The sequence below is a fragment of the Oncorhynchus masou genome, chromosome 32 (genome assembly GCF_036934945.1).
Source record: "Oncorhynchus masou masou isolate Uvic2021 chromosome 32, UVic_Omas_1.1, whole genome shotgun sequence".
Classification (NCBI taxonomy): domain Eukaryota; kingdom Metazoa; phylum Chordata; class Actinopteri; order Salmoniformes; family Salmonidae; genus Oncorhynchus; species Oncorhynchus masou.
This window is the reverse complement of record NC_088243.1, coordinates 74,212,433-74,356,611: the sequence shown is the minus strand read 5'-3', so window position 1 is coordinate 74,356,611 and position 144,179 is coordinate 74,212,433. Positions and strand designations below refer to the sequence as shown.

Sequence of the window (144,179 nt, the reverse complement as noted above, 5' to 3'; positions counted from 1 at the left end):
TATGACAAACAAGCTAATTTTAGCAAACCTGTTAACTTGAGAGTTGTAGGACCAGCTTCACAGACATAGAATAAAGGTGAGCCTTGGAGTGAGCCTTGTTCTCACTTAGTACATATCAAACTATTACCCTCAACAAGTCTTGATCTAATGTAAGTCTAATGTTTTTACTTGAAGGCATACTTTTACAGTGTTCAATGCAAACACATGAAAAACTGGTCATGAGGTTCCTATACATACCTGTTCGTTGATGTATATGACATTGTCATGACATGTCTTACACTCAAGATGTGCTTTTCAACTGATATCTGCAGTGTGCTTGGCCTAAGTATGGAACATTTACACAGGGAGGCTGTTACAGAAACACTGAACACTGAAAAGCCCCACTCAGCTTCAGCTGCTTGGCCAGGATGACATGTCTGCTGAGGGAGTGTGATTGGGTTAATCAGTAACTCTCTGAGACTCACCACGTTGATGTGACCTATTTTCAGACAGAGCTGTTTCTATGACTTACCGGATGTAGAGACAGGCTCCCTGTACAACAAAACTCTTTTCAAAGTGCCAGTCCTTTTTGCGTCCAAAATTGCACCCTATTCAATTATTGTTGGATAGTGTTATAAAATATGGGATTTTTGATGTCTTCAATTATTTCTGGCTTGTAGATCATCTTCATGTAGAAAAGATTGAAGCACAGAGAGCAGAGGCTTTTTAGATAATCATGATGATATTGATGAGGATGAGGAACATGATGATACTGATGATACTGATGATGATGATTAAAATGATCATGAACTAACATAGAATATGCTGTGAAAGAACGTAATTTTCTGAATTCAAGTTATTATTGCCAACATTGTTAAAGACACTCATAGTTTATGATAATATGAGGGGGGGGTTCATATTTTTTTCAACCAACTTTTAACCTAAATCCAATGACATGGTTACATTTGTTGTTGATTTCATGTTGAATTCACAGTTCGTTGTCAGCTCAACCAAATGTAAATCAAAACTACTCGTTGAACTGACCCAGTGGGTGAACCTGAATGTCTTTGTTGAGCCCAATAAATCCCCCAATAAGTTCCAAAAGTCTTGCTGCTACTCTGCAGAATATGTGAATGATATGCAGTTGTGTTTTGCCTCATAGAAACACACAAGTACAGTCAACATCATGTGGAGCTCTCAACAAAATATAAATCCAGCGAATTATATACAATGGCACATAATTGTTGTTTGTTAGCTGGTCTCAAACTCATGTGAGAATGTCTCTATGATATGTTCCACCCACACTACACCTGGTGTGAAAGTGAGTCTGTTATAGGAAGAGTAGCCCCTGTAGAATTCACACCTCTAACACCAAAACCACACTGATGTTCAAGTTTCCAGGCATCATTGTTTGTCTCTGGACATGTTTTGTGTTTGTTGGTTTCATTGCAGATGGCTAAAAGACCACAGTGGAAAATGTCACAGCCCAATCGTTCTGGAAGCCCTCCCTCCTTATTCTAGCTAAACACAAATGGAACCTCTTGGTCTTATTCCCCTGAATGTGACCCCCTCACCCTTTTTGCTATATCCACTGATGTAGCTACTTCTACCCGTTATGAATAAGAACTTCACTATAACTCCATTCGCTTGCTGTTATTCTCAAACAATAGGATATATTTGACTACAAGGTATTGGCTGAAGAGTGAGTTTGATTCTCCCCAGTAGTCCACTATACTGTTAGTTTTGACAATACTGAGTACAGTTTAGGCAAACATAGTATTTTGAGTTGCATGCACAAAGTGCAATATGCATGAAGAATATGGTGAACTGGAGTCACTTGTACCTTTCTTTTCAAGTTTCAATTTATTCAAATATTGAGGGGTCAAGCCTCTCTACTTTTCCAGCTGATTGCTAAAACAGAATGCATTTTTGATGATTTAATTGTTTAATGAGATAAAACAGTGAAGGCCAACAAGATAAATAAAATTGGTTGCATAAACCATGACCAATAGACTACAGTATATTAGCAGTTTTGAATAGATTACAACTGAGAGAGAACATCGATGTGGTTCATAATTATAAGATTCACCACATTGACCTACGTTTTGACTGTGAGACTGGTAAGATAATTATGTTCTAAACTGGTGAAACAGCGGCATCTGGTGAAAGACTACAGCTGTCACGCCCTGACCTTAGATATCTCAGTTTTCTTTATATTTTGGTTAGGTCAGGCGTGACTAGGTGGGTACGCTAGTTTTTGTGTTGTCTAGGGGTTTTTGTATGTCAATGTGTTTGTAGGTCTAGGTGATTTGTATGTCTATGGTGGCCTGATGTGGTTCCCAATCAGAGGCAGCTGTTTATCGTTGTCTCTGATTGAGGATCATATTTAGGTATCAATTTCCCTTTGGTGTTGGTGGGATCTTGTCTATGTGTAGTTGCCTGTCAGCACTCGTTTGTATAGCGTCACATTTTGTTCAGTGTTCATTCTTTAAATAAATAAGAATGTACGTTTACAGCGCTGCGCCTTGGTCTGATCCTTATTACGAACGTGACAACATCATCATGTAAAATGTTCCTTCCTGATGGTGTATCAATTGTAATGTCATTGACAGAAATGTGACCATGTTCATGTTACACCACTCTGTTATGTCTTACAATCTAACATGTGCTTTGAATTATTCCTTACTCCTTGAATAACTAAAAAAAACACATCTACTGTCAAGATGAAGTTTCACTACTTTAGACAAATAACAGCTGTAATCACAACAGTGATCATGAAAGTGAGCAGTTACATACTGTACATGTTCTCCTTTTAGCCATTTCTCATGGTCTTGCACAGTTTTCCCTTTAGGATTATCAAGTGATCAACACCGTTGATACAGTACAATATCACTGATTTGCTGCTGTGAACAAACCCACCAGACTTTTCATCCAAGGGTGTGAAGTTCCTCATATCCTTAGAATGGAACAAGGTAAATATTAACAAAAGCAATCAAACAATAAACATGTGAAATGCTTGAGTTCTTTGAGCTAAATTACCCTTGAACCACACCCTGTCTGTCAACACTGTATACTGCAGCCAGTGCCGAGTCACATCCCATTTCTGTAGTGTTGCCCTCCCATTCGGCTTCACAACACGAGGACACCACAGAAGAAGCTATTGGGTTAGCTAGAACAGAGAGTTGTACCAACAACACCAACATGTCAATTCAATGGTGGGGCCTCCTACTGGACCTGTGGTTTCTTTTGTCCTGCCTACCATTTCACATCTCAGCTTTCAATCTGGACACGGACACAAAGCATGTTCTGAGGAAAAATGGTGATCCAGGAAGCCTGTTTGGATTCTCCTGGCACTGCACCATCAACTGAATCCTGTCAATAAGAAACTGTGAGTTGGCCTCTTGTAAGAAATGATTAACAGTGTCCCATACATACTGTTATCTGATCTTGCTTGTCATATATACATTTATTTGTGTGTCCTCTATCCTGTCTGTTTACCCATCTGTCTTATATAAGTACACGATATGAACTGAGAAACGATCTAGCCTTAATGGCTACTCTTAATCTCTAGCCGGTCCAACCAGAAGAGAATGGGCCACCTCTCTGAGCCTGGTTGCTCTCTAGGTTTCACCCTCAGTTCCTTCCTTTTAGGGAGTTTTTCCTGGCCTCTCTGTTTTCACGTCTGCTTTGCTTGCTCTTTGGGGTCTAGGCCGGATAACTGTAAAGCACTGTGACAACTGCTGATGTAAAAGGGTTTTATAAAATAACATTGATTGATTGATTGATACAACTCAGACCAGCAGTGACAAAGTTATTTTTAGTTTGAATATTTTATTGTAGAGCTGCATGTGAGTTTTACATCAATGTACAACACTTTGATATATTTTTCCTAGATTGCTGGTTGGAGCACCACGCGCCAAGTCATTTACCAAAATTGAAGTTACAGGAGGAATCTACCAGTGTGAGCTCACCACTGATTCTAAGAGCTGTGAGCGTGTCAAGCTTGACAATGATGGTTTGTTTGCTTCCACTCACGTGTAATAGGTTTTTGTGTGTTTGATTGCTGTTAAGAAAATATGTGTGATTTTGTTAATGTGTATTTAACATTAATGTGCGTGAACGCTAACTTTTGTGTTTGAAAATGAATGTTCCCCCGAGTTTGTTAAAAGCAAGGATGTCAAAGACCAATGGATGGGTGTACGAGTGACAAGCCAAGGCCCTGGTCAAAGCGTTATTGTATTGTAAAGATTGTGTACTTTAATCTTTGAATTGCCATTTGTTGACAATAATAAACTTATATATTTTTTTGGTTTGTTTGGTTTGTTTTGTAATAAACTTATTGTTTTGTTTTTAATTCAAGGAATTTAATTGACTCGGAAAGGACAACATTTCAGGGTTTCAGTGAAGTTAGCAAAAAAGCACATTTTCATTATAAATCAAACCCCTTTGTTTATGACTTAGAATTCCTTACATCTGAGAGAATTTCTATCATTCTCCCCACCACAGACCTGCGCACATCGATACCAGGAGTGGAGCACCAATCCTGACACCCCTAACCTCGTATTCGGTCAGTGCTATATCCTGGGGGAAGATCTCCACAAGAGTGATGCCCATAGAATCTGGAGGAGGGTGATCTGTGATGACAGAAAACACATCAAGGATAAGCCTAAGAATCCTGATTGGTTCGGATACTGTCAACAAGGTCATTCTGCCGCCTTCGCCAAGGACAACACATCTCTGCTGTTTGGGGGCCCCGGAGCTTACCAGTGGAAAGGTACATGTTTTGAATTGGGAGATACTTTTAGAATGGGTTTCATCTTGTTAATGTAAACATATGATGCACTGAATTATGATATGTATCTGATATGTATGAGACATGGTATTCATATACTGTATGATTGGGACATTCAAACACACTTGCAGTCAGAACACAATGCACTGATATTGGAATGAGCTGTCGGTGTCAATGCAACTGAGATCAGACCTAGTTTTGTCTTGAAAAGCCCCGACAGGTTGAAACATTTTGACAGTCTCTATTATAGATTCTTTCTTTTAATTTTTACCTCGGATTTATGCCTGTTTAAGGACCCTGGTGTCCACAGCATTATATTAAAATTAATTCAAAACAACTTAATTTATTCCCAAGGGTCAATTATTCACATTATTCTCCATCTGCCTGTCACAGGAATTGTCAGAATGGAGTCCCTAGACAACCTTGAAGTGTCAAATGAAGAGCCCTGTGAAACTGGGGATGTGGACAGACTTGACCGTGACCTCATCCCTCTCCTTAACAACAGTTATCTAGGTCAGTTTAGATGGGATAGAGCTTTCTTCATCCTCTATTCAATCACAGTGAAAGGAAAACACAGAAGTGCTTGGTTTTGTGGTCAATTTCATCAATACTTTTGTTCGGTTTTTTATACTGTTGGTGTACGTGATGCAGTAAGGATGCTTTACTCTCTTAAAAATGTAAAGAATGGCATGTTTCGTATTGATTCATACTATTTATTTACACATTTTGTGAATTACATCTCCCTTTCCCATAGACTTGGACCATTGTGCACAATTTATATTTTAGTCATTTAGCAGACTATTTTCTTATCCAGAGCGACTTACAGTAGTGAGTGCATCCATTTTCATACTGGTTCCCCGTGGGAATCTAACCCACAACCCAGGTGTTGCAAGCACCATGCTCTAACAACTGAGCAGAACGGGACCCCCTGTTCATCGTGGTAGCACTGCAGTTGCTAACATTGAGTAATTTTTTCCAGGGTTCTCAATCGACTCTGGAATGGCCCTCACCAAGAAGGGCCAGCTGACTATAGTGTCTGGGGCACCACGAGGCGGTTTCAGTGGGGAGGTGGCATTTCTGAAGAGAGACCCATTGGCTGAAAGGAGTCTATCTGTGGAAAACATCCTTAAAGGCCCAGGCCTGGCCTCCTCCTTTGGCTACGACATAGCCGTGGTGGACCTCAACGCTGATGGGTACAGATTTCAGCCAGTAGCTTTGTCACAATTATCTCCCCTTCCTCCCGAAATGTGCATTGTTCACTTCCTTTCAATGATTTGAAAGGAAATTACTGGTATACCAAATATGGTGGAAACTCTCACTAGCCGTGCCTCCACCAATTCAATGCTTTAAAGAGATTCTCCGGTACATAGTTCTGAAAGTAGTGGTCCCTAAGTGGTCCCCTGAAAATTGCCTACTAAGTCACATATCAGCAACGATGTGCACCACATCATTGCTCTCTCTCTCTCTCGCTCTGCTGTTTGTGCATCTTGCTAGCTGTCACTCAAATGGTGAGGGGCTGAAGCTCAATGGCTAGAATTGCTAGGGGGCTGTCCCATGTGGGGGAAAATGGTGGGGAAATGGTGCAGCACAGCTTCCAGAAAAACAGTTTATTTCAAACTAGGGAGTTCGTGGTTAATCGAGGTGATAGTAATTCTGCACATACACTATGCATGTATGAACTACACATGGACACATCCAGCCCAAAGCAGGAGGTTTAAAAAATACTAAACATTCGCCGGTTCCCCAGCATGTCTTTAAGATTTGTGGGAGCAAGTGACCAAATGCACATTTCAGAAGAGAAGCAATATTATTGTGATGCACGATTTGTATACAGTAGGTCTTGTTAAAGGCCCAGTTCAGTCAAACATTAGATTTTTCTGTGTTTTATATACAATATTTTCCTCACTATGAAATTGGAATAATATTGCGAAAATTATGATAATGCCCTTTTAGTGTAAGAACTGTTTGAAAAGACAACCTGAAATTTAAGGCTGTTTTCTTGGGATGGAGTTTTGGCCTCACCTGACATCACCAGGGGGTAAATTGGTTGATAGTTTTCAGAATTCCTTCCCCACTCAGACCACACCCAGACAGACAGAGCAAAATTCTTGCTAAGAAGCTATTTTTGTTTCTTTTAACCCATTTTAATTGAAAACAATCACAGTAAGATACTTACAGTGCCTTCAGAAAGTATTCACAACCTTTCACTTTTCCACATTGTGTTGTGTACAAAGGCATGAATTTAAAATTCTTCTGGACAAACTAAATACAATCTTTGCCCACTTTGAAGATTTTAAAGTGCCACTGACATGACCCGCTACCAAGGACTGTGGGCTCTCCTTCTCCGTGGCCGACCTGAGTAAGACATTTAAATGTGTTAACCCTCGCAGGGCTGTCGGCCCAGGCGGCATCCCTAGCCGCGTCCTCAAAGCATGCGTAGACCAGCTGGCTGGTGTGTTTACGGACATATTCAATCAATCCCTATCCCAGTTTGCTGTGAAAGAGACTGAAAAATAGCTACTATCTCAAGGCCAACAGACTGTTAAACAGCCATCACTAACACAGTGAGGCTACTGCCTACATACAGACTTGAAATCATTGGCCAATTTAATAAATGGATCACTAGTCACTTTAATAATTCTACTTTAACTATTTTACGATAGGGGGCAGCATTTTCACTTTTGGATGAATAGCGTGCCCAGAGTGAACTGCCTCCTACTCTTTCCCAGATGCTAATATATGCACATTATTATTAGTTTTGGATAGAAAACACTCTGAAGTTTTTAAAACTGTTTGAATGATGTCTGTGAGTATAGTCGCACTGCATGAGGCAAATGGTGGTCACGCCAGATACAGGTATCTTTTTAGCCCTCTATTGATGGGGTCATGATAGGGGCTGCACCAAATGTTTGATCTACAATAATACTTGTGTTACGTTCGTCAATGGAAGGATCGGACCAAGGTGCAGAGCTGTAGGGGTACATTTTAATTTATTAAATTAACCCCGAAAAAAAAAAACATCCAAAACGAAACGTCTAGTTGGGCTAAACACCACAGTACCATAAACAAGATCCCACACTCTACAGGTGGAAAAAAGGCTGCCTAAGTATGATCCTCAATCAGACACAACGATAGCCTCAGATTGGGAAACATACCCGGCCAACAAAGAAATAGAAAACATAGATTGCCCACCCTAGTCACACCCTGACCTAACCAAATAGAGAATTAAACGGATCTCTCTCAGGTCATGGCGTGACAAATTGATTATGCTTATGTTGTATTAATAGAAGGGGAAGTGATATAAGACCCCTCCCCACTACATTTATAGTGTCCTAGACTACAGATTAACAATATATAATATATATATACATTATAAGGTTTTTAAATTGTTCCACCGTCTTTTCTAAGTCTCTGCCTCTTATAAAGAAATGGTCTGAGAAATGTGTGAAATATTGTATGGGGTCTGTGAGGAAGCACTTCAAAGATAAACATAGAGCCCTGCAGGGGAGTAAAAGAGATAAGAGGCTCGTCAGACATACCTCTATAAATCAACTTGGGGGAGTGGACATTTATTGCTGAGGCTTTAGAAAACACTGGGACTATTGTCAGGAGAAACATCAGTTGTATCTGTGATGTTTGATCTTTGACTTCTGTCTACAAGTGTATTTTGATTAAAATTGTTATGAATTATAAGTGCACATTTTGAGTGTGCCTTATTTGTTAAGTAAATAAAACGGAGCACAGAAAAACGGAACCAACGTTATCACCATACCTGTTTATTGTGGCCGTTGAAATGTTAGTGATAAAAATCTGATCCAGTGATAACATTAAGGGGCAAAAAAAATGCATTGGTTAGAGACAAAATAATTAATGTACGCTGATTCAAGTTTTCTCTTGAATCCTCAATCTTCAACCTTGAAGGGCCTTATTGAGGTTTCTGTTGACTAAAACTCCACTGTGATAAGTGTATTATTTTACGTTATGGGTGTCTAAAAGATACAAACATGAAATTGCCATGTGGTCTCCTAATTAAATAGGTAGATGGTGAAGTTGTTGTGCTTGGTGCACATCCTGGAAAAGTCTAACGATTTTGCAACTATTAACTTTGATAGGAATTTAGTCTAATAGATACAGTAGGATCTTGAAACCTTGGAGAGGGAAAGACCTGTCCATCTACGGCATAATTACCCTGATTAATTTCCTAGTAGTTTACATATCTATTCACTGCTCTACCGATTCCAGGATATTCTTTTTTCCAAGAAATGTGAGCATTTGTTTTTTTGTTTTTTTAAATCTGGAGTTAAAAATATCAAATATTAAGGCATTAACCTCTCACTTAAAGCCTCCATTATACCTAAATTATATCTACAGTAAATCCAAACTGGCTTTCCAGCAGACTACAAAAGCGGCACATCCAATGTTCAAAAGGGGTCTCTTTGCCATTATGCAGATTAAAACAAACCATTTCTGGTGGGTTGACAATGGAACCGTGTTTAAAGTATCCTCCTTTTTAAATTAAGCCATACAGAGTTTGTTACAATTCCAATTTCGTCCTCCAGACAGAACAAATATTACAGAAAATAATATGGCTAAATTCCTGTACTGATAGAGGAAAGACCAATTTTGGGGGGGAAGTATAAGCAAGGTGTCATGTTTATGAATGACATTGTAAATAAGGCCGGTAAAATGTTGTCACACAAGCAATTAACAAAGGTGTATGCAGATGTATGCTCAAGACAAAAGTTAACTCATTGTCTGGGGCATCATCGGACTGAGCTTATTTTCATTGACAATGCCACCAGCCATACTGCTCTTTCTGTGAGTGATTTCCTGCAAGCCAGGAATGGCAGTGTTCTGCCATGGCCAGCGAAGAGCCCGGATCTCAATCCCATTGAGCACGTCTGGAACCTGTTGGATCGGCGGGATAGGGATAGGGATAGGGCAATTCCCCCCAAAAATGTCTGGGAACTTGCAGGTGCCTTGGCGGATGAGTGGGGTAACATCTTACAGCAAGAACTGGCACATTATTCCATTTCTGTAAGACACATGTCTGTGGAACTTGTTCAGTTTATGTCTCAGTTGTTGAATCTTGTTATGTTCATACAAATATTTACACATTAATTTTGCTGAAAATAAATGCAGTTGACAGTGAGAGGACATTTCTTTTTTTTGCTGAGTTTATAACAAACTCATCGCAGCACTGCAACAAAAATGGAGGAGGCATTTATTCAAAAGCAAAAAGAATTAATTCGTTTGTCTGCCGCCAGTCAAAAACTATGCACGGCGTAGCCCTTCACACGCGTACTCGTATGGGTTTAAAATGTCAGATTTGAGTATTGATAAATGCCTAAATTGAAACGCAGTGGCTGTACAGTAACATGCTGTATATGACGTCATAGCACTGGCTCTGCGCTTTACAGCGCTGTATCGGTTTGGACAGACAACCGTTTTAAACTTGAGCACCTAGCGTGACGACAAGTTGCCCCCATCCCTCCTGCTAATTGGGCAACTTTTGCATGTTTGATGGATGGAAATGCTGTAAATTTAAGATAACTATGTATTTGGAAAGATGAGAAGTTGAGAATTATAATAAATACCACTTTGATATCATACAAGCTAGTCAAATAACCATGAGTCCTGGAGACACCAGTTAGTCCTCTCACTAAAATCCTTGAAACTTTTTTGTCTTATTTTGCACTAAATCAACCCATTTGTCAAATATGTTGCTTTCATCAAAAAAGTGAAGGATTTAATCACCCCACTAATACTTGTGATGGATTTGTTGCCTTTTTTTATGTTGTCTGCTTCTTAGAAACTGCTTGACCGATCTACACCAAATTTGGCGTGAAGCATTAAGGGCAGTAGTTATCTTCCCAGCATATTTTTCATGAATGTAGCTCAAACAAAATGGTCGCTATAAGGAAACTGCTGGTGGCACTTTTGTAAGGTAACTGCAACGCCCCCTGGGTACCAAATCTGTGATGGCCCAATATCTAAATCTTTTCAGGATAGACCTACCTAATGTGCCAAATTTGATGCTTTTAACACAAACTGAACAATGCATTTGCTTTGCCATCCCACTAAAAGGAAATATTCACAAACAAAACCAAGCTCAAGAACCCTTAAGAGAATCAAAACATTTTCCAGCAGTATTGTTAGCTAGTCATTACTAAGGCCCTGCACAAGATGTCACAGGAACTCATAAAAGTAAAACTTTCCAAAAGTAAAGTGCCTTCGGAAGGTATTCAGACCACTTGACATTTTCCATATTTTGTTAGATTACAGCCTTATTCTAAAATTGATGACATTTTCTTTCTTCCTCAATCTACACACAATAACCCATAATGACAAACCAAAAACAGAAATGTTTGCAAATTAATCAAAATGATAAAGTGTCATATCACATCTACATAAGTGTTCAAACCCTTTTCTCAGTACTTACTTGAAGCACATTTTGGTGGTGATTACAGCCTCGAGTCTAATTGGGTATGACACTACGAGCTTGGCACACATGTATTTGGGGGGTTTCTCCAAATATTATATGCAGATCATCTCAAACTCTGTCAGGTTGATAGTTACTTGAACTCTGTGATGCCAAACTTTAGGCAGCAATTTCTGAGGCTGGTAACTCCAAAGAACTTTTCCTCTGCAGCAGAGGTAACTCTGGGTCTTCCATTGCTGTGGCAGTCCTCATGAGAGCCAGTTTCATCACAGCACTTGATGGTTTTTGCGACTGCACTTGAAGAAACTTTCAAAGTTCTTGAAATGTTCCATATTGACTTTCATATCTTAAAGTAATGATGGACTGTTGATTCTCTTTGCTTAATTGAGCTGTTATTGCTGCAATTTGGACTTGGTCTTTTACCAAATAGAGCTATCTTCTGTATACCACCCCTTGTCACAACACAACTGACTGGCTCAAACACATTATGAAGGAAAGAATTTCCACAAATTAACTTTTAACAAGGCACACTAGTTAATTGAAATGCATTCCCGGTGACTACCTCATGAAACTGGTTGAGAGAATGCCAAGAGTGTGCAAAGCTGTCATCAAGGAAAATGGTGGCTATTTGAAGAATTTCAAATATAAAATATATTTTGATATGTTTAACACTTTTTTGTTACTACGCGATTCTATATGTGTATTGACCAAGGCCCTTCTCCCCCGATTGGGAACATTTGCTATCTAACTGGGAGTCTTGTGAGTGAAAACATCCGAAGCTCATCAAAGGTAAACGATTGAATTTGATTGTTTTTCTGATTTTGGTGATCAGGTTGCCTGCTGCTAGATAGGCATAATGATATGTTAGGCTATTGATAAACTTACACAAAAGCTTGCCTTGCTTTGGCTGTAAAGCATATTTTCAAAATCTGAGATGACAGGGTGATTAACAAAAGGCTAAGCTGTGTTTCAATTTATTTCACTTGTGATTTCATGAATATTAATATTTTCTAGTAATATTTTTGTACGTTGCGTTATGCTAATTATTGTCAGTTGATGGTTACGCTCCCGGATCCGGGATGGTAGTTACAAGAGGTTTTAAACATGCAATCTTTGTCCATCAAATCCAATCAAATGTTATTTGTCACATACACATGTTCAGCAGATGTTCATGTGGGTGTAGCTAAATTCTTGTGTTTCGAGCTCCCACAGTTCAGCAATATCTAACAATTCACAACAATACACACAACATAAAAGTAAACAAATGGAATTAATAAATATATAAATATTAGAATGAGCAATGTCGGAGTGATATAGACTAAATACAGTAGAATAGAACACAGTAAATACATATGAGATGAGTAAAGCAAAAATATGCAAACATTATTAAAGTGACTAGTGTTCCATTATTAAAGTGGCCAGTGACTTCAAGTCTATGTACAGTTGAAGTCGGAAGTTTACATACACTTAGGTTGTAGTCATTAAAACTTGTTTTTCAACCACTTCACAAATGTCTTTTTTTGGCATGTCGGTTAGGACATCTACTGTGTGCATGACACAAGTCATTTTTCCAACAATTGTTTACAGATTATTTCACTTATAATTCACTGTATCACAATTCCAGTGGGTCAGAAGTTTACATACACTAAATTGACTGTACCTTTAACCAGCTTTGAAAAATCCAGAAAATTATGTCATGGTTTTAGAAGCTTCTGATAGGCTAATTGAAATAATTTGAGTCAATTGGAGGTGTGCCTGTGGATGTACAGTTGAAGTCGGAAGTTTACATACACCTCAGCCAAAGACATTTAAACTCCGTTTTTCACAATTCCTGATATTTATTCCAAATAAGAATTCCCTGTCTTAGGTCAGTTAGGATCACCACTTTATTTTAAGAATGTGAAATGTCAGAATAATGTAGTAACCAAAAAAGTGTTAAAAACATCAAAATAGATTTGATATTCTTCAAAGTAGCTCTTGGCATTCTCTCAACAGGCTTCATGAGGAATGCTTTTCCAACTGTCTTGATGGAGTTCCCACATATGCCAAGCACTTGTTGGCTGCTTTTCCTTAACTCTGCGGTCCAACTCATCCCAAACCATCACAATAAGGTTGAGGTTGGTTGATTGTGGAGGCCAGGTCAACTGATGCAGCACTCCATCACTCTCCTTCTTGGTCAAATAACCCTTACTCAGCGTGTTGGGTCAATGTCATTTTGAAAAACAAATGACTGTCCTGCTAATGGAATGGCGTATTGCTGCAGAAACCTGTGGTTGCCATGCTTGTTAAGTGTGCCTTGAATTCTAAATAAATCACTGACAGTGTCACCAGCAAAGCACACCCACACCATCAAACCTCCTCCTCCATGCTTCACGGTGGGAACCACACATGCGGTGATCTTCTGTTCAACTACTCTGCGTCTCACAAAGACACGGCGGTTGGAACCAAAAATCTAACATTTTGACACATCCGTCCAAAGAACAGATTTCCACCGGTCTAATGTCTATTGCTTGTCTTTCTTGGCCCAAGCAAGTCTCTTCTATGCAGGAATTCGACCATAAAGGCCTATTTCACGCAGTCTCCTCTGAACAGTTGATGTTGAGATGTGTCTGTTACTTGAACTCTATGAAGCATTTATTTGGGCTGCAATGTCTGAGGCTGGTAACGCTAACAAACGTATCCCCTGCAGAATAAGTACCTTTGGGTCTTCCTTTGCTGTGGCGCTCCTCATGAGAGCCAGTTTCATTACAACGATTGATGGTTTTTGCGACTGCACTTGAAGAAACTTTCAAAGTCCTTCATGTCTTAACTTCTTGGATATAGGGGGGCGCTATAATAATTTTTGGATGAAAAACGTTCCCGTTTTAAACTAGACATTTTGTCACGAAAAGATGCTCGACTATGCATATAATTGACAGCTTTGAAAAGAAAACACTCTGACGTTTCCAAAACTGCAAAGATATTGTCTGTGAGTGCCACAGAACTGATGTTACAGAAAAAACCCAGATAAAAATCCAATCAGGAAGTGCCGCATTTTTTGAAACCGCCTCATGGCAATGACTCCTTAAATGGCTGTGAAGGAGCTAGGAGTCAGCTTACCTTTTCCACGTTTTCCCCAAGGTGTCTGCAGCATTGTGACATATTTGTAGGCATATCATTGGAAGATTGACCATAAGAGGCTACATCTACCAGGTGGTCGCTTGGTGTCCTCCGTCGCAATTATTGCGTAATCTCCAGCTGCAGTATTTTTCGTTTGCTTCTGATGAGAAGGCAACTGCCACCACTGATAGATTATCGAATAGATATGTGAAGAAGACCTTGAGGATTGATTCTAAACAACGTTCGGCCGTGAAGCGATAGGCCACACAAGCTGTCAGAACGGGATTGGCGAGTGCTGAAGGGCGCAGCGCGTTAAAATCGTCTGTCATCTCTTGCAACACTCACTACCAAGTTCAAAACTGCCTCTGGAAGCATCGTCAGTGCAATAACTGTTTGTCGGGAGTTTCATGAAATGGGTTTCAATGGCCAAACAGCTGCGCACAAGCCTAAGATCACCATGAATTTGGAGCACTGGAAATGTGTTCTCTGGAGAGATGAATCACGCTTCACCATCTGGTAGTCCGATGGACGAATCTGGGTTTGGCAGATGCCAAGAGAATGCTACCTGCCAACTGTAAAGTTTGGTGGAAGACTAATGGTCTTCGGCTGTTTTTCATGTTCGGGCTAGACCCCTTAGTTCCAGTGAAGGGAAATCTTAACGCCACAGCATACAATCACATTCTAGATGATTCTGTGCTTCTAACTTTGTGGCAACAGTTTGGGGAAGCAGTTTGAGGAAGCACACATAAATGGTTTGTCGAGATCGGTGTGGAAGAACTTGACTGGCCTGCACAGATCCCTAACCTCAACCCCATCGAACACCTTGGGGATTAATTGGAATGCCGACTGTGAGCCAGGCCTAATCGCCCAACATCAGTGCCCGACCTCATTCATTTTCTTGTGGCTGAATGGAGCAAGTCTCCGCAGAAATGTTCCAACATCTAGTGGAAAGCCTTCCCAGAAGAGTGGGCTGTTATAGCAGGAGAGTTTGGACCAACTACATATTAATGCCCATTATATTGGAATGAGATGTTCGACGAGCAGGGGTCCACATACTTTTGGTCATGTAGTGTATGTTTTTACATCACTGCCTATAGTTTCATTAAATTATCAGCTGCTATCATATGACTCAAAAGTCTGGCTCCCTGATTGGATATGTTGACCCTACAGGAAGTACTAGTGAAGTGCAACCCCAATGACAATGGTACACTGACAGACTGTGAACTGGGAAACCCATTCAAAAGAGATGCTGAAGTGAGTAGTCATGTTGTGTATGTCTAAAACATTAATTTTTTCTATGATACCACAATTGAATAGTTGTCCATTGTAAGTAAGAAACATTTGTGTCCCTTAGGTTACTTTCTATGTAATATTGTCCACTTCCCGCATCTCTCTGATCACAACTGATGTAAATGTTACCTTGCAGCTTGAAACGTAAGTATAACAGTGCACATAAATGTTTGTTAGAGGACCCATTAGCTATGGGTAATAAATGGAACATTTGAGTCTGTCTCTTTTGTATGCTCTACACAAGTCACACACAGATTATTCTAACAGAGTAGTATTTTGGTTGCAGGACAAGTGTGCAGAAGATACAAGCAAGTGAAGCAAAGGCCAAAGTAGTTTTTGAGCTGCAACTACAAGTATTTGGGTGGGTGTACGGACATGGTATTTGTTCTGCTGTTGCCCTAACCCACCCTTTTAGCTAACATAATTGAAGAGCTCCTGTCATGAAAATATAGTTTGTGTTACAAATGACAACCTATTCAATATTTAGTGCACTATTTTTGACCAGAGCACTATGGGACCTTATCAAAATTAGTGCATTACATAGGGAATAGAGTGCCATTTGGGACGCAAACCTGAATGTGGTGAAGGAATTAAGGTTTAAGAGATGTGTTTGTTCTCAGACTGGCCAGGTCCTCCCAGGTCAGCTTTGGAGGAGCTGTAAAGGGAGAGAGCGCCATGAAATCAGAGGACGATATTGGAACCCTTGTGGAGTGTGAATTCAGGGTGACCTCATTGAATTGTGGCTCAAAATGCTATTGTTCCCTGGTGCTTATCGAAATTACATATGCCTTAGTCCTGAGAGAACACACAGGATTTATAGTATATCCTTTAGTTTCAATACACCCAATTCAAGTATATTCTACTACTCAAAATCAAGCCCATGATTACAGCAGTTTCAGTTGTATCACCTATATTAGTACTGGGATGTAACAATAACCTTCACACCCTGTGGGTTTCCAAGGATCAGGATATATATACATTGCCTTAGACCTTTCATGTCATCATGTCCACTGGTCATTTTGAATGACTTGGATTTGTTTACAGGGCAAGGCCAGTAGTCAATATCAGAGAGGACTTACGAATCACCCCAAGTACAATCAATATGGCGGCAGAGCACTGTGACAAACACAAATGGTAAGACTTTCAAGAAACAAAATATAAACAAATATCAATATACTGCAGTAATGAAACCCAACATAATTGTGTTGGGCATGGCACGGGCATGCTTTACCTACACAGCACAGCCGCCATCCTACAACCCCAGACTGAGTAAGTTCCTTACCTTCAGTCTCCACAATGACCATTCCCTGGTACTGCTGAGATTGAGGCTGTCCTAATATGGACACCGTACTCTTGATACTTTATGTACACTGTGCTTCTGGAACTTATGCAATGTGTTCTCTTCCAAAAGCTGTCAACTATGCCTTCGAGGCTTACGCTGGGACGGGGAAACAGAGGCGTTCCTCCAGGATGCAGTTTATTTGTCAAAGGTAGCTCTCCTTTTGAAAGAAGTGCCTAAAGTATTACACATACTATCCATCTAATTTGAAAGGAATTAAGATATTCAAAAAAAATAGAAATTCAAAAGTGTTTTAGTACAACCTAGGCAAAAGGGTCAGAAATACTTGCTGCTGCTAACCTGGTGTTGGGCTGCAAGTAGCAATTTGTTCTCTTTTCAAGGAACGGGTCCCGACTTCTTGGGACCCATGTGTATGGGTGTGGTCTTCCAGTCACAGGGATGACTGAAAGATCCACTACTATGATGTTTTAATTACTTGTGTGTATATATACTGAACAAAAATATAAATGCAACATGTATTTCCCATGCTTCATGAGCTGAAATAAAAGAAATCGTAGAAATTATACATTGTCTCAAATGTTGTTTGTATCCCTCTTAGTGAGCCTTTCTCCTTTGACAAGATAATCCATCCACCTGACAGGTGTGGCATATCACAAAGCTAATTAAATGGCATGATCATTATACAGGTGCACCTTGTATTGGGGACAATAAAAGGCCACTCTAAAATGGGCAGTGTTGTCACACAACACAATATTACAGATGTCAAGTTTTGAGGGAGCGTGCAATTGGCATGCTGAGTGCAGGAATGTGCAGCTGAACTGTTGCCAGAGAATTGTATGTTGATTTCTCTACCATAAGGCACCTCCAAAGTCGTTTTAGAAACCTGCGTACTCACTAGACATGTCCCCCATTGAGATTGGGATGCTCTGGGTCGTCGTGTACAACAGCGTTTTCCAGCATCCATCAATATAAATAAACTTCGCACCACCAATTGAATAGAAGTGGGACAATATTCCACAGGCCACAATCAACGGCCTGATCAACTCTATGTAAAGGAGATGTGTCGCACTGCATGAGGCAAATGGTGGTCACGCCAGATACAGGTATCTTTTTATCCCTCTATTGATGGGGTCATTATAGGGGCTGCACCAAATGTTTGATCGACAATAATACTTGTGTTACGTTCGTCAATGGAAGGATCGGACCAAGGTGCAGCGTGGTAGGGGTACATTTTTAATTTATTAAATTAACACCGAAAAAAAAAACATCCAAAACGAAACGTCTAGTAGCGCTAAAAAGGCTGCCTAAGTATGATCCACAATCAGACACAATGATAGCCTCAGATTGGGAAACATACCCGGCCAACAAAGAAATAGAAAACATAGATTGCCCACCCGAGTCACACCCTGACCTAACCAAATAGAGAATTAAATGGATCTCTCTAAGGTCAAGGCGTGACAAATTGATTATGCTTATGTTGTATTAATAGAAGTGGAAGTGTTATAAGACCCCTCCCCACTACATTTATAGTGTCCTAGACTACAGATTAACAATATAAAATATATATATATATATATACATTATAAGGTTTTTAAATTGTTCCACCGTCTTTTCTAAGTCTCTGCCTCTTATAAAGAAATGGTCTTAGAAATGTGTGAAATATTGTATGGGGTCTCTGAGGAATCATTTCAAAGATAAGATAAGAGATAAGAGGCTCGTCAGACATACCTCTATAAATCAACTTGGGGGAGTGGACATTTATTTCTGAGGCTTTAGAAAACACTGGGAATATTGTCAGGAGAAACATCAGTTGTATCTGTGATGTTTGATCTTAGACTTCTGTCTACAATTGTATTTTGATTAAAATTGCTATGAATTATAAGTGCACATTTTGAGTGTTCCTTATTTGTTAAGTAAATAAAACGGAGCACAGAAAAACGGAACCAACATTATTGCCATACCTGTTTATTGTGGCCGTTGAAATGTTAGCGATAAAAATCTGATGTAATCCAATTTCGTCCTCCAGACAGAACAAATTTTACAGAAAATAACATGGCTAAATTTCTGTACTGATAGAGGAAAGACCAATTTTGGGGGGGAAGTATAAGCAAGGTGTCATGTTTATGAATGACATTGTAAATAAGGCCGGTAAAATGTTGTCAGACAAGCAATTAACAAAGGTGTATGCAGATGTATTCTCAAGACAAAAGTTAACTCATTGTCTGGGGCATCATGGGTAGCATGATGCAGGGTAGCCTAGTGGTTAGAGCGGTGGACTCGTAACCGGAAGGTTGCGAGTTCAAACCCCCGAGCTGACAAGGTACAAATCTGTTGTTCTGCCCCTGAACAGGCAGTTCCCAGGCCGTCATTGAAAATAAGAATTTGTTCTTAACTGACTTGCCTGGTTAAATAAAGGTAAAAATAAAAGAAAATCATCGGACTGAGCTTATTTTCATTGACAATGCCACCACCATATTGCTCTTTCTGTGAGTGATTTCCTGCAAGCCAGGAATGGCAGTGTTCTGCCATGGCCAGCGAAGAGCCCGGATCTCAATCCCATTGAGCACGTCTGGAACCTGTTGGATCGGAGGCTGAGGGATAGGGCAATTCCCCCCAAAAATGTCTGGGAACTTGCAGGTGCCTTGGCGGATGAGTGGGGTAACATCTTACAGCAAGAACTGGCATATTATTCCATTTCTGTAAGACACATGTCTGTGGAACTTGTTCAGTTTATGTCTCAGTTGTTGAATCTTGTTATGTTCATACAAATATTTACACATTAATTTTGCTGAAAATAAACGCAGTTGACAGTGAGAGGACATTTCTTTTTTTTGCTGAGTTTATAACAAACTCATCGCAGCACTGCAACAAAAATGGAGGAGGCATTTATTCAAAAGCAAAAGGAATTAATTAGTTTGTCTGCCGCCAGTCAAAAACTATGCACGGCGTAGCCCTTCACACGCGTACTCGTATGGGTTTAAAATGTCAGATTTGAGTATTGATAAATGCCTAAATTGAAACGCAGTGGCTGTACAGTAACATGCTGTATATGACGTCATAGCACTGGCTCTGCGCTGTACAGCGCTGTATCGGTTTGGACAGACAACCGTTTTAAACTTGAGCACCTAGCGTGACGACAAGTTGCCCCCATCCCTCCTGCTAATTGGGCAACTTTTGCACGTTTGATGGATGGAAATGCTGTAAATTTAAGATAACTATGTATTTGGAAAGATGAGATGTTGAGAATTATAATAAATACCACTTTGATATCATACAAGCTAGTCAAATAACCATGAGTCCTGGAGACACCAGTTAGTCCTCTCACTAAACTCCTTGAAACTTTTTTGTCTTATTTTGCACTAAATCAACCCATTTGTCAAATAAGTTGCTTTCATCAAAAAAGTGAAGGATTTAATCACCCCACTAATACTTGTGATGGATTTGTTGCCTTTTTTTATGTTGTCTGCTTCTTAGAAACTGCTTGACCGATCTACACCAAATTTGGCGTGAAGCATTAAGGGCAGTAGTTATCTTCCCAGCATATTTTTCATGAATGTAGCTCAAACAAAATGGTCGCTATAAGGAAACTGCTGGTGGCACTTTTGTAAGGTGACTGCAACGCCCCCTGGGTACCAAATCTGTGATGGCCCAATATCTAAATCTTTTCAGGATAGACCTACCTAATGTGCCAAATTTGATGCTTTTAACACAAACTGAACAATGCATTTGCTTTGCCATCGCACTAAAAGGAAATATTCACAAACAAAACCAAGCTCAAGAACCCTTAAGAGAATCAAAACATTTCCCAGCAGTATTGTTAGCTAGTCATTACTAAGGCCCTGCACAAGATGTCACAGGAACTCATAAAAGTAAAACTTTCCAAAAGTAAAGTGCCTTTGGAAGGTATTCAGACCACTTGACATTTTCCATATTTTGTTAGATTACAGCTTTATTCTAAAATTGATGACATTTTCTTTCTTCCTCAATCTACACACAATAACCCATAATGACAAACCAAAAACAGAAATGTTTGCAAATTAATCAAAATGATAAAGTGTCATATCACATCTACATAAGTGTTCAAACCCTTTTCTCAGTACTTTCTTGAAGCACATTTTGGTGGTGATTACAGCCTCGAGTCTAATTGGGTATGACACTACGAGCTTGGCACACATGTATTTGGGGGGTTTCTCCAAATATTATATGCAGATCATCTCAAACTCTGTCAGGTTGGATAGTTACTTGAACTCTGTGAAGCCAAACTTTAGGCAGCAATTTCTGAGGCTGGTAACTCCAAAGAACTTTTCCTCTGCAGCAGAGGTAACTCTGGGACTTTCATTCCTGTGGTAGTCCTCATGAGAGCCAGTTTCATCACAGCACTTGATGGTTTTTGCGACTGCACTTGAAGAAACTTTCAAAGTTCTTGAAATGTTCCATATTGACTTTCATGTCTTAAAGTAATGATGGACTGTTGATTCTCTTTGCTTAATTGAGCTGTTATTGCTGCAATTTGGACTTGGTCTTTTACCAAATAGAGCTATCTTCTGTATACCACCCCTTGTCACAACACAACTGACTGGCTCAAACACATTATGAAGGAAAGAATTTCCACAAATTAACTTTTAACAAGGCACACTAGTTAATTGAAATGCATTCCCGGTGACTACCTCATGAAACTGGTTGAGAGAATGCCAAGAGTGTGCAAAGCTGTCATCAAGGAAAAGGGTGGCTATTTGAAGAATTTCAAATATAAAATATATTTTGATATGTTTAACACTTTTTTGTTACTACGCGATTCTATATGTGTATTGACCAAGGCCCTTCTCCCCCGATTGGGAACATTTGCTATCTAACTGGGAGTCTTGTGAGTGAAAACATCCGAAGCTCATCAAAGGTAAACGATTGAATTTGATTGTTTTTCTGATTTTGGTGATCAGGTTGCCTGCTGCTAGCTAGGCATAATGATATGTTAGGCTATCGATAAACTTACACAAAATCTTGCCTTGCTTTGGCTGTAAAGCATATTTTCAAAATCTGAGATGACAGGGTGATTAACAAAAGGCTAAGCTGTGTTTCAATTTATTTCACTTGTGATTTCATGAATATTAATATTTTCTAGTAATATTTTTGTACGTTGCGTTATGCTAATTATTGTCAGTTGATGGTTACGCTCCCGGATCCGGGATGGTAGTTACAAGAGGTTTTAAACATGCAAACTTTGTCCATCAAATCCAATCAAATGTTATTTGTCACATACACATGTTCAGCAGATGTTCATGTGGGTGTAGCTAAATTCTTGTCTTTCGAGCTCCCACAGTTCAGCAATATCTAACAATTCACAACAATACACACAACGTAAAAGTAAACGAATGGAATTAATAAATATATAAATATTAGAATGAGCAATGTCGGAGTGATATAGACTAAATACAGTAGAATAGAACACAGTAAATACATATGAGATGAGTAAAGCAAAAATATGAAAACATTATTAAAGTGACTAGTGTTCCATTATTAAAGTGGCCAGTGACTTCAAGTCTATATACAGTTGAAGTCGGAAGTTTACATACACTTAGGTTGTAGTCATTAAAACTTGTTTTTCAACCACTTCACAAATGTCTTTTTTTGGCATGTCGGTTAGGACATCTACTGTGTGCATGACACAAGTAATTTTTCCAACAATTGTTTACAGATTATTTCACTTATAATTCACTGTATCACAATTCCAGTGGGTCAGAAGTTTACATACACTAAATTGACTGTACCTTTAACCAGCTTTGAAAAATCCAGAAAATTATGTCATGGTTTTAGAAGCTTCTGATAGGCTAATTGAAATAATTTGAGTCACTTGGAGGTGTGCCTGTGGATGTACAGTTGAAGTCGGAAGTTTACATACACCTCAGCCAAATACATTTAAACTCCGTTTTTCACAATTCCTGATATTTATTCCAAATAAGAATTCCCTGTCTTAGGTCAGTTAGGATCACCACTTTATTTTAAGAATGTGAAATGTCAGAATAATGTAGTAACCAAAAAGTGTTAAAAACATCAAAATAGATTTGATATTCTTCAAAGTAGCTCTTGGCATTCTCTCAACAGGCTTCATGAGGAATGCTTTTCCAACTGTCTTGATGGAGTTCCCACATATGCCAAGCACTTGTTGGCTGCTTTTCCTTAACTCTGCGGTCCAACTCATCCCAAACCATCACAATAAGGTTGAGGTTGGTTGATTGTGGAGGCCAGGTCAACTGATGCAGCACTCCATCACTCTCCTTCTTGGTCAAATAACCCTTACTCAGCGTGTTGGGTCAAAGTCATTTTGAAAAACAAATGACTGTCCTGCTAAGCGCAAACCAGATGGAATGGCGTATTGCTGCAGAAACCTGTGGTTGCCATGCTTGTTAAGTGTGCCTTGAATTCTAAATAAATCACTGACAGTGTCACCAGCAAAGCACACCCACACCATCAAACCTCCTCCTCCATACTTCACGGTGGGAACCACACATGCGGTGATCTTCTGTTCACCTACTCTGCGTCTCACAAAGACACGGCGGTTGGAACCAAAAATCTAACATTTTGACACATCCGTCCAAAGAACAGATTTCCACCGGTCTAATGTCTATTGCTTGTCTTTCTTGGCCCAAGCAAGTCTCTTCTATGCAGGAATTCGACCATAAAGGCCTATTTCACGCAGTCTCCTCTGAACAGTTGATGTTGAGATGTGTCTGTTACTTGAACTCTATGAAGCATTTATTTGGGCTGCAATGTCTGAGGCTGGTAACGCTAACAAACGTATCCCCTGCAGAATAAGTACCTTTGGGTCTTCCTTTGCTGTGGCGCTCCTCATGAGAGCCAGTTTCATTACAATGCTTGATGGTTTTTGCGACTGCACTTGAAGAAACTTTCAAAGTCCTTCATGTCTTAACTTCTTGGATATAGGGGGGCGCTATATTAATTTTTGGATGAAAAACGTTCCCGTTTTAAACTAGACATTTTGTCACGAAAAGATGCTCGACTATGCATATAATTGACAGCTTTGAAAAGAAAACACTCTGACGTTTCCAAAACTGCAAAGATATTGTCTGTGAGTGCCACAGAACTGATGTTACAGAAAAAACCCAGATAAAAATCCAATCAGGAAGTGCCGCATTTTTTGAAACCGCCTCATGGCAATGACTCCTTATATGGCTGTGAAGGAGCTAGGAGTCAGCTTACCTTTTCCACGTTTTCCCCAAGGTGTCTGCAGCATTGTGACATATTTGTAGGTATATCATTGGAAGATTGACCATAAGAGGCTACATCTACCAGGTGGTCGCTTGGTGTCCTCCATCGCAATTATTGCGTAATCTCCAGCTGCAGTATTTTTCGTTTGCTTCTGATGAGAAGGCAACTGCCACCACTGATAGATTATCGAATAGATATGTGAAGAAGACCTTGAGGATTGATTCTAAACAACGTTTGCCATGTTTCTGTCGATATTATGGAGCTAATTTGCAAAAACGTTTGGCATTGTAAGTGACTGCATTTTCCGGTGTTTTTCTTAGCCAAACGTGATGAACAAAACGGAGCTATGTGGACACCACTTCAAATTACTGGATTTGGCTATTTCAGCCACACCCGTTGCTTACAGGTCCAATTTATGCCCTGCAAGAACTGCCCCTGTCAACCGTAAGTGTTGTTATTGTGAAGTGGAAACGTCTAGGAGCAACAACAGCTCGGCCGTGAAGCGATAGGCCACACAAGCTGTCAGAACGGGATTGGCGAGTGCTGAAGGGCGCAGAGCGTTAAAATCGTCTGTCATCTCTTGCAACACTCACTACCAAGTTCAAAACTGCCTCTGGAAGCATCGTCAGCGCAATAACTGTTTGTCGGGAGTTTCATGAAATGGGTTTCAATGGCCAAACAGCTGCGCACAAGCCTAAGATCACCATGAATTTGGAGCACTGGAAATGTGTTCTCTGGAGAGATGAATCACGCTTCACCATCTGGTAGTCCGATGGACGAATCTGGGTTTGGCAGATGCTACCTGCCAACTGTAAGTTTGGTGGAAGACTAATGGTCTTCGGCTGTTTTTCATGTTCGGGCTAGACCCCTTAGTTCCAGTGAAGGGAAATCTTAACGCCACAGCATACAATCACATTCTAGATGATTCTGTGCGTCTAACTTTGTGGCAACAGTTTGGGAAGCAGTTTGAGGAAGCACACATAAATGGTTTGTCGAGATCGGTGTGGAAGAACTTGACTGGCCTGCACAGATCCCTAACCTCAACCCCATCGAACACCTTGGGGATTAATTGGAATGCCGACTGTGAGCCAGGCCTAATCGCCCAACATCAGTGCCCGACCTCATTCATTTTCTTGTGGCTGAATGGAGCAAGTCTCCGCAGAAATGTTCCAACATCTAGTGGAAAGCCTTCCCAGAAGAGTGGGCTGTTATAGCAGGAAAGTTTGGACCAACTCCATATTAATGCCCATTATATTGGAATGAGATGTTCGACGAGCAGGGGTCCACATACTTTTGGTCATGTAGTGTATGTTTTTACATCACTGCCTATAGTTTCATTAAATTATCAGCTGCTATCATATGACTCAAAAGTCTGGCTACCTGATTGGATATGTTGACCCTACAGGAAGTACTAGTGAAGTGCAACCCCAATGACAATGGTACACTGACAGACTGTGAACTGGGAAACCCATTCAAAAGAGATGCTGAAGTGAGTAGTCATGTTGTGTATGTCTAAAACATTAATTTTTTCTATGATACCACAATTGAATAGTTGTCCATTGTAAGTAAGAAACATTTGTGTCCCTTAGGTTACTTTCTATGTAATATTGTCCACTTCCCGCATCTCTCTGAGCACAACTGATGTAAATGTTACCTTGCAGCTTGAAACGTAAGTATAACAGTGCACATAAATGTTTGTTAGAGGACCCATTAGCTCTGGGTAATAAATGGAACATTTGAGTCTGTCTCTTTTGTATGCTCTACACAAGTCACACACAGATTATTCTAACAGAGTAGTATTTTGGTTGCAGGACAAGTGTGCAGAAGATACAAGCAAGTGAAGCAAAGGCCAAAGTAGTTTTTGAGCTGCACCTACAAGTATTTGGGTGGGTGTACGGACATGGTATTTGTTCTGCTGTTGCCCTAACCCACCCTTTTAGCTAACATAATTGAAGAGCTCCTGTCATGAAAATATAGTTTGTGTTACAAATGACAACCTATTCAATATTTAGTGCACTATTTTTGACCAGAGCACTATGGGACCTTATCAAAATTAGTGCATTACATAGGGAATAGAGTGCCATTTGGGACGCAAACCTGAATGTGGTGAAGGAATTAAGGTTTAAGAGATGTGTTTGTTCTCAGACTGGCCAGGTCCTCCCAGGTCAGCTTTGGAGGAGCTGTAAAGGGAGAGAGCGCCATGAAATCAGAGGACGATATTGGAACCCTTGTGGAGTGTGAATTCAGGGTGACCTCATTGAATTGTGGCTCAAAATGCTATTGTTCCCTGGTGCTTATCGAAATTACATATGCCTTAGTCCTGAGAGAACACACAGGATTTATAGTATATCCTTTAGTTTCAATACACCCAATTCAAGTATATTCTACTACTCAAAATCAAGCCCATGATTACAGCAGTTTCAGTTGTATCACCTATATTAGTACTGGGATGTAACAATAACCTTCACACCCTGTGGGTTTCCAAGGATCAGGATATATATACATTGCCTTAGACCTTTCATGTCATCATGTCCACTGGTCATTTTGAATGACTTGGATTTGTTTACAGGGCAAGGCCAGTAGTCAATATCAGAGAGGACTTACGAATCACCCCAAGTACAATCAATATGGCGGCAGAGCACTGTGACAAACACAAATGGTAAGACTTTCAAGAAACAAAATATAAACAAATATCAATATACTGCCGTAATGAAACCCAACATAATTGTGTTGGGCATGGCACGGGCATGCTTTACCTACACAGCACAGCCGCCATCCTACAACCCCAGACTGAGTAAGTTCCTTACCTTCAGTCTCCACAATGACCATTCCCTGGTACTGCTGAGATTGAGGCTGTCCTAATATGGACACCGTACTCTTGATACTTTATGTACACTGTGCTTCTGGAACTTATGCAATGTGTTCTCTTCCAAAAGCTGTCAACTATGCCTTCGAGGCTTACGCTGAGACGGGGAAACAGAGGCGTTCCTCCAGGATGCAGTTTATTTGTCAAAGGTAGCTCTCCTTTTGAAAGAAGTGCCTAAAGTATTACACATACTATCCATCTAATTTGAAAGGAATTAAGATATTCAAAAAAAAATAGAAATTCAAAAGTGTTTTAGTACAACCTAGGCAAAAGGGTCAGAAATACTTGCTGCTGCTAACCTGGTGTTGGGCTGCAAGTAGCAATTTGTTCTCTTTTCAAGGAACGGGTCCCGACTTCTTGGGACCCATGTGTATGGGTGTGGTCTTCCAGTCACAGGGATGACTGAAAGATCCACTACTATGATGTTTTAATTACTTGTGTGTATATATACTGAACAAAAATATAAATGCAACATGTATTTCCCATGCTTCATGAGCTGAAATAAAAGAAATCGTAGAAATTATACATTGTCTCAAATGTTGTTTGTATCCCTCTTAGTGAGCCTTTCTCCTTTGACAAGATAATCCATCCACCTGACAGGTGTGGCATATCACAAAGCTGATTAAATGGCATGATCATTATACAGGTGCACCTTGTATTGGGGACAATAAAAGGCCACTCTAAAATGGGCAGTGTTGTCACACAACACAATATTACAGATGTCAAGTTTTGAGGGAGCGTGCAATTGGCATGCTGAGTACAGGAATGTGCAGCTGAACTGTTGCCAGAGAATTGTATGTTGATTTCTCTACCATAAGGCACCTCCAAAGTCGTTTTAGAAACCTGCGTACTCACTAGACATGTCCCCCATTGAGATTGGGATGCTCTGGGTCGTCGTGTACAACAGCGTTTTCCAGCATCCATCAATATAAATAAACTTCGCACCACCAATTGAATAGAAGTGGGACAATATTCCACAGGCCACAATCAACGGCCTGATCAACTCTATGTAAAGGAGATGTGTCGCACTGCATGAGGCAAATGGTGGTCACGCCAGATACAGGTATCTTTTTATCCCTCTATTGATGGGGTCATTATAGGGGCTGCACCAAATGTTTGATCGACAATAATACTTGTGTTACGTTCGTCAATGGAAGGATCGGACCAAGGTGCAGCGTGGTAGGGGTACATTTTAATTTATTAAATTAACACCGAAAAAAAAACATCCAAAACGAAACGTCTAGTAGGGCTAAAAAAGCTGCCTAAGTATGATCCACAATCAGACACAATGATAGCCTCAGATTGGGAAACATACCCGGCCAACAAAGAAATAGAAAACATAGATTGCCCACCCGAGTCACACCCTGACCTAACCAAATAGAGAATTAAATGGATCTCTCTAAGGTCAAGGCGTGACAAATTGATTATGCTTATGTTGTATTAATAGAAGGGGAAGTGTTATAAGACCCCTCCCCACTACATTTATAGTGTCCTAGACTACAGATTAACAATATATAATATATATATATATATACATTATAAGGTTTTTAAATTGTTCCACCGTCTTTTCTAAGTCTCTGCCTCTTATAAAGAAATGGTCTTAGAAATGTGTGAAATATTGTATGGGGTCTCTGAGGAATCATTTCAAAGATAAGATAAGAGATAAGAGGCTCGTCAGACATACCTCTATAAATCAACTTGGGGGAGTGGACATTTATTTCTGAGGCTTTAGAAAACACTGGGAATATTGTCAGGAGAAACATCAGTTGTATCTGTGATGTTTGATCTTTGACTTCTGTCTACAATTGTATTTTGATTAAAATTGTTATGAATTATAAGTGCACATTTTGAGTGTTCCTTATTTGTTAAGTAAATAAAACGGAGCACAGAAAAACGGAACCAACATTATTGCCATACCTGTTTATTGTGGCCGTTGAAATGTTAGCGATAAAAATCTGATGTAATCCAATTTCGTCCTCCAGACAGAACAAATTTTACAGAAAATAATATGGCTAAATTTCTGTACTGATAGAGGAAAGACCAATTTTGGGGGGGAAGTATAAGCAAGGTGTCATGTTTATGAATGACATTGTAAATAAGGCCGGTAAAATGTTGTCAGACAAGCAATTAACAAAGGTGTATGCAGATGTATTCTCAAGACAAAAGTTAACTCATTGTCTGGGGCATCATGGGTAGCATGATGCAGGGTAGCCTAGTGGTTAGAGCGGTGGACTCGTAACCGGAAGGTTGCGAGTTCAAACCCCCGAGCTGACAAGGTACAAATCTGTTGTTCTGCCCCTGAACAGGCAGTTCCCAGGCCGTCATTGAAAATAAGAATTTGTTCTTAACTGACTTGCCTGGTTAAATAAAGGTAAAAATAAAAGAAAATCATCGGACTGAGCTTATTTTCATTGACAATGCCACCACCATACTGCTCTTTCTGTGAGTGTTTCCTGCAAGCCAGGAATGGCAGTGTTCTGCCATGGCCAGCGAAGAGCCCGGATCTCAATCCAATTGAGCACGTCTGGAACCTGTTGGATCGGAGGGTGAGGGATAGGGCAATTCCCCCCAAAAATGTCTGGGAACTTGCAGGTGCCTTGGCGGATGAGTGGGGTAACATCTTACAGCAAGAACTGGCATATTATTCCATTTCTGTAAGACACATGTCTGTGGAACTTGTTCAGTTTATGTCTCAGTTGTTGAATCTTGTTATGTTCATACAAATATTTACACATTAATTTTGCTGAAAATAAACGCAGTTGACAGTGAGAGGACATTTCTTTTTTTTGCTGAGTTTATAACAAACTCATCGCAGCACTGCAACAAAAATGGAGGAGGCATTTATTCAAAAGCAAAAGGAATTAATTAGTTTGTCTGCCGCCAGTCAAAAACTATGCACGGCGTAGCCCTTCACACGCGTACTCGTATGGGTTTAAAATGTCAGATTTGAGTATTGATAAATGCCTAAATTGAAACGCAGTGGCTGTACAGTAACATGCTGTATATGACGTCATAGCACTGGCTCTGCGCTGTACAGCGCTGTATCGGTTTGGACAGACAACCGTTTTAAACTTGAGCACCTAGCGTGACGACAAGTTGCCCCCATCCCTCCTGCTAATTGGGCAACTTTTGCACGTTTGATGGATGGAAATGCTGTAAATTTAAGATAACTATGTATTTGGAAAGATGAGATGTTGAGAATTATAATAAATACCACTTTGATATCATACAAGCTAGTCAAATAACCATGAGTCCTGGAGACACCAGTTAGTCCTCTCACTAAAATCCTTGAAACTTTTTTGTCTTATTTTGCACTAAATCAACCAATTTGTCAAATAAGTTGCTTTCATCAAAAAAGTGAAGGATTTAATCACCCCACTAATACTTGTGATGGATTTGTTGCCTTTTTTTATGTTGTCTGCTTCTTAGAAACTGCTTGACCGATCTACACCAAATTTGGCGTGAAGCATTAAGGGCAGTAGTTATCTTCCCAGCATATTTTTCATGAATGTAGCTCAAACAAAATGGTCGCTATAAGGAAACTGCTGGTGGCACTTTTGTAAGGTGACTGCAACGCCCCTGGGTACCAAATCTGTGATGGCCCAATATCTAAATCTTTTCAGGATAGACCTACCTAATGTGCCAAATTTGATGCTTTTAACACAAACTGAACAATGCATTTGCTTTGCCATCGCACTAAAAGGAAATATTCACAAACAAAACCAAGCTCAAGAACCCTTAAGAGAATCAAAACATTTCCCAGCAGTATTGTTAGCTAGTCATTGCTAAGGCCCTGCACAAGATGTCACAGGAACTCATAAAAGTAAAACTTTCCAAAAGTAAAGTGCCTTTGGAAGGTATTCAGACCACTTGACATTTTCCATATTTTGTTAGATTACAGCTTTATTCTAAAATTGATGACATTTTCTTTCTTCCTCAATCTACACACAATAACCCATAATGACAAACCAAAAACAGAAATGTTTGCAAATTAATCAAAATGATAAAGTGTCATATCACATCTACATAAGTGTTCAAACCCTTTTCTCAGTACTTTCTTGAAGCACATTTTGGTGGTGATTACAGCCTCGAGTCTAATTGGGTATGACACTACGAGCTTGGCACACATGTATTTGGGGGGTTTCTCCAAATATTATATGCAGATCATCTCAAACTCTGTCAGGTTGGATAGTTACTTGAACTCTGTGAAGCCAAACTTTAGGCAGCAATTTCTGAGGCTGGTAACTCCAAAGAACTTTTCCTCTGCAGCAGAGGTAACTCTGGGACTTCCATTCCTGTGGTAGTCCTCATGAGAGCCAGTTTCATCACAGCACTTGATGGTTTTTGCGACTGCACTTGAAGAAACTTTCAAAGTTCTTGAAATGTTCCATATTGACTTTCATGTCTTAAAGTAATGATGGACTGTTGATTCTCTTTGCTTAATTGAGCTGTTATTGCTGCAATTTGGACTTGGTCTTTTACCAAATAGAGCTATCTTCTGTATACCACCCCTTGTCACAACACAACTGACTGGCTCAAACACATTATGAAGGAAAGAATTTCCACAAATTAACTTTTAACAAGGCACACTAGTTAATTGAAATGCATTCCCGGTGACTACCTCATGAAACTGGTTGAGAGAATGCCAAGAGTGTGCAAAGCTGTCATCAAGGAAAAGGGTGGCTATTTGAAGAATTTCAAATATAAAATATATTTTGATATGTTTAACACTTTTTTGTTACTACGCGATTCTATATGTGTATTGACCAAGGCCCTTCTCCCCGATTGGGAACATTTGCTATCTAACTGGGAGTCTTGTGAGTGAAAACATCCGAAGCTCATCAAAGGTAAACGATTGAATTTGATTGTTTTTCTGATTTTGGTGATCAGGTTGCCTGCTGCTAGCTAGGCATAATGATATGTTAGGCTATCGATAAACTTACACAAAAGCTTGCCTTGCTTTGGCTGTAAAGCATATTTTCAAAATCTGAGATGACAGGGTGATTAACAAAAGGCTAAGCTGTGTTTCAATTTATTTCACTTGTGATTTCATGAATATTAATATTTTCTAGTAATATTTTTGTACGTTGCGTTATGCTAATTATTGTCAGTTGATGGTTACGCTCCCGGATCCGGGATGGTAGTTACAAGAGGTTTTAAACATGCAAACTTTGTCCATCAAATCCAATCAAATGTTATTTGTCACATACACATGTTCAGCAGATGTTCATGTGGGTGTAGCTAAATTCTTGTCTTTCGAGCTCCCACAGTTCAGCAATATCTAACAATTCACAACAATACACACAACGTAAAAGTAAACGAATGGAATTAATAAATATATAAATATTAGAATGAGCAATGTCGGAGTGATATAGACTAAATACAGTAGAATAGAACACAGTAAATACATATGAGATGAGTAAAGCAAAAATATGAAAACATTATTAAAGTGACTAGTGTTCCATTATTAAAGTGGCCAGTGACTTCAAGTCTATGTACAGTTGAAGTCGGAAGTTTACATACACTTAGGTTGTAGTCATTAAAACTTGTTTTTCAACCACTTCACAAATGTCTTTTTTTGGCATGTCGGTTAGGACATCTACTGTGTGCATGACACAAGTAATTTTTCCAACAATTGTTTACAGATTATTTCACTTATTAATTCACTGTATCACAATTCCAGTGGGTCAGAAGTTTACATACACTAAATTGACTGTAACTTTAACCAGCTTTGAAAAATCCAGAAAATTATGTCATGGTTTTAGAAGCTTCTGATAGGATAATTGAAATAATTTGAGTCACTTGGAGGTGTGCCTGTGGATGTACAGTTGAAGTCGGAAGTTTACATACACCTCAGCCAAATACATTTAAACTCCGTTTTTCACAATTCCTGATATTTATTCCAAATAAGAATTCCCTGTCTTAGGTCAGTTAGGATCACCACTTTATTTTAAGAATGTGAAATGTCAGAATAATGTAGTAACCAAAAAAGTGTTAAAAACATCAAAATAGATTTGATATTCTTCAAAGTAGCTCTTGGCATTCTCTCAACAGGCTTCATGAGGAATGCTTTTCCAACTGTCTTGATGGAGTTCCCACATATGCCAAGCACTTGTTGGCTGCTTTTCCTTAACTCTGCGGTCCAACTCATCCCAAACCATCACAATAAGGTTGAGGTTGGTTGATTGTGGAGGCCAGGTCAACTGATGCAGCACTCCATCACTCTCCTTCTTGGTCAAATAACCCTTACTCAGCGTGTTGGGTCAATGTCATTTTGAAAAACAAATGACTGTCCTGCTAAGCGCAAACCAGATGGAATGGCGTATTGCTGCAGAAACCTGTGGTTGCCATGCTTGTTAAGTGTGCCTTGAATTCTAAATAAATCACTGACAGTGTCACCAGCAAAGCACACCCACACCATCAAACCTCCTCCTCCATGCTTCACGGTGGGAACCACACATGCGGTGATCTTCTGTTCACCTACTCTGCGTCTCACAAAGACACGGCGGTTGGAACCAAAAATCTAACATTTTGACACATCCGTCCAAAGAACAGATTTCCACCGGTCTAATGTCTATTGCTTGTCTTTCTTGGCCCAAGCAAGTCTCTTCTATGCAGGAATTCGACCATAAAGGCCTATTTCATGCAGTCTCCTCTGAACAGTTGATGTTGAGATGTGTCTGTTACTTGAACTCTATGAAGCATTTATTTGGGCTGCAATGTCTGAGGCTGGTAACGCTAACAAACGTATCCCCTGCAGAATAAGTACCTTTGGGTCTTCCTTTGCTGTGGCGCTCCTCATGAGAGCCAGTTTCATTACAATGCTTGATGGTTTTTGCGACTGCACTTGAAGAAACTTTCAAAGTCCTTCATGTCTTAACTTCTTGGATATAGGGGGGCGCTATATTAATTTTTGGATGAAAAACGTTCCCGTTTTAAACTAGACATTTTGTCACGAAAAGATGCTCGACTATGCATATAATTGACAGCTTTGAAAAGAAAACACTCTGACGTTTCCAAAACTGCAAAGATATTGTCTGTGAGTGCCACAGAACTGATGTTACAGAAAAAACCCAGATAAAAATCCAATCAGGAAGTGCCGCATTTTTTGAAACCGCCTCATGGCAATGACTCCTTATATGGCTGTGAAGGAGCTAGGAGTCAGCTTACCTTTTCCACGTTTTCCCCAAGGTGTCTGCAGCATTGTGACATATTTGTAGGCATATCATTGGAAGATTGACCATAAGAGGCTACATCTACCAGGTGGTCGCTTGGTGTCCTCCATCGCAATTATTGCGTAATCTCCAGCTGCAGTATTTTTCGTTTGCTTCTGATGAGAAGGCAACTGCCACCACTGATAGATTATCGAATAGATATGTGAAGAAGACCTTGAGGATTGATTCTAAACAACGTTTGCCATGTTTCTGTCGATATTATGGAGCTAATTTGCAAAAACGTTTGGCATTGTAAGTGACTGCATTTTCCGGTGTTTTTCTTAGCCAAACGTGATGAACAAAACGGAGCTATGTGGACACCACTTCAAATTACTGGATTTGGCTATTTCAGCCACACCCGTTGCTTACAGGTCCAATTTATGCCCTGCAAGAACTGCCCCTGTCAACCGTAAGTGTTGTTATTGTGAAGTGGAAACGTCTAGGAGCAACAACAGCTCGGCCGTGAAGCGATAGGCCACACAAGCTGTCAGAACGGGATTGGCGAGTGCTGAAGGGCGCAGCGCGTTAAAATCGTCTGTCATCTCTTGCAACACTCACTACCAAGTTCAAAACTGCCTCTGGAAGCATCGTCAGCGCAATAACTGTTTGTCGGGAGTTTCATGAAATGGGTTTCAATGGCCAAACAGCTGCGCACAAGCCTAAGATCACCATGAATTTGGAGCACTGGAAATGTGTTCTCTGGAGAGATGAATCACGCTTCACCATCTGGTAGTCCGATGGACGAATCTGGGTTTGGCAGATGCTACCTGCCAACTGTAAAGTTTGGTGGAAGACTAATGGTCTTCGGCTGTTTTTCATGTTCGGGCTAGACCCCTTAGTTCCAGTGAAGGGAAATCTTAACGCCACAGCATACAATCACATTCTAGATGATTCTGTGCTTCTAACTTTGTGGCAACAGTTTGGGGAAGCAGTTTGAGGAAGCACACATAAATGGTTTGTCGAGATCGGTGTGGAAGAACTTGACTGGCCTGCACAGATCCCTAACCTCAACCCCATCGAACACCTTGGGGATTAATTGGAATGCCGACTGTGAGCCAGGCCTAATCGCCCAACATCAGTGCCCGACCTCATTCATTTTCTTGTGGCTGAATGGAGCAAGTCTCCGCAGAAATGTTCCAACATCTAGTGGAAAGCCTTCCCAGAAGAGTGGGCTGTTATAGCAGGAAAGTTTGGACCAACTCCATATTAATGCCCATTATATTGGAATGAGATGTTCGACGAGCAGGGGTCCACATACTTTTGGTCATGTAGTGTATGTTTTTACATCACTGCCTATAGTTTCATTAAATTATCAGCTGCTATCATATGACTCAAAAGTCTGGCTCCCTGATTGGATATGTTGACCCTACAGGAAGTACTAGTGAAGTGCAACCCCAATGACAATGGTACACTGACAGACTGTGAACTGGGAAACCCATTCAAAAGAGATGCTGAAGTGAGTAGTCATGTTGTGTATGTCTAAAACATTAATTTTTTCTATGATACCACAATTGAATAGTTGTCCATTGTAAGTAAGAAACATTTGTGTCCCTTAGGTTACTTTCTATGTAATATTGTCCACTTCCCGCATCTCTCTGAGCACAACTGATGTAAATGTTACCTTGCAGCTTGAAACGTAAGTATAACAGTGCACATAAATGTTTGTTAAGAGGACCCATTAGCTCTGGGTAATAAATGGAACATTTGAGTCTGTCTCTTTTGTATGCTCTACACAAGTCACACACAGATCATTCTAACAGAGTAGTATTTTGGTTGCAGGACAAGTGTGCAGAAGATACAAGCAAGTGAAGCAAAGGCCAAAGTAGTTTTTGAGCTGCACCTACAAGTATTTGGGTGGGTGTACGGACATGGTATTTGTTCTGCTGTTGCCCTAACCCACCCTTTTAGCTAACATAATTGAAGAGCTCCTGTCATGAAAATATAGTTTGTGTTACAAATGACAACCTATTCAATATTTAGTGCACTATTTTTGACCAGAGCACTATGGGACCTTATCAAAATTAGTGCATTACATAGGGAATAGAGTGCCATTTGGGACGCAAACCTGAATGTGGTGAAGGAATTAAGGTTTAAGAGATGTGTTTGTTCTCAGACTGGCCAGGTCCTCCCAGGTCAGCTTTGGAGGAGCTGTAAAGGGAGAGAGCGCCATGAAATCAGAGGACGATATTGGAACCCTTGTGGAGTGTGAATTCAGGGTGACCTCATTGATTTGTGGCTCAAAATGCTATTGTTCCCTGGTGCTTATCGAAATTACATATGCCTTAGTCCTGAGAGAACACACAGGATTTATAGTATATCCTTTAGTTTCAATACACCCAATTCAAGTATATTCTACTACTCAAAATCAAGCCCATGATTACAGCAGTTTCAGTTGTATCACCTATATTAGTACTGGATGTAACAATAACCTTCACACCCTGTGGGTTTCCAAGGATCAGGATATATATACATTGCCTTAGACCTTTCATGTCATCATGTCCACTGGTCATTTTGAATGACTTGGATTTGTTTACAGGGCAAGGCCAGTAGTCAATATCAGAGAGGACTTACGAATCACCCCAAGTACAATCAATATGGCGGCAGAGCACTGTGACAAACACAAATGGTAAGACTTTCAAGAAACAAAATATAAACAAATATCAATATACTGCCGTAATGAAACCCAACATAATTGTGTTGGGCATGGCACGGGCATGCTTTACCTACACAGCACAGCCGCCATCCTACAACCCCAGACTGAGTAAGTTCCTTACCTTCAGTCTCCACAATGACCATTCCCTGGTACTGCTGAGATTGAGGCTGTCCTAATATGGACACCGTACTCTTGATACTTTATGTACACTGTGCTTCTGGAACGTATGCAATGTGTTCTCTTCCAAAAGCTGTCAACTATGCCTTCGAGGCTTACGCTGAGACGGGGAAACAGAGGCGTTCCTCCAGGATGCAGTTTATTTGTCAAAGGTAGCTCTCCTTTTGAAAGAAGTGCCTAAAGTATTACACATACTATCCATCTAATTTGAAAGGAATTAAGATATTCAAAAAAAAATAGAAATTCAAAAGTGTTTTAGTACAACCTAGGCAAAAGGGTCAGAAATACTTGCTGCTGCTAACCTGGTGTTGGGCTGCAAGTAGCAATTTGTTCTCTTTTCAAGGAACGGGTCCCGACTTCTTGGGACCCATGTGTATGGGTGTGGTCTTCCAGTCACAGGGATGACTGAAAGATCCACTACTATGATGTTTTAATTACTTGTGTGTATATATACTGAACAAAAATATAAATGCAACATGTATTTCCCATGCTTCATGAGATGAAATAAAAGAAATCGTAGAAATTATACATTGTCTCAAATGTTGTTTGTATCCCTCTTAGTGAGCCTTTCTCCTTTGACAAGATAATCCATCCACCTGACAGGTGTGGCATATCACAAAGCTGATTAAATGGCATGATCATTATACAGGTGCACCTTGTATTGGGGACAATAAAAGGCCACTCTAAAATGGGCAGTGTTGTCACACAACACAATATTACAGATGTCAAGTTTTGAGGGAGCGTGCAATTGGCATGCTGAGTGCAGGAATGTGCAGCTGAACTGTTGCCAGAGAATTGTATGTTGATTTCTCTACCATAAGGCACCTCCAAAGTCGTTTTAGAAACCTGCGTACTCACTAGACATGTCCCCCATTGAGATTGGGATGCTCTGGGTCGTCGTGTACAACAGCGTTTTCCAGCATCCATCAATATAAATAAACTTCGCACCACCAATTGAATAGAAGTGGGACAATATTCCACAGGCCACAATCAACGGCCTGATCAACTCTATGTAAAGGAGATGTGTCGCACTGCATGAGGCAAATGGTGGTCACGCCAGATACAGGTATCTTTTTATCCCTCTATTGATGGGGTCATTATAGGGGCTGCACCAAATGTTTGATCGACAATAATACTTGTGTTACGTTCGTCAATGGAAGGATCGGACCAAGGTGCAGCGTGGTAGGGGTACATTTTAATTTATTAAATTAACACCGAAAAAAAAAACATCCAAAACGAAACGTCTAGTAGGGCTAAAAAGGCTGCCTAAGTATGATCCACAATCAGACACAATGATAGCCTCAGATTGGGAAACATACCCGGCCAACAAAGAAATAGAAAACATAGATTTCCCACCCGAGTCACACCCTGACCTAACCAAATAGAGAATTAAATGGATCTCTCTAAGGTCAAGGCGTGACAAATTGATTATGCTTATGTTGTATTAATAGAAGGGGAAGTGTTATAAGACCCCTCCCCACTACATTTATAGTGTCCTAGACTACAGATTAACAATATATAATATATATATATATTATAAGGTTTTTAAATTGTTCCACCGTCTTTTCTAAGTCTCTGCCTCTTATAAAGAAATGGTCTGAGAAATGTGTGAAATATTGTATGGGGTCTGTGAGGAAGCACTTCAAAGATAAACATAGAGCCCTGCAGGGGAGTAAAAGAGATAAGAGGCTCGTCAGACATACCTCTATAAATCAACTTGGGGGAGTGGACATTTATTGCTGAGGCTTTAGAAAACACTGGGAATATTGTCAGGAGAAACATCAGTTGTATCTGTGATGTTTGATCTTTGACTTCTGTCTACAAGTGTATTTTGATTAAAATTGTTATGAATTATAAGTGCACATTTTGAGTGTTCCTTATTTGTTAAGTAAATAAAACGGAGCACAGAAAAACGGAACCAAGATTATCACCATACCTGTTTATTGTGGCCGTTGAAATGTTAGCAATAAAAATCTGATGTAATCCAATTTCGTCCTCCAGACAGAACAAATTTTACAGAAAATAATATGGCTAAATTTCTGTACTGATAGAGGAAAGACCAATTTTGGGGGGGAAGTATAAGCAAGGTGTCATGTTTATGAATGACATTGTAAATAAGGCCTGTAAAATGTTGTCACACAAGCAATTAACAAAGGTGTATGCAGATGTATGCTCAAGACAAAAGTTAACTCATTGTCTGGGGCATCATGGGTAGCATGATGCAGGGTAGCCTAGTGGTTAGAGCGGTGGACTCGTAACCGGAAGGTTGCGAGTTCAAACCCCTGAGCTGACAAGGTACAAATCTGTCATTCTGCCACCGAACAGGCAGTTAACTCACTGTTCCCAGGCTGTCATTGAAAATAAGAATTTGTTCTTAACTGTTCTTAACTTGCCTGGTTAAATAAAGGTTAAAATAAAATCATCGGACTGAGCTTATTTTCATTGACAATGCCACCACCATACTGCTCTTTCTGTGAGTGATTTCCTGCAAGCCAGGAATGGCAGTGTTCTGCCATGGCCAGCGAAGAGCCCGGATCTCAATCCAATTGAGCACGTCTGGAACCTGTTGGATCGGAGGGTGAGGGATAGGGCAATTCCCCCCAAAAATGTCTGGGAACTTGCAGGTGCCTTGGCGGATGAGTGGGGTAACATCTTACAGCAAGAACTGGCATATTATTCAATTTCTGTAAGACACATGTCTGTGGAACTTGTTCAGTTTATGTCTCAGTTGTTGAATCTTGTTATGTTCATACAAATATTTACACATTAATTTTGCTGAAAATAAACGCAGTTGACAGTGAGAGGACATTTCTTTTTTTTGCTGAGTTTATAACAAACTCATCGCAGCACTGCAACAAAAATGGAGGAGGCATTTATTCAAAAGCAAAAGGAATTTGTTATGAACGTGAGTGAAGACCCAAAAGCGGTTGTAACAGAAAACAGAGTTCTTTAATGAAAAAACAGGAATGGCATAAATCCTCTTCCAACGTTGTCAGCGGAACAAACAGAACGTTAGTATAGTGCAGAATGCACCTGCTAGGCAGACTCCGACAGGACAGGACAAGGTGGAAGCAAACGAGACGACAGCTTGCTTCTGGCATCAAAAAACACAAACAAGAATCAGACACTGAAAGTAGCAGGAACAGAGAAAGAAATAGAGACCTAATCAGAGGGGGAAGAGAGAACAGGTGTGAAGAGTGAAAGAGCTAGTTAGGGAAGATGTAGAACAGCTGAGGAATGAGAGACAGAGAAGGTAACCTAAAAAGACCAGCAGAGAGAGAGAATGAAGAGAAAGGACAGGAACAGACATAACAAGACATGACAGTACCCCCCCCCCACTCACCGAGCGCCTCCTGGCGCACTCGAGGAGGAAACCTGGCGGCAACGGAGGAAATCATCGATCAGCGAACGGTCCAGCACGTCCCGAGAGGGAACCCAACTCCTCTCCTCAGGACCGTACCCCTCCCAATCCACTAGGTACTGATGACCACGGCCCCGAGGGCGCATGTCCAAAATCTTACGAACCCTGTAGATGGGTGCGCCCTCGACAAGGATGGGGGGGAGGGACGAGCGGGGGCGCGAAGAACGGGCTTAACACAGGAGACATGGAAGACCGGGTGAACGCGACGAAGATAGCGCGGGAGAAGAAGTCGCACTGCGACAGGATTAATGACCTGGGAAATACGGAACGGACCAATGAACCGCGGGGCCAACTTGCGAGAAGCTGTCTTAAGGGGAAGGTTCTGAGTGGAGAGCCATACTCTCTGACCGCAACAATATCTAGGACTCTTGGTCCTACGCTTATTAGCGGCCCTCACAGTCTGCGCCCTATTACGGCAAAGTGCCGACCTGACCCCCTTCCAGGTGCGCTCGCAACGCTGGACAAAAGCCTGAGCGGAGGGGACGCAGGACTCGGCGAGCTGAGATGAGAACAGCGGAGGCTGGTACCCGAGGCTACACTGAAAAGGGGATAGACCGGTAGCAGACGAGGGAAGCGAGTTGTGGGCGTACTCTGCCCAGGGGAGCTGTTCTGACCAAGACGCAGGGTTACGAAAAGAAAGACTGCGTAAATGCGACCAACAGTCTGATTGGCCCGTTCGCTTGACCGTTAGACTGGGGATGAAAGCCGGACGAGAGACTGACGGAAGCCCCAATCAAACGGCAAAACTCCCTCCAAAATTGAGACGTGAACTGCGGGCCTCTGTCGGAAACGACGTCAGACGGAAGGCCATGAATTCGGAAAACATTCTCGATAATGATCTGAGCCGTCTCCTTAGCAGAAGGGAGCTTAGCGAGAGGAATGAAATGAGCCGCCTTAGAGAATCTATCGACAACCGTAAGAATAACTGTCTTCCCCGCTGATGAAGGCAGTCCGGTGATAAAATCTAAAGCGATGTGAGACCACGGTCGAGAGGGAATGGGAAGCGGTCTGAGACGGCCGGCAGGAGGAGAGTTCCCAGATTTAGTCTGCGCGCAGACCGAACAAGCGGCGACAAATCGACGCGCGTCACGTTCCCGAGTGGGCCACCAGAAACGCTGGCGAATGGAAGCGAGCGTACCCCGAACGCCGGGGTGGCCGGCTAACTTGGCAGAGTGGGCCCACTGAAGAACGGCCGGACGAGTAGGAACGGGAACGAACAGAAGGTTCCTAGGACAAGCTCGCGGCGACGGAGTGTGAGCGAGTGCTTGCTTTACCTGCCTCTCAATTCCCCAGACAGTCAACCCGACAACACGCCCCTCAGGGAGAATCCCATCGGGGTCGGTGGAGACCTCAGAAGAACTGAAGAGACGAGATAAAGCATCAGGTTTGGTGTTTTTTGAGCCCGGACGATAAGAAATAACAAACTCGAAACGAGCGAAAAACAGAGCCCAACGAGCCTGACGCGCATTAAGTCGTTTGGCTGAACGGATGTACTCAAGGTTCCTATGGTCAGTCCAAACGACAAAAGGAACGGTCGCCCCCTCCAACCACTGTCGCCATTCGCCTAGGGCTAAGCGGATGGCGAGCAGTTCGCGATTACCAACATCATAGTTACGTTCTGACGGCGATAAGCGATGAGAGAAAAACGCGCAAGGATGGACCTTGCCGTCAGAGAGAGAGCGCTGAGAAAGAATGGCTCCCACGCCCACCTCTGACGCGTCAACCTCAACAACAAACTGTCTAGAGATGTCAGGTGTAACAAGAATAGGTGCGGATGTAAAACGATTCTTAAGAAGATCAAAAGCTCCCTGGGCGGAAACGGACCACTTAAAGCACGTCTTAACAGAAGTAAGGGCTGTGAGAGGAGCTGCCACCTGACCGAAATTACGGATGAAACGACGGTAGAAATTAGCGAAGCCCAGAAAGCGCTGCAGCTCGACGCGTGACTTAGGAACGGGCCAATCAATGACAGCCTGGACCTTAGCGGGATCCATCTTAATGCCCTCAGCGGAAATAACGGAACCGAGAAAAGGGACAGAGGCGGCATGAAAAGTGCACTTCTCAGCCTTCACATAAAGACAGTTCTCCAAAAGGCGCTGGAGGACGCGTCGCACGTGCTGAACATGAATCGAGAGAGACGGTGAAAAAATCAAGATATCGTCCATGTAAACGAAAACAAAAATGTTCAGCATGTCTCTCAGGACGTCGTTAACTAGTGCCTGAAAGACAGCTGGAGCGTTAACGAGGCCGAAAGGAAGAACCCGGTATTCAAAGTGCCCTAACGGAGTGTTAAACGCCGTCTTCCACTCGTCCCCCTCCCTGATGCGCACGAGATGGTAGGCGTTACGAAGGTCCAATTTGGTGAAAAACCTGGCTCCCTGCAGGATCTCGAAGGCTGAAGACATAAGAGGAAGCGGATAACGATTCTTAACTGTTATGTCATTCAGCCCTCGATAATCCACGCATGGGCGCAGGGACCCGTCCTTCTTCTGAACAAAAAAACCCCCGCTCCGGCGGGGGAGGAGGAGGAGACTATGGTACCGGCGTCGAGCGAAACCGACAAATAATCCTCGAGAGCCTTACGTTCGGGAGCCGACAGAGAGTATAATCTACCCCGGGGGAGTAGTTCCCGGAAGGAGATCAATACTACAGTCATACGACCGGTGTGGAGGGAGAGAAGTGGCCTTGGAACGACTGAACACCGTGCGCAGATCGTGATACTCCTCCGGCACCCCTGTCAAATCGCCAGGCTCCTCCTGTGAAGAAGAGACAGAGGAAACAGGAGGGATAGCAGACATTAAACAGGTTACATGACAAGAAACATTCCAGGATAGGATAGTATTACTAGACCAATTAATAGAAGGGTTATGGCGCACTAGCCAGGGATGACCCAAAACAACAGGTGTAAAAGGTGAACGAAAAATTAAAAAAGAAATGGTTTCGCTATGATTACCAGAGACAGTGAGGGTTAAAGGCAGCGTCTCACGCTGAATCTTGGGGAGAGAACTACCATCTAAAGCGAACAAGGCCCTGGGCTCCCCTAACTGTCTGAGAGGAATGTCATGTTCCCGAGCCCAGGTCTCGTCCATAAAACAGCCCTCCGCCCCAGAGTCTATCAAGGCACTGCAGGAAGCAGATGAACCGGGCCAGCGGAGATGGACCGGAAAGGTAGTGCGTGATCCAGAAGGAGAGGCCTGAGTAGTTGCGCTCACCAGTAGCCCTCCTCTTACTGATGAGCTCTGGCTTTTACTGGACATGAGGTGACAAAATGACCAGCGGAGCCGCAGTAGAGACAGAGGCGATTGGTGATTCTCCGTTCCCTCTCCTTGGCCGAGATGCGAATACCCCCAGCTGCATAGGCTCAGCATCCGAGCCGGCGGAGGAGGGTGGCAGTGATGCGGCAGGTGGCAGTGATGTGGAGAGGGGAGCAGCGGAGAACGTGAGCTCCTTTCCACGAGCTCGGCGACGAAGATCAAACCGTCGCTCTATGCGAATAGCGAGAGCTATTAAGGAGTCCAGACTGGAAGGAACCTCCCGGGAGAGGATCTCATCCTTAACCTCGACGTGGAGACCCTCCAGAAAACGAGCGAGCAAAGCCGGCTCGTTCCAGTCACTAGAGGCAGCGAGAGTGCGAAACTCAATAGAATAATCCGTTATGGATCTATTCCCCTGACATAGGGAAGACAGGGCCCTGGAAGCCTCCTCGCCAAAAACAGAACGGTCAAAAACCCGTATCATCTCCTCCTTAAAGTCCTGATACTGGTTAATACACTCAACCCTCGCCTCCCAGACTGCCGTGCCCCACTCACGCGCCCGTCCGGTAAGGAGAGAAATGACGTAGGCGATGCGGGCTGCGCTCCTGGAGTAAGTGTTGGGCTGGAGAGAGAACACCACATCACACTGAGTGAGGAATGAGCGGCACTCAGTGGGCTCCCCAGAGTAACACGGCGGGTTGTTGATCCTGGGCTCCGGAGACTCGGAAACCCTGGAAGTGGGCGGTGGATCGAGGTGGAGTTGGTGAACCTGTCTTGTGAGGTCGGAGACTTGGACGGCCAGGGTCTCAACGGCATGTTGAGCAGCAGACAATTCCTCCTCGTGTCTGCCTAGCATCGCTCCCTGGATCTCGACGGCGGAGTGAAAAGGGTCCGGAGCCGCTGGGTCCATTCTTGGTCTGATTCTTCTGTTATGAACGTGAGTGAAGACCCAAAAGCGGTTGTAACAGAAAACAGAGTTCTTTAATGAAAAAACAGGAATGGCATAAATCCTCTTCCAACGTTGTCAGCGGAACAAACAGAACGTTAGTATAGTGCAGAATGCACCTGCTAGGCAGACTCCGACAGGACAGGACAAGGTGGAAGCAAACGAGACGACAGCTTGCTTCTGGCATCAAAAAACACAAACAAGAATCAGACACTGAAAGTAGCAGGAACAGAGAAAGAAATAGAGACCTAATCAGAGGGGAAGAGAGAACAGGTGTGAAGAGTGAAAGAGCTAGTTAGGGCAGATGTAGAACAGCTGAGGAATGAGAGACAGAGAAGGTAACCTAAAAAGACCAGCAGAGAGAGAGAATGAAGAGAAAGGACAGGAACAGACATAACAAGACATGACAGAATTAATTAGTTTGTCTGCCGCCAGTCAAAAACTATGCACGGCGTAGCCCTTCACACGCGTACTCGTATGGGTTTAAAATGTCAGATTTGAGTATTGATAAATGCCTAAATTGAAACGCAGTGGCTGTACAGTAACATGGTGTATATGACATCATAGCACTGGCTCTGCGCTTTACAGCGCTGTATTGGATTTGACAGACAACCGTTTTAAACTTGAGCACCTAGCGTGACGACAATCCCTCCTGCTAATTGGGCAACTTTTGCAGGTCTGATGGATGGAAATGCTGTAAATTTAAGATAACTATGTATTTGGAAAGATGAGATGATGAGAATTATAATAAATACCACTTTGATATCATACAAGCTGGTCAAATACCCATGAGTCCTGGAGACACCAGTTAGTCCTCTCACTAAAATCCTTGAAACTTTTTGGTCTTATTTTGCACTAAATCAACCCATTTGTCAAATATGTTGCTTTCATCAAAAAGTGAAGGATTTAATCACCCCACTAATACTTGTGATGGATTTGTTGCCTTTTTTTATGTTGTCTGTTTCTTAGAAACTGCTTGACCGATCTACACCAAATTTGGCGTGAAGTATTAAGGGCAGTAGTTATCTTCCCAGCATATTTTTCATGAATGTAGCTCAAACAAAATGGTCGCTATAAGGAAACTGCTTGCTTCCAATTAGCCTCAAGAGCATTAGTGAGGTTGGGCACTGATGATGGGCAATTAGGCCTGGTTTGCAGTCGGCTTTCCAATTCATCCCAAAGGTGTGCGATGGTGTTGAGGTCAGGGGTCTCTGTTCTTCTGGCATCCACCAAATCCAGATTTGTCCATCGGGCTGCCAGATGGTGAAACGGAATTCATCACTCCAGAGAATATGTTTCCACTGCACTTTACCCCACTCCAGCTGATGCTTGGCATTGCGCATGGTGATATGTGCGACTGCTCGGTCCTGGGAACCCATTTCCTGAAGCTCCCAACAAACAGTTAATGTGCTGATGTTGCTTTCAGAAGCAGTTTGGAACTCGGTAGTGAGTGTAGCAACCGAGGACAGACGATTTTACGAGCTAAGCACTTCAGCAATTGGCAGTCCAATTCTGTGAGCTTGTGTCGCCTACCACTTTGCAGCTGAGCCGTTGTTGCTCCTAGATGTTTCCACTTCACTCTTAATAACTATTTAATAAAACTGTGTATTTAACAAGTTTACCAAGGTCTTAGTTTTCTCCTCACAACAACTTTTTGAATTCAATTTTTTCACTCCGGGTGCTTTATCTGGACATAGATCCCCCCTCCAAAGAAAAAACACCTAAGTAACATTATGCCCTCTCATTGCAGTCGCTGTACTCTTAATATACAGGAGAATGATCTCCTTATGTTGAGGATAGACGAGTTTCAAGCTCGGCTGCAGACACAATCGTTACGCAAGGGCAATTTAAGTGTAGGAAAGGATGATACATCATCTGTGCCACCAGTAAATATAGGTAGTAGTGTTAATCCCCATGCACAGTCCTTGCTGCCGGACAATTTTCTCATGGCTTCTGGAAAGAAATTGATATGGAAAATTTGATGTTTGTGCTTTTCTAATAACCAATTTCTAGGTTCATGCAAGTGACTGATTGATGATGCCTGGGAGGAATCTTTACTATCAGTATTAGCAATTTGGCAGTACGTCCAGAACATTGTTTTGAGAACTGAAAGGGGTGTCTCAGTTTCAAGGTCTCATAATGGAGAGAAGAAGCCTTGTGAGGTATTGGTCTGTCACACGCATGAACCAAACATTGAGGATGAATTAATTATGAATAATGACTAAGCTAAAACATGCAAATATAACTTGTCTCTTACAGCAGTACCTCAGAGAACTAACGGGACTGCTCCGACAAAGCTTCTGATCAACCTGTACTGAGTGTGCAAAGGTTGTTGTAACCTCTCCAGCTTGCTGATAAAAAAAATATGATTCATTTAAATTTGACATCAGGTGTTCCCGGTGGTAATTTCCATGACAAAATGCTTGCGGCATGCTCAACCAGTGTCGCTAATTCGGCCAATATAAACTTTTAACCAGTTTTCCCCACAAAGCATCCAGTATGAGTCAGAGCTCAAGCCTTCTCAGGTCTCTCCTCTACCCGCTACGGGGTCTGATCCTCCGAATCCTCCCACCATTAGCTCTGACAAATTGAAAACCCTAGTCATTGTCGACTTCATTACCCACAATATTAGACATCTAAAGAATCACCCAGCAATCATACATTGTTTTCCACTGGACAGGGCTAACGACGTAAAAGCTTATCTGAAGATGGTACTGGCTGAGACTAAAACTGGCGAGTGTAGTTTTTGATATTGTTATACACGTCGGCACCAACAATGTTAGGATGAAACAGTCAGACGTTACCAAAGAATCATTCAGCAATATACATTGTTTTCCAGTGGCCAGGGCTAACAGCATAAAGGTGAATCTGAAGATGATGCTGCCTGAGACTAAAACTTGCAAGTTTAGATAGGGATATTGATATCACGTCAGCATCAACAATTTTAAGATGAAACAGTCAGACGTCACCAGGCACAACATAACTCCAACGTCTAACTTCGCAAGAAAGGTGTGTTGGCATCAAGTAATTGTCTCTGGCCCCCTCCTGTATGACTCACAATGACAACGTGAACGATATTGGTCGACAGTCTACTGGATGGGACCAGTGTCCGCCCGGTGTCCTGAGCCAAAATTGGTGCGCAAACCTCAGCTGCAAGTATTTTTCCATGGAATTCAGAGAAGAAAGCAGGCTTCCACGAACGATATATCAATGAAGAGATATGTGAAAAAACACCTTGAGGATTGATTCCAAACAACGTTTGCCATGTTTCGGTCAATATTATGGAGTTAATTCGGAAAAAGTTTGACATTGTTGGTGACTGAATTTTCGGTTCGTTTCGGTAGCCAAATGTGATGTACAAAACGGAGCAATATCTCCTACACAAAGATTCTTTCAGGAAAAACTGAACATTTGCTATGTGACTGAGAGTCTCCTCATTGAAAACATCCGAAGCTCTTCAAAGGTAAATGATTTTATTTATTTGGTTATCTGGTTTTTGTGTAAATGTTGCGTGCTAAATGCTACTCAAAATGCTAAGCTAGCTTAGCATACTCTTACACAAATTAGTGATTTGCTATGGTTCAAAAGCATATTTTGAAAATCTGAGATGACAGTGTTGTTAAGAAAAGGCTAAGCTTGAGAGCAGGCGCATTATTTTCATTTTATTTGCGATTTCGTTATCGTTGCGTTATGCTAATGAGCCTGAGGCTGTATTCACGATCCCGGATCCGGGATGGGGAGTATCAAGAGGTTTTAACTGCCTGTTCAGGGGCAAAACGACAGATTTGTACCTTGTCAGATCGGGGATTTGATCTTCCGGTTACAAGTCAAAAGCTCTAACCACTAGGCTACCCTGCCGCCCCAATATGATATTATTACCATACTTAGGTAATGTCTGGATATATTTTTGAGATTCAATACAGTGATTTTATTGAGATTCAATGTTCAAAACATATTGCTCACCATATAGTATGTATTCTGCAGAGGGACAAGTGAGAGCCATGAGAAAACTGGTTTTGATCAGTAATGGAAATAAAAGTGCTGAAAACAAAATGGCTCCTTATTTAAAAAGAAGATGGAGAACAAACTATGAAGGCAAAATACTGGAGTTTTGGTGCAGGTATAGACAACAGCGCAAAAATAATATTGCGATAGTCAAAACAATACGATATATCGTCAAAAATAATATTCTGATAAATAACTGTATAGGTTATTTCCCCTATCTCTATAATCTAATATGTTAAGACAAGCTAAGACCATGGTATTTATTTAAAGGCCCAGTGATTTTTCTGTGTTTTAAATATATTTCCACACTGGAGTTTGAATAATACTGTGAAACTGTGAAAATTATGATAATACCCTTTTAGTGTAAGAGCTGTTTGAAAGTCCTAGCAAAAATTTTATCACTGTAAGGTACCTAACTGTAAGGTACCTAACTAAGCATGTACTTAGTGAGTCCACCAGATCAGAGGCAGTAGGGATGACCAGGGATGTTCTCTTGATAAGTGTATGAATGAGACCATTTTCCGGTCCTGCTAAGCATTCAAAATGTAACGAGTACTTTTGAGTGTCAGGGAAAATGTATGGAGTAAAAAGTAAGTAATTTTCTTTAGGAATGTAGTGAAGTAAAAGTAGTCAAAAATATGAATAGTAAAGTACAAATATCCCAAAAAAATGACTTAAGTAGTACTTTAAAGCATTACTCCTTAAGTACTTTACACCACTGCTTTTTGGAGTATTTGTACCATATATATTGGGTCTTTAAACAAACAATTTCTCTTTAGCATACAGAGGAAGGGGTCTGTTGAGACTTAGAACCATCAAAAATGGTTGTAGCCAAACTTCTAAGTAACTGCCTTTATTTTAAGACACCCAGGTCCATGTTGTGTTGTCCATGTGTGGTTCCTTAGAAGAAAAAATGATTGAGAAAGACAAGCTAAGATATTAGAGAGAATAAAGTAGACGGCACGGGTCAAAGTAATTGATTTATGACCCTGTGTCATGATGATATGGGCCTCCGGCCAGGCCATCCTGTTCCTGTGGTCACGTGTTAAAGGGTGTGTATTATTTTATATCTATATTGCATCCTTTGAAGTAGTCATGGTGATTGATGTCTAGGGGACTGGTTGAACTGGGGGGGTTGAGTGTTTGAACTTTTGAAAGTGTATGGCCCCCCCACCCCCCAGTTTTATTGCCCTTATGGTTGCTATCTATGAAGCAGGAATATACAGTGCCTTGCAAAGTATTCGGCCCCCTTGAACTTTGCGACCTTTTGCCACATTTCAGGCTTCAAACATAAAGATATAAAACTGTATTTTTTTGTGAAGAATCAACAACTAGTGGGACACAATCATGAAGTGGAACGACATTTATTGGATATTTCAAACTTTTTTAACAAATCAAAAACTGAAAAATTGGGCGTGCAAAATTATTCAGCCCCTTTACTTTCAGTGCAGCAAACTCTCTCCAGAAGTTCAGTGAGGATCTCTGAATGATCCAATGTTGACCTAAATGACTAATGATGATAAATACAACCCACCTGTGTGTAATCAAGTCTCCGTATAAATGCACCTGCACTGTGATAGTCTCAGAGGTCCGTTAAAAGCGCAGAGAGCATCATGAAGAACAAGGAACACACCAGGCAGGTCCGAGATTCTTTTGTGAAGAAGTTTAAAGCCGGATTTGGATACAAAAAGATTTCCCAAGCTTTAAACATCCCAAGGAGCACTGTGCAAGCGATAATATTGAAATGGAAGGAGTATCAGACCACTGCAAATCTACCAAGACCTGGCCGTCCCGCTAAACTTTCAGCTCATACAAGGAGAAGACTGATCAGAGATGCAGCCAAGAGGCCCATGATCACTCTGGATGAACTGCAGAGATCTACAGCTGAGGTGGGAGACTCTGTCCATAGGACAACAATCAGTCGTATATTGCACAAATCTGGCCTTTATGGAAGAGTGGCAAGAAGAAAGCCATTTCTTAAAGATATCCATAAAAAGTGTCGTTTAAAGTTTGCCACAAGCCACCTGGGAGACACACCAAACATGTGGAAGAAGGTGCTCTGGTCAGATGAAACAAAAATTGAACTTTTTGGCAACAATGCAAAACGTTATGTTTGGCGTAAAAACAACACAGCTCATCACCATCCCCACTGTCAAACATGGTGGTGGCAGCATCGTGGTTTGGGCCTGCTTTTCTTCAGCAGGGACAGGGAAGATGGTTAAAATTGATGGGAAGATGGATGGAGCCAAATACAGGACCATTCTGGAAGAAAACCTGCAAAAGACCTGAAACTGGGACGGAGATTTGTCTTCCAACAAGACAATGATCCAAAACATAAAGCAAAATCTACAATGGAATGGTTCGAAAATAAACATATCCAGGTGTTAGAATGGCCAAGTCAAAGTCCAGACCTGAATCCAATCGAGAATCTGTGGAAAGAACTGAAAACTGCTGTTCACAAATGCTCTCCATCCAACCTCACTGAGCTCGAGCTGTTTTGCAAGGAGGAATGGGGAAAAATTTCAGTCTCTCGATGTGCAAAACTGATAGAGACATACCCCAAGCGACTTACAGCTGTAATCGCAGCAAAAGGTGGCGCTACAAAGTATTAACTTAAGGGGGCTGAATAATTTTGCGCGCCCAATTTTTCAGTTTTTGATTTGTTAAAAAAGTTTGAAATATCCAATAAATGTCGTTCCACTTCATGATTGTGTCCCACTTGTTGTTGATTCTTCACAAAAAAATACAGTTTTATATCTTTATGTTTGAAGCCTGAAATGTGGCAAAAGGTCGCAAAGTTCAAGGGGGCCGAGTACTTTCGCAAGGCACTGTATGTGTGTGTGAGTGTGTGTGTGTGTGTGTGTGTGTGTGTGTGTGTGTGTGTGTGTGTGTGTGTGTGTGTGTGTGTGTGTGTGTGTGTGTGTGTGTGTGTGTGTGTGTGTGTGTGTGTGTGTGTGTGTGTGTGTGTCTGGTGCAACAAACACAGAGACAGGAACAATCACCCACAAAACCCAACACAAAACAGGCTACCTAAATATGGTTCCCAATCAGAGACAATGACTAACATAGAAATAGACAAACCAGACACACAACATGGAATGCCCACCCAGCTCACGTCCTGACCAATACTAAAACAAGGAAAACACACACGAATGATGGTCAGAACGTGACAGTAGATCCCCCCCCCCCAAGGTGCGGACTCTGAACGCACAACCTAAACCTATAGGGGAGGGTCTGGGTGGGCATCTGTCCGCGGTCGCGGCTCTGGCGCTGGACGTGGACCCCACTCCATCATTGTCTTAGTCCCCCTCCTTAGCATCCCTTGAGTGGCGACCCTCGCCGCTAACCTTGGCCAAGGAACCCTAACAATGGGCCCCACTGGACTGAGGGGCAGCTCGGGAGTGAGGGGCAGCTCGGGACTGAGGGGCAGCTCGGGACTGAGGGGCAGCTCGGGACTGAGAGGAAGCTCGGGACTGAGAGGAAGCTCAGGCAGGTTGATGAATCTAGCAGATCCTGGCTGACTGGCAGTTCCGGCAAATCCTGGTTGACTGGCAGTTCCGGCAGATCCTGGCTGACTGGCGGGTCCTGGCTGAATGGCGGATCTGGAAGATCCTGGCTGACTGGCGGATCCTGGCGGATCCTGGCTGACTGGCCATTCTGGCAGATCCTGGCTGACTGGCGGATCCTGGCTGAATGGCGGATCCTGGCTGACTGGCAGTTCTGGCAGATCCTGGCTGACTGGCAGTTCTGGCAGATCCTGGCTGACTGGCAGTTCTGGCAGATCCTGGCTGACTGGCAGTTCTGGCAGATCCTGGCTGACTGGCAGTTCCGGCAGATCCTGGCTGACTGGCAGTTCCGGCAGATCCTGGCTGACTGGCGGATCCTGGCTGAATGGCGGGTCCTGGCTGAATGGTGGATCCTGGCTGAATGGCAGATCCTGGCTGACTGGTGGTTCCGGCAGATCCTGGCTGACTGGCGGTTCCGGCAGATCCTGGCTGACTGGCGGTTCCGGCAGATCCTGGCTGACTGGCGGTTCTGGCAGATCCTGGCCTACTGACAGATCCTGGCTGACTAACAGTTCTGGCATATCCTGGCTGACTGGCAGTTCTGGCAGATCCTGGCTGACTGGCAGTTCCGGCAGATCCTGACTGACTGGCAGTTCCGGCAGATCCTGGCTGACTGGCGGTTCCGGCAGATCCTGGCTGACTGGCGGTTCCGGCAGATCCTGGCTGACTGGCGGTTCCGGCAGATCCTGGCCTACTGACAGATCCTGGCTGACTGGCAGATCTGGCATATCCTGGCTGACTGGCAGTTCTGGCAGATCCTGGCTGACTGGCAGTTCCGGCAGATCCTGGCTGACTGGCGGATCCTGGCTGAATGGGGGGTCCTGGCTGAATGGCGGATCCTGGCTGACTGGCGGATCCTGGCGGATCCTGGCTGAATGGCAGATCCTGGCTGACTGGTGGTTCTGGCAGATTCTGGCTGACTGGCGGTTCCAGCAGATCCTGGCTGACTGGCGGTTCCGGCAGATCCTGGCTGACTGGCGGTTCCGGCAGATCCTGGCCTACTGACAGATCCTGGCTGACTGGCAGTTCTGGCATATCCTGGCTGACTGGCAGTTCTGGCAGATCCTGGCTGACTGGCAGTTCCGGCAGATCCTGGCTGACTGGCAGTTCCGGCAGATCCTGGCTGACTGGCGGATCCTGGCTGAATGGCAGATCCTGGCTGACTGGTGGTTCCGGCAGATCCTGGCTGACTGGCGGTTCCGGCAGATCCTGGCTGACTGGCGGTTCCGGCAGATCCTGGCTGACTGGCGGTTCCGGCAGATCCTGGCCTACTGACAGATCCTGGCTGACTGGCAGATCTGGCATATCCTGGCTGACTGGCAGTTCTGGCAGATCCTGGCTGACTGGCAGTTCTGGCAGATCCTGGCTGACTGGCAGTTCTGGCAGATCCTGGCTGACTGGCAGTTCTGCCAGATCCTGGCTGACTGGCAGTTCCGACAGATCCTGGCTGACTGGCAGTTCCGGCAGATCTTGGCTGACTGGCAGATCCTGGCTGAATGGCGGGTCCTGGCTGACTGGCAGATCCTGGATGACTGGTGGATCCTGGCGGATCCTGGCTGACTGGCAGATCCTGGCTGAATGGTGGATCCTGGCTGACTGGCAGTTCTGGCAGATCCTGGCTGACTGGCAGTTCTTGCAGATCCTGGCGGACTGGCAGTTCTGGCGGATCCTGGCTGACTGGGGGATCCTGGCTGAATGGCGGATCCTGGCTGAATTGCAGATCCTGGCTGACTGGTGGTTCCAGCAGATCCTGGCTGACTGGCGCTTCCGGCAGATCCTGGCTGACTGGCAGTTCCGGCAGATCCTGGCTGACTGGCAGTTCCGGCAGATCCTGGCTGACTGGCGGATCCTGGCTGAATGGCAGATCCTGGCTGACTGGTGGTTCCGGCAGATCCTGGCTGACTGGCGGTTCCGGCAGATCCTGGCTGACTGGCGGTTCCGGCAGATCCTGGCTGACTGGCGGTTCCGGCAGATCCTGGCCTACTGACTGATCCTGGCTGACTGGCAGTTCTGGCATATCCTGGCTGACTGGCAGTTCTGGCAGATCCTGGCTGACTGGCAGTTCTGGCAGATCCTGGCTGACTGGCAGTTCTGACAGATCCTGGCTGACTGGCAGTTCTGGCAGATCCTGGCTGACTGGCAGTTCCGACAGATCCTGGCTGACTGGCAGTTCCTGCAGATCTTGGCTGACTGGCGGGTCCTGGCTGACTGGCGGATCCTGGCTGACTGGTGGATCCTGGCGGATCCTAGCTGACTGGCAGATCCTGGCTGAATGGTGGATCCTGGCTGACTGGCAGTTCTGGCAGATCCTGGCTGACTGGCAGTTCTGGCAGATCCTGGCTGACTGGCAGTTCTGGCGGATCCTGGCTGACTGGCGGATCCTGGCTGAATGTCGGATCCTGGCTGAATTGCAGATCCTGGCTGACTGGTGGTTCCAGCAGATCCTGGCTGACTGGCGGTTCCCGGCAGATCCTGGCTGACTGGCGGTTCCGGCAGATCCTGGCTGACTGGCGGTTCCGGCAGATCCTGGCCTACTGGCAGATCCTGGCTGACTGGCAGTTCTGGCAGATCCTGGCTGACTGACAGTTCTGGCAGATCCTGGCTGACTGGCAGTTCTGCCAGATCCTGGCTGACTGGCAGATCCGGGAAGACTGGCGGATCCTGGGCAGACTGGCGGCACTGGCGGCGCTGGGTAGACTGGCGGCACTGGCGGCGCTGGGCAGACTGACGGCACTGGCGGCGCTGGGCAGACTGACGACTCTGATGGCGCTGGGCAGACGGGTAGCTCAGACGTCGCTGGGCAGACGGGTAGCTCAGACGGCGCTGGAAAGGAAGGCTCTGGCAGTGCTGGACTGAGGAGCTCTGGCGTCTCTGGAATGAGGGGCTCTGGCGCCTCTGGACTGAGGGGCTCTGGCGCTTCTGGACTGAGGGGCTCTGGCGCCTCTGGACTGAGGGGCGGAAACTCTGGTAGCGTCGGACAGGCGGGAGCACCTGTGTGGATGGGACGGAGAGACAGCCTGGTGCGGGGTGCCGGCACTGGTGGTACCGGGCTGGGGAAACACACCTCAGGGCGAATCAAATCAAATCAATCAAATCAAATTTTTCTTTGTCACATACACATGGTTAGCAGATGTTAATGCGAGTGTAGCGAAATGCTTGTGCTTCTAGTTCCGACAATGCAGTAATAACCAACAAGTAATCTAACTAACAATTCCTAAACTACTGTCTCATACACAGTGTAAGGGGATAAAGAATATGTACATGAGGATATATGAATGAGTGATGGTACAGAGCAGCATAGGCAAGATACAGTAGATGGTATCGAGTAAAGTATATACATATGAGATGAGTATGTAAACAAAGTAGCATAGTTAAAGTGGCTAGTGATACATGTATTACATAAGGATGCAGTCGATGATATAGTGTACAGTATATACGTATGCATATGAGATGAATAATGTAGGGTAAGTAACATTATATAAGGTAGCATTGTTTAAAGTGGCTAGTGATATATTTACATCATTTCCCATCAATTCCCATTATTTAAAGTGGCTGGAGTTGAGTCAGTGTCAGTGTGTTGGCAGCAGCCACTCAATGTTAGTGGTGGCTGTTTAACAGTCTGATGGCCTTGAGATAGAAGCTGTTTTTCAGTCTCTCGGTCCCAGCTTTGATGCACCTGTACTGACCTCGCCTTCTGGATGATAGCGGGGTGAACAGGCAGTGGCTCGGGTGGTTGATGTCCTTGATGATCTTTATGGCCTTCCTGTAACATCGGGTGGTGTAGGTGTCCTGGAGGGCAGGTAGTTTGCCCCAGGTGATGCGTTGTGCAGACCTCACTACCCTCTGGAGAGCCTTACGGTTGAGGGCGGAGCAGTTGCCGTACCAGGCGGTGATACAGCCCGCCAGGATGCTCTCGATTGTGCATCTGTAGAAGTTTGTGAGTGCTTTTGGTGACAAGCCGAATTTCTTCAGCCTCCTGAGGTTGAAGAGGCGCTGCTGCGCCTTCTTCACGATGCTGTCTGTGTGAGTGGACCAATTCAGTTTGTCTGTGATGTGTATGCCGAGGAACTTAAAACTTGCTACTCTCTCCACTACTGTTCCATCGATGTGGATAGGGGGGTGTTCCCTCTGCTGTTTCCTGAAGTCCACAATCATCTCCTTAAAAAATAGAGAAATTATTTTTTCACTTCACGTCAAATTCAAGGAGCCTCCGGTGTCAATAAAAAAAAAATCAGCCATTTATCTATCGTCATTTAAGAGAAATCGTACAATGACAGATTGGTGATGTTCAAATATAGGTGGGTTTTTTTCAACAGTTACAGATCCAGTTGCAGGGTATTCATACGAATATTTTTAAAGTGTGCTGCGGAGCTCTGCGAGATTTCTGTGATTTTCTATGATTTTCTGAAATAACACACACTCACTAAACCCTCCGTAAATAACTCAGTTCTTAACGTAAAGACTTAAAACTCAGGATTCTGTAAAGGCATACCCCAATCAGGATATGGGTTTATTTATAGCTTCCTGTGCCAACAGTAAGTGCCTTAAATGGTGTCATAGTGGCTGTATCCAAGGGTTAAAAAGGTCAGATCTTTTCAAAACTTCATATGTGTGATTAGGCAACCCTCCTGAACTGTAAATCCGTCATTTCACCCAGCAGATGTCAAAGAAAAGCTCTCTCACACACACACAGCAAGGATGGAGTAAAAAAGTGCGGTGCCTAAAGACACAGAGAGCGGGCAATGGCATAAACATAATCCCTAGGCCATGCCGAGTTCAACGAGATATCCCGCTTGACCGTAGCTCGCTCGGTCTGAGAGCAGCGAGCATTAGAAAAGTAGGCCCAAAATTAAGCCTGCACCACAACGTCATTTGATTTTGGGTGACAGCGGCGGAACCGTTAGGTTTAGAAAGACAATTCAAGCACAGGAATGTTCCTAAGGTCCTCCCGATCCGTGCAAGCCTAACTTTGACCGTGTGGCATTAACCCTTAACAGTAAAACAGGGTTTTTTGATCTCATAGAATACAATGATATCTCTCCCCATAGGAATACATTGCCTGCTCCCATAAATTCAACCTAGAGCCTATACGGGTTATGAATGCTGTATGAACCTGTCTTCGGTACCAGTCCATCAGGCCACTATAAGGTCTACCTGTGTCGAATCTAAGCTTCCTGGACCAACCGGAAGTGGTTAAAATCGCCCTAAAAGTGTATATCCATAACCTGCCTGCAGTTTGATAGACATAGTGCATTCAACCCTGTGTAAATCAGTCAGTTTTTATGGTAAAGACTTAAAACTCAGGATTCTGTAATAGAATACCCCAATGAGGATGTGTGTTGAGTTATAGCTTCCTGTGCCAACCGGAAGTGCCATAATTGGTGTCTCATGGGCTGTTTCGAGGGGTTAAAAAAAATCTGATCTTTCCAAAACCTCATATATGTGTTTAGGCAACCCCCATGAACTGTAAATCAGTCATTTTCCCATAAAATTTCAAAGGAAAACTAAATCACACACACACACAGCTTGGAAGGAGGGACCCATTGGGGTACGTAGAGACATACACTCCCTGCATTAGTTAACCTTGTTGGAACTTTTAAAGAACCGTCAGACCTAGAGTTCTGAAACATTAGAATCCTGTTCTAGACCTCAGGTCGATAGTGCGTGGTGAGTTACGTTGCTCTAGAAGGTTCTCGGACCGAGAAACAGCCTTGTACATTTGCAATGACTTCAATTCATTTTTGCATCACGAAAATGTCGACATTTAGAAATGTCTCAGAGTCACAGGACTAGGTGCATTGTGACCGTCTCGGCCCATAGAGACAGAACCCAACGTTTCTGTCCGATAGCTCATTCAAGGACCCCGTAGCAAGTCATGGAAAAAAGTGGATTTTCAGCACCAATTAGGGTTTTGCTCGGACACCAAATGACCTATCGAGCCGAAACTTGGGATTCGGGGTCGCCTCAGCTATGCCTACACATAACACAAGAAATGGACCCGCAGCTAGAACGTAACTACGTGTTTTATGTTTTTTTTATGGTTTGAACCGAAGGCGTTGTGAATTTTGGGCCAGCTCTGAAGTATGTGATACTTGGCTACTAAACGAGTTGGGAAAAGTGGGTTTGGTGTCAGTTTGTATCAGTTTGGTGTCAGAATGATATCAAATTGACTGATGGACGGTGACTTGCTGGTGACTCTTGTCCATTTGCAATATGTTTAAACAGTGAGGTACCATCACCAAAAGTGACATTCTGAAATCAACCCTAACGAGCGATGGAGAGGTACCAGAATCACTGCCCAGCCATCCCGAGTTCATCGGGCCAGTCAATTTTGCATTCCTGCACGATTTTTATAGCATGACAAATTCGTGATGGTGAATGCCAATTGAACCATATTGCAAATGCACAGTGACTTTGCAAAAGTGAGAAAACATTTGCAATATGTTTAAACAGTGAGGTACCATCACCAAAAGTAACATTCTGAAATCAACCCTAACGAGCGATGGAGAGGTACCAGAATCACTGCCCAGCCATCCCGAGTTCATCGCGCCAGTCAATTTTGCATTCCTGCACGATTTTTATAGCATGACAAATTCGTGATGATGAATGCCCATTGAACCATATTGCAAATGCACAGTGACTTTGCAAAAGTGAGAAAACATAAACAAATGGACATGATGAAATCAACACCACGAGTGATGGAAAGGAACAACAATCACTGCCCGGCCATCCCGAGTTCATCAGGCCAGTCAATTTTGCATTTCTGCAGGATTTTTGAGCATGTCAAATTTTTTATGACATTTGGCCCCACAAAACATATGCCTTATGCACAAGTAAAAAAATAAAAATAAATTATGATAATAAAATATGACTAAAGTATGTTGATACAGTTCTTATATGTGTGTAATTGACATAAAATTCGAAAGAATTTCGAAAAACGGTCCAGAAAGCACTTTTTTAGGGGTGTGTGAAGTTTTTTATGAAATTTTGCAATTTTTGACCTTTGACTTCCTATGAAATCAAATTGCAAATGGACAAAATGCGCAAGTAATAAAAAAAAAAAATTATGATAATAAAATTGGACAAAAGTATATTCATACAGTTCTTACACATGTGTAATTGACAAAAAAAGCGAAAGAATTTCGAAAAACGGTCCAGAAAGCACTTTTTAAAGGGGTGATAAGTTTTTGACAAAAAATTCATTTTTTCAAAATTTGGCTTTTGGATGTTGACTTGGGGTCCATTTCCTATATGAAAAACCACGGTGGAGCGCACACACCACCTGTTGGATTTTTGAAGTATTACAACTGGCAATTGCCATATGGCATTTGAAAAATATTTTGCATGAATCAACGCCGAATTGGGTGTTATTGGCTGTGCGCCAATTTTTGTTTCTTTCTTGGCCATCGTGTACATGGATTGCCCTATGCCAATGTTTTCCCATTCATTTTTGTCCATTTCAGGGGGGTATTCCCTTACAACACCCGTGCCCTAGCCCATACTACTCCGGCAAAGGCACAGTCCCAAAAGACATGGCGCACAGTCTCCTCCCTGCCACTAGAGGATCTTGGACAGGTGGGGGATTGCACCAAACTATACCGGTACATGATGGAACGTACCGGCAAGCACTTATGGAGGCTCAACCAATTCAGGTCCTTGAGCCTGTTGTCCAGACCCCGCGCCTGCACTCCCTCCCAGACCACTTCCGAGATGCCGACTACAGGCGCCGGACTCCCTGCCTTTCTGACCTCCTCGTACAGGTGCCTGTGATCTAAACCTACTCGGGCAACTTCAACCCCAGGGTGCGCACGCAGCCACTTGGCCGCATAACCAAAGTGCCACGGCAGCTGTTCCGCCCGAGGACCCGTGTTAGACCACACCATTACGCTTCTCGCCTGATACGAGAAGAACACCCGCAGGAGGTAACCGGACGGGTGTATCACTGGATGAGCAAGCTCCGTTAACAAGAAAGAAACAAAAATTGTGTCCAGCTTGAGGGGGAAATGTGGTACCCCCCTACCTCCCTCCCCGATGGGACAGAGCATGCGTGCCCTGGCGACCCACTCGCACCTGCCACTCCACATGAACTGAAACACAAGCCTCACTAGAGGCCTCCTCAGACAAGCCGACAATGGGTAGATGTACGCCAAATACAAAAGAGATGGCAACACATCCACCTTTAGGACCAGGACTTTGCCCATAAAAGACAAATACCTAGCCTTCCACATCGCTAGCTTCCTCTGTACCACTGCGATACGCATGTTCCAGTTTAGCGACGCTGAGCCGGAGGTCTCAAAATGGACCCCGAGAATCCTAAGGGCCCCCTCACAGAGAGATAACCCCCCAGGCACATCCGTTCTACCGCGCCATCTTCCGAAAAACTTGACGGAAGACTTTGCATGGTTCAGAACCGCTCCCGACACTCGGGTGAAATCCCCAAAGATGGCAAGGGACCCTGTCAGGCACGGGTCCTTGCACAGCAGCAAGGAAGTGTCATCGGCGTACTGCATCATCTTAACACGCAATCCACCACTTCCAGGGATCAACAAGCCTTCCACCCATGTGTCTGCCCTAATTGCAGCCCCCAGAGGCTCCATGTACAGAACGAAGAGGAGAGCCGAGAGTGGGCACCCCTGCCTGACCCCAGACGAGAGGTCAAAAACGTATACCCCAAAACTTGAGATAAAACTCAGCCGGCAGCCCATCCATCCCAGGCACCTTCCCTTTTCCCATCCTCCTAAGAGCGCTCTCAACCTCTTCTAGTGAGATCTGGGCCTCCATCACTTCTCTAATATCCTCCGGCAACCGCCTGGACAAGTGTTCTAAAAACACATTTCCCTGCTCTACATCTATTTCCCTTTCCTTAAATAAACATTGGAAATGATCAGTTGTCACCCTGACCATATCCTCTGGTTCTCTAACTATACTACCATTTTCTTCCCAGTCCACCATCTCCCTCCTGTCTGCCACCACCTGTGGCCCATACACCACCACTAATCTAAATTTACAATCCCTTACCGTGACATCCACCCCTATAACCCTCCCCTGCATCACCACAAAAGAACCCTCCACTTTTACCTCCCTGTGCCCACACAAAATCCCTACCCCCGATGAGTGCACCCCCCCAATACCCCAAACCGACTCCCCCTTGTCCCACTCCCTCTTAAACCTACTAACACCCCCTCCATCCCTCAGGTGAACCTCCTGTAAAAATCAAAAATCAAACCCCACACCCTCCAGATAACTAAAAACCGCCCTCCTCTTAACAAAATCCCTTAAACCCCTTACATTTAAACTAACAAAAGTAAAATTAGACCCCATGAAATAAAAAGTAAAAACATGTAATACACTCAAATACTAAACCCAGACAGAAAAAAAAAAACAGGAGACTCACCCGATGCTCCCCTGCTCCATATCTACCGGTGATAACATCCGACGTCTCTTCCTCCATCTCGCCAACCCAGGATGCAGGAATAGTGTTTGGCTCCGGGGTGCCCTGCACCCTGGGTCTACTCCCACACCCCTCCCCCTCCCCAGCGCTGCAGCTAGTTTGGAAAAAAATAGGGGAGGCTGAGTCCCCAAACAAAAAACTCCCCACCTCCTCCTGTACCCAGTCCTGGGTCTTGTTAGGTGTGTCCCCACCCAACAGAAGTTGATGGCCTGGGGAAACCAGCAGCAACCCAGAGGTTTCTCCCACCCCCATCGCTCTCTTAGCCATCCCCTCTCTCTTACTGTCGGCCAATCGCACCCTCCTCTTCACTCTTTTCTTTGTTGGTGATGGAGGCAGTGGAGAGATACCACCCTCCCCCCCCGCCAGCTCCTCCACCATACCCCTCATCTCTTCCACCAGGGCACTTTCCCCCAGTCCACTTGCTCTTCCACCGTCTCCTTCTCCACCACCCCTCCCTCGCTTTCTTCTCTCTCATGCTCCTCCACTCGGTTGCCTTCTTCCGCCGCTTTTCCTGGTTCTCCTACTCCTGTGCCTTCCGTTTCCTTCTCTCTTCCATCCTCCGCTTCTTGCTCCTCCTTCCTTGCCGCCTTCCCCTCTGGACCTGTACTCTGGTCATGAGGCATGCTTCCTTCCCCTCCTCTTCTTCCCCCATCCCCCGCTCCTGCACCCCCCCAGCCACAGACGCGTATGACCTCTGACGATCCGGGCACCCCCGCCACAGGTGTGCTGACGAGCCACACCCGTGGCAGGTCTTAGGCTCGTCACAATCCTTCGCCTCGTGCTCCCCAGATCCACAAAATCTGCATTTTCTTGTGCTGCACGAGGCGAAGATGTGGCCGTAGGCCATACAGCGCCTGCAAAATGGGGGCTGACGTGCATAAAACAACGTCCCCCTGTCAGCCCCTAGGGAGAACATAGCAGGAGGACGGAGGTAGCCACCATGTCCCTTTGGGTCCTCCCTGAGGAGGGCCTGGAAGCCTCTCCTCCCATTCCAAAACCCAAGGGAGTCTTTGAGGTGCCTTGCTGAGGAGACATTATCCATGTATCTCCCCAGAAAGGCCCTCACGTCTTCATCCTTAACGTATGGGTTGTACATGTTGACAGTTACAACCCTAAAGTTGTTCCTCGCCAGGCTTGTTATTTCATAATCGCTCATCGGCCTCTCACCTCCCACTGCTCTTGCTCTTCTCAGGATATCATCATGTTTCTCCTCTGTATTTAGTGCCACGTCATATGCTCCCTCCAACGAGTTGCCTTGGAAGCAAAACACGTCCTTCACCGTCAGCTTTAGAATCCCCATCAAGATTGTCCTACCAAAAGTTTCCCGTCCTAAAGGCTCCAACTCCTTTTCCTTCCAAGCAAACCGAATCGTGTTGGCCAGCCCAATCCCAGGGACTGACCGTGTTGGTGGATTTTGCACCATCTCCGCAAGGAGAATGGCGCACCCGGCTCACGTTCTCTTCCAAAACCAGGAAAAAAGAAAATCCAAAGTGACTGAGCCTATCTGGTGCAACAAACACAGAGACAGGAACAATCACCCACAAAACCCAACACAAAACAGTCTACCTACATATGGTTTCCAATCAGAGACAATGACTAACACCTGCCTCTGATTGAGAACCATATCAGGCCAAACATAGAAATAGACAAACCAGACACACAACATAGAATGCCCACCCAGCTCACGTCCTGACCAACACTAAAACTAATGATGGTCAGAACGTGACAGCATTTAACTATGGCTAAACAGTTTTCTACACATCTTATTAATTAATGATGTGGGCATACACAGAATGTACATGCAGGACGGTTGATCTACACAGGGAGGGAAAACTTATGGAGTTATGATGGAGCGGGCAAGCGTCTTTGAGTTGGTGAATTCGAAATGGATAATGGTCAGGGCTAACCGGACCCTTTATCTGTAAGAAATAGTAAACATTTTGGAATTATAACATGTGTTAAAATGTAGGTGTAATGGTTCTCGTCTGCTGAAGGAGAAGCGGACCGAGAAGCGGACCAAAATGCAGCGTGGTATTCTTGAGACATGTTTAATGATGATGAAAAAACACGAACAATACAAAAACAACAAACAGACCGTGAAAACCTATACAGCCTATCTGGTGACAACAAACACAGAGACAGGAATAATCACCCACAAAATACTCAAAGAATATGGCTGCCTAAATATGGTTCCCAATCAGAGACAACGATACACACCTGCCTCTGATTGAGAACCACTCCAGACAGCCATAGACTTTGCTAGATAACTAACCCCACTAAGCCACACACCCAACACCCCACACAACCCCAAGACAAAACACACCACAATAAACCCATGTCACACCCTGGCCTGACCAAATAAATGAAGACAAACCCAAATACTTACGACCAGGGTGTGACAGAACCCCCCCCCCTAAGGTGCGGACTCCCGGACGCACAGAAAAACAGTAGGGGAGGGTCCGGGTGGGCGTCTGTCCATGGTGGCGGCTCCGGCTCCGGCGCGGGACGTGGACCCCACTCTATTAATGTCTTAATCCCTCCTCCTCGCGTCCTATGATAGTCCACTCTTGCCGCCGACCATGGCCAAGAAGTCCTCACCCAGAACCCCACTGAACTGAGGGGCAGCTTGGGACTGAGGGGCAGCTCGGGACTGAGGAGTGGCTCGGGACTGAGGAGTAGATCGGGACTGAGGGGAAGCTCGGGACTGAGGGGAATCTCAGGCAGGTAGTTGGATCCGGCAGATCCTGGCTGGCTGGCGGTTCCGGCAGATCCTGGCTGACTGGCGGATCTGGAAGAGTCTGGTTGACTGGCAGATCTGGAAGAGTCTGGTTGACTGGCAGATCTGGAAGAGTCTGGTTGACTGGCGGATCTGGAAGAGTCTGGTTGACTGGCAGATCTGGAAGTGTCTGGCTGACTGGCGGATCCTGGCAGACTGACGGATCTGGCTGCTCCATGCTGACTGGCGGCTCTGGCTGCTCCATGTAGACTGACAGCTCTGGCGGCTTCTTGCAGACTGGCAGCTCTGGAAGAGACTGGTTGACTGGCAGATCTGGAAGAGTCTGGTTGACTGGCGGATCTGGAAGAGTCTGGCTGACTGGCAGATCTGGAAGAGTCTGGCTGACTGGCGGATCCTGGCAGACTGACGGATCTGGCTGCTCCATGCTGACTGGCGGCTCTGGCTGCTCCATGCTGACTGGCGGCTCTGGCTGCTCCATGTAGACTGACAGCTCTGGCGGCTTCTTGCAGACTGGCAGCTCTATCGGCTCCTTGCAGACTGGCTGCTCCATGCAGACTGGCAGCTCTGGCTGCTCCATGCAGACTGGCGGCTCTGGCTGCTCCATGCAGACTGGCAGCTCTGGCTGCTCCATGCAGACTGACAGCTCTGCCTGCTCCATGCAGACTGGCAGCTCTGGCTGCTCCATGCAGACTGGCAGCTCTGGCTGCTCCATGCAGACTGACAGCTCTGGCTGCTCCATGCAGACTGGCAGCTCTGGCTGCGCTGAACAGGCAGGAGACTCCAGCAGCGCTGTAGAGGAGGAAGGCTCTGGCAGCACTGAACAGGCAGGAGACTCCGGCAGCGCAGGAGAGGAGGAAGGCTCGGGCAGCGCTGAACAGGCGGGAGACTCCGGCAGCGCAGGAGAGGCGAGGCGCACTGTAGGCCTGATGCGTGGTGCTGGCACTGGTGGTACTGGGCCGAGGACATGCACAGGAAGCCTGGTGCGGGGAGCTGCCACCGGAGGGCTGGTGTGTGGAGGTGGCACAGGATGGGCTAGACCGTGAAGGCGTACTGGAGATCTTGAGAGCAGTGCTGGCACAGGACGTGCAAGGCTAGGGATGTGTACAGGAGGCCTGTACAGGAGTGGGGATTCATAGTACAACAGGAGGCTTCTGTAACCTGCAATACGTGTTAAATATGTTTGACATACATCCACGACTGAATGGTTTCACAAACTACCTTTAAAGGTTTTGTAAGTTGTAACAGGCCTCATTCAACAGTCTAGAGATGAACCTAGAGACACCAAAAACATCACTGTTTAGAGCAGCTTGGAGATTATTACCCATGTAAGTGGGGAGCAAAAGAGCGGATTTAACCAACTCTGTACAAACCCCGACACGGCTTATGATAACTCTGACGCGTACGTCTAATGATTATTGTATATGTTTACAACTGAGGGGTTTGACAGTAGGTCAATGAGATGTATAAAGGCAAATTGACATAACGGACCTCAAAGACCAACAGCCTACTTAATAATATAGAATGCAGGGGTGTGTACTGATCATGTAACCATTACATGTAACCCCCCCCCCCCACCTAGTTAGGGACAGAACGTGGAGCATATACTTTAACACTATGTTACCACAGCTTTAGTGCAAACCCACAGCCCCGAATATTTAGCTGCCAGGACAGATTCAGAAAAGAGATGTGAATAAGTGAATCCCTCCTAATAGATATTTCTGAAGGCTACTGGACATAGGTGATTGGGAAGTGACTGTTAGACGTAGATTCTCAGAAGCAATTTATAGTCTTTCCTACAATGGTATGTTATAAAGTTTGTAATAATGTACAACTGAAGGCCTCCAATGTTTTTACATAACAACACTAATGATGCGTGTTTAAATAGTAGTACAATTTGGTAATTAATTCTAACATGTCATTAAAAAGTTTGTACTATATATTTTGGTATTAAATCAATGGTTTTAAAACAGTATCTCACCCTTTAAGGATGGGAAAATGTCCTTTCCAGCCAATACCCCAGTCTGTCGAAAAAAAAAAAGACACGGAATATCAGGGGGGTGCGTGAGTGTGCGTGTGACGGAGCAGCAGGAGTGAATGTGCGTTTCAAAAACAAAAGGGGGAGTGTGTGTGTGTTCAACAGGGGCCCAAGCATTCTATCTGTAGAGAATTGTTTGAAACCAATGTTTGCATTCCCCCCCCCCCTAGGTACATACACATCAATCATTACAATAATTTGCATAATAGATAGAGTACACAACTGTATCAATGGCTTGAATTTCTGAAAAAAAATATCAATGCATACAATATATTTGTTTACTAGACCTACCAACATATAACACAATAGTGTATATCATGGGTAACTCCTGTTTTCATGGTTAATTGATAGGTGTTCCATTCTGTGGACTGAGAATCCAAAATACTTTGCACAACACATACATTTAGATTATAAAAGAGTTGTAAAAACTACGTATATGTTGTTTTCTCGAGTGTACAAAAATTATTCTAATGATTGAAGTGTATGTACCTAGTATGTTGTACTAGTATATACGTTAAGCTGACTTAAAAAACATATTTATGAGTTAGTTAATTAAGATGCTGAATATAAAAAGTGTGGCTTCTTACATAGAAATTGGTCAGGCCTCTTGCTCAATAGCACAAAGCAGATCATTCAATCTATGTTCTTACTGGTTCTAGACTATGTTGAAATAATCTAAATGAATGCAGCGACCACTTCATTAAAAACTATAGATGCATTTGACCGTAGAGGTAAATCAACTCTTTGTGGGTGATTGTTCCTGTCTCTGTGTTTTGCACCAGATAGGGCTGTTTTCGGTTTCCGTACATTTGTTATTTTGTTAGTTTATCATGTATAGTTCTGTATTAAAATACAATGAATCACAAGTACGCTGCATTTTGGTCCGCTCCTCCTTCCCACAACGAAAGCTGTGACAGAATCACCCACCACAACAGGACCAAGCGGCGTGGTAACGGGAAACAGCAAAGGCAGCAGCAGGAGCAGCGAAAAAAGGACTTTTGGACTTGGGAGGATATCCTCGACGGGAGAGGACCCTGGGCTAAACCAAGGGAGTGTAGCCGCCCCAAGGAGCAACAAAAGGAGGAATGGACATGGGAGGAGGAATTATTCGGAGAAGGACCCTGGGATCAGCCTGGAGAATATTGCCGACCCAAGGAAAAACTGGAGGCGGCGAGAGCTGAGAGGCGCTGGAATGATGAGGCAGCGCGGTGACGCGGATGGAAGCCTGAGAGTCAGCCCCAAAAATTTCTTGGGGGGGGCCAAATGCCATGAAGCCGGCTCTACGCATCTGGTCCCCAGTGCGTCTCCTTGGGCCGGCTTACATGGCACCAGCCTTGCGCACTGTGTCCCCGGTTCGCCTGCATAGCCCAGTGCGGGCTATTCCACCTTGCCGCACTGGCGGAGCGACCGGGAGTATTCAACCAGGTAAGGTTGGGCAGGCTCGATGCTCAAGAGCTCCAGTGCGCCTGCACGGTCCGGTCTACCCAGTACCACCTCCACACCCCAGCCCTCCGGTGGCAGCTCCCCGCACCAGGCTTCCTGTGCGTGTCCTCGGCCCAGTACCACCAGTGCCAGCACCACGCATCAGGCCTACAGTGCGCCTCGCCTCTCCAGCGCTGCCGGAGCCTTCCTCCTCTCCTGTGCTGCCGGAGTCTCCCGCCTGTTCAGCGCAGCTAGAGCCTTTCTCCTCTCCTGCGCTGTTGGAGTCTCCCGCCTGTTTAGCGCTGCCAGAGCCTTTCCGCCTCTACAGTGTTGCCGGAGTCTCCTGCCCGTTCAGCGCGGCCAGAGCTGCCAGTCTGCATGGAGCAGCCAGAGCTGTCAGTCTGCATGGAGCAGCCAGAGTTGTCAGTCTTCATGGAACAGCCAGAGCTGCCAGTCTGCATGGAGCAGCCGGAGCTGCCAGTCTGCATGGAGCTGCCAGTCTGCAAGGAGCTGCCAGTCTGCAAGGAGCTTCCAGTCTGCAAGGAGCTGTCAGTCTGCAAGGAGCTGCCAGTCTGCAAGGAGCTGCCAGAGCTGCCAGTCTGCATGGAGCAGCCAGAGCTGCCAGTCTGCAAGAATCCGCCAGAGCAGCCAGTCAGCATGGAGCAGCCAGAGCCGTCAGTCTGCCAGAATCCGCCAGTCAGCCAGACTCTTCCAGATCTGCCAGTCAGCCAGACACTTCCAGATTCGCCAGTCAGCCAGACTCTTCCAGATCTGCCAGTCAATCAGACTCTTCCAGATCTGCCAGTCAGCCAGACTCTTCCAGATCTGCCAGTCAGCCAGACTCTTCCAGATCCGCCAGACCCTTCCAGATCTGCCAGTCAGCCAGACTCTTCCAGATCCGCCAGTCAGCCAGACACTTCCAGATCCGCCAGTCAGCCAGACTCTTCCAGATCCGCCAGTCAACCAGACTCTTCCAGATCTGCCAGTCAACCAGACTCTTCTAGATCTGCCAGTCAACCAGACTCTTCCAGATCCACCAGTCAGCCAGACTCTTCCAGATCCGCCAGTCAGCCAGACTCTTCCAGATCCGCCAGTCAGCCAGGATCTGCCAGAGCCTTCCTCCTCTCTGCTGCTGCCGGAGTCTTCCGCCTGTCCGGCGCTGCTGCCGGAGTCTCCCGCCTCTACGGCACTGCTGCCGGAGTCTGAGGAGCCCCTCTGTCCCGAGCTGCCCCTCTGTCCCGAGCTGCCTCTCTGTCCTGAGCTGCCACTCTGTCCCGAGCTGCCCTTCTGTCCCGAGCTGCCCCTCTGTCCCGTGTTATTTAGTATTGTTGCTGTGGCTAGGAGGTCACGGAAGCGGACAAGGTGGGGGAGGACTACAGTGAAGTGGGGGCCACGTCCAGCACCGGAGCCGCCACCGCGGACAGATGCCCACCCAGACCCTCCCTGATAGGTTCAGGTTTTGCGGCCGGAGTCCGCACCATGGGGGGGGGGGGTACTGTCACACCCTGACCATAGTTTATTTGTATGTTTCTATGTTTTGGTTGGTCAGGGTGTGATCTGAGTGGGCATTCTATGTTGGATGTCTTGTTTGTCTATTTCTATGTCTGGCCTGATATGGTTCTCAATCAGAGGCAGGTGTTAGTCATTGTCTCTGAATGGGAACCATATTTAGGTAGCCTGGGTTTCACTGTGTGTTTGTGGGTGATTGTTCCTGTGTCTGTGTTTTGCACCAGATAGTGCTGTTTTCGGTTTTCGTACATTTGTTATTTTGTTAGTTTATCGTGTATAGTTCTTTATTAAAATAAAATGAATCACAACTACGCTGCATTTTGGTCCGCTCCTCCTTCCCACAACGAAAGCCGTGACAATATGTGTGTAAAGTGTACATGTTTGTTTCACTGTAGATTTGTTTAAGCCCTCCTAGAAACACCTAATTTAATCATCCCACAGCATTAATTAATAAGCTGTGTAGAAGCTGTTTAGCCATAAGTAAAGGCCTTTCATAAAGAGGCTGTCATGATAAACCTGAATCCGTAAGTTTTCCCTTCATGTGTCGATCAACCGTCCTGCATGTACATTCTGGGTATGCCCACATCATTAATTAATAAGATGTGTAGAAAACTGTCTAGCCATAAGTAAAGGCCTTTCATAAAGAGGGTGTCATGATTGCATGTGCCTCATGTTTAACACGTTTGCTTGTTACAGAATACTACTGTTGTACATTTAATATCCCCTAGCAGATTTCGTTGCATTTGCACAAATTCTGTCATGTTACTGTGGTCTTTTTAAAAGTCAATAAATATGTATGTAAAGTGTACATGTTTGTTTCACTATAGATTTGTTTAAGCCCTCCTAGAAACACCTAATTTCATCCCACAGCATTAATTAATAAGCTGTGTAGAAGCTGTTTAGCCATAAGTAAAGGCCTTTCATAAAGTGGCTGTCATGATAAACCTGAATCTGAAATTACCTTTAGGATCTTTTCTTTGGGGTTCTAATCTCCCCAGGTGTACAAGCACTGAAAATCCTTAGGCTGGAGCCATCTGGAAGCTCTGTGCCTGTACATATAAAGAGAACTAAATAGGAACCTAGGCTGAGAAACATTATTTAGATGACTGTTTAATTGTTGTTTAAAGCTTGAAATGGACACAATGCCTAGGGAACTTGTTTCTAACACACACACACACACACACACACACACACACACACACACACACACACATTCCTTGTTTCTAACACCCCCCCCACACACACACACACACAATGCAATATAGATATAAAATACCACACACCCTCTAACACGTGACCACAGGAACAGGATGGCCTGGCCGGAGGCCCATATTTGGACATGTGTACGTCATCATGACACAGGGTCATAAATCAATTACTTTGACCCGTGCCGTCTACTTTATTCTCTCTGATATTTATTTTAAAAGTTAAAGAAACTGTTCTTGTTTTAAAGAAAAGTTATTTCAAAATATATATATTTATGTTTAAGTTGAGGGACTGCAGAAAAGAATGGTAACTCCCCAAATACAGGTGTTCCAAGCTTGTAGCGTCATACCCAAGAACACTCAAGGCTGCAATTGCTGCCAAAGGTGCTTCAACAAAGTATTGAGTAAATAACAATCTCACAAAAGATTGTCACTTGCTTTTCTATAATCTGTGGATAAAAATATAAGAAGAAAGTTAACTGCAAATCTCATGTGTCCTTCTCAATTGCACATAATGTATCTAACAGCAAATTCACATCGTCTGTATTAATAATAATCTATCAAATTCTATTTAAATGAAAATCTCATGAAGTGCTTAAAATCAAACCAGCAGCACTGGGTATCAGCGCTGCTCTTGAATCGATTCTCTGTGGATATTAATAGTTATGCTATTCTCAGAAATGTGTGAGAAACAGAAATGATAAAGGTTGAGGGGATTTTGGTTGTAAAGAAAGCATTGTGCTCTGTGGTTTGCCATAGTTTTGACAAGTGTTCATAGTTAAAGTAGTTTTTATTTTAAAATAAGGCCAGTTAGAAAAGCTTTACATTCATTTTGAATAAGGCAAACAGTTTTTAAAGGAATTATCTTCCTAACATTACAATCCCTTTTCCAATATACTGTAGATTTCTTTCGGAGACAGCATTTTGTATACAGTAAGGCACAATGTTATTACAGGCATGACTACAACATTTTAGACTGTGGACAAACAAAGGACAGGAAGAGATCCACTTCATTTTGGATCACCACAGAGGGCGGGTGTATGTTGTCCGGAGAATAGTGGCAGGAGGTCATCTGCCAAACGTCGATGAGGACCACGGGCAAGTCCCTGAAAATTTCCCTGAGTGCCATGTCGAGCTGCCAGGAGAGCCAGTCGCTGCCATACACATCCTTGTAGCCCGTGTTGGCTGACTTGATCACTACCAGAGTAGTGGGAGATCGACTAAGGAGCGACGCCACAGCCCTACGGATGACGGCCAGACGGTGTGCGTACATAGCCAGTGGGTACGTGGTGAAATGAGCCCAGATGGTGAAGACCACTACAGAGTGTGCACCCCCTGCCATACCCTCCACCTCCCTGGCGATGTAGTGAAGGTCAGCCCAGGGGGTCTTGCTTGTCCGTATAGGTATCCCATGGGCCCGCCAGATAATACGGGTGTTGGACTGGGTGTCGACTGCCTCAAAGGGGCCCGATTTGCTTGATGTGTGAAGGTTCAGGCGTTTCAATGCTGCAGAAGGATCATAAGTTTGATGCAAATATATGAATTCAGACAAACAATGTGCTGGGATACGGATTAAAGAAAGATGTTATAAAAGTTATTATTACACTTTTGCCATATACCATGACTTACATGGGTGTCTTTGCATTCAACAATACCAGTTGCATAATTGCCTGGCCAAAGCTTTATTAACCCATGTAAACCCATTTGAACACATGGACTTGACTACAAACATATTAACATAATAAACTGATTACAAACTATATCATACTTGGCACAGTTTCCTCCAGGTAGTCGAACCACTGACGGAGAGTGGAGTCACCCATCATAAGGATCTGTTTGTCCTTCAGGCATCCAGATATCAGTTTAGCTGAGGGAAAGGATTTTGAGTCACACACCAGGGATGTCCAGTGATCCTGGAGGTAGAATCCAGCTGGTACTGAGGTGTGCAAACCAGGACGACATTTTGTTTGTGATCCTAGAGAGAGAAAAATACTTTCAGGCCTATGTTAGAACAACATGGGGTTAATAGATAACAGTGGGTTAATAATTAATCATATGCGTTAGGCTAAAGCATGTGATTCATTTGAAATGTTTTTATATATTCTCATTTTGACATTCATTGTGATAATCCCACAACTAATCATGTGATTAATTTAAATGTTTTTAATATCATCTATGAATATAAATTATTCAAATGAGATAGATTAAACAAGTAATGTGACGTCGTCAAAGCAAATTGTACTGGCAAAGGACTTGCATCACCTTGAAGCAACCATTGTGGTTATGTCTTCATATATATTTTTTCTGAAAGTCAAAGCTGTGAGAAACACACATGGATGTCTCTGCAAAAGTCTTGTGAGTTGCAGTCAATTAGCTAGGCCTATGTCAGACTTGGCTGTTGGGTCATAAGTTTAGCAAAGGAGAAGTAGTTTGGAACAACTTACGGATTTCAGTGTCCTGTTGCTGGACATCGATAGCTGAATCGTCACCTGGTACAATAATGTTTGTGGAACTGCAGAGAAGAAGGAACTGTTAGTTTACAATCATTTCAAACGTTGTAACCAAAAGTGTTTTCTTGAGATTTTGTTCTTAGCACTGTTTACTACGTGGCTACTGTGCCGTGTGTTTCAACATCTTTGCTGCAAGAAACTTTCATGTTTCACACCAGAAATATATATATTATAATGGTTTCAATCACTAACGATTGAATGTGGGCTGGTCTGACCTAATTCCAATAAGGGAAATTTCAAATGGGAAACCTTCCAAGCAAATCAAACTGTTATACATTACACATTACAAATGATCATTAACCTCTACAGGATTGATTGGTCCCACTCGAAACGTTTGAGCTAACATAGGCTAATGCACTTTGTCATTTTGAGGTATTGTGTGTAGATGGGTCAGAAAACAAATCCATTTAATCCATTTTCAATTCGAGCTGTAACAAAACAATGTGGAATAAGTCAAGGGGTATAAATACTTTCTGAAGACACTGTATCTACCTCTTTAGAAGGGTCGTTTCCACCTTGGAGAGTACTGCCTGGTAACCGCCCATGCTGTGGTAGGTCAAAGCATGGCAAGGCAGGGAAGATGGCCGACGACAGAACCAGGTCTCCCCAGTGACTGGCTCTCTGTACTCACAGCAACACTGTGTGTCATTCCCCACCAGCCGAGGACTTCTCTGGGCATTGCACATCACCGTTTCCTGCTTGCCACCCTCCTCAAAGTAGCCATGGAAGTAGACCTTATCTGGGTCCTGTTCCCTTTGCCTACACAGTACCTGCACGGCCTCGCTAGAGTGCACTAGGCGGATGGACACCTTGGCAGGTCCGGGCCAAAGCAGGGCCAGACGGGCAGTGTAGGTGCCATTAAAGTGGTCTGTTACAGCTCCATAAGTACTGGCCTTAAGTTCTGAATTAAACAACTTGGCCTGAAAAAAGTCCCCTCCATAGGTTTTGATCCTGTTTTTAGTATCTCTAGCTATCAAAATCACATCTATAAACCCTCCAACTGTGTGGGTTGAATTGGGGTTGACAACAGAGAATGAACACTTAGTGGGGTTTGTGGCCTCAGCTGTGGATAAGAGGACAACAGGCGGTAATGACCATTGTAGCTCTGTGAGCAGAGATTCCCATTCCTCTTTACTTATTAAGGAGTCATTGGTTGGTGTAAATGTCCTGTTGGTGATTCCACTATGACTTGTGAAGCTAGTGTGGATGTATTTGAGATGATTGGATGGTGACACATTCAGCAGGCACTGGTTGAATTGACATACCTAAAGTGAGACAAAGAAAGAATCTGTTTATCACCAAACAAACTATTGGCCTAATCAATATATTGACTAAAGCCTAGAGGCACATATAAAGTGTACCTTAATACCTCTTGAGCTTAGTTTAACTGTCTTACCCCATCAAAACTCCTAACACAGTGCATTCGGAAAGTATTCAGACGTCTGGACCTTTTCCACATTTTGACAAGTTACAGCCTTATTCTAAAATTGATTAAATCGTTTTTTCCCCTCATCAATCTACACAGGCAATACCTCATAGTGACAAAGCAAAAACGGGTTTAGAAATGTTAGCAAATGTATTAAAACTAAAAACTAATATCACATTTACATAAGTATTCAGACACTTTTTACTCAGTACTTTTGTTGAAGCACCTTTAAATTTACATTTACATTTAAGTCATTTGGCAGACGCTCTTATCCAGAGCGACTTTGGCAGGGATTACAGCCTTGAGTCTTCTTGAGTATGATGCTAAGCTTGGCACACCTGTATTTGGGGAGTTTCTCCCATTCTTCTCTGCAGATCCTCTCAAGCTCTGTCAGGTTGTATGGGGAGCGTTGCTGCACAGCTATTTTCAGGTCTCTCCAGAGATGTTCGATCGGGTTCAAGTCCGGGCTCTGGCTGGGCTACTCAGGGACATTCAGAGACTTGTCCCGAAGCCACTCCTGCGTTGTCTTGGCTGTGTGCTTAGGGTCATTGTCCTGTTGTAAGGTGAACCTTCACCCCAGTCTGAGGTCCTGAGCGCTCTAGAGCAGGTTTTCATCAAGGGTCTCTCTTTACTTTGCTCCGTTCATCTTTCCCTTGATCCTGACTAGTCTCCCAGTCCCTGCTGCTGAAAAACATCCCCACACCATGATGCTGCCACCACCATGCCTTATGGTAACCTTTATTTAACAATGCAAGTCAGTTAAGAACAATTTCTTATTTGCAATGACGGCCTACCGGGGAACAGTGGGTTAACTGACCTTTTCAAGGGCAGAACAACAGATTTTTACCTTGTCAGCTCGGGAATTCAATCCAGCGACCTTACTGGCCCAAATCTCTAACCACTAGGCTACCTGTCACCTTAGGGATGGTGCCAAGTTTCCTCCATTTACATTTACATTTACATTTAAGTCATTTAGCAGACGCTCTTATCCAGAGCGACTTACAAATTGGTGAATTCACCTTCTGACATCCAGTGGAACAGCCACTTTACAATAGTGCATCTAAGTCATTAAGGGGGGGGTGAGAAGGATTACTTATCCTATCCTAGGTATTCCTTGAAGAGGTGGGGTTTCAGGTGTCTCCGGAAGGTGGTGATTGACTCCGCTGTCCTGGCGTCGTGAGGGAGTTTGTTCCACCATTGGGGGCCAGAGCAGCGAACAGTTTTGACTGGGCTGAGCGGGAACTGTACTTCCTCAATGGTAGGGAGGCGAGCAGGCCAGAGGTGGATGAACGCAGTGCCCTTGCTTGGGTGTAGGGCCTGATCAGAGCCTGGAGGTACTGCGGTGCCGTTCCCCTCACAGCTCCGTAGGCAAGCACCATGGTCTTGTAGCGGATGCGAGCTTCAACTGGAAGCCAGTGGAGAGAGCGGAGGAGCGGGGTGACGTGAGAGAACTTGGGAAGGTTGAACACCAGACGGGCTGCGGCGTTCTGGATGAGTTGTAGGGGTTTAATGGCACAGGCAGGGAGCCCAGCCAACAGCGAGTTGCAGTAATCCAGACGGGAGATGACAAGTGCCTGGATTAGGACCTGCGCCGCTTCCTGTGTGAGGCAGGGTCGTACTCTGCGGATGTTGTAGAGCATGAACCTACAGGAACGGGCCACCGCCATGATGTTGGTTGAGAACGACAGGGTGTTGTCCAGGATCACGCCAAGGTTCTTAGCGCTCTGGGAGGAGGACACAATGGAGTTGTCAACCGTGATGGCGAGGTCATGGAACGGGCAGTCCTTCCCCGGGAGGAAGAGCAGCTCCGTCTTGCCGAGGTTCAGCTTGAGGTGGTGATCCGTCATCCACACTGATATGTCTGCCAGACATGCAGAGATGCGATTCGCCACCTGGTCATCAGAAGGGGAAAGGAGAAGATTAATTGTGTGTCGTCTGCATAGCAATGATAGGAGAGACCATGTGAGGTTATGACAGAGCCAAGTGACTTGGTGTATAGCGAGAATAGGAGAGGGCCTAGAACAGAGCCCTGGGGGACACCAGTGGTGAGAGCGCGTGGCGAGGAGACAGATTCTCGCCACGCCACCTGGTAGGAGCGACCTGTCAGGTAGGACGCAATCCAAGCGTGGGCCGCGCCGGAGATGCCCAACTCGGAGAGGGTGGAGAGGAGGATCTGATGGTTCACAGTATCGAAGGCAGCCGATAGGTCTAGAAGGATGAGAGCAGAGGAGAGAGAGTTAGCTTTAGCAGTGCGGAGCGCCTCCGTGATGCAGAGAAGAGCAGTCTCAGTTGAATGACTAGTCTTGAAACCTGACTGATTTGGATCAAGAAGGTCATTCTGAGAGAGATAGAGGGAGAGCTGGCCAAGGACGGCACGTTCAAGAGTTTTGGAGAGAAAAGAAAGAAGGGATACTGGTCTGTAGTTGTTGACATCGGAGGGATCGAGTGTAGGTTTCTTCAGAAGGGGTGCAACTCTCGCTCTCTTGAAGACGGAAGGGACGTAGCCGGCGGTCAGGGATGAGTTGATGAGCGAGGTGAGGTAAGGGAGAAGGTCCCCGGAAATGGTCTGGAGGAGAGAGGAGGGGATAGGGTCGAGCGGGCAGGTTGTTGGGCGGCCGGCCGTCACAAGAAGCGAGATTTCATCTGGAGAGAGAGGGGAGAAAGAGGTCAGAGCACAGGGTAGGGCAGTGTGAGCAGAACCAGCGGTGTCGTTTGACTTAGCAAACGAGGATCGGATGTCGTCGACCTTCTTTTCAAAATGGTTGACGAAGTCATCTGCAGAGAGGGAGGAGGGGGGGAGGGGGAGGAGGATTCAGAAGGGAGGAGAAGGTGGCAAAGAGCTTCCTAGGGTTAGAGGCAGATGCTTGGAATTTAGAGTGGTAGAAAGTGGCTTTAGCAGCAGAGACAGAGGAGGAAAATGTAGAGAGGAGGGAGTGAAAGGATGCCAGGTCCGCAGGGAGGCGAGTTTTCCTCCATTTCCGCTCGGCTGCCCGGAGCTCTGTTCTGTGAGCTCGCAATGAGTCATCGAGCCACGGAGCGGGAGGGGAGGACCGAGCCGGCCTGGAGGATAGGGGACATAGAGAGTCAAAGGATGCAGAAAGGGAAGAGAGGAGGGTTGAGGAGGCAGAGTCAGGAGAAAGGTTGGAGAAGGTATGAGCAGAGGGAAGAGATGAAAGGATGGAAGAGGAAAGAGTAGCGGGGGAGAGAGAGCGAAGGTTGGGACGGCGCGATACCATCCGAGTAGGGGCAGTGTGGGAAGTGTTGGATGAGAGCGAGAGGGAAAAGGATACAAGGTAGTGGTCGGAGACTTGGAGGGAGTTGCAGTGAGGTTAGTGGAAGAACAGCATCTAGTAAAGATGAGGTCGAGCGTATTGCCTGCCTTGTGAGTAGGGGGAAGGTGAGAGGGTGAGGTCAAAAGAGGAGAGGAGTGGAAAGAAGGAGGCAGAGAGGAATGAGTCAAAGGTAGACGTGGGGAGGTTAAAGTCGCCCAGGACTGTGAGAGGTGAGCCGTCCTCAGGAAAGGAGCTTATCAAGGCATCAAGCTCATTGATGAACTCTCCGAGGGAACCTGGAGGGCGATAAATGATAAGAATGTTAAGCTTGAAAGGGCTGGTAACTGTGACAGCATGGAATTCAAAGGAGGCGATAGATAGATGGGTAAGGGGAGAGAGAGAGAATGACCACTTGGGAGAGATGAGGATCCCGGTGCCACCACCCCGCTGACCAGAAGCTCTCGGGGTGTGCGAGAACACGTGGGCGGACGAAGAGAGAGCAGTAGGAGTAGCAGTGTTATCTGTGGTGATCCATGTTTCCGTCAGTGCCAGGAAGTCGAGGGACTGGAGGGAGGCATAGGCTGAGATGAACTCTGCCTTGTTGGCCGCAGATCGGCAGTTCCAGAGGCTACCGGAGACCAGGAACTCCACGTGGGTCGTGCGCGCTGGGACCACCAGATTAGGGTGGCCGCGGCCACGCGGTGTGGAGCGTTTGTATGGTCTGTGCAGAGAGGAGAGAACAGGGATAGATAGACACATAGTTAACAGGGTACAGAAGAGGCTACGCTAATGCAAAGGAGATTGGAATGACAAGTGGACTACACGTCTCGAATGTTCAGAAAGTTAAGCTTACGTAGCAAGAATCTTATTGACTAAAATGATTGAAATGAAACAGTACTGCTGGAGTAGGCTAGCTGGTAGTGGCTGCGATGTTGACACTACACTAATCAAGTCGTTCCGTCGAGTGTAATAGTTTCTACAGTGCTGCTATTCGGGGGCTAGCTGGCTAGCTAGCAAGGTTGATTGCGTTCCGTTACTTAAAAGAACGACAATAGCTGGCTGGCTAACCTAGAAAATCGCTCTAGGCTACACAATTGTCTTAGATACAAAGACGGCTATGTAGCTAGCTAGCTACGATCAAACAAAACAAACCGTTGTACTGTAATAGTTACAACAGTGCTGCTATTCGGGGGCTAGCTGGCTAGCTACGTTCTCCAGACGTGACGCTTGGCATTCAGGCCAAAGAGTTCAATCTTGGTTTCATCAGACCAGAGAATCTGTTTCACATGGTCTGAGAGTCTTTAGGTGCCTTTTGGCCAACTCCAAACGGGCTGTCATGCCTTTTATTGAGGAGTGGCTTCCATTTGGCCAATTTACCATAAGGGCCCGAATGGTGGTGTGCTGCAAAACTGGAGCAGAACTGGAGCTCTGTCAGAGCATCGGGTTCTTGGTCATCTCCCTGACCAAGGCTCTTTTCCCCCGATTGCTCAGTTTGGCCCGGGCTGACAGCTCTAGGAAGAGTCTTGATGGTTCCAAACTTCTTCCATTTAAGAATGAAGAAGGCCACTGTGTTCTTGGGGACCTTCAATGCTGCAGATATTTTTTTTGTAGGCTTCCCCAGATCTTTGCCTCGATACAATCCTGTCTCGGAGCTCTACAGACTATTCCTTCGACAACATGGCTTGGTTTTTGCTCTGACATACACTGTCAACTGTGGGACCTTATATAGACAGGTGTGTGCCTTTCGAAATCATGTCCAATCAATTGAATTTACCACAGGTGGACTCCAATCAAGTTGAAGAAACATCTCAAGGGTGATCGACGGAAACAGGATACACCTGAGCTCAATTTCGAGTCTCATAGCAAAGGGTCTGAATACGTATATAAATAAGGTATTTCTGTGTTTTATTATTTATTAATTTTCTAAAATTTATGAGGCATTGTGTGTAGATTCATGAGGATTTTTATTTATTTAATCAATTTTAGAATAATGCTGTAACGTTACAAAATGTGGAAAAGGGGAAAGGATCTGAATACTTTCCGAATGCACTGTATAATCTTGTATCAATAATGCTGTCGTAAACAATGTATAGCTTCAAAATGGTCAAAACAAAATAAATGTTTAAAATGATCCTGTGGATGGCAAGCCAGTCTTAACATCTGAAGCTCTGTCTATACATTTGGCATGATTTCCATTTCAGAACTTACAAATAAAAGATAAATGCAGATCAATAGAATCAAAGCCAATATCAGTAGCTGAAGCAGTCTTCCCATCCTCCATATATCTGTTGGTAAATTAAAGAGAACGTCAAAGTGAACTTGAGCACAGTATTAATAAACAGTCACAATTATACCAATCTGAATGAAAATGTGTAAATTAATAGAATGGATATATAATGTAGGTCAGGTTTATTCTCAGAGAGGAAGCTGAATCTATCAAGTTTTCTCAGCAGGATTGATGAGGCATATCAACAACATGCTTTGCTTTCTACTCGGACTCTGGAGAGAAGATCACTGCTCGAGAGAACCACATGAGGATGGTGGAAGCTAAAGTTAGCTATCTAGATAGCTAGATATTGACTGCATGTATTGTTTTTTCAACTTGCTGCTTGTCTGGTCACACTTTCAGTTCTGTTTGGTAAAGCCTACCACTCTTGTTCGTGATGAAAATAGAGAGCTGCTAATTCAACGGTTGTTGCTAGCCTGCATGAAGCTATATACTGCAGCTCGTGCTCGTACTGGAGGAGACGCAGATGGGCACAGTCTGGAGGCTCAATAGAGAGCAATAGTAATTGTAGGCCCTAACTCCGCCATGGCTCGTTAGCCAACGCCTATAGGGAAATGAATTGTTTAGATAAATGTGACAAATAAGGTCTGAGGTAAACACAAGCTTTGGAGATCTTCATCAGCTAACGTAAGTTTTTGTAAATCTTGACGCATTTATGTAATCCAAAAATCACTTAAACCAGAAAGGTTTCATACTTCATAAAGGTCATGGTAACTGAATGATGTTATTGTTGTTCATTTTCTCGATATCTAAAGGCAAAACCTAGATTTGAGCCAATGTCATAATAGCTGAAACTGTAATTACTACAGTGAAAGTGTCAAAGTGGGCCTCCCGAGTGGTGCAGCGGTACTAAGTCACTGCATCACAATGCTTGAGGTGTCACTACTGACCCGGGTTTGATCCTAGGCTGTGTCACAGCCTGCCGTGACCGGGAGACCCATGAGGTGTACAATATGCCCAGAGTCATCCAGGTTAGGGGAAGGTTTGTCTGGCCGGATTCCCTTGTCCTTGCGACTCCTTGTGGCGGGCCGGGCACCTGCAAGAAGACTTCAGTCGCCAGGTGTACGGTGTTTCCTCGGATACATTGGTGTGGCTGGCTTCCGGGTTAAGCGAGCAGTTTGTCAAGAAGCAGTGCGGCTTGGCAGGGTCATGTGGCTCTCCACCTTTGCCTCTCCCGAGACTGTATGGGGAGTTGCAACGATGGGACAAGACTGAAACTACCAATTGGATATCACGAAAAACAGGTAAAAGCACACAAAAAAAGTGACAAAGTGACAGGTTTTTATTTGATCAAAAACAACTTTATATTGAAGGCTACTATTTGTTTTGTAACAGAGGGGGTTAATATAAGCCTTGCAGTCTGGCTGTCAGACCTCATCAACATCATTACGGACATATCCAAGTAAATACCAATAGAACAAAGCTCAAATAAACAAAAATGCAGCTTGTGTGTCATTCCAGGTGCAATGTTTGACATGACTATGGAAGCTGAAATTTGCTAGCTTGCTAGCTAGCAAGTGACACGAACGTTAGCAAAGATACTGGTAAGCTATCTCAATATATCTCATCACCGTCGTTTCCAATGGGAGAAAAATAAGCATAGTGTGCAGAACAAGCAAGGGGGTGGACACAGCCAAGCAAGAGTTAGCGAGATCCTATTGGCATGTTTTAGCATGTATTTGCATATTTCCATCAGGGAACGCCTTCTCTCTGAAGTGCACATGTGCAATAACTCAATTTGCCCTTGTACTCCTGTCATGATGTTGGCCTGTTTGTGAAGTTTATGACCCTCCATAAATACCTTTCCCCCTTACCTATCTCTGTACTCTACAGAGTGACTCTTGGAATCCCTCTTTGTTAACATAGAGAGAGTCGGGTAACATCAAAAGGGTTGTGAACAGAACCATATTTCGGCAATCCAACCAGTTGAAAATATGCATTGGTATTAAACAATATGATATCAGATCAGTTGTCATCTGAGACATTTTTACTGACGATAGGACGACATAAACTGTATCTTGGAAAGTCTACACATTATAGTTATCAGATTAACATGGAATTGTTGTGCAATTTAAATGTTGAAATATGAAACTATTTGTGAACAGATGAAATGTAATTTTAGCTTCTAAAATGAGAGAATTGGTTTTCATAAGTGAACTAGACTCAAATCAGTGGCCCCGCCCATGTGATTAGACATTGGTTGTGAACTATGAAACACGCCCTTCTCTCCCTACTACATAAGCCCTTTATGAAAATGTAACATTTGTGTTCCCGATGACGTGAGGACGGCTGTCCAGATGGAGACAACAACCTAACGAAATTAGCATTGTGTTCCAGACGACGTGAGGGCTGCTGTCCAGAAGTAAAGAGGGTCAAATGTCAACGTGGAGGTGGCGATCGACACGTTGAAGAGATGATTTTTAACTATACTAGCCAGAATATAGCATGAGCATATAATATAACAATTTGGTATGAACTTTGAACTCTTATTCACTAACGAAGTGATACTTCCTAGCCGTTGTGTTAGCAGCAGCAGCTGTAAACATGGGCTTAGAAAGGACGGACAAAGTTTCTGTTCTACCACACGGCGACGGTACTACAATGTATCCACTCTACCACCAGACATTCTTCAGAGGACAAGAGATCCCTGCTGGGCAACCCGGCCTTCTATCTACGACCAACCTATTGAAGTACAGCTCACAGTAAACATTTCTTGCATTTTCCTTTTCCAAATGGGCGGTTATTTACGATAGCATGGCTTCCCAAGGTCTGATAGAGCCCCAAACCCTTTGTTCCTCAGTCTTCCCGCGCTTTCATTTCACCCAACCCCATTTCTTGTGTAACCAGCTGTCATATCTGTTCCGTCCGCTAGAGAAGTCGTTTTGCATGACCTAATTAGTAATCAATGTATGACCCATCCTGTGTATATGTAATTCTGTGTGATTGTTTAGGTATTTAATAAATAAGGTGGTGGACTGGACAGACATACAAGCATACATTGGTCTCTTGATTTTGGCTGGTGTGTACAGATCCAGAAACAAATCTACCACCAGTTTATGGGATGCAGAGTCTGGTCGGGCAATTATTCGTGCCACTATGTCACTCCAGACATTTCACGTGTTGTCACGGGTGAATCGCTTCGACAATCGTGATACAAGACCAGGCCGCCGTCAACAAGACAAGCTGGCAGTGATCAAAGAGGTTTGGCACAAGTGGGTGGAGAGCCTGTTACTCATCTATAACCCAAGTTCAGACATCACAGTGGAAAAGCATCTGGTCACTTTTAGGGGACGCTGCCCATTCAAACAGGACATGATGAGTAAACCGTCTAAATATGGAATAAAGATATGGGCAGCATGTGATGCCAGGACAAGTTATGCCTGGAGCATGCAGGTTTACACTGGGAAACCTGCTGACGGTGTTCACAAAAGGAACCAGGGGAAGCGGGTGGTCCTGGAAATGACTGCACGTCTCCAGGGGAACAACATCACGTAACACTTTCTTCACCTCATATGCTCTTGGTCAGGAGCTGCCCTGAAAATAAATTACCATGTTCGGGACGGTCAGAAGGAACAAGCCTGCGTTGCCTCCTGCCTTACTCACTGCCAAGGACAGGGATCGTTTTTCCTGTACATTTGCCTTCACAGATACACACACTCTTGTGTCCTACTGCCCAAAGAAAAATAAGAATGTGCTCCTGATGACAACTATGCACAGGGATGCCGCTGTGAGTACCAGAGAGGACAAGAAGCCCAACGCTGTCCTGGATTAACCTTGATAAGGTCTGTAACTTTTTTTTATCTCATGTACTTTTTTTCTACTACCAGATTGTTTTTTCTGCACCATAAAAACAAGACATGTTGTTGTTTGGTGAAATGCCTATTGAAGTTGTGAACAATATGGAGTCAATTATATTCATATGAATATGTAAATATGTTTTAGATGTGATAAATTAAAACAACACTTTGATGCAATTTTTCAAGTTATTATGCAAGACATGAAGTATCACTTGTACATACTCATTTTTTATTTACTGATTGTTGCACTTTTGCAGGTTACTGGCACGTACTCTTGTAAGAGGATGCCGGTACGTTGGACAATGGAGGTGTTCTTCAATATCCTAGATGTATCAGTCTACAACGTGTTTGTGGTATGGGATCGAGGTGAATCCTGCTTGAAGCAGGGGAAATTCTTCAAGGGGAGACTATTCCTAGAAGAGTTGGGGAAACCCATGGTGGCAGCCCTCATTCAAAGGCGCCAACACCTTCCTCGAACACCATCCTCTGCCGGATTGGTGAGAGATATACAAGGGCCAGAAGCAAGATCTATGGCCGCAAGAGACAGAAGAAGCAAAAGGAAGAGGTGCAATCTGTGTGCACAAAGAGACGTCAAAACGAGCATTATGTACCATAAATGCAGTGCATATATTTGCAAGGCGCATGCAACAACCACCACGTATTGTTCAACATGTGCATGAGAATACTTCAAATGTAACCACCATTGATTTACAGATTGGGAACATGTTAATGTTTTTGTTATTGTTAGTAATACTGTTATTGTTACTGTTGTTCTTTAATGTGTTCAGACATTCCTTTTGTAAAATGGTAAAGTTTTCGTGTGTAGTTTTGGGCCTACGTCCTTTCTTTACTAATAAAATCATACCTGTCAGTTTTGACCGTGAAAACAACATATGTTATTTTGTGCCACTATTTAAACATGTGAAATGGATTCGAAACAAATGTCCTTGTTAAACTTTGACAGAAAGTAGTCTGTGATTAATAGCACAATATGTTTCATCTGAGTATTTGTTACAGTCAAAATAATCCTTACAACTCGTTTTTGAGTTAAAAAAAGATAATGTATGGGCTCAGGTCAATGAGGCCTACAGGCCATAAATAGCAAATAGAAGTTCAAAATGTGCAATGTTCACAAGAACTTAAGTTGATAAAAATATTAACACGATATTAGGTCATATATTATGTATTATTATGGTTTTATAATCAGCTGTAATGGGGCGGTCATTTTGGACCGGGAACACAGAATTAAAACTTCTTAAGAATAGGCGTCCCTCTAGCAGACAACAAAGTCAAGGACAACAAAGTCAAGGTATTGGAGTGGCCATAACAAAGCCCTGACCTCAATTCTATAGAACATTTGTGGGCAGAACTGAAAAAGCGTGTGCGAGCAAGGAGGCCTACAAATCTGACTCAGTTACACGAGCTCTGTCAGGAGGAATGGGCCAAAATTCACCCAACTTGGTGTGGGAAGCTTGTGGAAGGGTACCCGAAACGTTTAACCCAAGTTAACAATCTGGACCGTCTATTTCTGAAACTATCCGCCGCCATTGTCGCAACCCCTATTACCAGCCTGTTCAACCTCTATTTCATATCGTCTGAGATCCCCAAGGATTGGAAAGCTGCCGCAGTCATCCCCCTCCTCAAAGGGGGAAACACCCTGGACCCAAACTGTTACAGACCTATATCCATCCTGCCCTGCCTATCTAAGGTCATCGAAAGCCAAGTCAACAAACAGGTCACTGATCATCTTGAATCACACCGTACCTTCTCCGCTGTGCAATCTGGTTTCCGAGCCGGTCACGGGTGCACCTCAGCCACGCTCAAGGTACTAAACGATATCATAACGGCCATCGATTAAAGACAGTACTGTGCAGCCGTCTTCATCGACCTTTCGACTCTGTCAATCACCATATTCTTATCGGCAGACTCAGTAGCCTCGGTTTTTCTGATGACTGCCTTGCCTGGTTCACCAACTACTTTGCAGACAGAGTTCAGTGAGTCAAATCGGAGGGCATGCTATCCGGTCCTCTGGCAGTCTCTATGGGGGTGCCACATGGTTCAATTCTCGGGCCGACTCTTTTCTCTGTATATATCAATGATGTTGCTCTTGTTGCGGGCGATTCCCTGATCCACCTCTACGAAAACGACACCATTCTATATACTTCCGGCCCGTCCTTGGACACTGTGCTATCTAACCTCCAAACGAGCTTCAATGCCATACAACACTCCTTCCGTGGCCTCCAACTGCTCTTAAACGCTAGTAAAACCAAATGCATGCTTGTCAACCATTCGCTGCCTGCACCCGCATGCCTGACTAGTATCACCACCCTGGATGGTTCCGACCTTGAATATGTGGACATCTATAAGTACCTAGGTGTCTGGCTAGACTGTAAACTCTCCTTCCAGACTCATATCAAACATCTCCAATCGAAAATCAAATCTAGAGTCGGATTTCTATTCCGCAACAAAGCCTCCTTCACTCACGCCGCCAAACTTACCCTAGTAAAACTGACTATCCTACCCATCCTCGACTTCGGCGACGTCATCTACAAAATAGCTTCCAACACTCTACTCAGCAAACTGGATGCAGTTTATCACAGTGCCATCCGTTGTGTCACTAAAGCACCTTATACCACCCACCACTGCGACCTGTATGCTCTAGTCGGCTGGCCCTCGCTACATATTCGTCGCCAGACCCACTGGTTCCAGGTCATCTACATGTCCATGCTAGTTAAAGCTCCGCCTTATCTCAGTTCACTGGTCACGATGGCAACACCCACCCGTAGCACGCGCTCCAGCAGGTGTATCTCCCTCACCAACTTTAAACATCTGCTATCTAAGCAGCTAACCGATCGCTGCAGCTGTACATAGTCTTATCGGTAAATAGCCCACCCAATTTTACCTACCTCATCCCCATACTGTTTTTATTTATTTACTTTTCTGCTCTTTTGCACACCAATATCTCTACCTGTGCAGGACCATCTGATCATTTATCACTCCAGTGTTAATCTGCAAAATTGTAATTATTTGCCTACCTCCTCATGCCTTTTGCACACAATGTATATAGACTCTCTTTTTTTCTACTGTGTTATTGACCTGTTTATTGTTCACTCCATGTGTAACTCTGTGTTGTCTGTTCACACTGCTATGCTTTATCTTGGCCAGGTCGCAGTTGCAAATGAGAACTTGTCCTCAACTAGCCTACTTGGTTAAATAAAGGTGAAATAAAAAATAAATAAAAAATGGCTGCAGGGGCAGTATTGAGTAGCTTGGATGAAAAGGTGCCCATTGTAAACGGCCAGCTCCTCAGTTTCAGTTGCTAATATATGCATATTATTATTGGTATTGGATAGAAAACATTCTAAAGTTTCCAAAACTGTCAAAATATTGTCTGTGAGTATAACAGAACTGATATTACAGGCGAAACCCTGAGGCAAATCAAAACAGGAAATGGCTTCTATTTTGAAAACTCCATGTTCCAACGCCTCCCTTTGCTGGATTTAAAGGGATATGAACCAGATTCCTTTACCTATCGCTTCCTCAAGGTGTCAACAGTCTTCAGACATAGTTTCAGGCTTTTATTTTGAAAAATAAAAATGGTCACATGAGTTTTGCTCACGCAACAGAATTTGGACAGCTATTGCTTTTCCCTCTCCTACTGTGAAAGACATTTGCAGTTGATATATTATCGATTATATATTTTAAAAACAACCTGAGGATTGATTATAAAAACATTTGACATATTTCTGTGGACATTATGGAAACTATTTGGAATTTTCATCTGTGTAGTCGTGACCGCTCTTTCCTATGGATTTCTGAACATAAAGCGACAAACAAACGGATGTATTTTGGATATAAAAATAATCTTTATGGAACAAAAGGAACATTTGTTGTGTTACTGGGAGTCCCATGAGTGAAAACATTCGAAGATCATCAAAGGTAAACGATTAATTTGATTGCTTATCTGATTTTAGTGACCAAGCTTCCTGATGCTAAGTGTACTTAATGTTTTGTCGTGCGATCGATAAACTTACACAAACGCTTGGATTGCTTTCCCTGTAAAGCATAATTTCAAAATCTGACATGACAGGTGGATTAACAAAAGGCTAAGCTGTGTTTTCTTATATTGCACATGTGATTTCATGAACATAAATATTTGTAGTAATATTTATTGAACGTAGCGCTATGCTATTTAGCTGTTGTTGATGACACTTATCCCGATAGGGGGATTGCAGCCATAACAAGTTAAACAATTTAAAGGCATTGCTACCAAATACTAATTGAGTGTATGTAAACTTCTGACCCACTGGAAATGTGATGAAAGCTGAAATAAAAGCTGAAATAAATCATTCTCTCTACAATTATTCTGACATTTCACATTCTTAAAATATTATTAAAGATCATTAACTGACCTACGACAGGGAATCTTTACTAGGGTTAAATGTCAGGAATTGTGGAAAAACTGATTTTAAATGTATTTGGCCAAGATGTATATAAATGTCTGACTTCAAATGTATTTTTTAACCAAACCCATTCAACATTCTGGCAACAACATCAACAATAAATCTCAGGCCACAGACAAATTCCTTTGTCCTGTCACTATGAAGAACCAGCCTCAGAACATTAAACATGAAATAAAGGGACTTTGGAACAATGGTTTCCGTCAGCCACAACGGTGATCATCACCACGTAATTACATCATTGTATTCTGACCCATAAGAGCGACAGTTTGAGGCAAGGCTAGGGTTAGAATAGCATAGCTGACAAATTCACCCAAATGTATATTTATCTTGTATAGTTTTTGTTTTCCTCTCTCTTTTGAAATTCCCATTGTGGGTAACACACCCCATAGTGTGTTGGCCCGTTATACTAAGTTCTAATCAATAGCCTATAATGTGTTTTGTCTACGTGTATCTTTTATCATCATTTTAGCTTTTAGTAAATAAATATTCATTTAAGATTGGTGTGGTACGAATTTATTAGTGGGACCCGGGTCCGTGAAGATTCACGACGTTCAGAACGAGACTGTCAGCGGCAACTGGTTAATTAGCGGCTGTTGTAAAATCGATATTCTGATATTCTTTTGAGTTAATTTGGGAAATAGAAACTCAATAAAAACTATTTTTCCCATGGTGCCCCAGGTTAATGAGTAAATAACTGCTTGATTCAGTTAATCACGTAATTAGAAATTTGTAATCATTCGATGAGCAACAGTCGTCACATTAACTAATACAACGTCATGACATATTGGTGCCCCCGTGGTGAGGATTCTAATATAGGAATAGGCCGCACTGTTGGGTTGTGTGGCTCAGCTGGTAGAGCATGGCGCTTGCAACGCCAAGCGTCGTGGGTTCGATTCCCGGTAGGGCCACCCATATGTAAAAGTAGTGGCCCCAGCCGACTTGTAAGTCGCTTTGGACAAAAGCGTCTGCTAAATGGGATATATTATTATATTATTAATTCCATACCAATTGTGTAACAAGATACATATATACCATTAATAGCTATAGGAAGGACTGGTGCGGGAGAGAAGCGTGTGTGTGCGACGTTCAATGGCACCCAGAAACTGGTCTGGAGAGAACCACCCCTGTAGTATTTCTGAGGAAAGGCGGTGGGTAGGGGGGTCTACTGAATGCTATGAGCTAAGCATAAGTACCCGTATTGAGTAGCTTAGATGAAAGGTGCCCAGAGGTGTCCAGAGTAAATGGGCCTGCTCCTCAGTCCCAGTTGCTAATATATGCATATTATTATTAGTATTGATTAGAAACCACTCTGAAGTTTCTAAAACTGTTTGAACGATGTCTGTGAGTATAACAAAACTCATATGGCAGGCAAAAGCCTGAGAAGAAATCCAAACAGGAAGTGGGAAATCTGAGGTTGGTCGATTTTCAACCCAGCCCCTATTGAATACACAGTGGGATATTGATTATGTTGCACTTACTAAGTCTTCCACTAGATGTCAACCGTCTTTAGAAACTTGAATGAGGCTTCTACTGTAATGTGGAGCCGGATGGGAGCTGTTTGAGTCACTCGTCTGGCAGAGAGCCAGGTCCTGGTCATGCGCATTTCACATGATAGTGACCTGTGTTCCATTGCTTCTCTACAGACAATGGAATTCTCCGGTTGGAACATTATTGAAGATTCATGATATCAACATCCTAAAGATTAAAACTATACTTAGTTTGACAAGTTTCTTCGACCTGTAATATAACTTTTTGAAGTTTTCGTCCGACTTTCGGCTGGACCTGCACGAGCATTTGGATTTGTGTACGAAACGCGCTAACAAAAGTAGCTACTTGGACATAAATAATTGACATTATCAAACAAAACAAACATTTATTGTGGAATTACGATTCCTGGGAGTGCATTCTAATGAAGATCAAAAGTAAGGGAATATGTATAATGTTATTTCTGATTTCTGTTGACTCCAACATAGCGGATAATTTAATTTTTTTCTGAGCGCCGTCTCAGATTATTGATTTATGGTTTGCTTTTTCCGTAAAGTTTTTTTGAAATCTGACACAGCGGTTGCATTAAGGAGAGGTATATCTATATTTCCATGTCCAACAATTGTATTTATGGACATTTATAATGAGTATTTCTGTAAAATGATGTGGCTCTCTACAATATCACCGGATGTTTTTGGAACTAGTGAACTTAACGCGCCAATGTATACTGAGATTTTTTTATATAAATATGAACTTTATCAAACAAAACATACATGTATTGTGTAACATGAAGTCCTTTGAGTGTCATCTGATGAAGATCATCAAAGGTTGGTGATTCATTTTATCTCTATTTGTGCTTTTTGTGACCCCTCTCTTTGGCTGGAAAAATGGCTGAATTTTTCTGTGAGTTGGTGGTGACCTAACATAATCGTTTGTGGTGCTTTCGCTGTAAAGCCTATTTGAAATCTGACACTGTGGTGGGATTAACAACAAGATTACCCGCAGTGTGAACAAGGCTTAAGTGTAGAACATGGGGATGTGTGAAACTTGCTCCTCAGCCTGAAATGAGCCTCGGTGTGAGCCAAATAAGGAGGAAGCGATACTCGCTAAGCAAGAAGGGTGACATCCTATACATAAGCAGTAAAATCTAAACAGATCATCAAAATGCCTCTTCCTTAAAACTCTAAGCATGTTTTCAATTCACTGACAACAAGCAAATGAACAAAGTACTTGTTCACTGAACCAAATCACTCTTTCAATTTGGATACATAATCAATATAAGTATCTGCCTTTCACAATGCAATATTCAGTTTACTTTTGAAATTATTTTCTTGTCATTTGTCATTCTTGTCACTTGTCAATACAATCAACTATCACTTAAACAAACTAGTGAAGCAAAATTATGTAGTACATAGTCAAAGATGCACTATGCAAAATCACTGACATTTCCTGTCAGGACCCGGTTACGAACCCGGGTCTCCGGAGTGAGAAACAGTCACTTAACCAACTGAGCAACGAATACTCGGCAGAACCCAGAAGATGAGGCAGACACAGCAGTACTTGAGACGGTGTATTTAATAAAGTAAAAAGGGAAGTCCTTCAGGAAAACATATAACTCCACAACCTCAAAAGAAATTCCACGAGAACAAAGGTAATCCTCCAAGACAAAAAGGTAAATCCACAAGGTGGTAGGTATAGCATAAAAAAACTCAAAAGATACTCAAAAATAAATAAACAAGAACAAAAACAGAATTCCACAAGAGAGTCCACCGGGAGTAACAAAGGTTCACAGAATACTAGGGCTGGGTGCTAACATACAAACACAGAGCAAAGAACTGAGGAAAACTAAGGGTTTAAATACAATCAGAGGAAACGAGGCACAGGTGCAAATAATAATGGGGATCAAGGGATAACAAAAGGTCAAAAATCACAATGGGGGCATCTAGTGACCAAAAACCGGAACAACCTGGCCAAATCCTGACAATTTCCTAGTTGCTAAAATTGTAATAGTTTCCCTAATTTTATGTTAATGTGATAAAACAAGCAATTATAGTCTAGAGAATCATTGCACCATCTAAACTGCTGTGAAATATATATTTTCCATAACCAAATAGATTGTATTTTCAGCTCTTTGAAGCTGGTGTAGAAAACTGAAAGTAAAGGATGCAAAAACAAAACTAGCGTACGTAGAGCAGATCTAGCGCTTCTTAGACTTGCATTCATTGAGAATGACAGATCTATAACTCACATTTCTATGTGAATTTTGTCAGGTCGCCCAAAAAGTTACATATTGCAGCTTTAACGTATATAGTTTGATAACTGCTAAACACTGTTCATTTCGAGATGTTTTTTCCATCATAAATGTATCAATTTGACATCAATATATGTTGGAAGGTAAAACCAAATCCTATATGGATGTGGCTGTAAATACTACATCATTATTTTCCATCAGCCAGTGTGCTTCAATAGGACAAAGTGGAAAGAATCCCTCTATAGGGCTCCTGAGTGGTGCGGTGGTCTAAGGTTATCGAAGTGTTCCCATTACTCATTTAGGCCAATTGCACAGTTTCATGTCTCCGGTAGCCCGTTAAGGCCCGAACAGATATAATGCAATAATGTAGTAATGTTTGTCATATTCTAATAATTACAATGTGCCAACGTATCGCCACGGTCCGTGCCATGGTGAAACGTGCACTCCAGTAGATCGGAAACAATTGGATGGTTAAACTTGCCAGACAACCACAAAAGTAAGGCGAAGCAATTCAGGCATTCTTGAAAGTCTGAACAATCCTTGTCCTGCAAATAAACATTATTTGTATAGTTGAATGTTTATTTTGCAAGCAGTAGGCATTTAAAAAAGAAATGTGAAGTGAAACGTTACAGTTACACCGTGACATAAATTGCCCAACGTAGCTACCTTCAAAATGATTCGCAATGACCATTTTTTTCGAAAAACACCGTTTCCTTTATCATTTGTCGCAATAAAGAAAGTTCTACAAAACAAAAATTCACCCTGTGGAACGAATAAAAATCTTTCCGATCTTTAGAAGGTTTCTCCTCTATCTGCCGCTTCTATTAGACCTTGAAATGATTTTTTTTGCGACATTGTTTTTGTCGAATAAACCCGTGTCAATGGAAATATGTCTAATGTAGGCTACATTCACTTTTTAGGTTAACAAGACCAAAAAATAATGAAAATTGTAGGTATCAAAAATATAAACGAGGTTGGCCTACTGATTTCTATAATTCCATGCAAAATTAGGCCAATGCGTATTTTGATAATTGATTAATCTGGGTGGTTAATAACAAGCCGAAACCGTTACAATACCTTCTTCAATAGATAAGCAGAGTGTAAATAATCAGACTAATCTTAGGAAAACGCTCCAGATCACATGTTAAATGTTACAATTTTTCATGAAGTCTAGTAGCCTAACCTACAAAATGGATATGAAATAATATTCTCCATACACTCTCTAAAGTCTCATTTACTCACCAGGTATTATTTTGAAAAGATTTTGTACTTACTGACGTAAAGGTCATAGGCTACCCTGCAACAAGCGCTACTCCACAAAAATACCCTCTTGACGCACTCGTAGACGGTGCTGGATGGTCAAACATTTATGATGATCTCCTATAAATGGTTTTCGACCATCTCTCCCCACCCAAAAGAGTGTACCAACCTACAGCTATCCACCCTATGACTGTAGCTGAATTTAAAAAGGTCCAATGAAGCCGTTTTAATCTCATTATCTAATCATTTCTGGGTAACAATTAAGTACCTTGCTGTGATTGTTTTAAATTAAAATCGTCGATTAAAAAACATAAAAATAGTTTCTTAGCAAAGAGCAATTTCTCAAGATAAAAGTTTGCTCGGACTGTCTGGGAGTGGTCTGAGTGGGGAAAACGAGCTGTTATTGGCAGAGAGGTTTGGAGCTCTCTTTCTAAATGCCTGGTGATGTCACCAGGCAGGCCAAAACTCCATTCCACAACAACAGGCTAACATTTCAGGTGGTCTTTTCAAACAGCTCTTACACTAAATGGGTATTATCATAATTTTCACAATTTCACAGTATTATTCAAACATCATAGTATGGAAATTTTTTATGTATTTTACCTTTATTTAACTAGGCAAGTCAGTTAAGAACAAATTCTTATTTTCAATGACGGCCTAGGAACAGTGGGTTAACTGCCTGTTACAATACCTTCTTCAATAGATAAGCAGAGTGTAAATAATCAGACTAATTTTAGGAAAACGCTCCAGATCATACGTTAAATGTTACCATTTTTCATTAAGCCTGGTTCCACTCTCCAAAGTCTCATTTATTCACCAGGTATTATTATGCCTGTATGGCACAAGGACTTTAACCATTCACGTGTCAATGTGGAGAAGGCTGATGCTGATGGGATGTATCGACTTGCTATTACAAACACGGGCCCAACAGATGAAGCCGTTTACTATTGTGCAGCGAGAACAGCCTATGAAGTCAACTTTATCAATGGGACTCTTTTACTATTGAAAGGTAATCGTACTATCTAAATACTATTAACATTAGTACATTTACATGTTATTCACACAGCTCACATCGTATCCACTGTGTTGTGTGAATTTTTGAATGCCAGTAGTAGCATATGTGTTATTACAAAATAAAAACCCTCATTAATGTATACAATTAGCTGACAAAACTGACCTCTTAGAATCTTTGTGAAGCATGTGATACATTAGAGAATCGAAACATGTATCCCATTTTGGTAAGAATCACCAAAGGTCACACTACCATACCGTGGTGCAGAGGCCAGTGTCTGACCCAGTCTATCCAGGAGACTCTGTCTCTACAGTGTACAGTACTCTCTGAGACCTGTACAGGAGAACACAGTGTGTACTGGTTACGAGCCGGATCAGGAGAATCCCACCCAGGAGTCATTTACACCTCTGGGAACAGGAGTGATGAGTGTAAGAAGAGCCCTGAGACTCCCTCTCCTACACATAGCTGTGTCTTCAGCCTCTCCAAGAACAACCTCAGTCTCTCTGATGCTGGGACTTACTACTGTGCTGTGGCCACATGTGGGGAGATCCTGTTTGGCAATGGAACAAAACTGGATGTCAAAGGTACTTTTATGTATGTAAACGATTAGAAGGGAAGATGCCTCGTAACCTTAGAACTGATTAACATTGCACCATAATAACAAACTGAGGTCAACAATCAATTAAATGCCTACTAAGATACGCCCTGACCATAGAGAGCCTTTTTATTCTCTATTTTGGTTAGGTCAGGGTGTGTCTAGGGTGAGTAATTGTTACGGATACCAGTATCCTGTGTGTATATCCTGTTTGTGTGTGTGTGTATCCTGTGTTCTTTTTGCTGGTGTGAAAAGGGGAAACCAAGACAAGTCGCCCATGGGCACACACTACCCGTAGGTAGACTTTGTTAAATACACTAGTTAGAACTGGGCGGACCACCCATTGTATTTTTGGTTAGTTAGCTGTTGTTAAAGTAGGCTAGTCTAGCTTAGGGGTGTTTTTGAATACTTATTGTTTCTTTCCTTGGGTCCAGCTCAGCCCCTTTTCCTGTGGGACATGGAGGGGAAGAGGGGAAGGAGGGGAGGAGCCTAGTATACCACACGTCTTTTCAAGTGCCTTTATTTGCAAAACTACTGAGATAATAATCAGTATGTCATGATCATCGTAAGAAGCGGACCAAAGTGCAGCGTGGTGTGAATGCATCATTTAATAGATGACGAAAAACACGAAGTAAACTGTACAAAAACAATGAAGAAATAACGACCATGAAGCTATCATAAGAACTGGAGGCTGGAGGGGAAGAGTTCGTTGTAACCATTTCCCATTCAGTAAAGTGAAGTTCAACAACATCCCTCATCCTCCCCTTTACCCACCTAACCACCTTCACACACCTTTTATCCCAGGAGGACTTAAGGACACTTAAAAGGTTCGCGGTCCTGCTGTAGAGAAAGTTCCCTGATTGGTTTATGTCACTGATAGCCTGATACAGATTATAATCTCTCTCTCTCTCTCTCTCTCTCTCTCTCTCTCTCTCTCTCTCTCTCTCTCTCTCTCTCTCTCTCTCTCTCTCTCGCTCTCTGTCTCAGTCTCTCTGTCTCTGTCTCTCTGTCTCTGTCTCTGTCTCTGTCTCTGTCTCTCTCTCTCTCTCTGTCCCCACATAACTGATGGACGATGTCCCAAATGGCACCCTATTCCCTATGTGGTGCACTACTTTAGACCCGAGCCCTTGATCAAGGGTAGTGCACGACATAGGGAATAGGGTGCCATTTGGAACATAGAAGTCGATGATGTCTCTCACAAAATCCCAAACGGTTGGTTTTTGAAAATAAAATGAACTACTGATGAGGCACGTGTCTGACGTTCAGCGGTCGACGTCACCGGCTTTCTAGCCATCGCCGCTCCATTTTTAATTTATCCATTTGTTTTGTCTTGTTCCCTGCACACCTGGTTTTCATTCCCCAATCAATCTACATGTATTTATTCCTCTATTCCCCCTCATGTCTTTGTGTAGAATTGTTTTGTGTTACGCTGGTTTGTTCCGTGTTTATTGTTTACACGAAGATTGTTACTTTGTTAACTTTATATAGTTGTGTCTATTTTTGGTTGGAGATTTTTAAATGAAGAGTTGATGCGCTGCACAGTTTTTTTAATAGCATCATTTTTTATATTTGGGCTTGTGGAGGGTTTCAAGTCAGTTCGAGTCAAAGGGCTCAAGTCCAAGTTAAGTCATGAATCATTGGTGTTAAAGTCAAAGTCGAGTTGCAAATCATCATATTTATGACTCGAGTCTGACTCGGGTCCAAGTCATGTGACTCGAGTCAACACCTCTGATAAAAAAAACTATTATGTATTCCTGCGCCTGTCTCCCGAATCTCTTCATTCCAACGTGACATAAACATGCTGTTGGAACTCAAGAAATACAGTAAAATGTAATTAACCTACATTATATACACTGTTTAAGAAGGTATGCTATCTTATTGTTTGTTTCATGGGTTACAGTAAATATCACAACAATTATACATTTGGGAAAAATGATTAAAACAATACAAATAGAACCATAATACAATTATACATTATTTCAAATATAGAAAAATTACTTCAAATGGGGGCTGATCAACTCTAATTGTATTTGAAATACAGTTAAATTGCAACAAACTTTACTGTAGAAAAATAGTTAAGTAAGAAATCTTTGTCCGAGCCAGAACTGCTCATAGGTTCAATATTCAATAGCGGAAGGCAGCTTGATGTACAAGTACACCTCCTGGACAGGACACTTAACCCAATCCATCTCCTTTCTACTGAGTGCCAAGCAGAGAGGCATTCGTTCCCATTTTTAGAGTAATTCACATGACTCGACCGGGGATCAAACCCTCAACCTTCTAATCTCACTGTCGACAATAAGCACAAGGCACTGAGTTGGCTCACAGTTAAACAGTATGTCTAAACAAAAGGCTGAGATGCAAGAGATATGATACAAGAGAAGAATATAGAATCAATAAGGAAGTCTGAAAATAACAATACAATCACAGATTAAGATTAAAGACCAAGCTAAAAAGGTAGATTTTCCGGCATGATTTAAAGACCTCAATGGTTTCTGGCCGTCTACCTCACAGGACAAGCCATTCCATAATAGTGGTGCTCTGATAGAGAACACTCCTAGAAGAACAAGTTTATTCTATGATACATTATAGTGCATCAAATGTCATGACTGTCTGAATACATTATATACATTTTAACAAGAGTTTCTTGACCAAACTACATCCATTCCTCTGCACATAAACAAAGGTCAGTCCCAGTCTACTCTGACATCAGAGTACACACTCTCCTGTTGTGTCTCTCTCTTCTTTCTTCCTCTTTTAGTTTTCCTCTCAGAGAAATTCAATGCCGCATAGTTCAACGTAACTCCATCTTTATCCTGTGAATCATCATAATGTTTTTTATAAATAAATGTAGTCATAATAATAATAATTGTCAGGTAACTGGAGTATCTAGTATCATATTAAACATCCTCTACAAACAGGCCAAAATTATAACAATTGCATTCATATACCTGATCACATTTGGTGGTTGTGTTGTCATGTCCAATATGCTGTGCAAAACTCACTGTTAACGTGAATAAAAACAGCATCAACATAGCAAAAGTCAAGATTGGTAGAAGACAGAGGCACAATAGTTGGTGACAAGTATTAGGTTTTAATCTTTAAATGTTTTAGGTGTTCATCTACAGTTTGTAATAACAAAGAACTCACCTTGATAATGTTCACAAATTGGCTTTGTATTTCTGGTGAAGACGAGGATAATGATTACAATCACACAGAAAACCGATGTCCCTCCCAGTCCAATGACAACATGATCCAGAGATCTTCCTAAAAGGAAGAAAAAATGTATTAAATAGATCCAAATGTATACCCTTATGTTAAAGTAAAACATTAGGAGATTTATATCACCTTTATATTAGACTAAAATAGTAAGAGAGATATATACCACCCTTCTATTAAAATAAAATAGTAAGATAGATATATACCACCCTTTATATTAAAATAAAATAGTAAGAGAGATAAATACCACCCTTTATATTAAAATAAATAGTAAGAGAGATATATACCACCCTTTATATTAAAATAAAATAGTAAGAAAGATATATACCACCTTTTAAATTAAAATAAAATAGTAAGAGAGGTATATACCACCCTTTACATTAAACTAAAATAGTAAGAGAGATATATACCAACCTTATATTAAAATAAAATAGTAAGATAAATACATACCACCCTTATATTAATATAACATAGTAAGAAAGACATATACCAACCTTGTATAAAAAATAAAATAGTAAGATATATATATATATATATATATATATATATATATATGCCACGCTTATATTAACATAAAGAGTAAGAGACATATACCACCCATATATTAAAATAAAATAGTAAGTGAGAAATATATAGCACCCTCAAAATCAGTCTCCTCCATATCGACTATGGCGTCATGAGGTGTTCTAGGCATAGAGCTCTGTAAATATTGTACATATTTTCTTTATTTTAAAGTGTTTTCTTGTTGTATTTCTTAAATTAATGTTTTGGTTTTGAATGTTCTGTTGTTATTATTATTATTATTACCTTTTATTTAGCAAGTCAGTTAAGAACAAATTCTTATTTACAATTGACGGCCTATCAAAAGATAACAAGGACTGAAATCCGTGTCTGGAGATGGCAGAAGCGGATCAGGGACTGTTCCTAACCACTGTTGATGTGTGGTGGCATTTCCAGCACTTTTCAGCAGCCATGGCATCACCCAGGTGGTTGCTACATTTTTGGTAATGGAGAACCAGCACCGACAGAAAGGAGCGGCTTCCATGGAGGAACTGAATGCAGGAGAAGCAGGTGTGGTGCTCTGATGAAGAGCCACTGGCCTGTTTGTCAGACTGTCTATGTCTCTCTCTCTTTCTGTACCATCAATGCCCCCTCTGCTCAAACTATACTGCCTTTCCAACCCAAACTGACTCAACTCCCATTCCATCCTCCCCAGCTAACTATAGACATTCAATCTCCATCCCCATCATCTCAATTGAAATTTGTTGTGTTGAATGTTTGTTTGATTACAAGCTAAATAACTTATTATTATTATCATATTATATACATTGGTTGACTGAAGCCACATATTGAAGGAGATATTTGATTAAATAGCTTGTGTTTATACTTAAGTTTCGTTATCAATAGATTGTATTTTGTTTTTAGCATTTTTTGAATATACAGTATATAACATTATTTTCTGGTCAATGATGAGAATATTGTCATAGCAAAATGTACTTCAACCACTGTGCTATATGCACCACTTAAATAGTTCTACTTTCTACACTACAACTCATAATATTCATTACCCACCAATATTTAGGTTAGTTCCATTGCCAAACAGGATCTCCCCACATGTGGCCTCAGCACAGTAGTAAGTCCCAGCATCAGAGAGACTGAGGTTGTTCTTGGAGAGGCTGAAGACACAGCTCTGTGTAGGAGAGGGAGTCTCAGGGCTCTTCTTACACTCATCACTCCTGTTCCCAGGGGTGTAAATGACTCCTGGATGGGATTCTCCTGATCCGGCTCTGAACCAGTACACACTGTGTTCTCCTGTACAGGTCTCAGAGAGTACTGTACACTGTAGAGTCACAGAGTCTTCTGGATGGACTGGGTCAGACACTGGCTGTTGTTCTACAGTCTGGTAGTGTGACCTCTTCTGACTGACACCTAATTTATGTTGTTTTTATGGAAGAAATGTCAGTATCACGTGAATACACACTTATTGCAGTTTGGCTTTCTAGAATCATATGTATGCAGCAACCTCAGCATCTGTAACGATGGATAACTTAACAAAACTGTTGTGATAAACATTGAGATAAATCATATTTCTGAAATAAATGACCTTTTACAGACAAAAATGTTCCATTTCTAAACTTAATTTCATACACTGTTCCTATTCCACAGAAGTATGCTGCCTCATCTGATCTGCTGATATTGTTGATGATGAGAAGATATCCAACTTTTACTTTCTCCATTGTGAAACGTATGTTGTTAAACTCTCCATTAAGAACAAAATCTGCTGATTTTCTCTTTTCTACAGTTGCCACAACTTGGGGCATTTGACCAGCAGTTTGCTTGTACCAGTACAGCCATTGGAAATAATCAATTGTCTCTGAGAAGAAACATGGAATAGATACAGACTCTCCGAGCTGAGCTGTGGTCAGTGGAATTTGCAGATTAACTTCTTCAGAGTGAATCAGGACTACACAAAAATTGAAAGAAATCCTTTTTTCAGCTATGTTATCCATTCATTCAGACAATTAGTTTAAAAAATATATATATATATATCATATATATGCATATACATTATAAATATTGTGATCTAATCTTTGCACTTGAATTGCCCACAAATATATTGCCATCGTAATTGCATCATATTGAATCTGAAGACATAACTTTTCAATCAGACATCATTATATAATCAGTTTTAAATGTTTCTCTCCAGTAAGACAGTACAGTATGGGACCGTTGGTTAAACTGGTACTTACAGATTTGACTGACTAACATCCAAACAAGGTTGATTCTGATCATCTTGATGTGTTGTAACAACAGTTGGTCTACAGTCCCCAAGTGAAGTGACTAATGTAAAGCAAAATATAGGCTGGTTTCAATTCTAAGAATTACCTGATTGGTTGAAAAAAAATAAAGTTCAACATTTCCTGTTCCATTCCCAACCAATAAGCAGTTAGTGTAATCAAAAGACCAGTGATATGTATCTGGGACGATAGTTCTATAATGCTTCTCTTACTGTAATCTGTTGGCTGAATGCTTTAGGCCTACTAATTGATACCATAGCTATGTCATCTATCTCTATTTGACCATAATGCCTTTTGCATGGTTTACTAGGCGTACTTCTTAGCCCACCTATCTTAATTGCCTCTCCTCAGTAAGATCTTAGCATAATCTCTTATGTAAATTAACTTATTTAAGTGACATTATTGCCTTAAAGAGATATTGTAAAAAAAAATATGTATTTATTTGGTGGCATAAAAATTATTCGAATGGTTTTACCTATAATTTCACACACTGCCATGCAATCTCCATAGACAAACATTGGCAGCAGAATGGCTTTACTGAAGAGCTCAGTCACATTCAACGTGGCACTGTCATAGAATGCCACCTTTCCAACAAGTCAGTTCATCAAGTTTCCGCCCTGCTAGAGCTGCCCCAGTCAAGTGTAAGTGGAAACATCTAGGAGCAACAACGGCTCAGCCTGCAAAGTGATAGGCTACACAAGGTTATAGAACGGGACTGCCGAATACTGAAAAGCATAGCGCGTAAAAATTGTCTGTCCTTGGTTGCAACACTCACCTCTGAGTTCCAAACTGCCTCTGGAAGCAAAGTCAGCACAAGAACTGTTCAAAGGAAGCTTAATGAAATGGGTTTCCATGGCAGAGCAGCCACAAACAAGCCTAAGATCACCAAGCGCAATGCCATGCATCGGCTGGAGTGGTGTAAAGCTCGCCGCCATTGGACTCTAGAGCAGTGGAAACGCATTCTCTGGAGTGATGAATCACGCTTCAACATCTGGCCGTCCAACGGACGAATCTGGGTTTGGCGGATGCCAGGAGAACGCTACCTGCCCCAATGCATAGTGCAAACTGTAAAGTTTGTTGGAGGAGAAATAATGGTCTGGGGCTGTTTTTCATGGTTAGGGCTAGCACCCTTAGTTCCAGTGAAGGGAAATCTTAACATTACTGAATACAATGACATTCCAGATGATTCTGTCCTTCAACTTTGTTTGGGGAAGTCCCTTTCCTGTTTCAGCATGACAATGCCCCCATGCACAAAGCGAGAACCATACAGAAATGCTTTGACTGCTTTTTTATTGATGCTTGACTGACATAATTTTGTCCATGCTGTATCTGAAACAAAGTTCAGTCCCAGTTCGAGTACCTGACATCAGAGTACACACTCTCCTGTGGTGTCTCTCTCTTCTTTCTTCCTCTTTTAGTTTTCTTCTCAGAGAAATGCAATGCAGGGTAATTTAACAGAGATGTCTTTGGCACTTAAGGAATACAGTAAATAATAACTCCACTGTGCACAACAACAGAAAAGCGCTGGAACACAGACAATGCAGCTTTTTTGTCAGCTGTGCTATAACACAGAACGAATGTGTATCAGATTGAACCCCGGTCTTAGTGACATATTTTTTTCCTACTAGTTAATGACAAGCTATGGCTATGCAAAACCAATGTTTTAATCAAACAAAAAAACGTTTCTAAAGCCTTTACTTTGTTAACCCAATAACTAAACTGATGTTTTCAGCATGTTGACATTGTTCAAGAAAATATTTGATGTTACACTACAGATTTCTGGACAATAAATAAGCTATTGAATATGAGGGTCAGTTAACGTCTTAAAGCCCCACAACACTGCCGCAACATCTCATTGGTTACTGCTGTACTTTGTCATTTATTCACAAATATACACATATACACTAATATGTGTAACGGTATAGCTTCCGTCCCTCTCCTCGCCCCCATCCTGGGCTCGAACCAGGGATCCTCTGCATACATCAACAGTCAACCTCGAAGTATCGTTACCCATCGCTCCACAAAAGCCACAGCCCTTGCAGAGCAAGGGGAACCACTACTTCAAGGTCTCAAAGTGAGTGACGTCACCGATTGAAACGCTATTAGCGCGCACCACCGCTAACTAGCTAGCCGTTTCACATCGGTTACGTATGCACACTCGTGTGTAACAGGTAATGTACCTCTTGTTTTCACACACTGGATAATACAGATGTTACATACCTGACCACTTGACTGCTCCGATGAGAGGTTATCATCATGGTGAATATGCTGAGAGACACTTGCTGTATCAACAGATAGAAACCCAAGCATGAAAATGGAGACGGAATGTACAGTATAACATTATAACATATAGCAGTATAACAGTATAACATATAACGCTGAATCAGAAAATTAGGTGAGACTTTACATTTAAATGATCATAGCTAACACATTTGAAATTAACAAATAAATATGTATCTCTAAAATGACTTACCTTTACAATGATAACATGTTTGTCTCTTGTTTTTGGTACAAGCAAGAATAAAAATGACAATCACACACAAGGCCACTGCTGCTCCCAAGCTGAGGACAATGGGATCCACTGTGCTTCCTGGGATGAAAATACATTTAACATGTTATTTTTATGTTTTATGTTAAGCTTGCATAGTTGATAACACAATTTATTTCGCTTTGACCCATTTAAACTAAATAATGGTATCTATAAAATATGCTTGAATGTTTGCTTTATCAATTTAATAAAAAGTTGTACCTTTAATGATGTTAAGTTTTGTTCCTTCACCAAACAGGATCTCCCCGCATGTGACCACAGCACAGTAGTAAGTCCCAGCATCAGAGAGACTGAGGTTGTTCTTGGAGAGGCTGTAGACACAGCTTTGTGTTGGAGATGGAGTCTCAGGGTTCTTCTTACACCCATCTCTCCTGTTCCCAGGGGTGTAAATGACTCCTGGATGGGAGTCTCCTGATCCAGCTCTGAACCAGTACACACTGTGTTCTCCTGTACAGGTCTCAGAGAGTACTGTACACCGTTGAGTCACAGAAACATCTGGTTGGACTGGGTCAGACACTGGCTGTTGCTCTACAGTCTGGTAGTGTGACCTTTTCTAACTGACACCTAATTGGGATTGTTTTTATGAAAGAAATGTCAGTGTCACGTGAATACACAATTATTGCAGTTTGGCTCTCTAGAATCATATGTATGTAGCACCCTCAGCATCTCTAAGTATGAATAACTTAACAAACAAAACTGTTGTGATAAACATTGAGATAAGAGTCTCCTGGATGGACTGGGTCAGACTCTGGCTGCTGGTCCACTGTCTTGTAGTCAGACTTCTAACCATTTCCTAAATTAATCAGAACATAATGAGTAATTATCCGACTTTAAAATAATATAAGATAAACATATTTGACTGCAATCTTTCCATAGGCTGAGAAATTACAAATGCACTGAGCAAATTATTGTCCAATTAACACAACTTATAAATGTATATTAAAATGATGTTACCTTTCAAAGACAGATATGTGCCATCTCTAAATTCCACTTCCAATTGCACAATAGTACATGGTTTCATCTTCTGGGATCATCTTCATGATAGTAAGGCAAAACATGATCTGATCCAATTTTGCATTGAAGTGTGAATTATTAAATCCAGAGTGAAACACAGGCTCTGTTAAATATTGCAGCATTGATGCGAAATGTTGTGGAATTCCTCCCACATTTTGCTTGTACCAGTGCATTTGCTCATCGCTGAATTCTTCTTCTGGGAAAACACATAGCAGGGTTACAGGATCATCAATGTGAACAGTGATCACTGGAAATAGCAGGTTAACATGGTCTACATCTAAATAAAATGGAAACAGAAACATAAGCACATTGTAGTTATCACAGACAAGGATAAATGTTAAACAAGAGAAAACAGTAGTCTGTGAAAATCATTCCAGATGAAATACATTTATTTTGCTTTCTTTGTTTATTTGCACTGACTCAAGTTATCATTTATTTTTTAGATGGTATGTGTGTTGGTTGAATGTTCTAAATGTCAATTTATCCTACCCTTCAAGAAGCTTGAATTATATTGAATTGCACAGCACCACAACAAAACAATTTTTAATATTCTACCAGTGTTGAAATTGTACTGACACACTGCACTGAGAATAATCACAGCAACTCCTAATCTGACCATCATGGTATGTAACATTTGGGGAGGTGGTGTTTGTTTGGTCGGTGCTTAAATGACAACCAAAGATCAAATATTCAAACTTGAAAACATACCTCATTGGCTGGAACATAGTGTTCAATACTTCCTGTAAAATGTTCCAACCCGTGACCCATTTCTTTGGTAAACCTGACAAGCCTGTTATGTCATAAGGTCCCCACCGTAGCTTACATGTTACTGTATACTATGGTGTCTCATATATAGTGTATTTTTAAGTGCCTAATTGTCCTATCCACATTACTTTTTGTTGTTGTATGGATACATTTGTAGAGATTATGTAATGTATTTTGGTGATGCCTGTACAATTTTTGACCGTGATTGTTTTTAGTGTCTCAAATGTGGTCTCAATGTGGTTTAAAAATATCTGTATTTTGTATAATTGTATCATTGTGGTTTGAAACTTAAATACATTTGTCTAACTAACTATAACAATGAATTTCTTATTTTTTCTGTCTGTCTGCACAGTACATTTGCTATATATTTCCAGCCTTTTAACTTGTCCTTGTCACGGTTCATGAATCCACTGCCTCCCTCTCTCTTTCTCTTTCTCTTTCTCTTTCTCTCTCTCTCTCTCTCTCTCTCTCCAGTGTTTGTGTGGGTGTGGTTCCCAATCTCGGCCTGATTGTCTGCGCCAGCTGGAACCACTTATCTTCCCTTTATATGTTCTGTTACCAGTGTTTCTTGTTGTCAGATCGTTGTTTCTTCTCTGAGGTTGTGTCGTGTGTCCGTGCTCTTCTCTTGTGTGGATTATCTGCTGTGCTCCTTCCTACTCATCCGGACACACTCCCCTGGTTTTCTCAGCACGTTATCATCGGAAGATGCGCCCGAGTTCCTGGGTCGGATTCCTTCTGAGTACAGTCTGTCTGTCATGTTGCTGCTGTGAACTACATTCATTAAACCATCGTTGCTTGCATCTTGCATCCGCCTCTGTGTTGTAACAGAACGATCTGACCAGACCATGGATGCAGCGAGTTCAACGAGTCTGACCGAATTCCTTTCCCGCAGTATCACGGGAATGGATCAACAAGAGGAGAACATCTCCAGCACAGGTCGGGCAGTACAAGCCCTTTCGACGCAGGTATCCCAGCTGACCCAACAATTGCAACATCTGAGGGGTTCCGCTGCGCCACCTACAACGGCAGTTCAACCCGCCCCGCCAGAGCCGGATTCCCAGCTAGAGCCACGGCTACCGACACCAGAGGGTTATTCAGGTGATCCTGACTATTGCAGAGCTTTTCTTACGAGATGTTCCATGCATTTCTCGTTGCAGCCACGGACCTTCAACCATGAACAGTCTAAGGTAGCATTCGTACTCACACTGCTATCAGGCAAAGCGGCTCTCTGGGGAACGGCGGTGTGGGCGAACCAGGACCCATGCTGCACCTCTTTCCAGACACTCTCCGAGGAGATGAGAAGGGTTTTCGATCGGGCCGTGGCGGGTAGGGAGACGGCCAGACTACTCGCTGACCTTCGCCAAGGAGACCATTCAGTATCGGAATACTCCATCCAATTCCGCACTCTGGCCGCAGAGTGTCAGTGGAACGAGGAGGCGCAGTGGGACATGTTCCTGCATGGGCTGGAGGACCGGATCCAGAAGGAGATTTATGTTCTGGACCTTCCCAGGAGTTTAGATGGACTAGTGGAACTAGCCCTGAGGGTCGACGCTCGTCTGAGTCGTATTGGCCGCCGAGCATGCCCTAACAGACCGTATAACGACACGGAGGGCTGGCATGCCAGCGTCGGGAACACGGCCAGTTCAGCTTCCGCTCACGAACCCATGCAGCTGGGGAGAGCTCGCCTCTCCCGGGAAGAGAGGGAGAGGCGGAGATCCCAAGGACTCTGTCTCTACTGTGGTAGAGCGGGCCACTTTATCCACTCCTGCCCGGTAAAAGATCAGGCCCGGTAGTAAACATGAGGCTACTATCGGGTGGTGTCACCACAGAGAAGACCTCATCATCTACTCTCCTCCCGGTAAGACTAAGATGGGCCACCCACACGCACGACACCCAAGCCTTACTGGACTCAGGAGCAGAGGGGAATTTCATGGACTTCAAGCTCGCTCACAAACTCCAGATCCCTATCACCTCACTCACGCACAAGATATCCGTCAACGCTCTCAATGGTCAAGAACTCCCCAACATTTCTCACACCACTGAACCTATCACACTCATCACTTCTGGCAATCACATGGAGACACTATCATTCCTACTCATGGACTCACCCCTTGCACCATTAGTTCTCGGCCACCCTTGGCTCACCCAACACAACCCCAGAGTTGACTGGGGTCATAACTCTATATCCATGTGGAGTAACAAGTGTCTTGAGTCCTGTTTAGTGTCTGCTTGTTCGTCTGTGTCTGATTCTGTGTTTCTAGAGGAGGCAGTGGATTTGTCTAACGTGCCCATTGAATACCTCGACCTGAAGGAGGTGTTCAGTAAGTCCCGTGCTGCTTCTCTTCCTCCGCATCGTCCCTATGACTGTGCAATAGAATTATTGCCAGGTGAGTCTCCGCCTAAAGGCAAGTTATATTCACTCTCTGTTCCTGAGAGGGAGGCTATGGAGAGATACATCTCTGGTTCTCTGGCATCTAGATTCATTCGTCCTTCCTCTTCTCCAGCGGGGGCGGGGTTCTTCTTTGTGGGGAAGAAGGACGGATCTCTGCGTCCTTGCATTGATTACCGTGGGTTGAATAAAATCACAGTGAAGAATACCTATCCCTTACCGTTGATGTCCTCAGCCTTTGAAAGGTTACAGGGAGCATCCGTGTTCACTAAGTTGGATTTACGTAATGCATATCATTTGGTTCGCATAAGGGAGGGGGACGAATGGAAGACCGCGTTTAACACCCCCAGAGGGCACTTCGAATATTTGGTCATGCCTTTTGGGCTATCCAACTCCCCAGCGGTTTTCCAGGCACTCGTCAATGACGTGCTGAGAGATATGATTGATCAGTTCATATATGTTTACCTGGATGACATACTGATTTTTTCTTCTTCTCTCCAGGAACACACTCAGCACGTCAGACGAGTGCTTCAGAGGTTGTTGGAGAATGGACTTTTTGTCAAGGCGGAGAAATGCATTTTTCATGCACAATCCGTTCCATTCCTAGGTTACATCGTCTCGACTGAAGGTATTCGCATGGATCCCGACAAGGTTAAGGCTGTGGTGGATTGGCCAAGCCCAGATTCCCGTAAGGCCCTACAGAGGTTTCTGGGATTCGCCAATTTCTACCGGCGTTTCGTTCGCAACTTTAGCCAGATAGTCGCTCCTCTTACCGCCTTAACCTCCCCCAGAGTGACGTTCAGGTGGTCCGATACAGCCGAGGCTGCATTCGCCAAACTCAAGGGCCGCTTTGTTTCGGCTCCCATCCTCATAGCTCCCGATCCCTCGTGTCAGTTCGTGGTGGAGGTGGACGCTTCAGAGGTGGGGGTAGGTGCGGTACTTTCCCAACGTTCCTCTTCTGACGACAAGATGCACCCTTGCGCGTTCCTTTCCCATCGGTTATCACCTGCGGAACGCAACTACGACATTGGCAACAGAGAGTTGTTGGCAGTGAAGTTAGCACTGGAGGAGTGGCGCCATTGGTTAGAGGGTTCGGGGGTACCTTTTATAGTTTGGACCGATCACAAGAATTTGGAATATATCAGAACCGCCAAGCGACTCAATTCCAGGCAGGCGCGGTGGGCACTCTTTTTCGGACGTTTTGACTTCTCTCTCTCGTATCGCCCGGGTTCCAAGAATGTCAAACCCGATTCCCTTTCTCGCATTTTTGACCATTCTGAACGCCCATCCACTCCCGAGTGCATCCTACCCGGGACCCTAGTGGTCTCCACACTCACATGGGAGGTTGAATCGAGGGTCAAAACGGCCTTAGAGGGGGTCACGCCTCCGCCCGGTTGCCCGCCTAATCGGTTGTTTGTGCCGGAGGGGTGTCGGTCCGTTGTTATTCGGTGGGGGCACTGCTCCAACGTAGCGTGTCATCCAGGAGTCAGCCACACTAGCTTTTTGGTTAAGCAACGCTTTTGGTGGCCACTGATGGCTCGTGACATTCACAGTTTTGTCTTGACTTGCTCGGTTTGTGCCACTGGGAAGACTTCTAATCGACCCCCAGATGGGTTACTCCAACCGCTGTCGGTCCCTTCGAGACCCTGGTCCCACATCGCGCTAGATTTTGTTACCGGCCTCACGCCCTCCCAGGGCAAGACGGTTGTTTTGACCGTGGTGGACCGGTTCTCGAAGGCGGCTCATTTTATTCCCTTGCCTAAATTACCATCTGCCAAGGAGACAGCGGTAACTGTCGTGGATCACGTCTTTCGCTTACATGGCCTGCCGATGGACGTAGTTTCTGACCGGGGCCCCAATTTGTGTCCAAGTTTTGGCAAGAGTTTTGTAGGTTACTGGGAGCGAGTGTCAGCCTGTCTTCGGGGTTTCATCCCCAGAGCAACGGTCAAACGGAGAGGGCCAACCAAGATTTGGAGAGAGTGTTGCGATGTTTGGTTTCTAAGAATCCCTCTTCCTGGAGTCAACAACTCTCTATGGTTGAGTACGCTCACAATTCGTTGCCAGTGGCAGCCACGGGTCTCTCTCCGTTTGAGTGTAGTTTAGGTTACCAGCCACCTATCTTTCCCAGTACGGAGTCCGAGGTCACTGTTCCCTCCGCTCACGCTTTCATCCAGAGGTGCCGTCACGCATGGAGCAGAGCCCGTGAGACTCTTCTCCGGGTGGGGCGCGCACCAAGGCTAAGGCCGATCGCCACCGGTCGAAGCCTCCGGTATACGTCGTTGGCCAAAGAGTGTGGCTTTCTACTAAGAACATTCCACTCCGATCCGTTTCGAACAAGCTTGCCCCCAAATTTATCGGCCCGTTCAAAGTCACCAGGATCATTAGTCCGGTGGCGGTCCGGCTCAAGCTTCCTCCGGCGTATAGGAGAATTCATCCTACCTTTCATGTGTCTAAAATAAAACCTGTGTTTCAGGCACGCATTAACCCGCCGGTCCCGGTTCCCCCGCCGCCACGACTTGTTGATGGGGAAACCACCTTTTCTGTCAATCGTATTTTGGACTCTAGAAGGAGGGGACGCGGATTCCAGTACCTGGTGAACTTGGAGGGTTACGGCCCGGAGGAGAGATGTTGGGTACCTGCTAGGGACATTCTGGATCACTCCCTTATCGATGATTTCAATCGACAGGTAAATTCGCCTGGGAACGCCAAGAGGCGTTCCTAGGGGGGGGGGTATTGTCACGGTTCATGAATCCACTGCCTCCCTCTCTCTTTCTCTTTCTCTCTCTCTCTCTCTCTCCAGTGTTTGTGTGGGCGTGGTTCCCAATCTCGGCCTGATTGTCTGCGCCAGCTGGAACCACTTATCTTCCCTTTATATGTTCTGTTACCAGTGTTTCTTGTTGTCAGATCGTTGTTTCTTCTCTGAGGTTGTGTCGTGTGTCCGTGCTCTTCTCTTGTGTGGATTATCTGCTGTGCTCCTTCCTACTCATCCGGACACACTCCCCTGGTTTTCTCAGCACGTTATCATCGGAAGATGCGCCCGAGTTCCTGGGTCGGATTCCTTCTGAGTACAGTCTGTCATGTTGCTGCTGTGAACTACATTCATTAAACCATCGTTGCTTGCATCTTGCATCCGCCTCTGTGTTGTAACAGTCCTTTTTCATTGAATTGTTTTTGTCATGAAAACATCTGACTGAAAATTCACTTGTTTCCCTTGTAGGTGTTTTGACTACAACACTGTGAAGTCCAATATCGAAGTGGTCTGGGATCATTTAAGGTAGACTGGGTTGATTACCTGAAAGCTCTCAAGTGTCAGGCTAAACAGACAGTGACCAGTGGACCGATCAGGAAACCAAAGTCTTAAAGGATACAAGCATTTACAAGCATTGCGCTACACCCACAACAACATCTGTTAAATATGTGTATGTGACCTATAACATTTGATTTGATATGTATTTTTTTACAACAAATTGTCTATTTTTGATGTAAAGGGCATGTTATAGAAGGGTCCAGACACCTTTTTGTCATTTCAAATTTTTAGAAACTTATCTCAAATAGCAAATCACTTCTTCATTATTGTGTGGTACAGAGGCCCTGAAAAAATCCAAACAAAGGCTCCAAAAACACCCAAATATGTCATTTTAGAAACATCAAAGCTCTCAGTATAGGGATGCAGGTCTTAAGATGTTGTACACATGAGATGTGTAATTACAAACTTTATCCACAATGTTATATTCCCTTTTGTGTGACATTTCCCCTAACCAATGTCAGGACCCGGTTACGAACCTGGGTCTCCGGAGTGAGAAACAGTCACTTAACCAACTGAGCCACGAATAGTCAGCAGAGCCCAGAAGATGAGGCAGACACAGCAGTACTTAAGACGGTGTATTTAATAAAGTAAAAAGGAGAAGTCCTTAAATACAAAAATGGCAAATCCAAAAGGTGGTAGGAATAGCACAAAAAAGCCTCAAGAGACACTCAAAAACAAACAGAATTCCACAAGAGCATCCACCGGAATCGACAGGAAAACACAGAACACTAGGGCTGGGTGCTAACATACAAACACAGAGCACAGAACTGAGGGAAACTAAGGGTTTAAATACAATCAGGGGAAACGAGGTACAGGTGCAAATAATAATGGGGAACAAGGGAAAAAACATAAGGTCAAAAAGCACAATGGGGGCATCTAGTGACCAAAACCCGGAACAACCCTGGCCAAATCCTGACAGAATCCCCCTAGGAACGGCTCCTGACGTTCCTACCAGCTCTCTCAGGGTGGAGGGCCCTGAACTGACGAATGAGGTCAGGATCCAGGATGTCTTTGGCAGGAACCCAGGAGCGCTCCTCGGGACCGTAGCCTTCCCAGTCCACCAGATACTGCCAGGACCGCTGCACCCGGCGGGAATCCAGTATCCGATGGACGGTATAAGCCGGCTGGCCTCCAATGACACGAGGCGGAGGGGAGGTCTGTCTGCCGGGACAAGGGGAGAAAAAACAACAGGTTTTAACAATGAAATGTGAAATGTGGGATTAATCTTAAGGGATCTGGGTAAGTGTAGGCGATAAGAAACTGGGTTAACTCTCCTGGCAACCTTGAAGGGACCGATGTATTTTTGGGACAGCTTGCGAGACTCCACCCGTAGAGGTAAGTTTCTTGTGGAGAGCCATACTCTCTGGCCGGGGCGCAGGGTAGGCCCGGGACGGCGACGTCTGTTGGCTTGTTGTTGGTACCTCTGTGAGGAACGCATAAGATTAAGACGGGTCTTCCTCCACATAAGCCGACAGCGTCTGACGAACTTCAAGGCTGAAGGCACTCTGACTTCTGCCTCCTGGTCCGGGAACAATGGAGGAGCATAGCCAAACTGACACTCGTGCGGGGACATACCAGTGGAGGAGGAGCGCAAGGTGTTGTGCGCGTATTCGGCCCAAACAATAAAGGATGACCATGTGGACGGGTTGTCACGAGTCATACATCGGAGGGTGGTTTCCAGCTCTTGATTCATCCTCTCTGTTTGGCCGTTGGACTCCGGATGGTACCCTGAAGATAGACTGGCAGAAGCCCCCATGAGTTGGCAGAAGGCCTTCCAAAACCTTGAGGCGAACTGGGGACCTCTGTCAGAAACCATATCTTGAGGAATGCCGAAGACTCGGAACACATGATTAATTACCAACTCAGCCGTTTCCTTGGCAGAAGGTAACTTAGTCAGAGGGACGAACCTGGCCGCCTTTGAAAACCTGTCGATTATGACTAGGATAGTAGTATTGCCATGGGATGGAGGAAGTCAAGTAATAAAGTCCAATGAGATATGGGACCAGGGTCTGTGGGGAACAGGTAAAGGGTGAAGGAGTCCTTGAGGGCGGAGGTGAGAAGATTTGCCCTGGCAGCACACGGGACAGGCATTGACGAAAGTGGCAACGTCTTCTCTTATGGTAGGCCACCAGAACTTACGCTGGATGAACTCCAAGGTGCGACCTACGCCCGGATGACAGGTGAGGCGAGAGGAGTGCCCCCACAGAAGGACCTGAGTCCTCACTGCCTTGGGGACAAACAACCGATTGGCAGGACCTCCTTTCGGGTCCGGTTCGCTAGCTTGAGCACGTCTCACGGTATCCTCAACTTGCCACGAGATCGGAGCCACAATCTTAGCAGCAGGAAGGACAGGCATGTCCGTGTCATCTCGAATGGCAGGAGCGTAGACTCGGGACAGGGCATCCGGTTTGAGATTCTTCGACCCGGGCCGATAGGTGAGGATAAACTGGAATCGATTGAAGAAAAGAGACCATCTAGCTTGTCTAGAGTTCAACCGCTTCGCCTGCTGGATATACTCCAGATTTTTGTGGTCCGTAAGCACTTGAAACGGGTGAGAAGCCCCCTCGAGCCAGTGTCTCCATTCCTTCAATGCCATCTTAACCGCTAGGAGTTCACGATCCCCACATCGTAGTTCCTCTCAGTCGGGGTAAGCCGGTGTGAGAAGAAAGCGCACGGATGAAGTTTCTTGTCTTCACCCCTCTGAGACAGGACAGCTCCAACACCAACCTCTGATGCGTCTACCTCCACCACAAATGGTTCATCCGTAGTCGGTAGTATCAGGATGGGAGCAGAGAGAACGCGCTGCTTGAGTCCTTGGAAGGCCGTCTCAGCTTCTCTTCCCCACAAAAATCTTGCATTGCCACCCTTGGTTAAAGCTGAGAGAGGGGCTGCCACCAAGCTGAAGTTCTTGATGAACTTGCGGTAAAAGTTTGTGAAGCCCAAGAAACGCTGAACTTCCTTAACGGATTTGGGGGTGGGCCAATCCGCTACCGCCCCTACCTTCCTGGGGTCCATTTGGACTCGACCGGGTTCCACTACAAATCCCAGGAATTGTACTCGGGATGAATGGAATTCACATTTTTCCGGCTTAACGTACAGATGGCTGTCCAGGAGGCGTTTGAGTACTTGTCTGACATGCTTAGTGTGTTCTTGAAGGGAGCTCGAAAAGATGAGGATGTCATCCAAGTAAACGAACACAAATATGTTAAGCATATCCCTAATCACATCGTTTATGAGCGCTTGGAACACCGCTGGGGCGTTGGTCAGGCCGAAGGGCATCACCAAGTATTCATAGTGACCAGTAGGCGTGTTGAAAGCGGTCTTCCACTCGTCACCAGGTCTGATCCGCACAAGATGGTATGCGTTCCGCAGGTCAAGCTTAGTGAAAACAACTGCTTCCTGGAGCAGCTCGAAGGCTGTGGCCATAAGGGGTAGCGGGTAACGGTTACGGACGGTTATGGCATTGAGTCCCCGGTAGTCGATGCAAGGATGTAATCCACCGTCTTTCTTGGCCACAAAGAAAAACCCTGCTCCCGCCGGGGAGGTGGATGGACGCATGAGGCCTGCTTCCAGAGCGTCCTTGATGTAGGTATCCATAGCAGCTCGTTCGGGTGGAGATAGGGAAAAGATCCGACCCCTGGGGGGCAAGTGCCCGGAAACAGGTCGATGGGGCAATCGTAAGGTCTATGGGGTGGTAGCATGGTGGCCCTCTGTTTGCTAAACACCAGTTTGAGGTCATGGTAACACTCGGGAACTCGGGTCAGGTCGATGGATTCTAAAGACTCGGGAGTAGAACTCGGGGAATTCTGGAAAATACAAGTAGCTTGGCACGTAGGACCCCACTGCTTGATAGTGCCCACAGACCAGTCGATGTGAGGGTTATGGCTGTGAAGCCAGGGGTATCCAAGGACGAGAGGGAACTCGGAACAGGAGATCAAATGAAAGTTCATCAATTCCTGGTGTTGTGAAACTGAAAGTCGCAAGGAGGTAGTGACATGAGTGACAAGTCCAGATCCCAAAGGGCTTCCATCCAATGTAGTGTCCCTCATGGGTTCACTTAGAGGTTCAGAGGGAACGCCATTCTCCTTCGCCGAGACACCATCCATGAAGTTACCTGCGGCTCCAGAGTCTACCAAGGCTTGAAGGTGAAGCTTGTGGTTGTCCCAGGAGAGGGTGACTGGAATGAGCAGACGGGAGTTGGACGGATGGGAGGAGGTTATGTTTCCCGTTACAGTTCCCCCCGGTCTGTACGGGACAGAGCGTTTCCCTGGAGCCCGGGACACGTGGAACGGAAATGGCCCGGTTTGCCGCAATATAGACAGCGTCGCTCCCTCATCCGGCGGTCTCTCTCAGCCTGGGAGATGCGTCCAATCTGCATGTGTTCCGATGGAGCCAGCGAGGATAAAGGTGGGGACTCGGAGCTGGGACTGATAGGGGCTAGAGGTCTACGGTTGAGTTCTCTCTCTCTCTCAGACGCTGGTCAATGCGTGAGGCCAACTTGATCAGGGACTCGAGATTGTCCGGTGGTTCCCGAGTGGCCAGTTCATCTTGGATAGTGTCGGAAAGGCCTTTCAGAAAGCACACCGTGAGCGCCTCGTTGTTCCAGCCACTTGCTGCTGCCACCGTGCGGAACTGGATGGCATAGTCCGTCACGCTGCGCCAACCTTGGTGGAGAGTCAGGAGCTGTTTGGCTGAGTCAGAACCACTGCTTGGACCTTGAAACACTCGTTTGAATTCCTCAGCAAAGGCAGAGTAGCTGGCACAGCAGGAACTATGGGCATCCCACACAGCAGTAGCCCAGGCCAGGGCTTTTCCCGACAGCAGGGTGATGATATAAGCGATCTTAGACCGGTCGGTGGGAAACGACGAGGGTTGTAGCTCAAAGGAGAGAGAACATTGAGTGAAAAACCCTTTACAAGCACTTGGATCACCTGAGAACCGTTGGGGAGGTGGAAGACGAGGTTCAGCCAGGGGGTTAACTGCCATGGGTGCGTGAATCTGAGGTACTGGGACGGGAACTGTTGCCGGGGTAAGACGATCAGATATTTGCTTAATGGAAGTCAGCATCTCCGACAGAAGATGAGAATGTCTAGCCATTAAGGCCTCTTGCTGAACCAGGGCGGCTTCGTGGCGTTGGACAGTCTCCTGGTGGTGGGACAGCATGGCAAAAAGGTCCTGGAAACTGGCTGCCTCTGGGTTCATTTTTTGCTCTGTGTTTCTGTCAGGACCCGGTTACGAACCTGGGTCTCCGGAGTGAGAAACAGTCACTTAACCAACTGAGCCACGAATAGTCAGCAGAACCCAGAAGATGAGGCAGACACAGCAGTACTTAAGATGGTGTATTTAATAAAGTAAAAAGGAGAAGTCCTTAAATACAAAAATGGCAAATCCAAAAGGTGGTAGGAATAGCACAAAAAAGCCTCAAGAGACACTCAAAAACAAAAACAGAATTCCACAAGAGCATCCACCGGAATCGACAGGAAAACACAGAACACTAGGGCTGGGTGCTAACATACAAACACAGAGCACAGAACTGAGGGAAACTAAGGGTTTAAATACAATCAGGGTAAACGAGGTACAGGTGCAAATAATAATGGGGAACAAGGGAAAAAACATAAGGTCAAAAAGCACAATGGGGGCATCTAGTGACCAAAACCCGGAACAACCCTGGCCAAATCCTGACAACCAGCTGTTCGAGTGTTCATGTAACCAGCTGCCACATACACACAGTCAACTAAGTGTATGTTATCTTCCCACTATCTTCCCACTGGAATTGTGATACAGTGAATTATACGTGAAATTATCTATCTGTAAAAAATTGTTTGGAAAATTACTTGTGTCATGCTCAATGTAGATGTCCTCATCGACTTGCCAAAACTATAATTTGTTAACAAGAAATGTATGGAGTGGTTGAAAAATGAGTTTTAATGACTCCAACCTAAGTGTTTGTAAACTTCCGAATTGAACTGTATATATATAAAATATGAATATCATGGTGGACACCTAAGCCTTTGTATGCAATGCCCTGATACATTTAGTGCTCAAATCTCTGACAAATGAACAATGAGGTGGGCACAAGGAATAGTGTTTTGTAATTTGTTATAAGCTGTTTTTAATTAAGGACACGTAAATGTGGCTCATTTGGCCAACATCCCTCATTTATTGATGGTGCTGGCTGTGCCAGGTTGGATCTGATTGCATATGGATGTCCATTAAATTTCTCATATGGCATATTGTTTTTATGAAGATTTTAAAATATTCACATGAAAATCTGGTACTAATTGGATGGAAACCTAGCTAAAGACACCCTAAAGACTCTGGCAAGTGGGCTAGTCCAGTGTCACTTTGATTATGCCTGCACATCAAGGTTCACCAGCAGCCACAAACATCTAAGGATTATGCTTCCAGCCAAACAAACGTGTAAGAATTGTACCTGAACTCCCCTCTCATCTGGAGGTTGAGCATTTTTGTCACTATCTCTGTAATGTGTCTGTTTCTATGTATTTGTAGATGTATTTACGTACAAAATAGGGACCACAATGGAAATAGGTCCCCGACTTTATTGTGCAATACACAAAAACAATGTATTTTTTACTGACAAATAAGGTCAATCAATCAATCCAAACTGTGCAGCAGCCAATTGATGAATGGAAAGAGACATCTGAAACAAAACACCAAAAAGTTTAATGTCATTCAGAGATTGTTAAGCAAAGCCTTCAATACTTGGTGAGTCTACAAGGTAGGGAGGGATGTATTTTCTGTTTGTCGAGGTTGCCATAGTCTAGTTATTGTGGTGTTGAAACTGAAAACCATGATATTGAAGAGCCCGAAGTCAGTAAGCTTTGTTTATTGGTTGTGTGGTGAATTGGCACATAAACTTGTCTGTGGAAAATTCAATGCATATATTTTATATAATTATAAATATGGCATCAAAATGTTGAAAATCTGATTCCCTCTAGCTGATCATTGTTTGCAGCTGGCTCTGATCGTAGTGTAATGAAACAAGCAGGGAGAGTGAGCACATCTGCAGTGGTCGGTGAACCCTCAATCTTCAGGCCCGTAGCCCTGCGTGGCATCGACTGTGCCACAAAAGCAAGCTAAAGTGGCAAAGTCAATATCCATTTGTGGGTGTAAACATTATTTTTAATGTTTTTTTATTTTAAACATTATTTTTAGTAAATTCTGTAAGGGAGGACAGTGTTTAGTCTATTTTACAGTAGAACAGGAGGGTCATTTGAAAATATTTGTAACTTTGGGGAGGGGGTGCTTTTTTCTGACACTTTGAGTTGGACCAGCCCCTCCCCCCAATAAATGTACATCTGTCCCTTAGATAACCAACCAGGTTGTTGGTGGGAAAATCGAACAGGAAGTGTAGCATGATGTAGTTTTCTCCAGCCTATCAGATAGGTCTTTGAGTATAGACTTGCCATTTTTGCATTTCATGGGCAGAGGACAACTGCACCAGACGTGTAAGAGCTACTCACCAAGATGATCGAAACTGGAGGGATTGTGGTACTTCTCAGTTTGATGTGTAAGTGAAATTCCAAACTTAACCTATTTTTCAATCATTAATGGCTTAATTCCAAGAACATATTTTTGAACTAAAACTATTCTTAAATGGAGATTGTGAAAAGCATTCTAAAAGCATTCTACATGGAGATTGTCTAGTCTGTGTCTGGGAAAGCAGTCGCTTATCATGTATTTATAAAATGTAGTTCATTAAACTAATCTGAAATGTTAAAGGAAACATATGGATAAAAACTGTGGACATGTTTCACCTCAAACACAATTGAAGGTGTTACAGAAAAAAATATTTACGGAAAAATGTTTTTCCCATTTAAGTTGATTGTTTCTTGTAAATGCATTGCATTATCACTTTATAACGTAAGCAATAGTTGTAATTTAATTGGCATGGTTCTAAAATGTGTTTTTACAGATGTGACAAAATGCAATGATGTTCAGTATCAAATTCGGGAGGTTCATCCTGGGGACCCAGTGACACTATACTGTGTTTTTTCAAAGGAAGATATCAATATGTTCTGGTACAAACAAATGGTGGGGCAAAAGCCTCAAACTATTGTAACAATGACAAAATATGATAAGCCTGTATGGCACAAGGACTTTAACCATTCACGTGTCAATGTGGAGAAGGCTGATGCTGATGGGATGTATCGACTTGCTATTACAAACACGGGCCCAACAGATGAAGCCGTTTACTATTGTGCAGCGAGAACAGCCTATGAAGTCAAATTTATCAATGGGACTCTTTTACTATTGAAAGGTAATCATAGTATCTAAATACTATTAACATTAGTACATGTACATGTTATTCACACAGCTCGCATCGTACCCACTGTGATGTTGATTTTTTTTAATGCCAGTAGTAGCATACACATGTGTTATTACAAAAGAAAAACCCTCATTCATGCATACAATTAGCTGACAAAACGGAACTCTTCGAATCTTTGTGAAGCATGTGATACATTAGAGAATCAAAACATGTATCCCATTTAGGTAAGAATCACCAAAGTTCACACTACCATACTATAGTGCAGAGGCCAGTATCTGACCCAGTCCATCCAGGACACTCTGTGACTCTGCAGTGTACAGTACTCTCTGAGACCTGTACAGGAGAACACAGTGTGTACTGGTTCAGAGCCAGATCAGGAGAATCCCATCCAGGAGTCATTTACACCTCTGCGAACAAGAGTGATGAGTGTAAGAAGAGCCCTGAGACTCCCCCTCCTACACATAGCTGTGTCTTCAGCCTCTCCAAGAACAACCTCAGTCTCTCTGATGCTGGGACTTACTACTGTGCTGTGGCCATATGTGGGGAGATCATGTTTGGCAATGGAACAATCCTGAATATTAGTAGGTAGTATATATGTATATATCTAAAATCTAAAACATTCTTAACTGAAGCCATGATTAAAGGTTGAATAGTATCAGTTCTTGTGGTTTTACACTTAAAAAAGTATCTATATAACTGTATTTTACATAAGTATGAATGCCAGAACTATAATTTTATTTGACATTTCTAGAAAAAGCAACAGATCCTGTAATCATTGCTCTGGGAGTGACCGCGGCCGTCTGTGTGATTGGGATCATTATCCTCCTCTGCACCAGACATACTAGACCAGTTTGTGAACATTGTAAAGGTCAACTATTTAACTTTGCAAATTGTTATTTAAGGATTATCTAAAACGGTTTTGCAAATTTCCCTTTGAAAGTCTAGTAATTTTGATGCTTTGTTTTTATTAATGGAAACAGTGGGTGCTTCTCAGCATATCGGACATGACAACTCAACTAGAGAATCAAGCAGCAAGGTAAACACAGCAAAGTTGTCTAAAAAATATTGTCCAGAAATGTAACATGGCATTACTTTTCTCACCTTATTATTTTAAAACTACATATCCTGTTAGGGTTTAATATTGTATAATAGTTTGATGAAAATATGACAATTCACAGGATCAAGATGCAGATAGCCTGAATTATGCTGCATTGCATTTCTCTGAGAGGAAAACTAAAAGAGGAAGAAAGAAGAGAGAGACACCACAGGAGAGTGTGTACTCTGATGTCAGGTGTTCAGACTGGGACTGAACGACAGTGCAGAGGAATACATTTGTCAAAAATCTATTTTTTAATTGCTATTATATACTTTGTCAAGACAAAAAGCAACACTCTTTTTGTATCATAGAGCTCCAGGGTTTTTCTCATCTCTGCAACCAAGAACCAAATCTCATTGCTAGACTAATGTGAGTAGCAGAATCAAGACAGTCTCTTTCCTGTATTTTATTGTTTGTGTTTTCACTTAATTCACGAATTGATCTCAATTGTTGTTGTAATGTTAAATTAACCTTGTGATATTTACCACAGCATTTCTTGAGTTCAAATTTGAATTTATGAATCTGTTGATGTACAGTATATTTTGCTTTATTACATTACAAAATGTACCATTGCACATTAAAACACATTTCACCAGAAAATATTGTTTCCATGTGAACCCAGTGCAGTCTCTCAAAGTTATATTAACAATGTCATAATGAAATCATGACAAACCACCATACTGCTTCCCATTGGTGATCTGGGCACCCTTTCCACCCATGTACATTCTAAATATCCACATGGTACCATCTCCATTCAAGGACTTGACAACACCCCCTCTTACAATTCCTACAAGATACCCACACTGCAGTTTCACTTATACCCTGTTCACACTGCTAAACTGAGCTTTACTGCACCACCCTGGTTGTCTGGCAAGCATAAAGATGTAGGATCTTAATTTGATCACACTGTTACATGATCAAATTGTATGTTTCACTTGCTTTGTAAACAACAGGTGTAGACTAACAGTGAAATGCTTACTTAAATAGAAAGATAACACGAGGAATAAATACACAACTCGTAAGATTAACTTGGCTATATACACAGGGTACCAGTACAGAGTCATTGTGAGGGGGTACAAGGTAACTGAGGTAGATATGTACGTTTAGGTAGGGTAAAGTGACTAGGCAACAAGCTAGATAATTAACAGTAGCAGCAGCATATGTGAGTCAAAAGACTTAGTGCAAACAGGATCAATACAGATAGTCTGGTGTCACAAACCGGCTCGAAGCCCGTAACAAAAGGGAGACAACGTGGAGATAAGGAATAACAAAATATATTCATTAACTAAGGTAACCTAAATGCAATTAACAATGGCATGTGTAATCAGTAATCAGTAGTGTAAGTGAGTGTTTTGCATGCATAAATGTGATAATGCGGGGTGTTGAAGGTGCCAAAGCAAACAACCAATAGGCTACAAAAATACCATAACAAAATCTATGAAGGTGTCTGCATGGAGAGAGTCTTCCCAATGAATCTGGAAGAGGTCTATTTATCCTGGGACACACCTGGGCCCAGGTGTTTCCCATGTAGCCGACGACCCTCCCAACTCCGCCCACCGGTATCCTAATAAGGAAACAAGAACAAAGAGAGAATACGGCAGACCCCCCCCCCCTTATAAAACCGGGGACCAACAAGGACCCCGGAACAACATACCCTGCCCCAGCCAACCTCAGCAACCTTTGCGCACGGGAAGCAACTTATAAGAGGAAATAAGAAAACAAAACCAGGAGGGAACAGACAGGAAAGAGAGAACATGACAATACCAAACAATGGTCAGTCCCATAAACATTCAGGAACAGGGCGCACGAGAGAGCGCATCAGCAATCACGTTATCAGTCCCCCGGAAGTGCCGCACATCGAGATGGAATGATTGTAAAAATAAACACCATCTCATTATCCTCTGATTAGGACACATCATGGACCTCAAAAAGGTGAGAGGGTTATGGTTGTTGTAGACCACAATAGGCACTACTCCCGACTAGACATACATGTCGAAGTTTTGTAGCGCCCAAATGAGTGCTAGCTCTTCTTTTTCAAAGACCGAATAGTTCAACTGATAATGGGTAAACTTTTTGGAAAAGAAACTAACAGGCCTCTCAACCCCAGACACATCTGCTTGCAGCAAAACTGCCCCTGCCACCACATGACTAGCATCCACCTGCAAGGTAAATTACAAATCCACTCAAGGAGTATTCAACACCGGAGTTGAGTTAAGCAAACTCTTTGCATCTTCAAAAGCCTGTTGACAACGAGTAGACCATACGTGAACAGCCTTAGGTTTCAGCATCTGTCAAGGGAGAGACCACAGTAGAGAAGTTTTTACAAAAACTACGGTAATAACCAATCATGCCCAAGAAACGCATCAGTTCCTTTTTAGTAGTTGGTGGTGGAAAATCATCAATAGCTACCACTTTAGCCAGAATAGGACGCAGTTCACCCTGCACAAAAACCTTCCCAAGGTATGTAACAGTCACCTGAGAAAACTCACATTTAACCAGACCCGCAGCCAGACGTTCGAACAAGGCTTAAATACGGGACAGATGTTCCTCCCAAGTATCTGCATATATCACTGCATCGTCCAGATTAACAGCGCACCCGGCGCACCCGCTGATGAATGGAGTCAGCATCTCCAATGTCAATATCATGTTCTATTAAGTTTGTACGTGTAGGTGTATTAGAAAACAAACCTGGAAATCTCTGAATCAGACCAACCATCTCTTTCCGCCCATAAAAAGGTAGATGAGTGAGAAGGCTGTCTAAAATATCCAGTGTCTCTGATTTTTTCAATCTACCCTGCAGTATGCAATTGTCGGGACCAGGAACATCTTCCTCCTCATGCACAGATCTAGCATGACAAGAACCCAAGGAATAACGGTACCATTCAAAATAACAGGTTTTACCGTCCACTGTAGACTCCCACTCTTCAATCTCAGAGGAACGTGGATAATAGGGTTTTAACAAATTTACATAGTACAATTGGTGTGCTTTCCTCCGTTCTGGAGTGGCAACTAGATAATTTTGCTTAGTGTACTGGTGCACCACTGTATATGGACCTTGAAACTTGGCTTGAAAAGGAGAACAAACAATTGGCAGCAGAGCAAGAACCTGGTTACCCGGACTAAAGAGACGAGGCTCAGTTCGGCGATCAAATATGCCCTTCATCCTCTCCTGTGAAGATGATAGCTTCTCTTTTGCCATTTCACCAGCGGCGTACAAGCGTCGCCGGAAATCACACACATACGATAACAGGGACTGAGGAGGCTCGGGAGACTTCCAGTCATCTTGGAGAACAGATAGAAGTCCACGCCCCCTATGTCCAAAAACAAGATAATTTGGACTGAACCCCGTGCTCTCCTGTGAAACCTCCCTAGCGGCTAACAGTAACATTAACCAAGGCAACCCCTCCTCCCAATCCTTATCCACAATAAGCTCTCAACAAAGACTTAAGTGTTTGATGGAAACGTTCCAGTGCTCCTTGACTTTGCGCATGATAGGCGCTAGACAAATTGTGTTTAATTTGGAGCTGGTACAACAACCTGACTAATCACCTCCCCCAGAAAACAACTACCATGAGACACCCACTTTCTCATCAAGACATCCTCTTGGAGAAAATAGCCATGGGCGACATCTCCCAACTGTTCCACAGGCACAATTTGGTCACACAACTCTTCTAATGTGGGATCAGTCCGTTGCGCATTGATTAGATCTGAGCGGGTTACAGATAACGGGATAACAGGGAAAGTAGTGACATACTTGCGTTATTCTCATTAGTCGGCGCAGTGACCAGTTCGCCACGGCTCATAGAACTCGTCACTGCACACGCAGAGAACACCTCTGGAAAACTCTGTACAGTCATCAGGAATCCCAACAAATGACGGCTTAGTGGAAACCACTAAAGATGGAAACACGACAGGCCACACACGCTCACCAGCCAAGTTATTCCCAAGAATAATGTCGATACCCTCAATAGGCAATGAACCCTCAATAGGCAACCCTCACAACAACCTCACCTTTCACCAGTCCACAATCCAACATCAGTTTATGCAATGGAACTGACAGAGTGTTCAAACCTATTCCGCTAATTAGAACACTATTCCCAGTCTCAGCAGAAAAGGGTAACACAGACTCCAACACAAACAACACAAACTTCACTGGCACTAGGTCCTTACTTCCTAACATAGACACAAAACCCTCCGTAAATGAAAGGTAAATAGTCTGGGTCAATATGGACTTTCACATGCCCCTGGGCCTGAGACAATGTGTCATGAGTGAACTGATGTGGAACAGACGCAGCTAACGCCGTAGGCTTAGATTTAACATAAGCACACTTACTGAATTTACCCTTTGCCCTGAGAACCGGAAATTCGTTTTTCCAATGACCTGAAGCTTGACAGTAGTGACACTCTTGACCAAAGTCAGCTTTACCACTGGAGTCATGCTCAACCCTAATTGAATGGAACTCTGCCCGTGAACCAAAGTATCCGAGTATCCGAGTATACGAGGATCTGCAAAGACACTTTTGTGAGTCAAAACATACTCGTCTGCCAAAACCGCATCTTCAGCGACAGTCTTTACTTTTCGTTTGTTAATGTACGTGGCAATACGATAAGGGATTGTGTCATTAAATTGCTCTGACATAATCAGATCACACAGCCCTTGGAAAGACATAACACCAGCAATTAAACTGTGAAGATAATTCTCGCACAAACTCAACTTGAGTCTGTTAATCATCCCTTTTTAAAGTTCTAAATCGTTGGCGGTAAGCCTCAGGAACCAATTCGTAAATCTGTAACACAGCTGTTTTAACCTTATCATAACTGGCACTGTCGAGTACACTAAGAGCTGAATATGCTTTCTGCGCTTTACCAGTCAGCACACACTGCAACATTAAAGTGCCGTCAGAATCAGGCCAACTCCTAGCATCAGCAACATGCTCAAACAATGAAAAGAATGTATCAGGGTCCTTTTCATTAAATTGAGGCAACAACCGTAAGTTCCCAACAATATCAAATGTGTCTGGTGCACGACCAAAAGAGGAACAACCCCTAGGTAAATCTGGGTCACCTTCCCAGAACAAACTCTCCCCTGAGATCTTTCCTTCCCTAACCAACTCTATCCGCTCTTGTTGCAGCTTGATTTTAGCACGCTCCATATCTTGTTTAAATGCCAATTCCTTTTCATATTTTACACGATCATGTTCTAGCTTTTCATGATCATGCTCTAGCTTCTCACGATCATGCTCTAGCTGTAACAGAAGCAGTTCTTTCTGCTGTTCAAAAAGACTACTCGGACTAACCGATGGCATGGATATTGTAACGTTACGGGGAGACGGTGAGTCCTCAGCAGTGGCTGCCCCAGTGGTAACTTCAAGAATACCACTCTCCACCCGATTGGCCTTCAATATCAAACTAATAGAATTTCAGACGTTTATCACTAATTTCAACCTTGTAGTGTTCAGTGACCTTCAACAGCTGTTCTTTAGTACATAATTCTAACATTTCCTCTGATGGAAAGTGAATGAACTCGTCTACATAAGATGCCATAGTCACAAGAAAATAGCCAACATGGAGAGAGTCTTCCCAATGAATCTGGAAGAGGTCTATTTATCCTGGGACACACCCGGGCCCAGGTGTTTCCCATGTAGCTGACGACCCTCCCAACTCCGCCCACCAGTATCCTAATAAGGAAACAAGAACAAAGAGAGAGTACGCCAGACAGAGTGGGAGGGTCGTCACACTGGGTAGGTTTCCAATCTTTAGGGATCTCGGACGATACGAAAGAGGGGTTGAACAGACTGGTAATAAGGGTTGCAACAATGGCAGCGGAACATTTTAGAAAGAGAGGGTCCAGATTGTCTAGCCCAGCTGACTTGTACGGGTCCAGGTTTTGCTGCTCTTTCAGAACATCTGTTATCTGAATTTGAAGTAGAAGCTGGGGAGGCTTGGGCAAGTTGCTGCGAGGGGTTCGGAGCTGTTGGCCGCTGTTGGGATAGCCTTGCGGTCGGATGCCATGCAGTTGCCATACCAAGCAGTGATGCAGCCAGTCAAGATGCTCTCAGTGGTGCAGCTGTAGAACTTTTTGAGGATCTGAGGGCCCATGACAAATCTTTTCAGTCTCCTGCTAATTAAGAGGTGTTGTCTCTTACGTTTGTATTTCCATTTCTATTTATTAGGGATCCCCATAAGCTGCTGCCAAGGCAGCAGCTACACTTCCTGGGGTCCAAACACACCAAAGCACCCACATTACATATAAAACAAAAGATGAAACAGTGAGCTAAAGATTAAACAGTACATCATATAACATCCCTACACCACCACATATCCAAAGCCAAAATGTTCAATACCACCATACAACATTATCACAATGTGTGAGTATGCATGTGTCTGTACCTTTGTGTGTGTCTCTTCACAGTCCCCGTTGTTCCATAAGGTGTATTTTTACCTGTTTTTTTTCAAATCTGATTCTACTGCTTGCATCAGTTACCTGATGTGGAATAGAGTTCCATGTAGTCATGGATCTATGTCGTACTGTGGGCCTCCCATAGTCTGTTCTGGACTTGGGGACTGTGAAGAGACCTCTTGTGGCATGTCTTGTGGGGTATGCATGAGTGTCCGAGCTGTGTGGTAGTATTTTAAACAGACAGCTTGGTACATTCCGCTTGTCAACATCACTTAGAAAAACAAGTAATGATGTAACATATACAGTTGGCATTGCTGCTATGATTGTAGTTGTCCTTGATGTCCTTTGTTCATTTTTCTTTTTTGTTGTGTTGTTTGCTGTTTTCTTCTGCCTTTTTCTTCTTTCTCTTTCGTTCATTCTCTTGGTTGTTGGTGCATATGGGGGGCGGGGGGGGGGTTCTTGCGGTTGGGGAATGGAATTAATGTAATTTTTTATTTAGATTTTTCTTCTGGGGGAGACTGTGGGAGGGGTCTCGAACGGTTGAGGGACAGCTATTGGGGAACTGTGTGGGGGGGGGGGGGTCTTGGAGCCCTTGAGCAGGGCATTGACCCTAGACGCTTCTGTGTGTCGCTCTGAATGGGAGTCTGTTGGATGACTGGTATGGTGTAGTTGTTGAGAGGCTTCACAGCAAGTATGTTGTATCTTTAGATATTCAATTTAAAATTATATGATAATTTTAAAAAAGTAATGATGAAGTCTATCTCTCTTCCACTTTGAGCCATGAGAGATTGGCATGCATGTCATTAATGTTAGCTCTCCGTGTACTTTTAAGGGCCAGCCGTGCTGCACTGTTCTGAGCCAACTGCAATCTTTCCAAATCCCTCCTTGTGGCACCTGACCACACAACTGAACAGCAGTCCAAGTGCGTCAAAACTAGGGCCTGTAGGACCTGTCTTGTTGATAGTGTTCTTAAGAAGGCAGAGAAGCGCTTTATTATGGACAGATTTCTCCACATCTTAGCTACTGTTATATCAATATGTTTTGACCATGACAGTTTACAATCCAGAGTTACTCCAAGCAGTTTAGTCACCTCAACTTGCTCAATTTCCACATTTTTCAATACGAGACAGAGTTAAGGTTTAGGGTTTAGTGAATGATTCTGTTAGACAAGTAACTATTTATCCACATTATAGCAGGGGGTGTAACGCCATAACACATATGTGCAGACTATGATCGATGATGTCAAAAGCTGCACTGAAGTCTAACAAGACCACAATCATTTTATCATCAATTTCTCTCAGCCAATCATTAGTCATTTGTGTAAGTACTGTGCTTATTGAATGTCCTTCCCTATAAGCATGCTGAAAGTCTGTTGTCAATTTGTTAACTTTGAAATAGCATTGTATCTGGTCAAACACCATTTTTTTCCAGAGGTTTAGTAAGGGTTGGTAAAAGGAGGATTGGTCAGCTATTTCAGCCAGTAAAGGGGGCTTTACTATTCTTGGGTAGCTAAATTACTTTAGCTTCCCTCCAGGCCTGAGGGCACACACTTTCTAGTAGGCTTAAATTGAAGATCTGGCAAATTGGAGTGGCAATATCGTCCACTTTTTCTTCAGTAAATTTCCCTCCAGATTGTCAGATCCCGGTGGCTTGTCTTTGAAGATAGACAACAATATTTTTTTCACCTCTTCCACACTAACATTATGGAATTCATAAGTACAATTCTTGTCTTTCATAATTTGGTCAGATATACTTGGATGTGTAGTGTCAGCGTTTGTTGCTGGCATGGCATCCCTAAGTTTGCTTATCTTGCCAATGAAAAAGTAATCAAAGTAGTAGGCAATATTAGTTGGTTTTGTGATGAATGAGCCATCTGATTCAATGAATGATGGAGCCGAGTTGGCTTTTGTTCCGAAAATGTCATTTATGGTGCTCCAAAGCTTCTTACTATCATTCTTTATATCCTTTATCTTTGTTTCATAGTTTCTCTTTGTTTTTATGTAGTTTAGTCACATGATTTCTTAATTTGATGTATGTTTGCCAATCAGGTGGACTGCCAGACTTATTTGCCATACCTTTTGCCCCATCCCTCTCAAACATACCATTTTTCAATTCCTTATCAGTCCAAGGAGATTTAACAGTTTTCGGTCATTTTCTTAATGGGTTTGTGCTTATTAATAACTGGAATAAGCAATTTCTTAAATTTGTAAAGTGCTGGTTGCTCCTCATTACACACCACAGACCAGCAAATATTCTCTACATCATCAACATATGAATCAAAATATTCACAACAAAACTTATTGTATGACCTCTTATAAACTATATTAGGCCCAGGCTTTGGAACTTTGGTTTTTTCTAGATATGGCAATTATATTGTGATCACTACATCCTATGAATTTGGATACTGCTTTAAAGCAAATTTCTGCAGCATTAGTAAAGATGTGACCAATACAGGCAGCCTCGTGGTCTGATGATGGTGGGAGCGCCGAGGATCTTTCTTTCTCTCTTTCGGAGGACCTGAGCGCTAGGACCATGCCTCAGGACTACCTGTCCTGATGACTCCTTGCTGTCCCCAGTCCACCTGGCCGTGCTGCTGCTCCATTTTCAACTGTTCTGCCTGCGGCTACGGAACCCTGACCTGTTCCCCGTATGTGCTACCTGTCCCAGACCTGCTGTTTTCAACTCTCTAGGGACAGCAGGAGCTGTAGAGATACTCTGAAAGATCAGCTATGAAAATCCAACTGACATTTACTCCTGAGGTGCTGACCTGTTGTACCCTCGACAACCACTGTGATTATTATTATTTGACCCTGCTGGTCATCTATGAACATTTGAACATCTTGGCCATGTTCTGTTATAATCTCCACCCGGCACAGCCAGAAGAGGACTGGCCACCCCTCATAGCCTGGTTCCTCTCTAGGTTTCTTCCTCGGTTCTGGCCTTTCTAGGGAGTTTATCCTAGCCACTGTGCTTCTACACCTGCATTGCATGTTGTTTCGGGTTTTAGGCTGGGTTTCTGTACATCACTTTGTGACATCGGCTGATGTAAGAAGGGCTTTATAAATACATTTGATTGATTGATTGATCTGAACCCGAAGTACAAGCCACCGGAGAAGGAGACAGAACAGAGGACAAAGACACAGGTACCTCCAGATCCAATCTTGAATCCAAAGCCCCTGAGGAAGAAGGCACCGGAACCTCTGGATCCAGGGCAGACAAGGCATTTCTGGTCTGTGTCAGGTCCAGCCTCACCATCTCCAAGGAGACTCCTGTTGCCATAGAACACTTCCTTCGACTTCCATGGTGAGTGACGTATCTCCATGGCTGGTTGGTTGGGTCGAGAACAGCTCCGATCTCCTCTGTTCTGTCTCTTCAAGGATGGAACCCTGCTGAGCACTGGCCAGTCGGCAATGGAGAGCCGACACGACAGCAACACTTCCACCAGACCAGAGCGGTGTCCGGCTACTGGGGTGGAAGGAAAATAAAAAGTTAGCAGGCATGAATTCCCCAGTAGTTTGTGTAGGTTTGCTACTTGCAAAGAGTAGAAAAAGTATATAAAAACACACAGCTTTACAAAAACAATACCCCAAGGCCTCTCGTCCAGCTTTCAGCTTTTAGCATTTCAGCAACGTTCAACAACAAACATATGTTGCGCTCAGATGACGTTGGTGTGTGTGGACTATGTTAATTCCTTAGTCATGTGGACACCGAGGAACTTGATCCTCTCGACAGCCCTGTCAAAGTTGATTTGTGAGTGCTCGGCCTTCCGTTTCCTGTAGTCCTCGATCAGCTCCTTTGTCTTGCCGACATTGAGGGATAGGTTGTTGTCCTGGAAACACACTGCCAGGTCTCTGACCCCCTCCTTATAGGCTGCCTCATCGTTGTCTGTGATCAGACATACCACCCTCGTGTCGTCAGCAATCTTGATGATGGTGTTGGAGTTGTGAGTGGTCATGCAGTCGTTGGTGAACAGGGAATACAGGAGGGGACCATGTACACACCCCTGTGGGGCCCCCGTGTTGAGGGTCAGCGCGGCAGAGGAGATGATACATACCCTCACCAGCTGGGGTTGGCCCATCAGGAAGTCCAGGATCCAGTTGCAAAGGGAGGTGTTCAATCCTAGGGTCCTAAGCTAGGGCGTCAACCATGGCTCTCCACCTCCCTCTTTTCTCTGCGAGGCCTTTTGCCTCTTGTCAGGTGATCCATGTTTTATTCAGTTCCTGTAGAGTGGAGCATCTCTAGTTGGTTTTTGGTCTGTTTATTTTGTAGCCCAGCGCTTGTCTTGTTATGTGTATTTGTCTTGTTATGTGTATTATGTCTTTCCTATGTGATCCTGAGTGATCTCCATTTTCTTCTCCTCAGACTGATGATGACCTCTTTCTTCTTCATTCACAGCTCTTGGTTTGTTATGTTGTTGGGCCACTATCTCCTCAGTATATACTGCACCATTGTAAGTTATTTATAAATATTCTGAGTGAAGCCCTTTCATATAATAATTTAATTGTGGCCTTGATCTTTCATTGACCTCATTCTAAAGCCGCTAAAGCAGCTATTCCTTGACCATAAAGGCCTGGAGTAGAATAGCACTGTCCTATGCTATCCAGTTTGTCGGGTAGGATCTCTGTAATACGTGTACCATTGCTGTACTTACACTCTACCTGTCTATGTAACCACCAGGTTAATACATAGGTATCGTTGGAAGACAATTACTTTGAACTAGGTGTAATTTCTAACAAAAGATAATATTAGAGTTGATGTTGTGCTATCTTGATTATTATATTACCTGTACAATGAGCTCAGAACTTTGATAACTTCACATAACTATCAGCAGTGACTTCCTTTGCATAGCATTATCTGAAAGCTGTACAAATAGCAATGAAGCCCATTTGACATTACCCTCCTGTAAAGCACTTCCGGATAGAGTTGCAGGTGTCTATATAATAGAAACATTGAAAAGTGACACAACTTTAGCAAATAACAGAATAGTGGCCTAAATGAAAAACTGCAGGGGTTTGTGTAACCAAAAACACTGTTGCTAGTTCAGAAATGTAACAGGAAGTATTGTGTTTTTTACACCAGCCTATCAGGTTGGTCTTTGACTTCAGAACTGCATATTGGTACATACTTATTCCAAGTGTTTATCTGGTCAGATGACTAACCTGAAGTTGGAGCTACACACCACGATGATCAGAATCTGGGTTGCTGTGGTATTATTTAGTACAATATGTAAGTTTGGTAATTCCTACCGAGACTTGTCTAACCATAATGTGGTTGAGCTTTCGTCAGTCCATCAGGTCTAGTTCTTCTGATTGACCTAAACTGTTTTGCAATTTTAGATGTGACAAAATGCAACAATGTTCAGTGGCATATTCAAGTTCAGGGTGTTCAAATTGGTGACCCAGTGACTCTCTACTGTGTTTTCTCAAATCAAGTATACAATGAGGGAAACATGTTCTGGTTTAAGCAAATAACAGGGGAAATCCCTCAAGTTGTTGCAAGAATGCATAAATTTCAGCCCAGGCCTGTACTGTACAAGGAATTTAACAATTCACAACTCAATGTGGAGAGGGCTGAAGCTGATGGGATATACCGTCTTACAATCCCAAAGATGGAACCAATGGATGAAGCTATTTACTATTGCGCAAGTAGGACAGACTATGAAGTGAACTTGATCAATGGGACATTTTTAGGAATAGAAGGTAATGAGAAGATGTTAATACCCTTTATTTTTTGTTCAGGGTTCTTACGTCTTCATATGTTTTCTATGTGTCTGTGTGGTTTTAACATTCATGTGCATTTTGGAAAGTTTTGTTTCAGACTGATTCATATGAAACTATAAATGTAACATTTAGGTAAGAATCACCAGAGGTCAGATTACAAGACTGTGGTACAGCGGCCAATGTCTGACCCATTCCACCCAGGAGAACATTTGAATCTGCAGTGTACAGTACTCTCTGAGACCTCTACAGGAGAACACAGTGTGTACTGGTTCAGAGCGAGATCAGGAGAATCCCATCCAGGTGCCATTTACACCCCTGGGAACAGGAGTGATGAGTGTGAGAAGAGCCCTGAGACTCCCTCTCCGACACGGAGCTGCGTCTACAGCCTCTCCAAGAACAACCTCAGCCCCTCTGATGCTGGGACTTACTACTGTGCTATGGCCACATGTGGTGAGATCCTGTTGGACAATGGAACCAAATTGGACATGACCACTGACACGAAATGCAATGAGTCAGGTAGAATCAGTTGAATTGAAGTGTACAGATGTAGGATCTTAATTTGAGCCAGTTTTCTAAAACAGGAAAATAATCCTTCAGCAACATGAACTCGGGATATAATTAATAGATGATTTTGTAGGGGTTGATACATTTTTTGGTTAGGGCAAATTAAATCTGCAATTTCAAAGTGGAAATTACGAACTTTAGAATCCTTCAGAAAACTCAAAGCACTACAAGTTCGCATTTCCTGCTGTGCAGTAAAATTCTTATTAACATAAGAGTGATAAAATTAAGATCTTACATCTGTAGGCCTAATCATTCATTTATATTGAAGAGAGACACCACAGGAGAGTGTGTACTCTGATGTCAGGTACTCAGACTGGGAGTGAACTTCGTTTATGTGCTGAGGAACTTAGCCAGTGAACTTAGCATCATTATTCTAAAATGTAACATAAATAAAACTTACATTTGTAAGTCAGTGCCCCTTCTACACAGAGAATTTGAAAATATGAGAAAATCACACATTTAATAAAACATGTATAAAAATCATGATCAAGCAGAACATTAATTGACTCAATGGAAGCTATAGTTTTTCTTAAAGGGATATTTTTCTCCCCCCAAAATGTTTTAAACGTTTTGTTAGTCCACTGGATACAGTCCCAAACAATTGTGCATGTCAGCAGTTAACAAAATAGAGCAGTTTCAGTAAACATCTAAAAGTTTGATGATGATTTGTTTTGAATCACGAGGTGAATCATTATCCTCGTCATCCTCATCCTCATCATCACACGTTTAGCTTTGTACCGAAAGTGCTCTACTTTTGTCAAACTCATGATTTAAGACTAGAGACCCTGGGATCCAGACCACGTGGTACAAGACACACATATTGTGTTCTGCTGAAGCTATTTTTTCATTCTTGCTGTTTGGATTAGAAAGTAAATGGTTGTACAGCTAAGGGACTGTAGAGCTGTGTGGGTGGCTGTTTGAGTGAAACAGATGTGGAGGAGAAGGAACCAGTGTAATAGCACAGCCATCTCGATGTTGATGCATCCTGTTGACAACATCAAAAGAGCCTCCCCAGTTACATAGATTAGACTGAAGCCCTTTGTTCCACAATGCAACACAACTGGTGTTAACCCAATATGAAACATAACTGGTATTAACTCAACGTGAAACACAACTGGTATTAAACCAGTTATGTATAAAATATGTATAAAAGAGGTTCAAAGAAGGGAATATATTGATACATTTATCAAAACATATAATGATACATTTTTTTATGAATTTAAAAATAAATAACCAACTAGGTCAAAACACTAAAGCCCTGCCTTTGTTTCACAGAATCTCAACCCCGAACTAGCCTCAACTCAATCACCTCCCCTCAGTGTAGGGGAATGGAAAAGGGTTACAGTATACAAGAAAGAATCCATACTGATAGTCAGTTACAAACAGAGTGAGAGAGTCATGACCCACCCCTAAATGAAGATAGCAAAGTGTTATTAATGTCATAGCCTTTAGCTCCGCCCATCAAGGGGAGGATGTACCAGTAATGCTCCAAACTAGTGTAGCAAAAAAATAGACTGGTCAATCTGCCGTACAGAGAGATCGGCGTTGATTCATGCAAAATGTATTTCAAATGCCATATGGCAATTGCCAGTTGTAACACTTCAAAAATCCAACAGGTGGCGTGTGCGCTCCACCGTGGTTTTTCATATTAAAAATGGACCCCAAGTCAACATCCAAAAGCCAAATTTTGAAAAAATTGATTTTTTTGTCAAAAACTTATCACCCCTTAAAAAAGTGCTTTCTGTACCGTTTTTCAAAATTCTTTCGCTTTTTTTGTCAATTACACATGTGTAAGAACTGTATGAATATACTTTTGTCCAATTTTATTATCATATATATATTTTTTTTTACTTGCGCATTATTGCATGTGTTTTCTCCATTTGCAATATGATTTCATAGGAAGTCAGAAGTCAAAAGTCAATAATTGCAAAATTTCATAAAAAACTTCACACACCCCTAAAAAAGTGCTTTCTGGACCGTTTTTCGAAATTCTTTAGAATTTTGTGTCAATTACACACGTTTAAGAACTGTATCAACATACTTTAGTCATATTTTATTATCATAATTTTCTTTTCTTTTTTTTACTTGTGCATAAGGCATATGTTTTGTGGGGGCCAAATGTCATAAGAAATTTGACATGCTCAAAAATCCTGCAGAAATGCAAAATTGACTGGCCTGATGAACTCGGGATGGCCGGGCAGTGATTGTTGTTCCTTTCAATCACTCGTGGTGTTGATTTCATCATGTCCATTTGTTTATGTTTTCACACTTTTGCAAAGTCACTGTGCATTTGCAATATGGTTAACTGGGCATTCACCATCACCAATTTGTCATGCTATAAAAATCGTGCAGGAATGCCAAATTGACTGGCCCGATGAACTCGGGATGGCTGGGCAGTGATTCTGGTACCTCTCCGTCGCTCGTTTGGGTTGATTTCAGAATGTCACTTTTGGTGATGGTACCTCACTGTTAAAACATATTGCAAATGTTTTCTCACTTTTGCAAAGTCACTGAAAATTCGTGCAGGAATGCCAAATTGACTGGCCCGATGAACTCGGGATGGCTGGGCAGTGATTCTGGTACCTCTCCATCGTTCATTAGGGTTGATTTCAGAATGTCACTTTGGTGATGGTACCTCACTCTTGCAAAGTCACTGTACATTTGCAATATGGTTAACTGGGCATTCACCATCACCAATTTGTCATGCCATAAAAATTGTGCAGGAATGCCAAATTGACTGGCCCGATGACCTCGGGATGGTTGGGCAGTGATTCTGGTACCTCTCCATCGCTGGTTTGGGTTGATTCCAGAATGTCCATTTGGTGATGTTTCTAACTCTTGCAAAGTCACTGTGCATTTGCAATATGGTTAACTGGGCATTCACCATCACCAATTTGTCATGCTATAAAAATCATGCAGGAATGCCAAATTGACTGGCCCGATGAACTCGGGATGGCTGGGCAGTGATACTGGTACCTCTCCATCGCTCGTTAGGGTTGATTTCAGAATGTCGCTTTTGGTGATGGTACCTCACCGCTTAAACATATTGCAAATGGACAAGAGTCACCTGCAATTCACCGTCCATCAGTCAATTTGATATCATTCTGACACCAAACTGATACAAACTGACACCAAACCAACTTTTCCCAACTCGTTTAGGAGCCAAGTATCACATACTTCAGAGCTGGCCCAAAATTCACAACGCCTTCGGTTCAAACCATAAAAAAAACATAAAACACATAGTTACTTTCTAGCTGCGGGGCCAGTTCGGACATTATGTGTAGTCCTATGTGAGGCGACCCCGATTCCCGAGTTTCGGCTCGATAGGTCATTTGGTGTCCGAGTAAAACCCTAATTGGTGCTGAAAATCCACTTTTTTCCATGCCTTGCTATGTGGTCCTTGAATGAGCTATCGGACAGAAACGTTGGGGTCCCTGTCTATGGGCCGAGCCGGTTTCAATGCACCTAGTCTTGTGTCTCTGAGACTTTTCTAAATGTCGCCATTTTAGTAATGGTCAAAATGAATTGAAGTCATTGCAAATGTACGAGGCTGTTTCTCGGTTAGAGAACCTTCTAGAGCCACCTAACTCACCACGCACTATCGACCTGAGGTCTAGAACAGGTTTCTAAAGTTTCGGAACTCTAGGTCTGACGGTTCTTTTTTAGCTCGAACAAAGCTAACTATTGGAGGCACTGTCAGTCTCTACACACCCCAATACGTCCCTCCATCCAAGTTGTGTATGTGTGTGATTTAGTTTTCCTTTGAATTTTTATGGGAAAAATTACTGATTTACAGTTCATGGGGGTTGCCTAATCACACATATGAAGTTTTGGACAGATCTGATTTTTTTAACCCTTCCAAACAGCCCCTGAGACACCAATTATGGCACTTCCGGTTGGCACAGGAAGCTATAAATACACACATGTCTTGATTGACATAAAAACTTACAGAATCCTGAGTTTTAAGTCTTTAAGTTGTGAATTGACTGATCTACACAGGGTTGAATGCAGAGTCATTTTCACCTTTGCTGGTGATGTACATCCAAATACCTTTTGGGTGAATTTAACCACTTCCGGTTGCTCCAGGAAGCTTAGAATCGACACAGGTAGACCTCATAGTGGTCTGATGGAATGTCATAGAAGACAGGTTCATAAGGCATTCATAACCCACATAGGCTTCAGGTTGAATTTCGAGGTGAAGCCAATGTATTCCTATGGGGAGAGAAGTCAATGCAAACTGTTTTTATGTAAACACCTTCTTTTAACTGTGAAGGGTTAATGTCACACAGTCAAGGTTAGGCTTGCACAGATCGGGAGGACCTTAGGAACAGTCCTGTGTTTGAATTGTCCTTCTAAACCTAACGGTTCCGCCGCTGTCACCCAAAATCAAATGACATTGTGCTGCAGGCTTCATTGTGGGCCTATTTTTCTCATGGTCGCTGCGCTCAGACCGAGCGAGCTACGGTCAAGCGGGGCATCTCGTTGGACTCGGCACAGTCTGGACACTATGGTGATGCCATTTTTTGTGTTGATTTCAGAATGTCCATTTGGTGATGTTTTCTCACTCTTGCAAAGTCACTGTGCATTTGCAATATGGTTAACTGGGCATTCACCATCACCAATTTGTCATGCTATAAAAATCGTGCAGGAATGCCAAATTGACTGGCCCGATGACCTCGGGATGGCTGGGCAGTGATTCTGGTACCTCTCCATCGCACGTTTGGGTTGATTTCAGAATGTCACTTTTGGTGATGGTACCTCACTGTTAAAACATATTGCAAATGTTTTCTCACTTTTGCAAAGTCACTGAAAATTCGTGCAGGAATGCAAAATTGACTGGCCCGATGAACTCGGGATGGCTGGGCAATGATTCTGGTACCTCTCCATCGCTCGTTAGGGTTGATTCCAGAATGTCCATTTGGTGATGTTTCTCACTCTTGCAAAGTCACTGTGCATTTGCAATATAGTTAACTGGGCATTCACCATCACCAATTTGTCATGCTATAAAAATCGTGCAGGAATGCCAAATTGACTGGCCCGATGAACTCGGGATGGCTGGGCAGTGATTCTTGTACCTCTCCATCGCTCGTTAGGGTTGATTTCAGAATGTCACTTTTGGTGATGGTACCTCACCGCTTAAACATATTGCAAATGGACAAGAGTCACCTGCAAGTCACCGTCCATCAGTCAATTTGATATCATTCTGACACCAAACTGATACAAACTGACACCAAACCCACTTTTCCCAACTCGTTTAGGAGCCAAGTATCACAAACTTCAGAGCTGGCCCAAAATTCACAACGCCTTCGGTTCAAACCATAAAAAAAACATAAAACACATAGTTACTTTCTAGCTGCGGGGCCAGTTCGGACATTATGTGTAGTCCTATGTGAGGCGACCCCGAATCCCGAGTTTCGGCTCGATAGGTCATTTGGTGTCCGAGTAAAACCCTAATTGGTGCTGAAAATCAACTTTTTTCCATGCCTTGCTATGGGGTCCTTGAATGAGCTATCGGACAGAAACGTTGGGGTCCGTGTCTATGGGCCGAGCCGGTTTCAATGCACCTAGTCTTGTGTCTCTGAGACTTTTCTAAATGTCGCCATTTTTGTAATGGTCAAAATGAATTGAAGTCATTGCAAATGTACGAGGCTGTTTCTCGGTCAGAGAACCTTCTAGAGCCACCTAACTCACCACGCACTATCGACCTGAGGTCTAGAACAGGTTTCTAAAGTTTCGGAACTCTAGGTCTGACGGTTCTTTTTTAGCTCGAACAAAGCTAACTATTGGAGGCAGTGTCAGTATCTATGCAACCCAATACGTCCCTCCATCCAATTTGTGTATCTGTGTGATTTAGTTTTCCTTTGAATTTGTATGGGAAAAATGACTGATTTACAGTTCATGGGTGTTGCCTAATCACACATATGAAGTTTTGGACAGATCTGATTTTTTTAACCCTTCCAAACAGCCCCTGAGACACCAATTATGGCACTTCCGGTTGACACAGGAAGCTATAACTCAACACACATCCTCATTGGGCTATGCTTTTACAGAATACTAAGTTTTAAGTCTTTACGTTAAGAATTGACTGATTTACACAGGGTTCAATCTACTATGTCCATCAAATTGCAGGCAGGGTATGGATATACACTTTTAGGGTGATTTTAAGCACTTCCGGTTGGCCCAGGAAGCCTAGAATCGACACAGGTAGACCTTATAGTGGCCTGATGGACTGGTACCGAAGACAGGTTCATAAGGCATTCATAACCCATATAGGCTCCAGGTTGAATTTAGTGGAGCAGGCAATGTATTCCTATGGGGAGAGAAGTCAATGCAAACTGTTTTTATGTAAACACCTTCTTTTAAACTTGAAGGGTTAATGTCACACGGTCAAGGTTAGGCTTGCACAGATCGGGAGGACCTTAGGAACAGTCCTGTGTTTGAATTGTCCTTCTAAACCTAACGGTTCCGCCGCTGTCACCCAAAATCAAATGACGTTCTGGTGCAGGCTTCATATTGGGCCTACTTTTCTCATGGTCGCTGCGCTTAGACCGAGCAAGCTACGGTCAAGCGGGATATCTCGTTGAACTCGGCACGGCCTTGGGATTATGTTTATGCCATTGCCTGCTCTCTGTGTCTTTAAACACCGCACTTTGTCACTCCATCCTTGCTGTGTGTGTGTGTGAGAGCTTTTCTTTGACATCTGTTGGGAGAAATGACTGATTTTACAGTTCAGGAGGGTTGCCTAATCACATATGAAGTTTTGAAAAGATCTGACCTTTTTAACCCTTGGATACAGCCACTATGACACCATTTAAGGCACTTCCTGTTGGCACAGGAAGCTATAAATAAACTCATATCCTCATTGGGGTATGCCTTTACAGAATCCTGAGTTTTAAGTCTTTACGTTAAGAACTGAGTTATTTACGGAGGGTTTAGTGAGTGTGTGTTATTTCAGAAAATCATAGAAAATCACAGAAATCTCGCAGAGCTCCGCAGCACACTTTAAAAATATTCGTATGAACACCCTGCAACTGGATCTGTAACTGTTGAAAAAAAAATATATATATATATATTTGAACATCACAAATCTGTCATCGTACTATTTCTCTTAAATGACGATAGATAAATGGCTGATTTTTTTTTATTGACACCAGAGGCTCCTTGACTTTGACGTGAAGTGAAAAAATAATTTCTCTATTTTCATTTTGGACCGTTAATCCCAGAAAAATGGCCATAACTCAAAAACCGTTAAGGCCTAGACGCCATCTTGTTCGGGGCCAACTGCCCATTATGCCAAACCTATGCTCACCAAGTTTCGGCTTCGAAATATTTTCAGTTTTCGAGATATGGCCCGTCGTGATTCGTGATGTTTTGTCAAATTGCAATATGATTGCTTATGCCCTCGTGGGATTTTCCGGCATAGCGGAAAAATGACCAAAATTTGATTATTTTATAAAACGAAAACCGAATGTCCGACAAAGTTCATTTGATGACTTCCCGGTAGGTCTGGCCCTGACGCTCGGCCCGACGCCGTCCCCGAATTTTAAAAATGTTTTCAGACGTCTAGTAAGGGACGGTACATTTGCAATATGGACTTTCTCACTAACCATACGGAAAATGTCGAAATGTTCCCTTAAGGTATGTAAGGGGATAAAGAATATGTACATAAAGCTATGAATGAGTGATGGTGCAGAGCAGCATAGGCAAGATACAGTAGATGGTATCGAGTACAGTATATACATATGAGATGAGTATGTAAACAAAGTGGCATAGTTAAAGTGGCTAGTGATACATGTATTACATAAGGATGTAGTAGATGATAGAGTACAGTATATACATATACATATGAGATGAATAATGTAGGGTATGTAAACATTATATTAGGTAGCATTGTTTAAAGTGGCTAGTGATATATTTTACATCCTTTCCCATCAATTCCCATTATTGAAGTGGCTGGAGTTGAGTCAGTGTGTTGGCAGCAGCCACTCAATGTTAGTTGTTGCTGTTTAACAGTCTGATGGCCTTGAGATAGAAGCTGTTTTTCAGTCTCTTGGTCCCAGCTTTGATGCACCTGTACTGACCTCGCCTTCTGGATGATAGCGGGGTGAACAGGCAGTGGCTCGGGTGGGTGTTGTCCTTGATGATCTTTATGGCCTTCCTGTAACATCGGGTGGTGTAGGTGTCCTGGAGGGCAGGTAGTTTGCCCCCGGTGATACGTTGTGCAGACCTCACTACCCTCTGGAGAGCCTTACGGTTGTGGGCGGAGCAGTTGCCATACCAGGCGGTGATACAGCCCGCCAGGATGCTCTCGATTGTGCATCTGTAGAAGTTTGTGAGTGTTTTTGGTGACATGCCGAATTTCTTCAGCCTCCTGAGGTTGAAGAGGCGCTGCTGCGCCTTCTTCACGATGCTGTCTGTGTGAGTGGACCAATTTAGTTTGTCTGTGATGTGTATGCCGAGGAACATAAAACTTACTACCCTCTCCACTACTGTTCCATCGATGTGGATAGGGGGGTGTTCCCTCTGCTGTTTCCTGAAGTCCACAATCATCTCCTTAGTTTTGTTGACGTTGAGTGTGAGGTTATTGTCCTGACACCACACTCCGAGGGCCCTCACCTCCTCCCTGTAGGCCGTCTCGTCGTTGTTGGTAATCAAGCCTACCACTGTTGTGTCGTCCGCAAACTTGATGATTGAGTTGGAGGCGTGCGTTGCCGCGCAGTCGTGGGTGAACAGGGAGTACAGGAGAGGGCTCAGAACGCACCCTTGTGTTGAGGATCAGTGGGGTGGAGATGTTGTTGCCTACCCTCACCACTTGGGGGTGGCCCGTCAGGAAGTCCAGTACCCAGTTGCACAGGGCGGGGTCAAGACCCAGAGTCTCGAGCTTGATGACGAGCTTGGAGGGCACTATGGTGTTAAATGCCGAGCTGTAGTCGATGAACAGCATTCTCATATAGGTATTCCTCTTGTCCAGATGGGTTAGGGCAGTGTGCAGTGTGGTTGAGATTGCGTCGTCTGTGGACCTATTTGGGCGGTAAGCAAATTGGAGTGGGTCTAGGGTGTCAGGTAGGGTGGAGGTGATATGGTCTTTGACTAGTCTCTCAAAGCACTTCATGATGATGGAAGTGAGTGCTACGGGCGGTAGTCGTTTAGCTCAGTTAGCTTAGCTTTCTTGGGAACAGGAACAATGGTGGCCCTCTTGAAGCATGTGGGAACAGCAGACTGGTATAGAAATTGATTGAATATGTCCGTAAACACACCAGCCAGCTGGTCTGCGCATGCTCTGAGTGTGCGGCTGGGGATGCCGTCTGGGCCTGCAGCCTTGCGAGGGTTAACACGTTTAAATGTTTTACTCACCTCGGCTGCAGTGAAGGAGAGACCGCATGTTTCCGTTGCAGGCCGTGTCAGTGGCACTGTATTGTCCTCAAAGCAGGCAAAAAAGTTATTTAGTCTGCCTGGGAGCAAGACATCCTGGTCCGTGACTGAGCTGGATTTCATCTTGTAGTCCGTGATTGACTGTAGACCCTGCCACATACCTCTTGTGTCTGAGCCATTGAATTGAGATTCTACTTTGTCTCTATACTGACGCTTAGCTTGTTTGATAGCCTTACGGAGGGAATAGATGCACTGTTTGTATTCGGTCATGTTACCAGTCACCTTGCTCTGATTAAAAGCAGTGGTTCGCGCTTTCAGTTTCACGCGAATGCTGCCATCAATCCACGGTTTCTGGTTAGGGAATGTTTTAATCATTGCTATGGGAACGACATCTTCAACGCACGTTCTAATGAACTCGCACACCGAATCAGCGTATTCGTCAATGTTGTTGCCTGACGCAATACGAAACATGTCCCTGTCCACGTGATGGAAGCAGTCTTGGAGTGTGGAATCAGCTTGGTCGGACCAGCGTTGGACAGACCTCAGCGTGGGAGCTTCTTGTTTTAGTTTCTGTCTGTAGGCAGGGATCAGCAAAATGGAGTCGTGGTCAGCTTTTCCGAAAGGGGGGCGGGGCAGGGCCTTATATGCGTCGCGGAAGTTAGAATAACAGTGATCCAAGGTTTTGCCAGCCCTGGTGGCACAATCGATATGCTGATACATTTTAGGGAGTCTTGTTTTCAGATTAGCCTTGTTAAAATCCCCAGCAACAATGAATGCAGCCTCAGGATGTATGGATTCCAGTTTGCAAAGAGTCAAATAAAGTTTGTTCAGAGCCATCGATGTGTCTGCTTGGGGGGGAATATATACGGCTGTGATTATAATCGAAGAGAATTCTCTTGGTAGATAATGCGGTCTACATTTGATTGTGAGGAATTCTAAATCAGGTGAACAGAAGGATTTGAGTTCCTGTATGTTTCTGTGATCACACCACGTCTCGTTAGCCATAAGGCATACGCCCCCGCCCCTCTTCTTACCAGAAAGGTGTTTGTTTCTGTCGGCGCGATGTGTGGAGAAACCCACTGGCTGCACCGCATCCGAGAGCGTCTCTCCAGTGAGCCATGTTTTCGTGAAGCAAAGAACGTTACAGTCTCTGATGTCCCTCTGGAATGCTACCCTTGTTCGGATTTCATCAACCTTGTTGTCAAGAGACTGGACATTGGCGAGAAGAATGCTAGGAAGTGGGGCACGATGTGCCCGTCTCTGTAGTCTGACCAGAAGACCGCCTCGTTTCCCTCTTTTACGAAGTCGTTTTTTTTGGTCGCCGGCTGGGATCCATTCCGTTGTCCTGGTTGAAAGGCAGAACACAGTATCCGCTTCGCGAAAGTCATATTCTTGGTCGTACTGATGGTGAGTTGACGCTGATCTTATATTCAGTAGTTCTTCTCGACTGTATGTAATGAAACCTAAGATGACCTTTGTAACATTTCCTTTGTTATTTATCTAAATAAAAGAATGTTTGCATTTGTATGAATGTGTGTATACCTGCATGCATGTGTTCATCAACAGTCATGAGGACCAGTCAATAAGAGTCAAACCTTGCTGGCCATTTCAATATACTTTTGCTCTTTTGCTTTGCTGCAGTGTTGCTGGCATGTTTTGCACGCCCACGCTTGTCAAGTGGTGAGCCGGTTCACAGTGGTTTAGCTCGTAGGCGTAGGTTGTGGCGGTCCATCTCTGCACTTTGGACAGACC

General features: G+C 43.4%; 5 protein-coding genes and 2 long non-coding RNA genes across 12 annotated transcripts; 4 read left to right on the top strand and 3 right to left on the bottom strand.

Moving 5' to 3' along the window:
• The first annotated feature begins 3,059 nt into the window (after positions 1–3,059).
• On the top strand, positions 3,060–17,481 carry LOC135526578 (integrin alpha-6-like). 4 transcript variants are annotated; one of them, XM_064955079.1, is made up of 7 exons: positions 3,060–3,367; positions 3,873–4,215; positions 4,486–4,753; positions 5,165–5,284; positions 5,751–5,964; positions 16,647–16,736; positions 17,014–17,481. In XM_064955079.1, exons 2-7 carry the CDS (start codon positions 4,171–4,173, stop codon positions 17,144–17,146), a joined length of 870 nt encoding a protein of 289 aa, XP_064811151.1. In that variant the 5' UTR covers positions 3,060–3,367; positions 3,873–4,170; the 3' UTR covers positions 17,147–17,481. The 4 variants fall into 4 exon arrangements, 3 of the variants coding, with proteins under 3 accessions (XP_064811151.1, XP_064811153.1, XP_064811152.1); XM_064955081.1 differs by having other exon boundaries at positions 3,061–3,367; positions 3,873–3,994; positions 17,014–17,480; XM_064955080.1 differs by lacking the exon at positions 3,060–3,367 and adding an exon at positions 3,435–3,724.
• Positions 17,482–25,515: 8,034 nt separating this feature from the next.
• On the top strand, positions 25,516–27,729 carry LOC135526579 (uncharacterized). The gene is made up of 3 exons (XR_010453323.1): positions 25,516–25,615; positions 25,716–25,795; positions 25,938–27,729. It is a non-coding gene; the product is annotated as an uncharacterized LOC135526579 (long non-coding RNA).
• A 7,687-nt stretch (positions 27,730–35,416) lies between these two features.
• Positions 35,417–36,616, top strand: LOC135527103 (uncharacterized). The gene is made up of 3 exons (XR_010453407.1): positions 35,417–35,662; positions 35,763–35,842; positions 35,986–36,616. It is a non-coding gene; the product is annotated as an uncharacterized LOC135527103 (long non-coding RNA).
• Positions 36,617–71,358: 34,742 nt separating this feature from the next.
• LOC135526577 (NXPE family member 3-like) lies at positions 71,359–93,717 on the bottom strand. Of its 3 annotated transcripts, XM_064955077.1 has the most exons (7): positions 93,353–93,717; positions 80,973–81,262; positions 80,004–80,080; positions 73,590–74,362; positions 73,032–73,099; positions 72,356–72,562; positions 71,359–72,093 (listed from the first exon to the last, which is right to left on the bottom strand). In XM_064955077.1, exons 3-7 carry the CDS (start codon positions 80,067–80,069, stop codon positions 71,549–71,551), a joined length of 1,659 nt encoding a protein of 552 aa, XP_064811149.1. In that variant the 5' UTR covers positions 80,070–80,080; positions 80,973–81,262; positions 93,353–93,717; the 3' UTR covers positions 71,359–71,548. The 3 variants fall into 3 exon arrangements, with proteins under 3 accessions (XP_064811149.1, XP_064811148.1, XP_064811150.1); XM_064955076.1 differs by lacking the exon at positions 80,973–81,262; XM_064955078.1 differs by lacking the exons at positions 80,004–80,080; positions 80,973–81,262.
• Positions 93,718–96,004: 2,287 nt separating this feature from the next.
• On the bottom strand, positions 96,005–100,957 carry LOC135527102 (uncharacterized). The gene is made up of 6 exons (XM_064955748.1): positions 100,915–100,957; positions 100,264–100,628; positions 99,737–100,076; positions 98,096–98,212; positions 97,897–97,949; positions 96,005–97,761 (listed from the first exon to the last, which is right to left on the bottom strand). The coding sequence occupies exons 1-6, from the start codon at positions 100,955–100,957 to the stop codon at positions 97,633–97,635; spliced, it is 1,047 nt and encodes a 348-aa protein (XP_064811820.1). The 3' UTR covers positions 96,005–97,632.
• A 1,346-nt stretch (positions 100,958–102,303) lies between these two features.
• Positions 102,304–104,176, bottom strand: LOC135527264 (uncharacterized). The gene is made up of 5 exons (XM_064955860.1): positions 104,168–104,176; positions 103,712–104,045; positions 103,436–103,552; positions 103,188–103,244; positions 102,304–102,434 (listed from the first exon to the last, which is right to left on the bottom strand). Exons 1-5 carry the CDS (start codon positions 104,174–104,176, stop codon positions 102,304–102,306), a joined length of 648 nt encoding a protein of 215 aa, XP_064811932.1.
• A 14,297-nt stretch (positions 104,177–118,473) lies between these two features.
• Positions 118,474–121,030, top strand: LOC135527262 (uncharacterized). The gene is made up of 5 exons (XM_064955859.1): positions 118,474–118,516; positions 119,500–119,856; positions 120,027–120,143; positions 120,256–120,311; positions 120,454–121,030. Exons 1-5 carry the CDS (start codon positions 118,474–118,476, stop codon positions 120,583–120,585), a joined length of 705 nt encoding a protein of 234 aa, XP_064811931.1. The 3' UTR covers positions 120,586–121,030.
• Positions 121,031–144,179: the final 23,149 nt, after the last annotated feature.

Coding starts and splice junctions, on each gene's coding strand:
- LOC135526578 (XM_064955079.1), top strand. CDS start 4,171: ATGGGTGTACGAGTGACAAGCCAAGGCCCTGGTCAAAGCGTTATT. Junction 5,965..16,646: donor GTGGACCTCAACGCTGATGG/GTACAGATTTCA, acceptor ATTTGTTTACAG/GGCAAGGCCAGTAGTCAATA. Junction 16,737..17,013: donor CACTGTGACAAACACAAATG/GTAAGACTTTCA, acceptor CTCTTCCAAAAG/CTGTCAACTATGCCTTCGAG.
- LOC135526577 (XM_064955077.1), bottom strand. CDS start 80,069: ATGGGAAGACTGCTTCAGCTACTGATATTGGCTTTGATTCTATTGATC. Junction 73,100..73,589: donor GAAACGACCCTTCTAAAGAG/GTAGATACAGTG, acceptor TCTTCTCTGCAG/TTCCACAAACATTATTGTAC. Junction 72,563..73,031: donor GCAACAGGACACTGAAATCC/GTAAGTTGTTCC, acceptor TTCTCTCTCTAG/GATCACAAACAAAATGTCGT.
- LOC135527102 (XM_064955748.1), bottom strand. CDS start 100,957: ATGATCAGAATCAACCTTGTTTGGATGTTAGTCAGTCAAATCT. Junction 100,629..100,914: donor GATGTTAGTCAGTCAAATCT/GTAAGTACCAGT, acceptor ATTTTTGTGTAG/TCCTGATTCACTCTGAAGAA. Junction 97,762..97,896: donor CAACCACCAAATGTGATCAG/GTATATGAATGC, acceptor GATGATTCACAG/GATAAAGATGGAGTTACGTT.
- LOC135527264 (XM_064955860.1), bottom strand. Junction 103,553..103,711: donor AAAACTTAACATCATTAAAG/GTACAACTTTTT, acceptor TTTTCATCCCAG/GAAGCACAGTGGATCCCATT. Junction 103,245..103,435: donor AACATGTTATCATTGTAAAG/GTAAGTCATTTT, acceptor CTGTTGATACAG/CAAGTGTCTCTCAGCATATT.
- LOC135527262 (XM_064955859.1), top strand. CDS start 118,474: ATGATCGAAACTGGAGGGATTGTGGTACTTCTCAGTTTGATGT. Junction 119,857..120,026: donor TGGAACAATCCTGAATATTA/GTAGGTAGTATA, acceptor TGACATTTCTAG/AAAAAGCAACAGATCCTGTA. Junction 120,312..120,453: donor CTAGAGAATCAAGCAGCAAG/GTAAACACAGCA, acceptor GACAATTCACAG/GATCAAGATGCAGATAGCCT.